This window comes from Eublepharis macularius, chromosome 11, assembly GCF_028583425.1.
Source record: "Eublepharis macularius isolate TG4126 chromosome 11, MPM_Emac_v1.0, whole genome shotgun sequence".
Taxonomy (NCBI): domain Eukaryota; kingdom Metazoa; phylum Chordata; class Lepidosauria; order Squamata; family Eublepharidae; genus Eublepharis; species Eublepharis macularius.
This window is the reverse complement of record NC_072800.1, coordinates 40,054,845-40,199,023: the sequence shown is the minus strand read 5'-3', so window position 1 is coordinate 40,199,023 and position 144,179 is coordinate 40,054,845. Positions and strand designations below refer to the sequence as shown.

The 144,179-nt window shown below is 41.1% G+C and overlaps 1 protein-coding gene across 3 annotated transcripts; it reads right to left on the bottom strand.

Annotated features, from left to right (window-relative positions):
• Positions 1-30,908: 30,908 nt before the first annotated feature.
• On the bottom strand, positions 30,909-142,740 carry NEK10 (NIMA related kinase 10). 3 transcript variants are annotated; one of them, XM_054992107.1, is made up of 38 exons: positions 142,659-142,740; positions 138,103-138,213; positions 137,746-137,806; positions 135,531-135,664; positions 133,633-133,731; positions 129,430-129,514; positions 127,692-127,733; positions 126,119-126,197; positions 124,272-124,339; positions 121,834-121,913; positions 117,626-117,712; positions 116,701-116,925; positions 114,472-114,611; positions 113,626-113,687; positions 112,324-112,401; positions 110,476-110,540; positions 108,840-108,942; positions 108,275-108,403; positions 105,811-105,948; positions 102,863-102,908; positions 102,036-102,157; positions 100,942-101,044; positions 92,413-92,491; positions 85,096-85,225; positions 82,898-82,968; positions 74,312-74,525; positions 71,598-71,781; positions 71,158-71,244; positions 62,635-62,683; positions 57,542-57,579; positions 57,288-57,428; positions 56,725-56,729; positions 51,516-51,641; positions 40,533-40,643; positions 38,521-38,629; positions 33,875-33,927; positions 33,724-33,779; positions 30,909-31,640 (listed from the first exon to the last, which is right to left on the bottom strand). In XM_054992107.1, the coding sequence occupies exons 2-38, from the start codon at positions 138,174-138,176 to the stop codon at positions 31,592-31,594; spliced, it is 3,522 nt and encodes a 1,173-aa protein (XP_054848082.1). In that variant the 5' UTR covers positions 138,177-138,213; positions 142,659-142,740; the 3' UTR covers positions 30,909-31,591. The 3 variants fall into 3 exon arrangements, with proteins under 3 accessions (XP_054848082.1, XP_054848080.1, XP_054848081.1); XM_054992105.1 differs by lacking the exons at positions 56,725-56,729; positions 57,288-57,428 and adding an exon at positions 33,051-33,189 and having other exon boundaries at positions 51,516-51,616; XM_054992106.1 differs by lacking the exons at positions 56,725-56,729; positions 57,288-57,428 and having other exon boundaries at positions 51,516-51,616.
• Positions 142,741-144,179: the final 1,439 nt, after the last annotated feature.

Below are 144,179 nucleotides of genomic sequence, written 5' to 3'. Positions count from 1 at the left end.
CTTAATGGCCACCACCCCTCCATAAAGCAATCCTTCCTTTGTCTCTCTTCTTGGGTCCTACCATCACGGTCTGTAATGGCCATTTGTTGTTGACGCTTTCTAACTGCAATCACATTCAGATGGAAGTTCTGGGTGGTGGTGTTTGAAATGACAGCCCAAGCACCTGCTAATAAATTCTAAATTACATTTTTATGAAAATAGGGTGTCTCTTCATCATATCAAACATGATGATCTTCAGATAGCAACAGGAAAACTTCACCCATGGTAATATTTTGGCTGGCTTCGGTGTTCCTGGTTCCCTTTCCCCTCTCTCTGCTGGCCATGTCCAGGTTTTAAATTACCTGTAGAAATGACTAGAAAAAACACATGATTGGAGGAGGGAGAGTGGCTCATGCCTTCCTGGTTCAACAGAGATCCCTTTTTTGCTTGGAGGTGAACAATCATGACCGATGTTTCCCAATGTTTGTGATCATAAAGATCAACCCCAAATGGCTGCCATTGGGACTTTGCCACATTTATTCCTGTTGGAATTTTGTATCTGCTGCTCAGTAGTCCTCCTCTTCAGACATGTCTCCATACATTCACTGTAGAGGGGGGAGAGAAGGAGTGCCCACCGTCCTGCCCGCCCGCCCGCCCATGTCTGTGCATTCATTTAAGCATTTCCAGAGAGCTCTATATATGTCCATGAGCTCATATGTAAGCTCCGCTATGAAATAAAAAACAATGTATCTACTCTGAAGACACTGTTATGGCATTAGCGTTGCCTTTCAGAGGCTAAAATTGAATGAGGCAAAATTTTAGTGTGGAAATAGATAAGCAAGGAAAGAAAGTTTCAAGATTCTATCCTGGAATGCCACTGATGTCGTATGTGACTTTGATCTTCAAACTTTTTGAATCCACAGATGGCAAGCTCCAAACACCTGGGTTGGTTTTTTGTCAAAATTCATCTCAAACATCCTGAGGAACAGCTTTGCACCTGCATAGCAACTATTTGTGCTACAGGGTCTTGGTAATAAGTAGCAATTAAGTTGTAGCTTGGCTTTTTTTTCTTAATAGGTTTATTGATGTAGCCATAGGCCATAACATCCCCATATATACAGCAACATCTAACAGTGTACCACGGCAAAAAGTTAAAACATATTTACATAAGAGAATAAAACTTAAAAGTTTAAAATGGGTAAAATGGTAAAAGAGATAAATTCAAAACTCATGAAATGATATGGAATTCTTACAGGATTAGTAGTAGAGAGTGCCCTCAAGTCATAGCTGACTTATGGCAACCCCTGGTGGGGTTTTCATGGCAAAAGAAGTGATTTGCCATTGCCTGGCTCTGCAACCCTGGTCTTCGTTGGAGGTCTCCCACACTAACCAAGGCTAACCCTACTTAGATTCCGAGATCTGATAGGATTAGGCTCACATGGGGTATCCGGGTCAGGGCTATTGCAAGATTAACAGATACTAATTTCTTCCTTATATTTATAGATAAAAATAGCCACATCAAAAGTAACTAGAGGAAAAACATCAGCGAATTAAAATGTAATCCATTCCTCATCTGAGCCAAGAAAATTTGCACAAAATTAATTCAGCAATTTATTACGAATGGACCCATAAAAGGGGCAATGTAAAACATAGTGTACTATGTCTTCCACCTGATTAGTACTACAAGGACAGAGACATTGTTCCACTGGTAATTTTTGATATCTGCCCTGTAACTACTGGGATGGCATAGTTTGAAAGCGAGCATTAGTAAATGCCTTTCTTAATGAAGCATTAGAAAGGTCAGTTAAATAGTGAGAAAAGAATTTGTTTTTCTTGATCCGGGGATACCACGAAGAAAATTTGGATGGTTAGACTATGTCTATGTCCTGAAGGGCGTCTTTTTCAAGAAGTCAAGTATGAATTTTGCTTGGTTCCCAAGACATTACAACCTCTAAGGAGGGCAAGGAGTATAATTGCAAAATAGCAGGCAGCAAGTTAGACCACTAATTCTCTTCCTTATAGTACCAGAAACATTATTTTACTAGATAGTCTTCAAGAATGCTATCAAGTTTCTTGTAATCCTACTATATAAAAGGCTAAGCATATTCAAGGCAACTCACTTTCTACCCCGGTGTGCCTCCAGAGGGCACTGCTGTGGAGGGAAGCCCAGAAGAGGCAGCCAGAACTCCACAGAGCGCGCCATGACAAGAAGCCTGGGCTGGACTCAGGCATGGAGCAGGAGGCAATGCCCCCCCCCCCCACGCACACACACTTCACCGAGCCGGAATCAGGTACAGAATAGAAGGCAATGCCCATTGCTTCTTCACCCAACCGGGATCAGGCGTGGAGCAGGTGGCAATGCCCACCCACCCCTTCACTCAGCCGGAATCAGGTGCAGAGGAGGTGACCATGCCTGCCCTCCCTGCCTTCATCCAGCCAGGATCAGTGATGGAGGAGGAGAGAATGCCTGCCTGCCCACCCTCCCCTTTCTAGAGCCCATTTTATTTTTCCCCACAACGGGCTTTGTTGGCAGTATTCTAATAATTTCAAGTGGACTTTTGATGTAATAGAAGGTGGTCCAGCTTCTAACTTTAAGAGTACAGCAGGAGTTCCTTGCAGGAGACCCAAGATTTTCCTTAAGAAGTTGTTCTGAATGATTTCAAGCTGATCAAGTATTTTCTCATTCAACCCCCCAAATTTCAGCTCCATACAAAAGCTGCAGGATAACTTGGCCCTGGAATACTTTGAGGACTGGGGCTAGTGCCACGTTTTGAATAGAAAATTTTTAAAATAGCTCCCAGTGTATGGCAAACAGTTGATAAATTAGCATTAAGGTCTTTCTGCCAATACAGAGACCCATGGAATTCTATACATAATTTTTTTAAATGGGGGGCAATTGTAGCTTGCGGCTGCTTTTTCACTTGCCCAGTCCACAAACCAAATCTTCTAGATTACTCGAGAAGAGGCATGTATCCCCTGGCATCACGGATGGGTCATTAAGTTAATGTACTTGTCAAGCATGGACTCATTTACAGTTCATCCCTTCTTTGTACCTGTGCAGTGAGATGCATACTCGAAATGACCAATTTTGGCTACATTGTCTGATTTTTGCACCCATGCAGTCAACAGCATTCATTTGAGATGAAGTTGCAAGAACTGCTTGCAAAGTTTGTCGGCAGACACCAAAGGCACTAAGAGACATCTAAATTGTAAGTTGCATCTAGGCATGCTACAAACTTTGACAAAACATAATTGAACGTGAACTTACCTTGCTCAGCTTTACCAATCTTACATGAGATGAATAATCAATAAAGATCAGCATTAGATCCCCTGATCCCTGCACCTGCACATTCAGAACGTACATGGGTGAAAAGCAGAAACAAGACTTGCTCTGCTGCGGCACTCAACTGTCGGACCTCCTCCCCACAGAAATTTGCCTAGCACCAAGCCATCTTTAAGCTTTAGGCACTAGGTGAAAACCTTCTTTTGTTTTTGTTAAATTCCACCATCCTAGGAAATTTTAACTGCTATTTTAAATAGCATAGTAAGAGGCAGGATATAAATATTACTATTTCTGTAAACAATATTGACATCTAATCTGTAGAAGACAGATATAAGAGATAGAGGAACCTGTGAGGCTTGAGAGCACCTCCTGCTCCCCAGCAATACTCTTGCTCCTATTTCTCTCCCTACCAAAACTGCATTCCCTCTGCTCTATGACCACCTAGATTCTTATCTGTAGAAAGCTGATTGGAATTCTTCTGATTGCCCCCAGGAGCGGCACCAGGGTTTCCGGTGCTCATGGCCGGCCGGCCGGCCAGGCACACACACACGCACACACTCACCAGCCTGCATGATGACATCACGTGTGACATCATCATGGGTGTACGCACGAGCTAGCCTGATTGCTGCAGCAGGTGGCTGGGACGCCGCACGCGTGGCCTCCCAGCTCTCCCGCTCGGTTGCCCTGCGCCACCCCAGACACCTGCCTGCAGCTGCTGCGGCCAGCCGGGGGCATGTGTTGGTGGCGGCAACAATGTGGGGCAGGAGGGCTGGGAGGCTGCATCTCTGTGGTGCGTGCTCCCACCCCCAGCACCTCCTCCGGCGCCCCCTCCAGCGCCCCGCACCCTGAGGCAGCCGCCTACTTGACCTCAATGGGCACGCCGGCCCTGATTGCCCCACACCATCCATCATGTCTTGGTCTTGGGCATGAAATGGAAGTGGCAATTGGGAAGGCAGGATGGCAAGACTCTAATGCACTCCTCTCATGTACACTGTAGGCAATATCACCATTTTATTTTATTCAGATTTGCTTATTTACACAGGATTTGCCCTTGGTTTTCAAGAGCTTGTGAAGTCTTTCACACAGGAGCAAACTCAAGTTTGCCATCAAATGTTCAGAAAACAGGGAGGCAATCTCAGCTCTCTGAGGAATGCACCTGCATGAGATGTTTCATTTTTATAGCATATGGAGGGGTACACTTTAAAAAAAAATCTTCACTCCTCTCACAGTGAAATAAATAAAGGTTCACTTGCTCCTCCATAGGCAATTAATTAGAAAACACACAACTACTGGGCATTAAACAGAAATACTAATGCTCATTACCTAGTCAGAACAATACAACTGGCTCAATAACGTGTCAATATAAATCAAAATCTTCAGCAGCCATTCATGTGTAAATGTCACCAATAAAGGCTAAAAAAAAGCTAGTATTGGAACTGTTTGCTGATACTACTTTGATGCTGCTGTTCTTATCCCCCCCCCATCTCTGTCAGCACCATAATTTGGCATTGTAGCTTTTTATTCATCCTTTTCTCCTTTCCAAATTCTGTTCTGTTTCATATTGCATCTGAAGCTACATCCCACCTACAGTACATTTTGTTATTTCTGAGGCTGTCACTCCTAAAGTATGATTCATTTTTTTCATGTTTTGTTATTTTAAATCCCACTGTTTTTAAGACATAGCTGAGAAACATGGCAGGTGATGGAAAGATCTACAGGGAAAAGATAGACATACTTTGTAGCTCCTTGGGAAAGAGACTTCAAGTTGTGACATAGGAGTAACTCATGTGAATATGTCCAAAGTTCTCCTCAAAGATTCCATTACAGTGAATATATTAACATATCAGGCACATTTTTTCTATGTCCAAAACATTTCTGTCTGAATCACACTGTGTGGCTTTAAAAAAGGACTGGCAGCATATGTCCCTGAGAGATTATCGAGCTACATTTAGACATCATCACAGTAAACTGAGGCCAATAAACCTGAGAACTAATTAAATACCACTTGGTTATGAGTTCACAATGGCAGATAGTATGAAGTATCCGGATCGGCAAAGCTAGGTATAAATATTAGGAGCTTGGTCTTTTGCTTTCTTGTGGTCAGTGAAACAGCTTTTCGGTATCTTTGTTGGGAGAACACACACTCTGGGTCTTGATTCGGATACAGCCAGCCATGTCATGGCCCTGCCAACAGATTTTCTAACAATGTATGACATTGAACGGGAACAACCATAAAGAAATGCTTCCTAGTACAATGGTTTGGCACTACCAAAAATATGCCAAATGATGTTGATCTTGTGGGTTCCTGTAGATCAGTAGCACTCAACACGTTGACCAGAAAGTGATGGAAGTGGAGGACTTAACACTGTCTCCTTACCAAGTTTCAGAGGGGGATTGTGAGAGAGTCAGCAAGATAGAGAAATCAAGGCGCTATCCATCTTTCCTTGCTACTATCCTGGCGCTATCTCTGTGAAGTCAGATACTCTTATGGGTTTCCTTCCTTCCCTCTTCGCCTTCCTTTCCTCACTTTCTTCTCCATCTTATAGCCCTGAAAAAAGGCTGTATCTCCCACATATCCCGGCATCCTGGCTTCAACACAGTTAGTGTAGAATGCTAGTTCTACCCTTTCCTATCCAAAGTGCAGTTCCTTACAATAAAGGACTATTATTTACTTACTAACGATAAAGCGCCTTGACCTGGGTAGCCCAGGCGAGACTGATTTCATCAGATCTTGGAAGCTAGGCAGGGTCAACCTTGATTAGTAATTGGATGCAAGATCGCAAGGAAGATCAGGGTCTCCGTGCAGAGGCAGGCAAGGGCAAACCACCTCTTTTAGATTCTTGCCTTGAAAACCCCACTAGGAGTCGCCATAAGTCAGCTATTACTCTCCACCATCACCAGAGCTAAAATAAGCTCTGCCAACTATGAACAAAGATATTTTTGTGGGTATTATGCTGCTAATTAGCTTCTAAATCACTGTGCCATCAGGCTTTACCTGAAATAAATATAAAGATCTACAGTAAAAGAAGAAAGTATCCCTGCTAGTAGGAAGATTTGTGAGCACACCTTCACTAACTCCTACCAGCGCTGGGGTTAGACTTCCATCACAGTTGAAGTCACCTAAAGAGCAGTTCAGTTCCTATCATAACAGATTCCTAGCCTTCTGATTATATGAATCTCAAAAAGGTTTCCTCTATGTTAATCCAGAAACAGGAATACTTAAATTGAACACATTCTTATTTTAAATCCTTCCCAGACTGTGAATGGTTGAACATTAAAGCAACAATGTTCTATGAGTAAGTAGTAGTACTTAAACCACAAAATCAAATTGATAAATCAAGATAGCATTAAAATATTAACTACTGTAGCTAGACTTACTCATTCGTCTTAACTAGGGGTGTGCGCTTCGGGAATCAGATTCGGGTAAAATACCCGACTCAGACCTGATCCAGAAAGCTTTTTGATTTCTGAATCACGAAGCCAGCATGCTGGCCCCAATTCAGAAATCTCAAAGCAAAGCTTCCTGAAGCATTCGGAATGCTTTGGGAAGCTTTGGGGGACCTGGGGGTTAGGTTTAAAGGGTCCTTTCGCAAGTGGCAGGGCCCTTTAAACCTAACCATCCCTTCCCACCCTTTCCTCCCCACTCCCCCATTTACCTGGCACCGGCAGAAGGGAAGGCTGGCCCTCTCTGCCAGCTGGCTGTGGTGGCCGCGGTGGCAGCAGGAGGGAAGGCCCTCTCTGCTGGCCAGCTGCGCCTGCCACGGTGGCGGCAGGGAAGACCCTGGCTGCACAAGGTAAGTGGGGTAGGGGGTAGGGGAATGGGATTAAAGGGTGGGGTGGGTGCTTAAGGGTGGGACCAGCCTTCCCCCTCCCTCCTCCCCCATCACTTCAGTATGCTCCAAATCTTTACGGAGCATACCAAAGTGACCTGGAAACTCAAATCCGAAGCGGCATGCCACTTCGGATTTTGGGGATTTCTGGATCTTTTTCCCGCTTCGGGGAAGGCCGAATCTTTTCAGGTTGCACACCCCTAGTCTTAACCCGAAGCATTGAACCCTGTTTACTCCACAAGATCAGACCAAATCACCAGAGAAAGCTGGGAAGCCGCCAAGAGCAAGCTTTTATATGCCTATCAGACCTCCAGACCTAAGCACCAGGACAGACAGAAAGATAGACAGACAGGTTTGATAGCTTCCTTCAAAAATATGTAGCCCAGGCCGAGGGAACACAGAATGTCTGTGAGCGTTATAGTAGGCAATGGGGGTGGGGGGTGGGATTGGCTGTTTGGGAACATCTGATTCCCAGGACCAGGAAGATTCTGGGTTGTGGTATTAGTGTTCAGTTTTAGAACCACCAGCAGTTCCATCTTATAACTGGTGGTACAAGAAATGCACCTACTACTACTACTACTACTACTACTACTACTACTACTACTACTACTACTACTACTACTACTACTACTATTATTATTATTATTATTTACGTTTCTAACTCGCCCTTCCCACAAGCAGGCTCAGGGCGCAGTACAGCAGTTATAAAAATATAATATAAATATTTAAAAAATTTATAAAAAAACAGTTCATCATAAAATCAACAAACAGATAATAACTGTCCCAAGATGGGGTCAATTCCAGATTCTTGCCCATCAACATACAGGGGGAGGGAAGCGGACAGATAATGTACTGCAACCCATAAGTACTGCAAACTAATGGGCACTACGTAGCCCCATGCTGTACCCATATGTTGGGCAGCCGGCTGGTGGGCACTGTATAACCCCACACTTAGTGGGAGGCTGGTGGGAGGCTCAGTGAGGATCTCATGCCAGATCTCATGCTGTCTTCAACCATGTCCTAATTTGTAGGACTTCTAGTTTGAGCCTTGAGGTCCTGTTGACTATTAGACTTATTATAACCAAAATTGTCAATTGTTGTTGTCTATTAGACTTATTATAATCAAAGTCATCTCAATTGATCTTGAAGATCACAGTATAACATAATAGGATAATATAATACTCTGTGGTTTGTACTTGTGCAGGCACAGTATAGTCAGACAATAATATATCTATCTCTATGTCTATGTACAGTCAGCCAATATAATGGGTTGGCTCCCACTGGTGAAAAGGGAAGGGAGAAGAGGGTACCCTTTGAACACAAGAAAGGCTATGCTGGGGAACATAGGAAATGCATAGGCAAAAGCCATGTGGTATGGGGGCTGTAATGAGGAAGGGAATTAGATGACATGAAGTGAGAAAGCTGGCTCGATCCATCCTATTGTTCACATACTGTGCCAATTCATAGAGATGCTCTTTTTTTTTACAGAATAATTCCTGTATGGTTTCCCATCATGCTTCCTTCTCATTCAGAAACATTATCTAAAAATAAATCAATCTCATTCACTCTCTGAGAACACACAGCATTGCCTGACAGCATAATATTTGTTGGAAATATATCATCCTAGAGAAAACAAAAATGTAACCCCCAAACGTCCACTGCTACTGCAATAGATTCTGATACCGTAACCCCAAATGTCTCATCATTCATTTAAAAACTAACCTGAGGTACACAGCAGCTGCCAGAAATCTCTGGAGTGACACCTTGACAATACTGATTCTTGGAACTGACTCCTGAAACTCTCTGTCTGTAACCGTCTATCTTTATCGATATGGAAGCTGTTTTCTTTCTTCTCACTAGATTGTAACATATGGGCCACTCAGACAGATGCCTTCACGTTTCCCTTCCATCTGCCTTTCAGAAGCATCACTTTAAATAATCACTGCTTGTAACTGGTGACTTCTAGCTGAAGGAATGTAGCCTAACAGGCCATATATTTCACAGTAAATTCATTAACCACAGGGCATTCATCTCCTTTTTACATTAGTCTTTATGTGCATTGAAAAATCATTTCAGTGCCCATTTTATATTCAAATCGGATCTTAAACTCCACGTTGTGTTATAAATCCACAAATATATTTGAAAACAACAAGGTAAGTTGTCATGTGAGTCTGGGCCTGCCATTAGGGATGTGCACCCCCCAAAAGAAAAAATCTGGGAGCCCTGAAATCCAGGTTGGATTCTCTGATTCAGGTTAGAGAATCCTGGATTTATCAAGACATTATGCCCTAAGGGGGGAAATGTCCAGGGGCCTGGGAGGCATTTTTAAGCAATCTCCAAATTTGCAGGAAATTTACTCCTGACTGTCCACTAGGTTCAAAGTTTTGAACCAGAACTGAGAACTGTTCTTCAAACCTATATGGCACATCCCTGCCTGCCATTGATCCCAGAGCTTCCCTGAAAAAACGTAACATAACAATATCTTTGTCACTTGTAGTGTATTTTTCCACCCACGTACCTACTCCTCATTTTTTTTAAAGAATGCAAAAGTGTTTAGATATTTCCAAAATAATCAAGGATCCCTTCTCAGGGGAAGTAAAAGAAGAGCAAATCCTTGTGTGGCATGAAGCTCTGGACACCAGCTGTCATCTTCCCAAACTATTGGGTCATCTTCTAAGGTCACATTCCACTTAGTTCCTCACAAACATGGTTCAGACCAGGTAGACTGTCTGTCTCGTTTCGACCGATTTAGTTTTTAATTATTCGTGAACTCCCTAGATGGGACTAAGTTATCAGGGCTTTGAGCATGTTATAAAGCTTTGGAAGTCCTCTTCTTCAAAGCACACCAAGTCTTGACATAGCCTCCAGTGCAACACAGTGCATTGTCAAAGTGCACACTTAAGCTGGCTTTTTGGATCCATTGTTAAACAATAGGCAGAAGTAGCATCTGTTAAAACCCCAGCCATTAAAAAACCTGCAGCATAAAAACAGCCTAAAACAGCCTAAAATGATCCTTGTAAAATAATCCTGAGGCCAGAAGCAGACCACAAAATTTTTTTTTGAAAGCCATTGAAAGCCTTGGTAGACTGTTTTGGCCTGGCAACTAAAGGAGAGTAGGATAGGCAAGACCAGGCAAACCTCAAATAGAAGAGCATTCCATAGTTAAGGTCAGGGCTTTTTTTCTGGGAAAAGAGGTGGTGGAACTCAGTGGGTTGCCCTCAGAGAAAATGGTCACATGGCTGGTGGCCCCGCCCCCTGATCTCCAGACAGAGGGGAGTTTAGATTGCCCTCGGTGCCTGGAGATCAGGGGGCGGGGCCACCAGCCATGTGACCATTTTCAAGAGGTTCCGGAACTCCGTTCCCCCACATTCCCTCTGAAAAAAAGCCCTGGTTAAGGTGCTACCACTAAAAAAGCCTGGTCTCTGGTTGTTACCTGCCTTATCAACCATAAGTGGGGGCACAAGCAACAGGGCTGGCAGACTTAGAGAAATGTACATGAGAGCTCAAAATGATTCCTGTGGCCCGGCCGTAAGTCAGCTGAGTACCTAAATCAGCACTTGAAATTCAGCCCCCGGTAGAATTAAAATACTTTTAATTAAAAGAGGTGGAAATCGTGCTGTAGTAATCCTGTTAACACCCAGGCCCATTGAGAACAAACATCATACTGATTGTTTATTCCAGAGTGTGGCACTTTATTCAATTAGCCCTTCCCTCAGCAAAATTGAGAAAAATGCACACCCGTCACTGCCTGGCCATGTGGCATTTCCTGCAGCTAACCATTTCAGTCAAATGAATGTTTTCTGGAAGGTTAATTTAGACATTTCTTCTGGAGGAAATGAAATGATTTAGTATAAACAGACCCAAAGTTCACGGTGTGACTGTCCGCTCAAGGCATGCCTGAAAAACAAACCAGTGAATCATTCTGTGTGTGCTCTCATAATGTGCTCTCTCCCCCCCCCCCCCCACCCCCAACCAGAACTGACACGGAGAAATGCAACAATCCTTCCTAGAAGGAAGTGCTTTTGAAAGTGAGCCGCATAAGGAGCAACCAAACACCGACTGCTTGGCCTCTTTTTGCTTAGGAATTACCATACCCCCCCACACACACACATTTCCTTTTGGCCGTCTTGAGGGGAGAGAGAGGGAGTTTTCCCTCCACTAGTTAAGAATGAGAATAATTTTTTTTTATGTGGAATAAAAATTGTACAGCACAATGAATGTTGGTTTAGTTGCAAATCTTTATTTCTTTATGGGCCTGATGATTATCACTGCAATAAAGGTAAAATAGATTAATTCAACAATGTGAAGCCTTGAGCAGTAAAAAAAAAAAGATGGCAAATCAATTTGACTGCTATCTTGTGATAAGTTTACCTGGTAGATCTCAAACAACCATGAAAGAATCAGGTAAAAGTTGTCCAGGGTCTGCTGGCCAGCCCCCGGACTTACTTGGAGAAGAGGACAGGAGACCCTCAGGAGACAGATGCCCTGCTGCCCCAACAGACAGTCAGGTCCAGAACCTGCCAGCCACAGAGGGAAGGAAAGAGACACCCAAGTCTCAGAGGATTAGAAGGAGCAGGTGGAAGCCAGTCAGTCCCACCCTCTGCTGGAAGGCTGGGAGCCCTGGAAAGGAGAGTAAGGACAGCCAAGAGGGGGCCAGGGCCAGGGGAGAAGGTCCCAGAGATAGGGACAGCCAGGCAGACAGCAACCTTACTGGCAGAGGAAGAAAGGTAGCAAAAACAGCCCAGAGCCACGCCCCAACCTGCAAACAGGGAGGAAGGGAATAATAGGGACCAGTTGGAAGGTCTGAGCAGGGGAGGCTTGGCAGCCAGCCAAGAGAGCCCAGCTGTAACTGCTCAAAGCAGCCAGACAAGCTACCCCAGGTGCAGCTGCTTGAGGCAGCCAAGGCCAGGGCTAGAGGGCAAACGAGAGGTGTGGCTAGCAGGTGGAGCCAGGAATAAGGGAAAGAATATAAGGGAAGTCCACCCACAGGGTGTGGTGGGTTGTGTAGAAGGAGTTGTTGGAGGTTGGATGGAGAGAATGAGTGAGGAAAGAAGGCAGCGAAGGTGATGAAGGAGGAAGGTGAACATAGGGGTGGGGCTAGGTTGAGCGGACTTGCTGGTGGCTTGAGATGGTGCATGGGTGATGTATACCTCCCCTCCTACCACAAAGCGGGATCCTGCATAATCCCTAGTGGCACCCTGATGACAAAGCCAGGTGCCCCAGTGCCTGATGCAGCAGCACCTGGGGGGAAACCTGACAAAGGTAACAGAATATAGACTACAGAGGGAACTTTTACAATTGCATTTTTAATCAAATAGTTTTGTCTTAATATTCTTCATTGCCTTTTTGTTAGGCTTACCAACAGATCTGAAGATCATCTGTCTTTTAAACAGTTAACTGATTAAGCATTCTACACATTTATATCAGAATACTACCAAAAACATAGTAGCTTTCTACATACTGGAAGAATATTTGATTTGCAATGTTGGCTGTCAAATTTACCACATTCCTGACGTACAGGGGAAATTTACAAATTACATTTTCCCTGGAGATATTCTCAGGTGAGGTTGAAAGCCAATTTGGTGTAGTGGTTAAGGACTCTAATCTGGAGAATCGGGTTTGATTCCCCACTCTTCTGCTTGAAGCCAGCTGGGTGACCTTGGGTCTGTCACAGCTCTCTCAGAGCTCTCAGCCCCATCCACCTTGCAAGCTGATTGTCATGAGGATAATAATGACACACTTTGTAAACCACTCTGAGTGTGGCATTAAGTTGTCCTGAAAGGCGGTATATAATGTTATTACTATTAGTTATTGAGATATGGGTTATCAAGTTCCATAATTTCCAGGCATACCTGGGCCCAATTCACAACTGAGGTGCACAGGGAAAAGAGGCTTGGAACTTCCCCGCACCATTTTCCCAACTGGAAACAATCCCTTGATCCTGTTTGTACCATCTGAGAAATGTAATGTGAAGGCCATCAGTACACAAGCAGTCCTCAATGGGAGAAATAGTGGCTCCCCAGGACCATCTGAGAACTGGAAAACTGTGTGAGGGGGAAGATCTAAGCCTTCTCTTCTCACAGCCCCTATGTGAATCTGAATCAGGCCCCTATGTGCCCAGGAAGTGGTGAACTCCAGAACATACCTGTTAACCTGGCCCAGGGCCATCCCTAGGGAAGATGCAACATGGCATTGCCAGTTAAAATGAACTTGCCTAGCAGGACTGGCAAAAGATTATTCTCTCCCTCAGACCAAGGTGAGCCACTGCCAGGACAGCTGAGTATCTACACTCTTGATGTGTAGTGGTAACCAATGCTAGTTCTCTGATGTGTATATGGAATGGTGCATCTGTTTCTAAATACATCTAACTCAATTCAATTGGTGCATGTTATATTTTTACTTATATGCTATAGGACCTTTTTTCAGTGTGCATAGTATTCTGTCATTGTTACTTTGTGTTTGCCATAGCTGTTTATGAGCCCTGAAAAGTAGAGATGGGCACGATCCGCATTACGAACGAAAAAACCCCACGATAATGGCAATCGCGCGATCGTGACCCGGCGGATCGTGATCATCCACGGCCAACTATCCAGTGGTTGGGAGAGGCCTGGATCGGGGCAATCGGGCTCGGTTCGGGGATCCAGACACTCAGGCACCAGCAATCTATTCCCCTGGCAATGGAGCCAGGGGAATGCCTGAGCTCTGTTTGCCCTCCTTCAGTCGCCCTGGAAACCTGAATGGAAGCCCAGCTTTCCTTGATCAGCAGGGCTTCCTTCCAACCATGGAGCAGCCGGCGAGCAGCCAGACCCCCTGCCTCCCTGTGCCCGCCAGGCCCGGCGGCCGCCACCACCACCCACCTTCCCACATAGCTGGGAATACCAGCACGCCCCGCTTTGGTCTCCACAATCCACGATCCACAATCCACGGCTCGGGAACGGGAGATGCTTGGTGCGGGTTGTTAATTCGGGATCGTCGCCAGTGCCGATCCACGATCAGCTGGATCATTAATTTTTTTGGATCGTGCCCATCTCTACTGAAAAGTATCTGCTGGCCATTGCTGAAAACAGAAAGTGAGGTGAGATGGACCCTTGGTCTTCCACTGTGAGGCTCTTCTTCTGAAGTCTCCAGGTGCTGTAGCTGTCCTATAGTACCTGCTCCTAGTAAAAATAGCCAGTTTTCTCTGGAAGGACGTATCCCTTGGCTCCTCCTACCACCCCCACTCCACTATTCATCTAGCATTCAAGTTTCTAAAAGAATGTCTGCAGCCTGGGAGCAATGAATATATCAAGATAAAACAATAGATTGTGAGAGCAGAACCACAAGTGACAAAAGGCACAGATTGGACACTTGTCTGCTTCCCTCAAGTTTTGATGGGAAATGTAGGCATCCTAGTCTCGCAGCTTCGCTCTCCGACTGCTGTCCAATGGACTTTTCAACTGTCACGTGTCCAACATTCTGCCAAGCTGCCTACATTTCCCATCAAAACTTGAGGGAAGCTGACAAGTGTCCAACCTGTGCCTTTTGTCACTTGTGGTTCTGCTCTCAGATGAAAATAATTTGTCTATCCAAGTAAGCAAAAGTGGCACCTGGGTCATCAGAAGCCCAGAAATCCTAGCAATTTTTCCAGCAGACAACCCAGGTCTAATGAAATCAGACAGAATATTTTGGATTTCCAATTGATTGGAAATGTGGACTGCTTTTCGGTTGGGTTTGAGGGAACTGTGGTAAACACAGCAGAAAGTGACATGATATGGGTCCAGAGTCCAGATCAGAGGACAGGAGAGAGAAATAACCAATAACCAACAATAACCAACAAATAACCATCCATCTCATCCAACAAAATCCACTTCCAAAATCTACTATATTAAATACTCCGTCCTCACTAGGGGTATGCAGAATGAAGCAAACACACCCAAAATACACACAGAGATCACTGTTTTGTTTAGTTAAAGCAACTTCTGGAATGGTGAACCAGATCTGAGAAACCAAGTTATAACAATACCTTTCCACCAAAAAACATGCATGTTTTGTTTGAGTTCTTACTGTGCAGCAGCAGCAGGCAGGCACTGGGCTGGCAGCATCTTGATTTTTCATTGATATTATCTGCCAATCAAATCCCAAGGGGCAAGAGAGCGCTTACCTTATGTTATACCGTCTGATTAACTCTGTTGGTGGGAAGGGGGAATGTGCACAAAGCACATGAATGCATTTTTTTTCCAGCATAACTTGGGCAACAGCATTGTCTCCCTGCCAACACTGACCCTTCTCTGCCTATCAGCTTTGGAAACATTCATTTAACTCTGTTGGAGGGAAGGGGGGATGTGTGTTTTTTGTGATGCTACCCAGGCAATGGCATTGTCTCCTTGCCAAGACATGCAAGTGGTTTATTCGCTCAATCAAACTTGATGAAAGTTTTCTTTCTCCGAGTCAAAAGGCAAATGAAACTAGCTATAGTTCCCACCTACACAACACCACTCTTCTCTTCAAGTTTCCATCCTACTGCAAGCCGCCGTCCCCATTCAGCATCCACCAAAAACATTATTTAAAAATTAATTTTCCAGTCTTCTTTGATGGTTGGCCATCCAAGTGCTGATCCTGCTTAGCTTCCAAGATCTGATGAGATCAAGCTATACCAGACTGCCTTGCCTTCCAGTGTGTTGTGTATTTGAGGAATAATTTGATGGATCAGTGGTTCAGAGGGACTAATGGACGATGCGTTTTTTGGTTAAGTGCAAAAGCAGCTGCCCCAAAGCCTTGTTTCCCCAGCCCCCACTCTTGAAAAGAACACAGCCAACACTCACCTTGACATCTTCCCCAAGCATTCTTCCTCCAAACCCTGTTGTGGCATGTGCTCAAACTTGGTGAGTCAATGGTTCAGAAGGAAGGCTGTTTTCTGTGTGGTTTTTGGTGCCATTAAATGCAAAAACAGCTGTCCCAAAAAGCCTCAATGGCCTCATTGCAAAGAAGAGGTCCAAAACTCACAATAACAGGGGGGGGGGACACAAATAGATTAGAGCCGAACACGTAATGCCCCCCTCCCAAATAGTAAATAGTTGGAAAACCCTGGATTCAAAACTGGAATGAAATTTTTCTCACTGCATACCTCTACTCCTCACTCTTTGACAGTAACCAGGAAAAATGGTTCATGTACTAAGCATACTGCCACATGCACACATTCCACAGCGTGCGGGAGTATACCACTTGTGTGTTCATATGAATTATGACCACACATTGAGAGAATATTTTCATGATAGGATTCTAATTTAGCCTTGCCTCACCCCTCTTGGGTTTTAGTTATATCCACAAATAGAAATATGTCCTTGGTGTACTGCAGCTTTTTCTGTTGCTTGTCAGTGCCTAGAGCAAGAAGCCATAATTGTAGACCATTAACAAGAGTCAGCCTGTGAAGTTGTCAAAGTTAGTTTAAATGCATAGACTACTGCAGGGTGGACTGGCCCAGTGCACCTCCATTGTGGTAGAAAGAAACACCAGCATTCAGCTTTACTAGCTTTCAAGACAACAACCTCATGGCAGGACTGGGAGAACACATTCACTTCAGAAATACTTGAAGCTGCTTTTGCAGCTACCAGCAAAAGGCATTCTAGAAGTGGTTTTAGAAAGCTGTTCACAAAGGCTGGGTCTTCATTTGCAAATGTTGTACAAATTTACTGTGGTGAACAATGTTTGGTGAAGAGAAAGATCAGGCACATGACTCCCTACCTGCAGGATCAGAACGTCTCTTTTCTTTATTCGTGTGTGCAAAGCATTGAAATTAGCTCAAGTATTCAACCCCAGGTGCATTTAGAAATGTGGGAGCTTCACCTTGTTTTGCACCATACAGGTCAGGTGGATCTCTAAGGTCCAACTCCTGAAATGTTCACAGCAAGGTCAACACATCTAGGGGAAACTTACAGACACACACTGGAAAGCCACATGCTGAGTATGGCACAGATTTTTGGCTGGCTGAGCACAGATTGCCTTCTGACCACAAATCCATGCAGCTTTAGAAGGTATGCTTTTCCAGTTAGCAGCTGTGAGCCAATTACAGGCTTGGGAGCCCCCCCCCCCCCCCCCGAGTCATTGGCTGGGGCCATATGCCAATGCAAGTCAGAGAGAATAGTCTGATTTTGTTGTTGTTGTTGTAAAAAAAGAGGATTCTCAAGCAACACAACAAATACCTCCTGTACTTAGTTTCCCATATGAACATAATTCCACCATAAAGCCCCAGGCAGCCACCTCACCCCCCAACCAATTCTATTTGGAGAGGTGGTTTATTTATATAGTTATTAATACCATGTGCAGCAATTTCAGCAGGCAAATATGTAATCAAGAAAGCCCCCTCAAATTTAATCTGTGATAGTGGCTAGACTCACAATAAGGCACCTGGGGAAGAAATGGGGTCCTGTTTCAGATTTATGGATTAAAACCCTGTCAGCTTTCAATTTGTAATATGTAACTGGGTCATAGACCATGCAGACAACAAAACTTGGAGAACTTGAGCACCTTAATCTCAAAGTTCTTTGTAAAACTATGTTTCAGACCAGAGTTTGCATTAGGAACAGGGACACTGATGCACCCATGGAACTTGATTGCCTATAAAGAGCCAGATTGGTGTAGTGGTTAGGAGCGTGGAACTCTAACCTGGAGAGCCGGGTTTGATTCCCCACTCCTCCACTTGAAGCCAGCTGGGTGACCTTGGGCTAGTCACAGCTCTCTGGAACTCTCTCAGCCCCACCCACCTCACAGGGTGTTTTGTTGTGGGGATAATAATGACATACTTTGTAAACTGCTCTGAGTGGGCATTAAGTTGTCCTGAAGGGCGGTATATAAATCGAATGTTGTTGTTGTTAAAAGCAGCAGCCTCATTTATCTCAACACTGTGTACAGCATGCCAACTGCTATGAACAACTTATAATGCATGCACAGTGCACCAATGCTCTACCATTTAAAGGGGAAAATAATTAAAAGCCAGTATACATGCATTGTAAACAAATTTTAAAAATCAGCTTCATATTTTGCTACAAAATGCAAAGCGGAATGCATGTTATGTCTTTTTTTGGGAGACTCAATAGTTTCCCTGGTTTACTTTTTGCCAAAGGCGGTTGATAAAATGGTTAAAGGTCCATGACCAAATGATTGAAAGAAAGACCAATGCAGATTAATTTTAATAAGTGAGCAGAGAAGACTCTGGTAGAAAATTATTTTGGGATAATGAAGGGGAGTGATTGAAACATGATTTTAAAGGATTTGAATTTGGGAAGTAGGGATGCCAGCCTCCAGGTGGTAGCTGGAAATCTCCCAGAATTACGCCTGCTCTCCAGGCAACAGAGACCAGTTCCCCTGGAGAAAATGGCTGCTCTGAAGGGTGAACTGAGGCCTTTCCCCTCCCCAAACCTCACCCTCTCCAGGCCCCACCCCCCAAAATCTCCAGGAATTTCCCAACCTGGACCTGGCAACCTTGTTGGGAAGGGATTTTTTTCCTAACCGCAACCAAACAGATGCCTCTGGAAGTACACAAATAAGCCTAGAAATGAAAACTATCTTGTTTTGGTCCTAAATTTTTGTAATTATGAAGTATAATATCTCTGAATGTGGAGGTTCAATTTAAATAACCTAACTACTGTTGATACAACTGATCTTTCATTAATTCGTCTAGTTCTCTTCAAAAGCCATCTAAAGTTCTCATGACACTTTCCTGCAGTGAATTCTGTAAATTTATTTATTTAAAATATTTATTTATTTTTGTAAAATATTTAAACACTTATTTTCTAATAAATGTTAACACATTTCACAACATCATAGGGTAAATACATATACAAATACAATATAAAATCCAGAAAAAAAATATTTTAAAAAGTATCACCCAATTTGAAAAGTCACTCTGGAGAAGAATCTTGATGCTGTGATGTAGAAGAAAGGTTTTGTGGGCCTTCTAGAATGCAAGTGAGAGCAAAGAATTCCAGGTCAACCCTCAGCTTTGGGGCCTCAGCTGTAAATGCTCTGCTTTCTGGAGCAGATGTTCACTTGACACAAACAAGTGGTAGCTGAGGTAAAACCCTGTTTGTGTGAAGAAATAATAATGGATATAACATTGCTTTTATAATTAAAGAACCAAACTAAGTAAAAATTCAGAGCAAATGATCAACAAAGAGCCTGTCAAATATGCCTGTCTGCATATGAATGTATTCTGTTTGCATATCTTCCATGAATGTATTCTGTGTTTTGTACTAGTCCTCTGAGGGCATGAGAAGTTTCTTATTGATGTTAAGGCAGTAGGTCATCTTTCAAGTATTTACTTTCTCTTTTCCCGCTGCTTCCAGAAGTGTCCTTGAAGGCTGTTTGAGGCCAGCTCGAAATGTATCTTTCTTGGGAACTGAAATGATTTCATTCTTTGTTCTGTCTAGTCTAAACCTAGCTCTTCCCTGGCAACACCCTGGCAACACCCCTGGCTTTCTCACGCCCCAAAACTTTTAACGGTCCTTATCCTGATGGCGGGAACGTTCCCTATAACTAACATCACCAACCCCAGTTACGTCACTTCTGCCAATGCACTTGTCTGAGCACCTTGAACTTGCTGGATCTCTAATAAAGGTACTTCAACCAACACACCTGCATGTTTGCTGTGGAGAACTGGGGGATTCTACCTGCCAAGGACTGACAGAGCCAGTCTAAGAAAGTTCATTTGCATAACTGAAAACATACCATTTAACATTACTAATAATTTACATGTTGAATTGTGATCTACAGTTTCTGCAACCTAAACACTGGTTGTTGTGAATCCTTTACATAGAAGTGGCACACACAAGGTCTCATAATAAGTGATAAAAAGAATACCCTGACAATTGCTTTAATGCACGGGCTTAAATTTGCATGTGGTTTGCGCTTGGATTACTGGCAACTGTTCACCTCTATCATTTCCTTTTCTGTAAAGCAGCTTTGAGAAATCCTTTAATCCCATATAAATCTTTGCCTGCCATTCCTGTGACATACTGGTTATTTTAACATCGCACACTTCAATATACCTTAACTTACAGATTTCATGTTCTTTTTAAGAGAGCCACTTCCTTCTGTTCTCACCCACATTTGGCCATGGAGTAGTAGGTTGCAGACCCTCCTGCTATAATAATATATAACAATAATAACATTCAATTTATATACCGCCCTTCAGGACAACTTAATGCCCACTCAAAGCGATTTACAAAGTATGCCATTATTATGGTAATGGAATAACCATAATAATGGTATGGTATCTCATAATAATGGTATGGTATAATAATGGTATCTCGGCAATGATGGATCCAAACCTTAGGAGTCTGAGCCTCACCTCTGCTATTCTCAGTAAGTGGTTTTGGTCAAGTCATTTGTTTCTGTCTAGCCCAGTGTTCTCTTTTCCATCAGTGACTAAATAAATGTCTCTATGAAGTTTGCAAGAAGGCTACAAGGACAATACTCTTACCCGTTTGTCCCCAGCACATGGTATGTTACATCTGAACATGGACATTTCTTATCACTCTCAAATCTTGTAGAAGAGAGAGCTTGCACGGGAGAGCCAGGGTGGGGATAATTGCAGGTGTGGTGGTGGGAGTGTCTTGGAAGAGGAAGAGAGGACTACTTGCTGCTCTCCTGCTTCTGCCTTTGTGCATTCACCCATTTCTCCTCAATTAAACTGAACAGGAGAACCTGCAGAGCCAGTTTGGTGCAGTGGTTAAGAGCAGCGGGACTCTAATCTGGAGAGCCGGGTTTGATTCCCCACTCCTCCACTTGAAGCCAGCTGGGTGACCTTGGGTCAGTCACAGCTCTTCCTGAGCTCTCTCAGCCCCACCCACCTCACAGGGTGTTTTGTTGTGGGGATAATAATGGCATACTTTGTAAAGTGCTCTGAGTGGATGTTAAGTTGTCCTGAAGGGCAGTATATAAATCAAATGTTATTGTTATTATGTACGTCAGAGCATGCAAGCACCTCTGGATCAGATGATTCTCTCAAATGTGCCTCGATCTTGGATGCTTCCCCCTCCTTTTTTTCTTTAACAAAAAACAAGATTATAGTTGGGTGAATTTGAACTGCTAACCAAAGCAGGTTCTCTGCTAAATGCACCATAGGGACAAGGCCAAGAATGTCAACATTAAAACCTTGTGCCTGAGTGGTGACTCTCTGAGTAGTGACTGGGACTTCAGAGGAAGCTGTGACATATCTGATTCTATTTTATCTAGTCCAAGTCCATAAATGTAGACTTGAGTAACGCAGATGCTGAGGGCTGGGTTGGCATTATTTATCTGGTGCACATCTGCTCACTAATGACCACAATATGGCAAGCGTGCAGTCATAGCTGCAGTATCCTACATTGGTAGTTAATAGTCCCCTAACCAAAAAACTAAAAAGAGTGTATTCATCTGTAACGATGGCTGTTCAGAAATATGCTCTACAATGCTTTCTAAAAATTAGGGGGGGGGCACTTTCTTTACCTTCTCTGGTAGCCCGTTCTAGAGAACTGGAATCCCATAAATAGGTTGCAGTTGCAGTTGAACATACCATCCTATGGGATGGTATCACAAGGAAAGGTTTACAGGAATTACAAAACTATTGTCCAGATTCTTACCAGGATAGATGGTATCTGGAGGTCATGAGGGGCTTTAAAGGTAAGAATTAGCACCTTAAATTGAATTATTAAAGATAGGTTTTGCCACTGATATACCTTTTACTGCAGAGCATTTTAAATTGAATAATGTATTAAATATTCCTTATCAGTATTGAAATATAATACTTCATGCAGTTAGTGCTGCTAGAATAACCTATGCTAAACACTGGAACGGTAAATCTTTAGTTAGCATTGTAAATGGATAGAAAATGTTAAGGACATGTTTTTGATGGTAAAACTTACAATTTTGCAATGAGATGGAAATATGTTCCAATTTGAGACTTGATATAAAAACTTTCTTAATAATTTAGAGAGAAGTTAAGATGTTGAAATTAGTAATTATGTTAATATGACTAAGTGTAATGTTCTCTTTGATGTAATATGAAAGTTTATTTATTAAATGAATACATTATGCAACAAAGAAAAAAGGTTTGGTATTATTTTAATTAAGGTTTTTAATTAAGGGGAGGATGTTTTAAACTTTGCTTTATAGTCTGTTTTTAGTCTAAGAACCAGGGCTTTTTTTGAGGGGGAATGCTCCAGAACGCCGTTCCAGAAGCTCTAGAATCTGCCCACGATTTCTTCCTCCTTCAGCTCTGCAGAGGACGCTTAGCTGCTTTGAGTTCATTCTGCTTTTTTCCCATTCCTCTGTGTCTGTGTGTGTGTCTGTGGGTTCTGCAGAAGAGGGTAAGCTGCTTTGAGTTCATTCTTTTTTCATTCATGAGTGAGAGAGTGAAAGCATAGCTGCTGGGGTCAGCTTTGCAGAGGAGGCTTTAGCTGCTTTGAGTTCATTCTGCTTTTTTCCATTCCCCCCCTGTGTGTGTGTGTGTGTGTGAGAGAGAGAGAGAGAGAGAGAGAGAGAGAGTGCCAGCCAGCCAGCCAGCCAGCGAGTGTAAGCATAGCTGCTGGGGTCGCCTTTGCAGAGGTGGTTTAGCTACTTTGAGTTCATTCTGCTTTCCATTTCATTCAGGGTTTCTGTGTGCGTGCTGCTTTGAGTTCATTCTACTTTCTTTTCATTGGAGGAGTGGGTGGGTTGGGCTGTATGTGTATGTGTGCTGCTTTGAGTTCATTCTGCTTTCTTTTCATTGGGGTGGGTGAGGCTGTATGTGTGTTGCTTTCATTCTTTTGTTGAGTGAAGTTGACATTGTTATGGTTCCCACTACTTTTGAATGCAGATTGGTTCTGTGTTAGTTAAATATATCAGTTATGGTTATTTGTATTAGTTAAAATATCAGTTATGCTTATTCCAGTTTTATGCTAGGAATGGATAACTGTATACAAGTCACAGAAGGCTGTCATCAATATATTCATCAGCATATAGGTGTTCTTATTTCTTAATAGCTGTAACTCAAATGGTTCTCCCCACCCTCAGCTGATTAACATCACTGAAATTGCAGTGGACATATGGGTGTTAAGGAAGTTTTTATGAATATTGTTTGTGTGGGACATTGGAATATTTATGAGCATTCACAATGTCACAACAGCTTAGCCATTGGTAAGGTAGAGTCGGCAGGCAACAACAAAAAAAGCAATTTTAAACTAAGTATAACTCTAATGCAGCTAAAGCTGAGTATCTAATTTTGAATTGCTCCAGTAAAGCAAAACCCTCCCTGTAAATCTGAAAATTCAATATCCATTAGATTAGGAATTTCAGACTCTGTGGAATTTCAGACTCTGTGTGAAATTTTAGATTTTTTTTTCTACACTGGCAGAGGGAATCTGTTAGAATTTAGATTTGTGAGATAGGTTTTGGATTTTTAGAAGGCTCCTCCTTCTTGCATATTTTAAAATATGATTCCAAAGAAATGAAATGTTTGTGAAAGGGAATGGAAGATTTCACTTTTTGTAGAGGATACAGAAAGTTAAAAAACCCTTTCTCATAATAGTATAATTTCCCAAGCTTACTAACATTTACCTTGTCATAATGCATTGTGCTGGATTCCGGGAAGTGTAACACACAGAAGGCAAAAATCACGTGCAAAACAACAGCTCACCCTACAACGCACTTGCTGCTATAAATAACAGACTAAGATACTATATTATCTTAGCAAGGGGTTCCCTTGCTTCATTTGATTTGCATTTTGAACCTACTGCATATCAATTAGAGGGAGTCTAGAGCTCTTCAAGCAAGAATACACGCTAATAGAAGGACTTTGATAGCTCTATGAGACTACCTCGAAGGGACGTTGTGATATTCATGTTTGTATTTGGGACTTTGAATTATGGGTACATGTTTGTACTTTGTAAATAATTGTGTATAGCACATTTTGCCACTGAGCCCTCTAAAGAAAAAGTAACTTTTGTTAATTATAGTATCTTAGTCTGTTATTTATAGCAGCAAGTGCTGTTGTTGGGATTCCAGGAAATGGCATCACTTCCGGAAGTGATGTCATCATGTATTTCCAGGAGTGCACATGCACATGCACATGTGCACACACGCACATGTGATAATAGAGTTCCACCACCTTTTTTTCCAGAAAAAAAGCCCTGCTAAGAACTATTTAAGTTGCTCCATGTTTTGTTTCATGCTCTGACTGGGTTCTTAATGCTGGATTTTAATTCATAACGTTTTATGATATTTTATGTTTTTATTATGTTTTATCTTGTAAGCCTCTTGTAAACCTCGGGAAGGCTCCCTGGAGAGGTGGCGTAGAAAATTTTCAATTAAATAAATATAATAATATAATAATAACATTCGATTTATATACCACCCTTCAGGATGACTTAACACCCACTCAGAGCAGTTTACAAAGTATGTCATTATTATCCCCACAACAACAATCACCCTGTGAGGTGGGTGGGGCTGAGAGCTCCTAGAAGCTGTGACTGACCCAAGGTCACCCGACTGGCTTCACCACTACACCAAAGTGGCTCTCCAGTATGACCTCGGGCAGGCTCCCTGGACAGGTGGCATAGAAAATTTTCAAATAAATATGATCAAACCTGCAGGCTCAAGTTCAAAGGATAAGTTGCCATATTTTGTCCTAATTAAAATATCCAAATTGTTTTTCTGGGCAGCCCCACATAGAGTATGTTACAGTAGTTTAATTTCAAGGTTATGTTGGCATGTGAAGTCAAGTCAGCTAAATCTAGGGAATAATTTCCACCCAAGATGTAACAGAAAAAGTGGCTCCTAGTGATAGCATCAAGCTGTTTCTCTAGAAGTAAAGCAGGATGAAGAAGCATTCCTAAGATTTTTATACAGTCAGTAAGCACTCTCCATCCAAAACTGGCAGGGTAATTTCCCATTTGAACTTAAGCTTTACCATCTAGTATCATCTCTGCCTTGTCTGCATTCAGTTCTAACTTATTATTCCTTAGCCATTTGACCATGGCATGCAGGCACTGGTTCAGGATAGAAATGGTCATTTTTGGAGGCTTAATAAAAATTAGAGCTGGGTATCATCCGTATCAGAGCCCCGTGACACAGAATGGTAAGCTGCAGTACTGCAGCCCAAGCTCTGCTCACGATCCGAGTCCAATCCTGGTGGAAGCCGGGTTCAGGTAGCCAGCTCAAGGTTGACTCATCCTTCCATCCTTCCAAGGTCGGTCAAATGAGTACCCAGTTTCCTGGGGGTAAAGTGTAGATGACTGGGGAAGGCAATGGCAAACCACCCCATAAAAAAAAGTCTGCCAAGAAAACGTTGTGATGTGACGTCTTCCCATGGGTCAGTAATGACTTGGTGCTTATACAGGGGACTACCTTTACCTATCATCTGTATATGAATGACATAGAGTTGCAAGGTGCGTGTCTGGAACCCCTTGGAAACTCTGGAGGATGAGGCATGGGGTAAAGATACCACAAAACATGGCAATCTTCACTTTCTGGACAGGAAAAAATGTACTTTACACAATGCACAAATGGAATACATTGCCACAAGTTGTGGCAACAGCCACTAGCACGGCTGGCTTTAAAAAGGATTACTTGTTCATGGAAAACAGATCTATCAAACCTATTAGCCATGTCAGCCAAATGGGACCTCCAGAGGGAGTAATACCAGACGCTGGGGATACACAAACAGATTATAGAGGTCCATTGTTGGACTCAACAACCTGGAAGTGAGGTCACTGCATCAAGTGACTTTTAAGATTTTTCAGAGTCTCTATGATACATAACATAGAGATTGGAGCATCACTCAACATGGTGATGTCACTTTTGGGTCTTTACCTCATTAAGTGATATTCCCCGCCACCCATTTTCCCAATTTCTCCATTGAGTGCAGGTCTGTGATAATGAGCATGGCCAGGTTTCCCCTCTACAAGCAGGCAACTGTCATCCTTATGATGACACCTCACTCCAAAGCTATGATGACCCTATTCAAAAGCATATCATCAGCATTTTAACACATTTGGGAAAGCACAGAGCCAGATGTTTAAGTGCACACCCCAAGCTGTTGATCTAGCAACTGCAGTAACCAACAGAAAGGAATTAAACCATTCGAGTTCTAGCTCTAACTTTTCCTTCTCTGGCTACAGTCAGAGATTATTCATCAGAGCAGCTAAGGTGGCTGTTCCAAAACTAGACCTCAGAAGACAGATTGAAAAGGGTCCAAGGCAGAGATGTCATCCAGGAACTTCCTGAGTTGCTGTGACATCACCTGTTCAAACATCTGACTCTCAAAGGACAAGTCAGAGGCCTGCCTGTAATTAGCTCCATCCTCTTTACATAGTGATGATTGTTCATGTTTTGCATATGAGTCATAGGCTCATGGACTGTGAGGTCTAGTAGTCGGACTTCTTTAAAAACTGGCATGCATGGCCATAATCAATTTCATGACTCTATAAGAAACTTGGCAGCCTGAAACAAAGATCAAGTGATTGTATTCAAAATAACATCTTATTGAGAAATAAAAACTTCACGGAGAACATCAACCATTTTCTCTGACAAGCACCGGAAATATTTTAATTTTCACAAAGTTATTTAACAGAGGATGTTGGGTTAGCACATTGTCTGTAGCATGATTAATGGCCTTGTGTAGACCAATCCTGTGCATGATAACTAGGAAGTACATTTGCTGAGTTCAGTGGGGTTTCTCTCAAGAAATATGTATAGGACTGTATTCTTAGAGTCTGGTCCCATTCCCCCTTCCGTATTTACATAATAAAACAGCCTTGAAAGACCACCCCACCAACATCCTATGATTCAAACTTTGAGAATCAGAAAAACATTTTATTTGCTAGCTGGCAGCAAGGTAAAGCAACTGGCCAGTTTACCTCATGGAGGCCTTTTCAAAGTATCATATTACCACATGCATATTAATGGGAAGTGACAATACATATTTCTCCTTTCCCTCATTTTACACTCATAACAACTCAGTGAGTTAATTTAAGACAAAAAAGAGTGACTGCTCCAAGGTAAACCTGGATCCCATCAGTTCATATCTTTCCTCAGCTTAAACTAGATTGCAAATATCCACAATATCCTTGTCTAACACAGTAAACATAGGCTCTAGCTGTGCATATTGTCTGACCATCATATTTTTCAGGGTTGTATGTTCTTGGATTCACTTATGTATTACAATAAAGAACAGAATTTGTCCCTCGGTAAAACTCTCTCCTTTTTTGGATGGCCTTTTCCTGTCATGCTTGGTTGGAGGGGGGAGAACTCTGCTGTGATCACACATTTTCAGTCCCAGTTCAAGACCACCATTATGACACACACTTAAACCTGATTTTGCCAATTAGGACTGTATTTCTTACTTATTAATACCAGTTCTTACTGTTAATAAAACTCATTTTTAATTCAGTCCTTGAAATATGCCAAGAAGAAACTGGCAAACCCTGAGTATCAGCTTAATCTCTGGAACCTGCCAAGGGACCTCACAGTCCATCCTATACAGCAGCCATTTTCTCCAGGGGAACTGATATCCGTTATCTGTATCTCTCTTCAGATCCATCCCCAACAACCATCTTATTTTGGTGAGGCATTTGACTTATCATCTTACTACATGGCAACTGTAAACACATTTTTCCACATTCATCAATCTCTTTCTTCCTATCTACTACCATTGCTTGTTCCCACCCTTTGTGTTTTCCCTGTGCTGATATTTATACTGTAGGCTTCTTGGGACAGAGACCAATCCTTTTTTTTGCTATACTGTAATCATTAGGTATATAGTATTAGTGCTCTTGCAATTTATAATTATAAATTTCTTCTATCATAGTGACAGTTTGTCCAGAAGCCACAGTAACAGAAATATGTCACTGCTGCAGACTCTTGCCCTTTTCATGTTATAGAGAACACATGTTCAACTTGCATGTACATGCATACACCTGATGGTAAGAAACTGCCAATTTGTGTTCACTTTAGAAATGAAATGGGGAATTAGTACCTAGATAAATCACATGTTCAGCTCTACATGCATTGAACATGAGAATTACTCAATGTATATAAACTTTATGTGTTTGCTGTAACTTGTAATGAGGGCTCCTGTTTCTCCATGTGATGAATAACAGCTGATTCACTTTTCTTAACTGGTCCTATGAGTATTGTATGTACTCAGAATGGGTTATAGGTTACTAATGCTTTCTCCTTGTAGTACAGGAATGTTATGGACATAAACACTGTTGTGGGCTTGGTCTCTGATCAATGTAGATCCATCTATCCTGCATAAAAATTATTATTTTATTAATATTATTTAGCTATTTATACCCTGCTCTCTCCAATGGGGACACAAAGCAATGTACAGCATCCATGTCCCTGCCTCTGATTTATCCTGGCAGGCAGGTTAGGCTGAGAGATTGTGAGTGGACCATGCTTACCCAGCTTCCAGGGCAGCAACAACTGGAACTTGGGTCCCCCATATTCTAGTCAGGCTCTCTAACAACTACACCATGGTAGCTCTCAAAAAGAAGGACAATGTATATATGACTGTAGATAACTCCTCAATGAGGCTTGAGTGTCAGGAAATGGTTTCATTAAGTGCCCTTAGGAAGCTGAAAGAGGTGAGCCTGCCATCTAGCTGGAGGGAGGGTTTTGAGTAAAAAGAAAATACAGTTTTCATGCTAGACTAGACAAAGGGAGAATCAGGAAGTAACTGCTGTGAGATGGCTTAAACCCCTGGGGGATACAAGGCCTTACTTTCTCTCTCTCTGGGATCTGATGTAGGGTAGCCGATCTGGAGGAGTCTCTCTCTATCATAAGTCTCTATGGTTTTCCCTCCTCAAGAGGGAACCAACCCAGGTAAGTACTACCCCCAAACTTCTTACCATGTGGGGAAGTGGGATTGCATTTCCTGGAGAGAAATTGTGAGCTGGTATGACTGAGCCAGAAGGGAGAATCAAGATTCTATAAATATTTTCCTATCTGCCTGAAATTTAGCAAGGACTATCCCCTTGGGTGAAAGGTAAGATCCCTGAAAATTGCATCCCAATTGAAGAGAAAACAGATATATTACAGTGTAACTATGTGGCCATGAAATGAAAACGGGGAGGGGAGAGACCCAAATGAATACAGTAAGGAAAAGACAAAAATGAGTAACATTTTTAAAAACAAGATAAATAAGAAAATAATTATTTCTAGAGGGACAAAAAGTATAAAGAAGTCATTTTGTCTGTTCCCTACCAGCTGTAAGAATGATTAAGGCTACTGCATGCAGAAGTAGGACATGTCAGATTGTAACTATGAAGCAACAGTGTCTAGACAAAATTGTCAGAAGTAGTTTCCAGCCTAGGTAGCCGACCCTTGTCAGTCTCTCCTCCCTTTACCAGATAATACTGGAAATCAAAGCCATTACAAATGTAAATTTGCCTTCTCTCCTGTGATTGTGGTGTCTACTGTTCTAAAAATAGTAACATGCTATGATTGCTTTGAAATTCCCAAGATGATGAATGCTGAGTTGTGAAGGTTGTCAGTATAATTACACACTCCTTTTTTTTAAAAGCAATCAGTGTACTTTATTATTTGCAATTTTAAAAATGTGTAATCACACTTTGAAATGGCTCCTATTTCACAAAGTACTACAGATGGTACTTTTAAATCTAGGATCATTATACAAGCCTTTGGTCTTTGGTTTTTAATGGCAAAATAAATTTGAAGTGAAATTATACACACATAAAGATTCTTCAGGTCACTGAGGTACAAGCAGCAGGGTGAAGCAGTTGTGTGTTAATATAATATATGACAGGAAGGAACAGAGACATTTCTGTGTTGGTTTAACTGGAGTTGGAAGGACCTTCATAGAGAAATAAGTACACATAAATAGGCTGGTAAGTAACAATACAGTTACTATTGTTCTCAGAAAACTCTCTGTGTAAGAACAACCCTCAGAACTATTTTTGTTCTCATGTGAAGTGGCCTGGCCCATTTTTCTTTGGCTGAACTGTTGACTATAGGTAGGTGTTCAGCTCCACTGGTGTGGACCATGGTTAACAAGTATAAAGGGGAAAGGTGCAAGCATGAAACACCAACCTGAGGACCTGGCCAATTGCTGCCACTGGCAGCTGTCCTCATAGCATTTGGGGATGTGCTTCTTCCATTCAGACTTTCTGAGCTGAATTGCAGCTAAGAGCATTTGGGTTCCTTCATAAAATATGAAACTCTACAGTAGCTCACCAACAAATATATGTAGCATGGTGCCCTGCCAATGCTACAGTATAGATCTCAAACGGTTCTCATGTGGATGAAGCAGATGTGTTATATTAGGTCCTTACAATATAGTTATTTCCTTTTTGCCCATCAACCTTTGTTTCTGCTTCAAGTAACCTGCATAATTTATTATGAAATTAAACTGTACATTACTAACATGTTGTCTAGTTTTAAATATCGTACTGCAGAAACAATGTTTATTTATATACTTTACACGCCATCTACTTTACATATCCAAAAACTCATAAGCTACTAGTAGGTAAAGGTAAAGATAAGCATATTAATAAACAACAATAATTTTTATCTGGAGATAGTCTCTAAAAGGGTTAAGAATCTCTATAAGGAATATACGAGAGAACAATACATGTATTCCATATTCATTGTAACTGATAATTCTAAACAGATAGAAGAGAAAAAAAGTCTTAGTTGCAATAATCAAGTACATTCCAATTTTTGTATTGTCCAGGCATATGTTTAAATTTTCCAAAGTGCATTAAGTGCTACAAATAATTAGTTACATTTAGCTATCATTTCCTTTCCGTACCTGTTTGTATGCACACATATAATCTTGCATGTACGTTTCAGACCACAGCACTATTTATCTATTAATATAAGCTATAAATGCTCTAAATTTCAATTCTGACATTTAACAATTATTCTTAGAAGTCGTTAAAGTTATAAATGCTGTCTAACACCCCATCCCTGCAATAGAAATCCTAAATATCCCAAAGGCCACCATAAAGACAAGGTAACTAAATTTAAATAGCCTATTCCTCAAATGAGTTCCTGACAATTTTTAATTCTGATATAGAAAATACATTGCTTTCCCTTTGGTACCTTCTACTTTTCTTCTTTATAAAAGATAGACACTCTTGTTATAAAAGATAAAATCTCTGATATAAGCAAATCTATAAACCATAAAATATACTTGTAGCAAACCTGAGTATTTAACGATCCATTCCATATTATATAAAGTAGCAAGAATTCCTTGGGGAGTACTGGGTCATATACTTAACATACGAACCAGGAAGAATTTTGCAAACACAATATCCTGCCGAAGAATATACTGTGCAAAGAGCTCCTGTTGAAGTTGCATGCTATAGCTGCACTGCTTGGAAGACTCTTTGAAACTGACCCCACATTTCTGAATGCTCTCCTCTCCTCCTTGTCCTTTAAACAAAGTATATCCCTTTGGCAATGAGACTATAAAAATCTACGGTCAAGTCAGTTAAGACCTAATTGGAAAATATGTCACTCTAGTCAGAATTTCAGGTGCTCATCTTCTGGCTGGATAATTCCTTGTTCCCCATGGATAATATTGATACCTAAAAAAGATTTAAGAGTGGTAAGTGTTTTATAGAATGAGAAATTCTGTAGCATTTACAGGTATTTGAATAAGACTGAATAAGACTGAATCTTTGTGCCATGAAACAGACATGCATAATGTAATCCTAAACAGAGTTACTTTTTTTAGGATTGAACTAGCAATGGAAATATTAACAGAGTTGGGAGGGGGAGGATTGAATGTTCAAGTAATGGTGAAAAGAATAACACCCTCATCCTATTGCCTTTGGGTTGTTTCTACATTCAGAACTGAAAAGTGAAACACCAACCTAAATTCTTAAAACTGAGCACCAACATGACCTGGACTTCTTAGTATGATTACCACTAAAATTACTAAGAAAGGTTTCTGACTAGCACTTCTAGAAGACAGCATGGTTTAGTTTAAAGGAATCTAATGTTCTTCTCTGTGTTAGCCTTGATAATTTCTGGTTAAAAATAATAAGCATCATGAAACTCTATGGAAAATCCAAGGCAGGGGGTACTTATGAGATGTTTTGTCTCTTACAGAAATGTGAACTCTGGTTTATGTAAATTTGATAGGGACAAACATTTGATTTTTAGTACAAAATAGTTCTCTGGTTTATGTAAATTTGATAGGGACAAACATTTGATTTTTAGTACAGAATAGAAATTTGGATGCCTCAGGATCTATTCTTTACATTCTCTTTTCAACTGAGTAAAATCTTATTTAAACTGATTGCCCTGAGGAAACAATTTCGACTTGCAGGAGTGGGTTTATAAAAGTGACCACTTAATTGACAATGTGTCAATTACCCAAAGGTCTCCCCATGGTATAAACTTATTTAAAAAGACCATCTTAGAGCCTCTTACCTGGTTGATATTACTGTGCACAACCTTAGAGTGGCATTTACATCAAATAATGCCAACTGAGTTACTTTTAGGCCAGTACTCCAAAAAACCAAAGGAGCAATGCATTTGTTTATGCGGTAGATCACTAAAGGACATTTTTCACTATGTTCTGGCTTGTCCTTTGTATGTGGAACCCAGAAAGAAATTCCTGACCAAGACCCTAAATAACATACACTCCTTCTCTGACTCCGATCAATTAGTCTACATGTCATCTGACGTAGATGCCTCTGTATCCTACAAAGTGGCATTTTTTGCCCTGGCTGCTAGAAAAATAAAAGCAAGTGTGGCTTCTAAGAAAGCATCTCATCAGTCTTAGCAGTAAATCATTAGCTGTAAAGTAGATCTTGCTTGTGTTTTGAATAATTTTAATGTTGTCTGGTATAATTTTAATTTTAATGTTGTCTTGTATAATTTTAATGTCTGGTATTTTAGAATTCTTTTTAAATTTTATGGTTGTAATTTGTATATGTGTTTTGCTTTGTAAAGGCCAGTGGCCATATACAATACATTTACCTACCTACCTTATTTAAACTGATCAACTAGGGAACATTCAACCTCTCCTGTAAATGTAGTCCTGTCACCTTAGAGGAAAGACTGAAACAATGGCAATCAAGATTGGGAGGAGGGCAGGGAGAACAGCAGCAGATATCAAGACAGCAGCTGAAATAAGATGTAGGTGTTTGTGGTTTTTTGCAAAGACCGAATGCTTCCTTTCAACTATTTCTACATTTTACACTCACACACACACACACACACCTTTCTCTTTCTTTCTTCACAGTTCTGTCTTTTGTGTTATGTTCAAAACCAAATATCAGCTAGACTAGTTCTCAGCCCTGGCATATTTTTTCTCATCAGCGTTGTTTTTCACAGGGACTTTTGTAACAAATTCATGTCCGCCAACATAAATAAGGATGGAGATGACTTTCATTTCAAAAGTACTTCTGCTGGAGGAGGGGATATAATGAGCGGAAATTGCTACAAAAGATGTGCTGTTCTTCTGTTAGAATGCAGCAGCTGTGACCATTAAAACTATTGGCAAAAATGTGCAACGTCAGTTTTATCCAGCACTTGCCTGCATACCATAAAACTATGCATTAAATGAGAATGGAAATAGAAAACTATAGTTGCAAAACAGGACAAAAGTTGCATTGATTGAGCACACAATTATTTAGACTTTTGAAAACTCAGATTTACCTGTTTGAGGTGAAACTGTAATACCCACATTCCTTCAGAACCTCTTCAATCACAGTCTAGAAAGTGAAAGGATATCAAATTTCAATAGATGTTAGTAAAAAGGAATTGAAAAGAATTAACGAAATTGATGAAAATAATGTTAACATCTGACCTGCATTTGTTCATATGTTATTCCTTCATCCTCATCAAAAGTGCTAGGAAGACCTATGAGTAAATTATATCAGGATAATTTGTATCAGGATAATGCTGGATAACTGGACATTCTAGTTTCATAAACAGGCCATTTTTCTTAAATGCAAAAAAGTGATTTTAAGATATTTAGAAAGTAATCCTAAACAGTTCTACTCAGATGCAAGTCCCATGTTATTCAATAGCACTTTCTCACAGGGAAGTGTCTTTAGAATTGCAACCTTAGCGGTTAGAATCAGCTATTGCTTGGGTTCGGGGCCTTCGCAGCTGCTGTCCTGTTCCTGAGGAACAGCCTCACAGAGTATGGAAGGCATGCATTTACTCTTACAGTTCTCCAGCAAGGATGTAAAATGGAGATTTACTGATTGTAATGGTATTTATTTATCGTATGGTTGACATTTGTGATGTTAGTGCCTGAATAAGAAGAAAGATGAGCTGTAATGCTGTAGTCTAATGTTAGTCTTATGGGTTAACAACTGCTTCTTAGATCTGAAAACATACGCACACAACTCCCATAAGCAACTCCCATAAGGACAGTAGTTTCAGGGAACTCTTGGACCCAGGCCTACGGCTAAATAAGTAGGTGGCAGCTGTGGCCATGGAGACTTTTTAGCAGCTTTGACTGGCTAGTCAGCTGTGGCCTTTTCTGGACAGAAAAGATCTGGCCACTGTGGGAAATGCCTTGCCCACATCTGGACTGGATTACTGCAATGTGCTGTACATGGGATTGTCACTGAAAAAGTGTTCAGAAACTTCAAATTCTGCAGCCAGGATGCTGATTGGAGTGGGTCTTCAGTCTTGGCCATCTACACTTGCTCCCAACCTGTTTCCGAGCACAATTCAAAGTGCTGGTGCTGACATTATATGGTTTGGGACCAACATACCTGAAGGATCTCCTATTTCCTTACAAATTTGCCTGACAGTTACGGTCATCTTCAGGTGCCCCTGCCTTCCAAGATTAGGCAAGGTGGCAACCCAAGAGAGGGCCTTCTCAATAGTGGCCCTAAAACTCCAGAATTCTCTCTTCAGGAAGATCCTACTGGCCCTTTCTGTTTTACATTAGCACATGAAGACTTTTTTGTTTCACCTGGCACTCCTCTCAGTGATTGCTCCGCTGGTTTAAAACTATTTTAATGATGTATTGGTTTTAATGGTTTTTAATTTGCATGTTTAGATTTGTAAGTCACCTTGGTGGCTCTGTAAGGGCAGAAAGGCATGGTAAAAATATTGTTAATAAATAATAAGTACACAGTGAAAGTTAGATTGTGAAAGAAATAATGACCATTAGTAGGACAATCCATGGTACTGTCCCAAAATTTATTCCAATAACAGTTAGGTTCTTAGCTATTGATCACACAGAAATTTCATTTCTGGCATGTGCTATTTTAATTTGCCATTTTGCAGTATAATCTGAATATTGTTCTAGCTTCTTTCCAAAGTCGAGAACAAACAAAAGCTTCCTTCTCACTTTTCATACGGGAATTACATTCTGATCCTAAAAAAATATTCACTTGGAAATATGCACGATTGAGCTCATTTATACATATTTTCAAGCACGCATGCTTATAATTACTGGCTTATAACACTATTCAGTCTCTATTTTAATAACCGTGACCATAATCCAAAGAGATCAACACACATTCAAAGCTCTTCAAAACTGCCATACTTTTCTTTAGACTACCTTTCCATAAATCTATTGATGCAAAATCTTTTTAAAGCAGATGATCAATGAAAATCAGAGGATTGGATCCCATCTAAAACATCTGTGCAAAGAGTGCGTGTGCATTGAAGCATGATATTTTCTGCCTCTTCCCACGGACCCAAATACCTCTCAAAATCTGGGGGGGGGGGGGGGGCAGGAGCAACATGAGGGGTGAGTTGGAGGGCTACCGGGTCCCAATGTGTCCTTTCAAAATTCTTGTGCCAAACTCTCAAAGTACACTTTGAACTTGGGGAAGGGGAGGGGCTTCTGAAAATGAAACTCTGGAAAACAGAAGTGTGTTCCATTGTGGTTAGATAACCATGTGTATACTTTATATTTTACCTGCAAATGCAAAACACTGGTCTGTTGGGAATTAAATGGCTTAATTTTTTACAGGGTTTTTTCAGAAGTATAAAGATGACACACATACAATTCATGATGACTAACATACTCACATTTCCTTTAATTCCCCAGCTACCAGTATGAAGATGCAGTGTATATGCACTATGTAGTAATTAATACCAATGAAGTAAATGCATAGCATAACTGTGTGAAAAATATTTGTACAAACTTGCTGGGTGTTCTTGGGCAAGGGAAACACTCTCAGCCCAATGTACTTCACACAGTTTTTATTTTATGTATGTAATTATTTAAAACATTTATACGCTACTACCATTTCAAACAACTACTATTTCATATGATGACTGGACAAAACAATATGGCAGCTTGCTAAAGCCATCTTATTTGCCCTACATAGAAAAAAAGACCTATGTGCCCTGAGCGGTAGGTGGAAGAGAAAGAAGTCCAGGCCAGAGAGCATATGTCAGCCCTTGGAAAAGTCTACCAGCCTGAGAGTACTGGTTGATTTTTAATTTATAAGCCACCCTGAATGCATTGGTATACAAATGCAGTACATTAAGCAAAGCAATATAAATGTAGTAAGTAAATAAGAAAACATTCTATGCTAAGACAGTACTGTGAATAACACAGTATCAAAGTCTACAGAACGGATGGTCCCTTCAAATCCAGTTCTGTTAAAATGAGTTATATAGCAGCTGAAATGGGCTCATAAAAAAGAATTAACCTCCTGCTTCCTCCTCTGATAATTCTGAATGCTCTTGTTAAAACAACGTCTCTGCTTTTTGAGGTGACTATGTCATCCTTCTTGTTAAGGCTTTATACCCTATATTTTTGTGTAAATGCTCCTGCCTATATGCTTATCTCTTGTTCCCCTCACAAGCATAGTTACTCTCTCAGTCCCCTGGCAATCCTTGCTTGTTCCTCTGTGCTTTTTGCTCTGCTGCTATATTTCCGTAACCTTCCTTTCTTGTGAAGTGACCTTGTTCATGTTAAATCATCCTCACTGCACCCTATTTAAGCCTATTATCGTCTCCTCAATCTCTGTGTATTACTGTTAGTTTAAAGTTCATATTCTGCATGATGTTGTTGTTAATTAGCCTAACCGATTCTCAAAACAGGTTACGATACAGATGGAACCATGCAGTGCATAAAATCCTGAATGTTTCCCACATTCCAATCTAGAATAGAGTAAAAAAAACCCTTATTTGTAACTACGACTATGACTTTAGGTAAGAATTAGCTCAAACATGATCAGAATTTACAAATTCCATCTCACTAGATAATCAGAGTCACCACATGGGACAGGTTTAAGGGACAATTCTATGATTATCTGTTTTCATCCCATATGCATTATGGACTTAAACACTGCTGCCTCAGGGTTCTATATCATGCTGTTGTTAAATATTTACCTATTTACTACATTGTAATGAAAGTTTATAATTAGACATGGGAACGAATCAAAATATGAATCAAATTTCATGATGAATTGGGCCGATTCGTGTTTCACGAAACATGTTTTGTGGGGCCACGGTTTTCACAAAATTCACGACTTTGGGGGCTGATTCGTTCAATTCGTAAATGATTTGTGATGCCAGACAGGCTGGTGCCAATACTTTGATTCCCTAGACAACATAGGCCCGGAATGTCTGCAGACCTTTCGTTGCCATTGGAAACCCCAGTCTTAGCCCACATAACCTTGATAGGCAACTCTCCCTGCCAACTGAAGAGCTTCCATTCTGCCCTATACAGCAAGGAGCAGGGGGGTTAATCCCCTAGGTAATTGAGATGGGCCTTCTGTAGCCATGGGAACATCAATCTCATCCCTCCAAACCCTGTTAGGCAGGTCTGTCTGCCAACCAGAGACCTCCTGTTCTGCTCTATGTGAACATTTATTATATAAGGTAAATCTCTGCCTTGTGCTTTTCAGTTCCAGTAGACAGAGGGAGAGGGAGGACTGGTTGCTGGGATTTGGTGTGAGAGAATGGAACTGGGAGCTTTTGGCTGGATTTGCTGCTGCTTTAAAAGAGACTGAAAAGCCTCTTTCTTATTTTCAGCTCTTGGCCTTGCTGGGAAGGTCATTGGGTGAGGGTGCCTTCTTTTCTCCACCCCACCCAACCCCAGTCTCAGGGCATTGCCTGGCTCTGGGGCCCAGCTTTACTGAGGCTGACCCTTTTCTTCCTTAATTTTTTTTGCTTATATTCTTATTTAAAGCATTTGTTCTTGCTGACTTGTTGGGTGAGGGTGGGTGAAGGAAAGCCTGCTGAAGTCTCCATGCGAGTTTGGCATCTTTGGGTATGAAGGGGGCCATTGAAGTGCCCTGGGTTCTGATAAATCATGAAACGAACGAATTGTTTCGTGAAACGGGACAATTTTGTGAACATTCATGATTCGTGGAATGCAACAAAATATGAAATGCTCATTTCGGTTTTTCCCATTTCGTGCCCATCTCTATTTATAATAGTAATTTGTCTTTACTAACATTTGCCAATGTCAACTGTATGAGCCAATTAAAAAAGGCTGAAAGCCATGACTTTTGCTAGACTTACCTGATCTGTCATCTGGGAGAAACAGATTTCCACCTGAAGAGTTAAGTAATAAGTGACAATCTGCTGTGAAAAAGTTAGACTCAATCAGTTCTGGAGAACCTTGAAGAAGCTGGAACACAAAACATAAATATAAATGTCACTTCTTTCCCCTAAAAATACGACTATAAATAACTAGTGGTCTAAAGAACTCTCAGAACTCAGGATCTAGTTAAATCGATTGATAACTTGCTTAGGATGAAGGATCACAGTTTGAGTTCAAAGTGACTCCAGAAATTCCAAACTAATTCTGCACAATCTTTATTGGTAACATTTGTTGTTTTTTACCAAATACCGAACCCGAATTACACTCCCCTAATTAGTACCATGCCTAGAAAAACTAGCCATCAGGGCACAGGTACTATGTACTCATGTGCATTTGTACTGAGAGATAAATAGAAAGTACACCCTTATCTGCTCTCAGCTCAGGTAAGAGCACAGGTTGCATTAGCATGTGCATGTGCACCAGTGGACTCCCATTAATATTTTATAGTGACCCAGCACATGGTGAGCAAATTGTTTGGTCCATTTTCACACAACTTTGTGTATGAATAATTCCTATTATTGCTGAGCAACGATTATTGCAATGAGTTGCTTGACTACTGATTCATAACAGATAGCACTGCTGAGATATCATCACCAGCCAGATAAAAGGTACACCAATGTCAGAGTGATGGCTGGAGATAAATACAGGTTACATCTCCTCCCTTTCACCCTCTATTGGTATAGCTGTATATATACCCCCATCTATTCACTATTGGTTGGAACCTATGGAAAGATTTTATGCTAGTGCTTTTATGGAGAGATTCTACTTTTCTGTATTTGACTGTATCCAAAGTGCCATTAGATCTTATCTGCTTAAAAGATCTTTCAAGAATGTGGAAGCTGCAAAGCAATGCTCTGAAAAACGTTCTGCAGAACTATGCCAAGATTATCTAGCATCAAAATGCATTTGCATTCTTGTCCGTTGAAGAAAGGAGCTCATGTTTTAGAATTCAAAGCTCACCACCTTTCATAGCTTGACTAAATCTCCTTTTTCATTGACCTTTATACTCTTCCATGTTCCTCTACAAAGTCATCACAACAGAGATCTGCTTCAGCAAATGGTAAGAGGAGACTACTCTTATTTCAAAAACTATCAGATAAACATTATTTTTTTTCTAAAATGATTTACAACATAAATCATTGCAACAGAAAAGATGATTTAGGCTCAATGGGTTGGATCCAATGAACTTTGAGAGGAAAATGTTCACAGAATGGATCTTTCACCTCCCTCTTCAAGCCTCCTGAGTGCCCTAAGGTGCTCTGGAATGAATACAATAGAATGGGATGAAATGCTGAAGGGAAGGCTGCAGTTTGGAAGAAAACACTTCTCTCTCCTTTTGGGTGAGTGAAGAGAAGCTAGGGATTATGTGGGAGCAGAGCAGCACAATTTCTGCCAATTCGTTCCTGCTGCATTCTAGTCTCTTCCCAAGGGTACCCTGGCCCTCAGGAGCAACTTCTTCATTCATGGAGAAATAAGAGGTTGCAGAAGGGAGAAGGGGAAGTTTGGTTTCATTGATTCATTCCATTCACCCTTCAATGGAGACATCCCATATTGTAAAACTCTGAAAATTCGATGCAGAGAGCTTGAACTTCTGGTGATACTGTTTTAGAATCCTTGCATTCCTGTTCGCACCTTTGAAAGGCAAGAATGACTTTGTATTTCAATTAGTAGCAGCGGGCGGGCTGTCCTTCTGTAAATAAAGGCACATATTCAAATTCAGGCAAAATCATTTTCAAAACCATTCTCCAAGGCTTTTGGGAAGCTACTATCCATGGTCAACTATTCTACTTGAATAAAGCAGCAGCATATGTAAATATGGAATGTTCATCTCTAACAATACAGCCCTAGAACCCTTGTAAACATTTGGCCCGTATTTCAAGTAATAGATGGAACCATAAGCTCCCTGAAAAAGACCATTGAAATACTGCACCTTTTTAATTTCAGACTTCATGTTGCATGGATTGCTCTGTTGGTTGAAAAGGGATTTCTTGAATCTTTCAATGACTCTTCTTTTCAAGTTGCAGTGCAAAGTTGGTGGAAGCTATTTGAAGGTGCAGAAACAGTTATCACAACTCAGTCTGTACTCTTTAGACAGGAAAAAGGTATAGCAGAGAAATATGAATGCCTTAACTGCTGTTAGCTAGCAAAGCAGAGAAAAAAAAATACCATGAAATGTCACACAGTTAGGGAAAGACTATTCTTCATTTTGCTTACATCATTTCTGCATGATCATCTCTATTATTATCAGGCAGAAACTGTGGTTACTACTACCACTACTCTTACATTAAGAACTTGTATAGTATCTCTCCTGTATCACAATAGTTTTGTACTGGTTAATGTTTCAAGTTATATGTGTATGTTACTATGTTGTAATGGTTTAACTGCAATAAAAGTTTAATAAACAGAAAAAAAAAAGAACTTGTATAGTAGTTTACCTCTATTATAACACACTTTATCGTGCAACAAACTTGGATGCTGGTGCAGTACTTTCCCACTGCAGTTGGAGAGCTAAGGGGGACATATATCGGGTTGTCCAACATCTAGTGAGCTCACACAGAAGAAGCAAAATTCAAAACCAAATGGGGAGCCAGTGTGGTATGGTGATTAGAGTCAGACTGGGATCTTGAAACTCACTGTATGATTTTGTGTTAGTCACACACCCAGCCTAACCCACTTCACAGGGCTGTTGTGAGGATAAAATGGAGAAAATGAGAATACCATAAGCCATTTTGCCTTCTATGACAACACCCTATCTACAGGTTTAGAAACAAGGGGCTTAAATTTCATACCCTCAAACTTCTTTTTTTTAAAAAATACTTTTAATTTTATAATTGAGGCTTTTGGGACTACTTAGTCTTGCAACCCCCAGTGAGGGTTTGGACTCAGGATGCCACCCAGCATTCACTTGGCCAATTATGAGGGGTTTATAACCTTGAGGAAGCCACACAGTAAGTCTGATGAAATCAACTAAGAAACAGGTTTATTTCAGTGGTATTCATAGCTTGGTTGTTTCTTTGTTTCCCTTTTCTCCAGCCCTCTCAGTATTACATTAACAAAATTACTGGAGAGCTGCGGCCTGAGAAAGCATAACAATTATAAAGTAGGTTTCTTGTTTGACCGATTCAAATACATTACATGGAACAGAAATACTTTGACTTTGACAGGAACAGCACCCAAATCCTATTTATCTTCAAAATATCTAAAGTCTCTACTGGACTCCCTGCCTAATCAGCAGACCTCCGAAACCTTCTCCCACCCAAATCCAACCATCAACTCTGTCAGTTTGCCAGGAGTTGGGAGTGACACATATGGATCTCCCCTCTGTCAATCTACCCTTGCAACAATGTTGAGGTAGGCTAGGTTGACAGAATGCTTGAACCAAGATCACTGAAGTGAGCCTTTTCCAAGTCCAACACTCTAGCTAGCTACACCACACTGGCTCTCTGACAGGTGGTAAACAATGTTTGCTGTGATGTTAAGGGACATGAAACACTCTTGTAAGTTAAGTGTGTGGGTATGCCAGAGATGATGGGATTTACTTTGTCAATGTTTAATTTACCGCAATGCCTTTTCCACCTCCAAATTACAGTATTTACTCAAACACAATACTAGTTTTTTTTCCAGGTATGCCAATTAAAAGGTGTCATCTTAAATTTGCATACAAGTTAGTTATGTTCAATAATTTTAAAAAACCTTTTTGTATTTAACATTTTTAGAGGTGGCTCAGTCTTGCATTCAGGACTGTCTTCCTTTTAAGTAAATTCAGTATCTATCTGTATCAATTAGCCTCTTGTTTATTCATGATCTTCTTAAGTGCTATTCTACAAAGATGAAGTTTTCTATCCCTATGCATTCCTGCCCTCTTAAAAGACCAGCCATCTCCACTTGCTGCTCCTTATGACTGGAATCTGCCATACCAAAGAAGACACATGTTTGGTGCCACCTCTGTCTCCTCTTTCAGATTCTTCCTCAAAATCCAGCACTGAAAAGCTTAACCTTCATCCCTTAGCCCTCCACTCACCCACTTTGGTGGAACAGCATTGCCCCTGAGAGCCCAGCAGTCATCCCTTCTCCAGTGTCTGATTTTGCACTGTGAGTTTCTTGGGATGAGGAAGTGTCTTTTTTTGTATGTGCGTTCATATTACATATACAGCATCACATATATTGAGGGTGCTATATCAAAAATTTAAGAAGTTGCAGGCAGAAGTTGCAGAATGAAAAATTCCTGCAGATTTTTAAAAGCATAATTGAGAAAGTGACAACCTGTACAGAACAGACTCTGTCTTCCAAAAATACTCCTTCTGCACATGAATATGGAGCCAGAAGAAAAACCACGCTCTTCAACATCGTTTTCACTTTTAGCTAGCTTTAAGAGAGATTCTCTTAATTTCTCTTTACCCATTTTCTCCCTGAAATCTAACTAGCATTTTCTTTCCGTCTTTTGAGGAATTTAGAGTCGGGATTGAAGTTATAAAAGTGCACCTTGATTTGTCTTTGGAGAAATGAAAGAGAAATCTTGCTCTTAAAAGAGAAAAGAAAATAAGAGGAATCAGTGGCTATATCTAAAATAGTGAATTCAGGGGTCATTTCATCGAAAAAGAGCTGGAGGAACTCATTAGCATAACTCATTAGCATATGCCATGCCCCTTGACATCACCAGAAGTGTATCATTAGCATAACTGATTTGCATATGTCACACCCCCTGACATCACCTATCCTGGCTGTTTTGGACCTAATCTTGGCCATTCAGGGCTGAAATTGGGCCCAAAATGGCAAAAGGGGGCTGGAAAGGGGCCCAAAATGGTCAGGATTGGGCCGCTGCTAAGCAGGAGAGTGATCCACCACCTGTCAGAGGCCTGATCTGGGCCGTTTTGGCCCCAATCCAGGCCGAAACAGGCCCCAAATGGCTGAGTCAGATGGGCGGGGCCACCTGACATGTGACCTCTTTGGGGAACTGCTGGAACTGCTACACCTCTGGTGTAGCACCTCTGGCATCTTCAGAGGTGTAGCACCAAAAGACAGAGATCTCTCAGTGTCACAGTGTGGAGAAGATGTAGGTCATTTGTATCTACTCAGGAGGGGTGGGGTTGAGCTGAGTCATCCTGTAAGAGTTTCCCAGGGTGTGGAATGCTAATGGCGGGAGGCTTCACTGTATCCTGAGGAGGTTCTTTTGCATATGGATTGGTACTTGATGTGCTAATCTTCTCTGCAGGGCTATTGTCAGGGATAGAATGTTTTGTTAGCCTGGTGTTTTTCAGAACTGGCAACCATGCTCGGTTCATTCTTAAGGTTTCTTCTTTCCTGTTGAAGTTTTGCTTATGCTTGTGAATTTCAATGGCTTCCCTGTGCAGTCTGACAAAGTAGTTGGAAGTGTTGTCCAGTATTTTGGTGTCCTGGAATAAGATACTGTGCCCTGTTTGAGTTAGGCTATGTTCAGCCACTGCTGATTTTTCAGGTTGTCCAAGTCTGCAGTGTCTTTCATGTTCTTTTATTCTTGTCTGGATGCTACGCTTTGTGGTCCCGATGTAAACTTGTCCACAGCTGCAGGGTATACGGTATACTCCTGCAGAGGTGAGGGGGTCTCTACTGTCTTTTGCTGATCGTAGCATCTGTTGTATTTTTCGGGTGGGTCTGAATACTGCTTGAAGGTTATGCTTTTTCATAAGCTTTCCCATCTGATCAGTAATTCCTTTGATATATGGCAAAAACACTTTTCCTGTGGGAGACTGTTTTTCTTTGGTTGTTTGATTCATCCTGGGTTTGATTGCTCTTCGGATTTCATTTCTGGAGTAGCCATTTGCCTGGAGTGCGTGGTTTAGATGATTAATTTCCTCATTGAGAAAGTGCGGCTCACATATCCGTCTTGCACGATCCACTAATGTTTTCATTATGCCTCTTTTCTGTCGGGGGTGGTGATTGGAGTTTTTGTGTAGGTACCGATCAGTGTGAGTTGGTTTCCTGTAGACCTTGTGACCTAACTGAAAGTTTGCTTTGCGGATGACCCAGGTATCCAGGGATGGGAGTTTTCCCTCGATTTCTTTCTCCATGGTGAATTGTATGTTCAGGTGGATGTTGTTGAGATGATTCAAAAACCCCATCAATTCTTCCTCCCCATGGCTCCAAATGATAAATGTATCATCCACAAACCGGAACCATACGCTAGGTTTGTGGGGTGCTGATTCTAGAGCTGTTTTTTCAAAATGTTCCATGTAGAAGTTTGCTATAACTGGGCTGAGTGGGCTCCCCATGGCCACCCCATCCATCTGTTCATAGAATTCGTTGTCCCATTGGAAGTAACTGGTTGTCAGGCAATGGTGGAATAAGGCTGTTACATCCTCTGGGAAAATCTGATTAATAAGTGCAATAGTGTCTTTTACTGGAACCTTGGTAAACAGGGATACAACATCAAAACTGACAAGTATGTCTTGTGGATTGAGTTTCAGAGAACTGATTTTGTTGATGAAATCTGCTGAATCTTTGATGTAAGACGAGGTTTTTCCGATGTGGTCCTGCAGGAGATCTGCCAGATGTCTAGCTAATTCATATGTCGGTGAACCAATGGCACTCACAATGGGTCGGAGTGGGACTGAATCCTTATGTATTTTGGGGAGTCCATATAGTCTAGGTGGCTGTGCTTCAGTCTTGCATAGTTTTCTGTGCGTGTCGGGATGTAGTGAGGAATTCTTGATCAGCGCATTTGTTAGCCTGGTGATTTTGCAAGTGGGATCTCGTTTTAGTTTTTTGTAGGTGGGGGAATCCAGGAGTTCCTTAATCTTCTTTTTGTATTCCTCTGTTTTCATGATCACTGTAGCATTGCCTTTATCAGCTGGTAGAATGATGATGTCTGGATCTGCATTGAGGGTCTTGATGGCATTTTTCTCTTTGCGTGTTATATTGCTGGTGGGAAGCTTTGCCTTTCGTAGAATCCTGGCTGTCTCTCCTCTTATTTCCTCAGCTTCCTCTTCAGGTTCATCTACCTGAAGCCACAGCTGCTGGCGAAACGTCAGGAACTACAATGCCAAGACCACGGCAATACAGCCCGGAAAACCCACAACAACCATCGTTCTCCGGCCGTGAAACTACCTTACTTTAGCTATTTTAAAGACAAATCTGGTTTATAACAAACATTCATTAGGTCAACAGCCTCAGTTATCAAGTCTTCCTAGGTAGGATATTACAGTTGATACATGGATTTATATTGGTTTTAGTACCATTTTGGGACAAATGCTTTTTGTGCTAATTCGTGTTATGTGGCAGTATCATTCTCAATCTGGTATATATGCAGATAGGGAGACAGAAACAATTCCTGTGCCCTGGCAATATATATCCCTATCATCCTCATGGAGAGAAACACAATTGTCCTATGCATAATATCACATGCATAATATACATGTAAAGTGTTTTAGGGATAATTCAATGAAGAACCTAACATTTAAAGCAACCTAACAGCGCAACCCTAGGCACAATTACACCTAAGTCCTTTAAAATTAATGGGCACAGAAGAGAGTAACTGTGGTTCAGACTGGCACTGTTAATTTGCCCTAGACATCTTCAATGAGGATCCAGTCTTCAGGATCAAAAACAGAGCCTCATTTACACCAGGGTAAATGTGAAAAATTTACTCTGGGTACTGTGAAAAATCTGTGATCGTGAGCAGCTGCAAAAAATGCTTAAAGTTGCCACTGGGATAGCTGCAGAGTGTTCCACACATCAGGAAACATCTGGTTTACTACATCCTTTTTACAGTCTTGCTCATAGTTCCTATCCCTTTGTCAATTTTCATATTCACAATAGAAACATTAGAGAGTGACGGGTCCAAGGCCACTTAGCAAGCTTCATGGCACAGTAGAATCTCCCCCGTCCTAGTCTGACACTAACTACTTAACCAAATGGGCTGCCAGAAAAGGGATTGCAGACCAGTCCCAATACCTATTCTTCCAAAAACTAAACTCTGATCATATGGCATATCTCAACTGTCTGCTTGCAGTATTTGGCAATAAATACACACTGCAGGTTTTTGCTAGATCAGGATGTTGATCACCCACATTTGTCAATCATTCAGGATATTTACTAAGCAGATATTGAACATCTGAAACTGTAATAAGGGAGGGGAAAATAAGTTGCTTGAACATACTGAGCGGTCCTTGGTAGCAAACCAGTGTTGTCTGAGTGCCAGTCATCTAAAAAGGAAATTGAGCAAAGCCCTCTCTCTTACTCACTTTTCATTCTTGCTTCAGTTTTCAGGGATTCAGATGTCAGATGAGTGGAAATAAGGTAAGGGATTTACATAATGGTTTTTAAAAAGCGTACATGATTTTTTCCCCCTTGGATCCAAATGAAACCTGTTGTCATAGCAACAGAATGGGGAAAAGCTGCTGGTAGCCAAGATCTAACAATGAGAACTCTCCCCTTATGAACTTCAGCTTATGCTTGTTTGAGACAATCTGCAACTGATAGCTTTAAATAAACATCCTACATGTCTAAAAGTGTCCCATCATGTCAGCAGAGACTATATAAAGTCAGAAAAGCATGTAATGCCTTCAGGAACTGGGCAGTGAGCGCCAATACTTCTCTGTTAGTATGTTAAAGCCAGCCAAGAATGAAAGCATAAAAGGCTTCCTGATCCCCTGGGATATATACGAAATTAAGTAGGGGCAAACCTTAATTCTATGGGGTAAAGGCAGGACTGCAAAGGGCATGATAGTTTGTTGGCAGATAACACACTGGAGTCACCTGCTCAAATATTTACTGTCACCAAAAATATCAGATCACATGGGCAGGAAGATCAGGAAATCCAAATGCATTTCATATGGTATATCTTTTTGGATCATGTTTCAGCCTCAACAGCACTCCTGGTAAATATGAGTATCTTTTGCTGATATTACAAGTGGAGATACGTGGACATTTGCAGATGCTTTTGCTTTCTTCTAAAAAACAAGGTTTTTTCCCTTTTTCTCCTTAATAAAATCATAGTAACCTACATTTAGCCCTCTTTCCAATAATATAATTGACTTTCTTTTTTCCCTGCCCTGGGCCCCTGGCCAAGACATTATCAACTTCAACTCTAATTAGGCACAAAGGATATCTGAATTCCCTAAGCTTACTTGTTTTCTCCCTGGAAATGCCAGCAATCTGTATCCAAGTCACATATAATCACTGATAAATTTCCAGTGAATAAAGAAAGAAGACCCTGAACTGGATAAACCAGGCAAGCCTGATCTTGTCAAATCTGAGAAGCTAAGCAGGGTCGGCTTTGGTTAGTAATTGGATGAGAGACCTCCAACAAAGACTAGATTGCAGATAGCAAACCACCTCTTTTAGTCTCTTGCCATGAAAACCCCACCAGGGGGCGCAATAAGTCATCTATGACTTGATAGCATTCTCCACCACCACCAAGAAAGGAAGGAGCTGGTGATCTACCTATAGTATCAATGGGTTCAACAATCTGGGCAAGGGAGGACTATATACTCTGCTTTATAGCAGGGGCTATCTGACTATCTATTTTCCCTGAGAACTAGGAAGACATTACAACCACATACAACTAGGAAGACATTGTAACCACATAAGTTACAGCACATAACTTTGGTTCTTTCTACACATTTTTCAGAGCACAGGAACATGCGGATTCAGCCCTGGTCTGTCACTCTAGCCCCTAAATTATACTGAAATCACAACCTGAAACCATAACTTTAAGTGCCTCAGCCATGCATCTCCTGTGACCGTCTGAAGACCTGGGTTGCTGTTCTATTCTTTTAAAAATCACCTGTATATAAATAAATCTTCTTTGTTGTTTTGTGGAACCTCCGGCTTCAGTAATCTCTGTACTCTTCAGGCACAATATCAAAATTACCTCACACAGCAAACTCAAAGCCTTTACACTTGCCACCATAAAAACATTTAGCAACTGAGGGAAAGCATACATTTCAAAACCAACCTAGTTCCCAAAAATTATAGGAGGTTGTGTGGGTTCCCTCCGTTTGGAAGAAAAGGCCTCTCACAGTAATTTCCAACAATCATAAAATGAAAGCTGCATTGGTAAGAAGCAATGTGCTGTGTTTATCTTATCAGTTTAAACTATTTCAAGGAATTACAAATATCTGTTTTAATTTCCTATACAGCTAAATGTGCATTTGAAGAAATAGTGGTTCACAAGAGTGTTGGCTTGGAAAGACGGCTCAAAAATCAACATGTGCTGGGTACAATAGAAAACAGATTTCTTATCCCTGCAGTAGAAAATCCATATGGAAATATAGAACTTTGCCTCTTCCACATCTTTATGTCATGTCCCATTTCCAAGCCTCTTTGAACCAATTCTAAAAAAATTCCCAACTTGAATCTTAAAAAGAAACCACTCCTTTTGGGTCAGCCCAGTCCAAACAAACCTAGCTAGGTAGGACATCAAGAGCTTCATCAGAATAAGTTAACATTGGCAAGAGGCTCCTCTTGTGGTCCAGACAATTATACCGTGAACTGGAGTTGCTTCACACTTTATGCAAGAGCCAGATATGCATATGATATGGGCTTTGGTTCCTTTAGAACCGGAATAGAATCAGTGAAATTAATAATCAGGTTTGTTAATGACAGGATAAAGGAACTTGTAGGAAAGGTCACTATATATTAATTGAGCTTGCCACCACAATCCATCGACTGCAGAGAAAGTATTTTACCCATTCAAAAGAGAGACGCTGACAAAACTTGATGAAAAGGGTAAATAGTTAAGATACAAAGAAGGGAAGTAAGAAATCTAGCAACACAGTAAGCGATAACGTTACCCCAGCAACAAAGAGGTCAAGAACAAAAGAAATGTTATGAATAATGAATAACAGGATGACTATAAGGGCGTAAAAATGGCTACAGATAAGTAAGTAATGGTATGAAGGTAAAAGTGGTGGTTAGAAATTGGGTTGAAATGCCAGTAAATGAAGGTGCATGGTTTAGAAAGCACCGATAAACCTGGTTTAGTAAGAGTAGTCAGAATTAAGAGAAACATATAAAAAAAAAGATTCAAACAGGAAATAGCAATTTAAAGATATAGTTTTGGGAACTATGTTGACTAGCTGTGTGTGGAATAACTGCCTCTCTTCCAATTTAATCTGAAATGTGGTTTGGTGACCAAGCTACTCATTTTAATAAGAAAACAACCTGATTAATCCTGAGGGTAATTCAGGCAATGATCATTAACATTAACAGTGATTCAGAAGGTGGCAGATTGGTGGCGTTCTCTTCATATCTTTTTTTCCTGGTAGCTTTTACTTATTTACCACTGCCCAATATGCTGAAGCATAAATATATATCCTGTCTCTATAATCAGTTAGAATATGCTATAGAATTTATTTCCGAGTATCAGAACAAGAATCTTGTTTGCATAATCATGGTTTTTATGTGCATGCACGTGCACATGCTTAATAAAAATTTCCATTGCAATGCTGACACAAAGTTTCTGGTTATTTTATCATTCAAACATGACTTAATTCAGAGATCAGTACATCAGTGTTAGCTATGCTAAACATGTCATGTCTGAAAGGGAGATGCACAACCCCAGACAACTGGGGAGCTACACCCAACACATGAAGACTTTACATATTTACTTGGCAGAAGCTTGTGGAGGTTTACCTGGGGTGCCAAAAAGTGTGCAGCTGTTATCATCATCTGGGCTGCTGGAAAAGCATGGCCATTGAGCATGCTCTTCTAGACAGTGCCCCACTCAGTGAACAAGTCAGTGTTATTATTATCCCCACAATACAGCTGGGGAGCTAGGGCTGAGAGGAGTGGCTTACCCAAGGCCACCTATTGAGCTCATAGCAGTAGTGGGATTCAAACCAGCGTAGTGCTGATTCACAGCCCAACCACTTAACCACTATGCTACAGACACAGCAATCAAAATAAAAAGTGCACCCTGTTGTCTGTGTTTCTTAGGGACCTCTGAAATTAGATGGATTGAAGAAATATTAGTTAGGCCAAACCTTTCTCAAGGCACTGTTAACTTTAGCTTTTATTTTAGGTAGATGTCATGAAGTGTGAGCCTGCAATACTACTGAGAGGTGAACAGATTTACCTCTGGCTATCTGAAGACCTTGATGGTCTGCATGAATATCTCAGAACTTGACTCCATTCTACCTGATTTGTACACAAGACTATGCTATTTTTTTGCCCCTGAATGGATTTTAAACACATGAAACTCTTATTATCAGTATCCTTTTTGAATTCAATCTGAGCTGGTTTTCAAGATGACACTCATTATTTTAACAAAATCTCACTTCTTCCTAGGAGAGAATCAACAAAGGCTTCAAAAGAACCCATAAATCATTTCATCCCATGATATCACTCTAGTATTCCCATAAGGAAGAAGTCTTAATTGATAAAGAACCACTGGTGTTCATTGCTCAGATTACTCTACATACAACTTCTGCAAAGCAGGAAGAAATCCTAGATTTTTTCTGAACATATGAATTATTATTTTGAAACTTTTAATATACTAAATGGGAATCGGGATTCTTGCTTAGAGGTAGTTGATTAGAATGGTATTTTATGTTCCTTTTAATAAACGTGAAATTATAGTGTTTCCCAAATACAACTGCCTTTTAACAGTTTTTTGTTTTGCACCAGGATAGTCCAAAGTCATCCTTTTCTAAGCATTGGAAATATGTTACAAGGAAGCAAATGCTGAAGCTTGAGTCATCATAGTTGATGAAAGACCTATAGCAGTTTCAACAGTTTCTGGGTTTTAAATGTAATATTTAGTTCTTCATGTTCAAAATTTATTTTAAAAGAGCAACAAAATCTGTAATTTGGAGCAAATATCTAGTTTAATATTGTATTTTATGAATCACTCCTTTTGTTAGGAAAAGGGAACAGGTTCTGTTGTACAGCCAGAACAATGGCAGAGAAGGAAAATAACACTGGAAAACCTTACCTGGGTGATGTAGATAATCTTGTGCAGCTGAATTAAAATCTGTTGAATAGGATCACTGATCTGACGCACTTTCCGTTGTGACACAGCAATGCCTGCAGACGCTGAAGTTAATAATGTCATAATCAGCTGGGAGAACCAATTGTGTTGTTTTCAGTATATCTCACAAATGCCAGCAGAGGTGAAGGGAAAGAGAAAGTGAGGACAGCATCTGGATCTTGCAAATTATCAATGGATTTGATGCTTCCTCCCCTCCTTATGTAAACAATTACTGAAAAGAGTAGGTCAAGAATTCTAAAAATATGTCTTCCAAGATTTCATATCTAACTCTCAGCATGGGCAAATAATGAGATTGGAGCCATGAACAGACAAGATAGATCTTTCTACAAACCTGAAAAAGACCCCAGGTTTGCAGAATTGTCTGAAAACTAAAAACAAACACATCGGGAGTTAACCCCCTCTCAAATAATAGAAACAGTTCCTATAGATGTAAGAAACAAATGCCCTCAGAAGCCATTGCTAGGCAACTACACAGTATTGCCAGCCAGCCAGCCTTGCTGTCAGTGAAAGGCAGCAGAAGGGACATTTTCAGGGCTGATTTGGCCTTTAAGGGAGGACTCAATGGGATCAGGCCCAACATTAACCACCAGGAAATCTGATACCATGAAACTTGTAGGATTCGCTCAAATTGCTCCTGTTCAACAGTAGCCACCCCACAAAAGCCAGGGTGGTGCAGTGGCCAGAGTTTCAACTAGAATCTGGGCGACCCAGGTTTGAAACCCCACTCTGCTGTAGAAACACAATGTGTATCCTTGGGTCCCCATTGTGGAGAAAGGTAGAGTATAAATGAAGTAAATATACAATAAATATAGCTGAAAATATTTTATTGTTTTTAGTACGATGAATTTGTTCTACCTCAACAGAAGTTCTGGAATATGATTACCTTAGCTTAAAATATAAATACAGAAAATCAAAAGAGGTGAACTCTACTATGTAAGTTCCCTCTTAATCACTATTACTTTAAATTCAGACCCTGTTAGGAGATTGCTATTTCCATAACTGGATGAAGAAAAAGTTTGATATGCTTTATTTATTTAGAAAAAAAATTATGCTGCCTCCTCAGGGAACCTGGCCTACGTGGCTTACAAAATAAAACATAATAAAAACACAAAACATTAGAAGTTGTTAACTAAAACCCCACATTAAAACCCCAGCCAGAACATAACAGCATAAATCATTGAGCAACTTAAAATGAATTTAACAGTTTTCATGCTAAAAGCATACTAGAAACATCAGCCTCTTAATTAAAAGCCCTGGTAAATAAAAACATTTTCACCAGATGCATAAAAGATAGTAGTGTAGGCACCAGACAAGCCTCAAAAGGAAAGACGTTCCACAGGGAAGATGCACCTGTGGGAAAAGACCTGTCTCTGGTCTCCACCTGCCTCAACTCTGAAGGCAAATGTAGTGCGCAGGGCTTATGAAAAAGATCTCAGCTGGGCAGAATGGGAGCGGGTGGTCCTTCAAGCACCCTGGTCCCAAACCATTTTGGGCCTTAAATGCAAGAACAGGCATCTGAATTGTTTTCAGAAACAATCCAGATCTTTCAGCACTGGCTTGATACCATCCCTATGTCCTGCCTGGGCTGCTGCATTTTGAACCAGCTCAAGTACCCAGAACATTTTCAAAGGAAGCCCTGTGTAAAGCACTCAGAAAGTCAGCAGATTAGCATGATAATGAGGATCAAAAGTGATAGCAGAATGTTTTTGTGAAAATGATCCTCCTTTGAAGTGAAGCTGAGAATATTCCTTTGAAAAACTTTGATTTTTTTAGTTATATTCTATGCATTATTTATTAAATATGTTTTACCTTAACACATTTATATGCAGGAAAAAAGGAAATGTAGACATAAATACTTGAATCATTCAGAGAAAGAAAAACAAACAGTCCTATTTCTTGAGTACATATACCCCAATGCAGAAACTTGAGCAGATGCTCTGACACCCACATGAAGCTTCAGAGTACCTTTAGTGCATGAACAAAAGGCCAACATATGTAAAATGTATATGTACAGCATTATTGCACATAGGACTGTAAAGTGAGCTACAAGCTACCACTATTATTCACTTTAATTTCCCTTCTATAAAATGAACTTAAAAAAGATCAGCTTCATAACTGATGACCATGCTGAAATCTGAAAAAAGATTCAAATCCGTTATGTTATCTAATATTCCACATTAGCTCATTATTATGCAAAATGACTGGCCCAATAAAGCCATAGTTTAGTGTGTATCTTGTCTAAAGTGCCACTGACTTAGATTTCTGAGTCATTACTTTTACAGTTATTAAAATAATTTATAGGGAAGAAGCACACAGTAACCATAGCCAATTCTTCTGTTTATATCCTGAACAACACAGCACATATCACATGGTGGGATGAACCACCGGATTTTGCTGGCACTGAGAAGAGATTGGAAAACAAAACTTCCTGACCTAATAGTATACTGCTAGGACGTCTTGAGTTCGCTTGACTGGGACAAGGGTCAAAGCAAGCAAAGTAATAAATATCTTGGCTTGCTTCTCCTTATATGATTATACCAGTCCCCATTGCTTGACCTCCCTCAGCCTAAGACTACCCAAATCCCACCAACCAAGCCACCCCCATAACCCTTATCTCTCCATCCCTCCCCCCCCCCCCCAAGGACATCTAACATCCAGTAAGGAAATGATTCAAAACTTGAAAAATACACTGACTGCACAGAGAAGGAAAAAAGCTTCCTCTAAAAATTCTCTTTAAAAAAAGGAGGGTGGGGGCTCAGAAATAACCAGCTCACTCTCTCAACTGACATGTGGATTTCCCCCAGTAGTACTGAGGAACAAACAAGAGCTTTTACAAGACAAGAAGAATCTTGAACAGATCTACAAAATATCAAACAGTAATAAATAATGAAGAGGCCTGCAGGTATCCTGAGAAAAACATAACCATGAAAGAAAAAGTAAGCATGCTGTTTCTGTTCAAGTATAAACATTAGACTAATGACACCTGCGGTGTTATTATGGGTCAAAACTAAAATGACCCAGGGGCTTAGCATACTTCACTTGGCTGATCCAAACAATTTTTTTCTGAAACAAAATTCTTCTGTTTCTAGCTTAATCTCCTTTGTGATTTTTTCCAATACAAATTCCAATAAGGTTCCAGATTTATAATACTTAATTTGCTTGACCAACCAAAGCACTAACGGTCAGCCATTCTGCAAAGTACACTGATATGGATTATGCAATGAAGCACGTATGTGCCCAGCTCTTGAATTTAAAAAGTCACTGTAACTCATCTTTGGCCTGAGGAAGAAATATTAATTGAATATCTAAGCACCAATATGAAAAAACAAACAATAGAGCCAATAGCCATTTCAATGTGAACCAGATATTAGCATTCATTCATAAAACTAAATGTACCAGTTTACAGAAAAGGGGCAGAAGCATCTAACTACAAGATAGGTCCTTCAACAGCAGTTATGAGATGGGCATTTGCCACCATGCTCTTCCTAGGAATGGCTTGGGAAGAAAATACATCATACTTCTTGAATCCCAAAGCATCTGACTAAGAGAGCTGTGGTTCTCGAAAGCTTATGCTACAATAAGTTAGTTAGTCTTAAAGGTGCTACTGGACTCTATACTATTTTGAATCCCAACGATTCACAGCTCACGTTTTATGAAGCAGAATTCAGGGTCACGACACTACTAAATTGAAAAAATAAATGAAATAAAAATAAAATAATGTGTGCAGCATAAAGCTCTTTTACTTATGAAACAAAATAATGATGCCTTCTGCATTTTGGGATGTGTAACGTGACAGAGATACCTTGCCAACATACCATCTGGGCATATCAGAGATTAGCAACACAGTAATGAGTACTATCTTTCATGCTTACTTTGTTTTCTGGGCTGAAACTCAAAATCATCTATGAAGGTTCATACCACAGTAAGACTTTAAGGTGTATGAAAAACTGTGAAGCTAGGAACAGGTGTCTGGCAGAGTCAATCCAACAGCTCCTTTTTTGGACCACTCTCTCAAGAACTTCCCCCTTATTATGCCAACCTGTTTTTCCTTCTCATGACAGTTTGCAAGCATAAATGCATACTTCAGTGCCACAGAAGAAAAGAACCTCTGCAAAGGTGGTGCGTGGTGGATGACGGGATTATAGATCATCTACTGAAAATCACTGCTCCCAGTGCTATATTTCAGCAACCAACCAACCATATGAGGTTTTAAAAACACCTGATTCTGTATAATGTATGAGTGTGGCCTTGTTTTCATTGGAGAGATGGAAACAAAGAACACTTTTACTTTTTCTTAACTCAGAGAGAGTAGCCAAATTATACACGTTGTATGCACTCTACAATAAGGGGAAAGCTCTGCCACAATCTCTGTTCCTGATCCCACTCAGGAGGCTTAAAGGCCTTTATCCCCATGTCTTGGACAGAAGCAAGTTACAGGGCTAAGCTAGTGGTCCTAGCCATTGCTCAATCTAAAATTTGACTCCTGTTAAAAATCAATTGCAACCAGAATCCTGCAGAATTCTTGGTCTTTTTGCTACATCAGACTAACATGAAAGTAGAAACAATGACTAACAGGTTCATAGTCAGTGTGTATTTTATTGAACCTGCCCTCCACTGCAGAAACTGGAGACCAACACAAAGATCGGTTTTTAAGTTCTATCTGCCATAACATTTCCCCCACATGTAACATTTCCTTTACCCTATCTTGTCCCAATCAACCCCTCTGCACTCAGCATTTTCCAGAACATGACAACTGCATTCAGTCCCTCATCAGCCCAACTTTAGGACTATCCTAACCATACAGCTGATGAACTCAAATTTACACCCCCTTCTCGACACTGTAAAAGATTTGTTATCATGCACCTATTGGGAATGGGGGTAGACTGTTAATAAAATGTGCCAATTAATTGAGCTTTATGCTAATAATTGCTGAATTTTTCACCATGTGCAAAAATGGGGTATACGATACAAACATTACAAATGATTTATAAAAGCAAATAAGATACTATAAAAGATTAGCTTTATCTTACTTTACCCCCCAAGATCACATAAGATAAGCAGTCCCCCACAAGATGTTAGGGGAGGGTGGGGCCCCTTTGCCCAGCAAGCTGGGCTTGCTGCTTATCTTGGTTGGGCAAAACCACTGCCTGGCTGGTCCTGCCACACCCTGTGGCATCCTAAAGACTGTCATATTAGTGGCCACTCTTGCTGCAAGCCAAAGTCCTGGCTCCTTGCTCTCCTTTTACAGGAACTTTGGCACCAAGTATGGTGGTGGTGAGCCAATTGGGTGGCAGGTCTTCCTCCTAGGATCCACCCCACAGCTTCCGGAAAGTGTGGGAAAGGCCTTCTGCCTCTGGACAGACAGCTACCTGTTACCTACATAACGGCTTAGGCAAGTGCCAGAAATTAGTGCTGGATGGCTGTCAGAATTTTTCTGGTTAACTGAGGGAGGATTTGCCATCTATGACAGATGCCTGCTAACATAATTGTCTGTATACAAAAGTGCTGGATCACACAGCTTTTACTGTATTGTTCCGGAATCGTATCTCAGGGCTCTTGATTTAGCCTTTCCTGAGCAAAAATTGTAACAGAGCCCTAATTTTTTTTATTTACATGCTCTTTTACTTTAAAAAAACTATACTATTTCTAAATCAAGTATAATTCTTGGTTCTCTAGTACCTGGTTTGACTGTATAATGATACTATTATGTACTACCATGATCTTTCAGATTGCGAAGAATCACAGCTGGAAGGCTATGGGATTTCCACCCTGTCACTAACGAGTCCTCTATTTTCATAACGTGGCCCCTGAACATGAGCGAAGGTGCTTTCAGAAGCAGGTCAGAGGGTAGCAAAGCTGAAGAAATAAAAGGAAAAGCAGGATGTGAAACTATTTTTTAAAGGCTTTAAAAACAAGATTAACTGGCAAGATGAATTCCCATTCACAAATAGCTGCAGATGTGAAATTACCTGGTCTTGGCCTGGTTCCTGAAATTCCAATATAATCTCTGTAAAACAGAAAGAGTATTGATAAGAAAGCTAATTCTAAATGAGACAGATAACTGTTGTGCATGTAACTCAGCCCACCGGCTGTTTCTGTATTGTACTTGCTGTAAATCTGAAAACAGGAAAATTTCACTGCACAAATGATCTTAGTTTCTGCTACAGACACAACAAAAATTATCTGGGGCAAAGTAAGAATTCTTCTTCCTGGCACTCTATGAAACTCTGACTTGCACAAAAGGGGGAAATGAATGAAATACACAGGAAAGCACAGGCTGTCTTTTTTTTAGTTAGGTGAACTTAACCTACTGAAGCTGCACACTGGATTCCAACCAAGCTTAGAACAATGTTATATTGATTATGAAACCTAGTATCATACAAGTCAGCAAGACTGAAATACCTCATGCCTTGTATTTGAAGTAGGGAGCTTTGATTCTCAAAAGCTTAGACCCTGAAAATCTTTTGGTCTCTAAGGTGCCCCTGGATTCAAATCCTGCTCTTCTACAAACCAACATAGCGACCTATTTGAAAATACATCATTCATATATCACAAAACTGCCTCACACTAACAGGGTAACACAGTCAGTGTAGAAGGATTCTACCTTGATAGTCCGAGAATACACCTGCTATATTGATGCAAAATGCAGGAGACTCCCAGCTGGAAATATCTCTCTACAGTATATGCTTATGGGAAAAAAGTAAGCATTTTCCCAACATAATGTTCCAAGTGTCCTCTGGTGTAATTCCCAGTTCACTATCTTTTCTTAATGGATTTAAATGAAGTCCTAGCTCCCTTGTAGTGTTCTGTTACTATTTCCTACTGAAATCAAAAAGAGTCCAGTAGCACCTTTAAGACTAACCAATTTTATTATAGCATAAGCTTTCGAGAATCAAGTTCTCTTCGTCAGATGCCTGATCAAAACTGGGCAGATACAGAAGAGGAGGGGGAAAGAGAGGGAAGGAGGGGAGTATAAATCACAAGAAGGCAGAATGCAATTAGCATAGAGGCAATCAAAACATTCCTTTGCTTGGAAATGTAAACATTTCCTTTTGGTGTGTTTAGGGTGGAAGCTGGAGGCATGTAGATATGAGTATCGGTCTGTTGGTTTCCGGTATAAGGTGGTATTTATTCGTCCATTATGTAGTTGTACAGTGGTGTCCAGGAAGTGTACCTGTTGTGTAGAGTGGTCCAGGCTTAAGTTGATAGTAGGGTGAAAGTTATTGAAGTCCTGATGAAATCTCTTAAGGGCTTCCTTCCCATGGGTCCAAATGATGAAGATGTCATCCAGGAATCTTAAGTATAGTAGTGGTTCCAGTGGATGGGAGCTGAGGAAGCGTTGCTCTAAGTCCGCCATGAATATGTTAGCATATTGTGGTGCCATGCGTGTGCCCATGGCTGTGCCATTAACCTGTAGATATAAGTTGTCACCAAATTCGAAGTAATTGTGAGTGAGTACGAAGTGACAAAGTTCAGTGGCGAGGTTTGCTGTGGTTTTGTCCGGGATAATATTCCGTATGGCTTGCAATCCATCTGCATGTGGGATATTGGTGTACAAGGCCTCCACATCCATGGTTGCTAGGATGGTGTCATCTGGTAGGTTATCAATGGATTGTATTTTCCTGAGGAAGTCAGTGGTGTCCCGTAAATAGCTGGGTGTGCTGGTGGCATAGGGCCTGAGGATAGAGTCCATGTATCCCGAGACTCCTACTGTGATGGTGCATTTTCCTGCAACAATTGGGCGTCCTGGGTTACCCGCTTTGTGGATTTTGGGTAGTAGGTAGAATCTTCCTGGTCGTGGTTCCTGGGGTGTGTCCGTATGGATGCATTCTTGTATGTCCATGGGGAGTGTTTTTAATATTTTATTGAGTTCCCTTTTGTATTGTTCAGTGGGGTCAGAAGGTAGTATTTTATAGAATGTTGTGTTGGAGAGTTGTCTTTCTGCTTCCTGTATATAATTTTGTTTATCCATGATGACAACTGCTCCGCCTTTGTCAGCTTCCTTGATTACGATGCCAGAATTATTTTGGAGGCTGTTTATGGCCTCTCTTTCTCCACGGCTGAGGTTCTGCTTTAGGTGTTGTTGTTTGTCAATTATCTCAGCCTGAGCACGTCTACGGAAGCATTCAATGTAAAAGTCCAATGAGGAGTTACGGCCCTCAGGGGGTGTCCATGTGGAATTCTTTTTCCTGGAGTTTTGTAACGATGGTTGTGTATTGCTGGGTTGGGGGGGTGGGGGCTGCTGTGATGGTGTCTGTTCAGTGCTTTGTTCGTCGTTTTGTCCAGCAGAGTAGTTGAAGAATTCTTTCAGTCTCAGGCGTCTAAAATAGGCCTCCAGGTCTCCACAAAGTTGTATGGTTTGTGTGGGTCTGGCTGGGCAAAAGGATAGTCCACGTGAGAGGACTGATTCCTCTGCTGGGCTCAGCTTGTAACTGGAAAGATTGATGATGTTGCTTGGATCCCAAGTGTTTTTGCTCTCTGTTGCAGGCAGGAGTTTTGAGAATTTCTTCTCCTTCTTGTTCTGTAATTCAGTGAATAGATTACAATAAATAGTTTCTCTGGTTGTGGCAAACATCTCCCAGTTACCGGTCTGTGCAGAGGGGGTGCACTTCATGGAAGAGTCTAGTTCAGAGATCTCTTGCTCGATCCATTGTTGCTTGCTGTACATCAGTCCAATGAGGTGAATTAAGAGTTTCCTGGATAAGGTGTTGCATAGTTTCTCACTGTAGTCTGTGTAGTAAGTGGATTTCAATGGATTCCTCACACGAAGTCCCTTGGGTAGAATGTCCAGTCTTTTGCATTTAGAAAGAAAGATGATGTCTGTTTGTATCTGTGCCAGTTTCTTCATGAGGTTGATGGATTTCCTCTCCATTCGGCTGAATGTGGTGCTTTCCAAGATCATAGATCCAGAGGAGTTAGCCGTGTTAGTCTGTAGTAGCAAAATCAAAAAGAGTCCAGTAGCACCTTTAAGACTAACCAATTTTATTATAGCATAAGCTTTCGAGAATCAAGTTCTCTTCGTCAGATGCCTGATCAAAATTGGGCAGATACAGAAGAGGAGGGGGAAAGAGAGGGAAGGAGGGGAGTATAAATCACAAGAAGGCAGAATGCAATTAGCATAGAGGCAATCAAAACATTCCTTTGCTTGGAAATGTAAACATTTCCTTTTGGTGTGCAGTCAGTTTGTAGCAGTGAAGGTATCCAATTCCTATGTAGTATAAGCCTTCGGTAACCACAGCTCTCCCTGCCAGTTGCATCTGACAAAGAGAACTGTGGTCCCTGAAAGCTCACACCAGGCGTCACTGGGCTCCCCCAGATCACGCCTCTGTAAAGAGAATCTGTTACCTGTGATAATGTGATAACCATTCATAGTCTCTATTCAGTCCCCGCTTGACAGAGTTGCAACCGTATCTGCTCCAATGCTCTCGACCGAGACTCACACTTAAGAGATTTACAACAAGCATTTTTGGGACTACAGTACCCACCAAATGAAGTGAAGAAACAAATTAACAGGGCCAGACTAGTACCCAGAAACAGTCTGCTCCAGGACAAACCTAAAGGAACTAACAACAGAACACCACTGGTTGTCACCTATAGCTCCCAGCTCAAACCCATCCAACGTATCATCAGTGAGCTACAACCCATCCTGGAAAATGATACCTCTCTCTCAGAAGCCCTGGGTGGAAGACCTTTCCTTGCCTACAGACAGCCCCCCAACCTTAAACGACTTCTCACTTACAATCATGAATCGGCCAGCAGAGTCACCAGCACAGGTACCAAGCCCTGCAACAGACCCAGATGCCAGCTCTGCCCCTATATCTACCCAGGGAATACAATTACAGGACCCAATGGCATCAACTACACTGTCTCTGGCTCTTACAGCTGCTCATCCTCCAATCTGATATATGCCCTCATGTGCCAACAATGTCCCTCTGCTCTGTACATTGGACAAACCAGCCAACCTCTACGCAAAAGAATAAATGGACACAAATCTGACATTAGAAATGGAAACGTCCAAAAACCAGTGGGAGAACATTTCAATCTACCAGGACATTCCACCAAAGACTTAAAGGTCGCTGTGGTTCAACAGAAACCTTTCAAAAACAAAATCCAACGGGAGGCTGCTGAATTGGAATTCATATGCAAATTTGACTCTGTCAAGCGGGGACTGAATAGAGACTATGAATGGTTATCACATTATCACAGGTAACAGATTCTCTTTACAGAGGCGTGATCTGGGGGAGCCCAGTGACGCCTGGTGTGAGCTTTCGGGGACCACAGTTCTCTTTGTCAGATGCAACTGGCAGGGAGAGCTGTGGTTACCGAAGGCTTATACTGCATAGGAATTGGATACCTTCACTGCTACAAACTGACTGCACACCAAAAGGAAATGTTTACATTTCCAAGCAAAGGAATGTTTTGATTGCCTCTATGCTAATTGCATTCTGCCTTCTTGTGATTTATACTCCCCTCCTTCCCTCTCTTTCCCCCTCCTCTTCTGTATCTGCCCAGTTTTGATCAGGCATCTGACGAAGAGAACTTGATTCTCGAAAGCTTATGCTATAATAAAATTGGTTAGTCTTAAAGGTGCTACTGGACTCTTTTTGATTTTGCTACTACAGACTAACACGGCTAACTCCTCTGGATCTATTTCCTACTGAGAATCATAGTCAATCAAAAACGTGTATTACGTTTCATATCAGTTTAATATTTACTAATAAAATCTACAGTTTACTAACAAAAACTACACTATTTTAACTTTTTTAAAGCCAAGACAGTACAACCTGAAAGGTAAATTTGGCTAGGAAGCATATTCTCAAGGGTTTTTTTTAAAAAAAGCAAGATAAATCTTGCTGAATTTGCACATGCTACTCATGATACGAGAGCTGCCCAGGCAGCCTCATGTGATATTCGAGTGTCAGTTGCAATTCAGAAATCTTGACAAGTATTCCCCCATTTTGCACATTTTTAAGCAGCCGTGTACCACACACTGGCAGTGTAGCAGAGCTGAAGATTAAAAGTGGCCAAACAATACATTTTACATTTCACATCTTGTACTTGCCTTGCTTGAGGCTGCCTTTCAGAAGCACTGAAGCTTCTCTTTATGATACCTGAAACAAAAGCACAATAGATATAATTCTTTGTGTTGAAAATATTTTAAAATTCAATCTCCCAGCACTCTTGCCCTGTCACAGCAATTTAAACTGGTAATAAAAGAAAGCTCTAAGTATAAAATGAAGGAAGTTTTGAGCAGTGTTGAATGATTCACTAATGCTAAATATCATATTTTAATCTGACTTGCATACTGTATGAGCATTCTATTAGCCTGCTGTAACACCTTTGTGCAAACTTACCAGATAAATTACTCTTATTAGTAACTGTATGTTTACCCCTGCCCTTCAGGCTTTTTTTTGCCACTTACAAATTCCTAAGAGAAGAATTTTAAAAAGAATAATATAAAGTAGTACTTAAAACAAGGCAGACTATTTGCTTGGCCACTGTACAAACCCAAAGGTTACTCCAGTTTCTACATCCCACAAAGGACTGTCTATATTTTGTTTGGAAACAATATCTTATTTTTCTGACTTTGGTGAACCTCTTAAATTGGACATAAATATGCAAATTTATGGGCACTAAATTTCTCTTTCTTACAAATGCCTAAAGGAAGCTATCCTTTGTTCTAGACTGAAAGTTTAACACAATTGTAATAGATCCATTTTGACAAACTCCCTTTGCTGTATCACCGCCCCCACCCCCGCCTCCACTCAGGTCTGACTTCCTTTCTTATCTAGCTGCTATTTAATTTATCATGTATATTTGTCTTTCCTGAAGGGGGAAAAACAGTTATAGTCTTTGGTTACTTTTCCTTTCCACTGTGTTTCATCAGATAACTTCCTATTGTCTTCTACTAATAGGATAGCTTCCTGTTAACAGATTTATTGCCTAGATTTGATCAATCAGATTTTAATTAAAATACAGACATCTAAATGTAACTATTACCAAGTACAAAAGATAAAGAAAAGAAACACAGGAACACACAAATAGACACATGTATGGTGAAAGAAAATTCCCCATTGTGTCAATTTAAGCAATTATTACTTTTGTAAAATCACTGGATAACAGTATTTGATTCCCTGTAAGTCTCAAACAATTCATATAAATGCTTATCTAACTGCTGGTAAGGAGAACCTATTTGGTGCTTGTAAGATGAGATTGTCCTTGCATCAAAGTTAAATACTGGGGGGGAAACCGGAACAGCTGTGGATTCTCCAGTCTATTATATGGCAGAAGTAAGTGATTGAGCTTTCATTTCACTTAATAACTAATAAAATCTTAGTTGTTCTTGCCTCATGCTGTCAGGATTCCTTGGCAGGGGGAGGAAACCACACAAGCAGAGTCTTTTTCTATCTTATTTTGGTGGGTTTCCCTTTGATGGGAGGTTAATGGCATGAAAGAATCATTTTTCTGCATCTCGGGGATAAGGGGCTCTCTGTTATATAGAAACCTTCCTTATCTTTGCATTGTTTGTTCCCATTATGCTGCTTTCATGATCAGCATGAGTCCCAAGTAGTTTAGGATTAGAGGGTGCAAGCTGGGGACCTGAAGGAAATCATGTGTGTGTTTGGGGCACACAATTTGAAAATCCCATTCCAGTACCCCCCTTCAAGATTCTCTAAGTTTTAAGGACCTTGAGTAGGCCATTTTTCCTCCCCCATTTCCCCCCTTAACTGCTACTAAGCTGCTTGCAATGTTCCCCAGGGCCATCTTAGTGATGCAGAGGCCCTGGGCAAAAGTCAAGGATGGCACCCAGAATCACTGAATGAGGCAGTTAGGGTAACTTCAGGGCAGGGGCCAGCAGCAATCATGTAGGAAGAATGGAGGGGGACTTTGCCCCACCATCTACAGCTGTGTCTGAGATCGGGAAGGATGCTACCTGGACTCTGAAGAACCCACATTGGGGAGAGAGTTGCAGTGACCTTCCAATTGCCACACTTGGCCATCTTTCTTCATTCATTACGGGAGGCATCGGCAATGGTTGGACAGTTGGGGGTCATCAAAGGCATTTCTGTGTCAACTGGAAATTCTGGCAACCCAGCCTGAGGGCACCTCTATCTCCAACAAAAGACAGGTAGGTGAAACAAGCAGCTGCATCCCTCTACAGCCTCTTGTGGGAAGGGATCTCATCATGAAAGACAGTCAACCTGTACTGGGCAGGTGCTGTCTGTGACGGCCCTTGCCATCAGCAATGGCAGAGAAGCCAGCAATGTCATCACAGGGCAGTTGCCCCTCCTAGCTCATTCTGCTCCCAGCATGGAGCCCACGGCAATTACCTCAATTGCCCCGTTGCTAAGATAATTCTAGACCTTCCATGCACCTACTCAGCACATTCAGTTCTTTTCATGTTTTCCGCATTGGATTAATTTAGAAGTCACATTGTTGTGTATAATGTGTATAATGAAGTAGTCCTCCATATATGTAGAAACCACTGGTTAGCTTGCAGACAGTCTGGTTTGCTGCTTTTATAGCCTCACCATTAGGAGGAATAATGATTAAAAACTAACACTAAGTGCCATACAAAACAGTGCCCCATAAAACAGTATGTCAGATCCAAAAGGATTGCTTGCATTCTGTTTCAAGATCTAAAAGACTCTTATCAATAAAACAAGATCTAAAAGACTCTTATCAATAAAACAATACATACAAATGATAAATACAAACTACAGCCCTATATATGCAGTTATTGCAAGAAGTCTGTATTCTCTGCTTTTTCAGTGCTTCCTCTGATGCTTGTTAAACCCCCTGGACCCAAATATTTTGAGAATGAATTTGGAGTGTGCACCCCCCCCCCAATCAATTCAATTCAGATCTGGGCTTTGGGAATACCATAAAAATTCAGTATTCCTGATATTCAGATCAGACTCTCTAATCAGATTTGGTAAGATTAGAGAATCCCAAATTTATCTGGCCATTAATTCTGATGGGGAAAACTATCAAGGGGACTTGGGGGAGCAATTTTCAAGCAAGCACCACCAACTTTGTAGGGAATCTACTCCTTCCTGTCCTCTGAAGACCCCCCAAGCTTCAGGAAGATTGGATCCAGGGTCCAATTCTGTGGGCCCCTGAACAAGGTGCCCCCAGCCACTCTTCATTGTTTCCTATGGGTGAAACATTTCCAAGGTTTTTTCAGGCCTAGAAAATCTTTAAGCAAAGGCAGCCTCTCAGCAAAAGCTAGTTCCAGTTCAAGTCCCTCTCCCAATGCAAGTTGAACCAATACAGCCCAACAGAACCAAACTACAGCAAAGGGACCAGTATCAAAGCAGAGAATCCCAATGTCAAACCAGAGAACCCGAAACTGAAGCAAGCCATGGAGCTTAAAAAGCAGCCAGTGGCAGCTTGAAGGTCTCTTCTGGCACTTGCTAGTAGGATGGGAATCCATGGCCCTTACTGAGAAAAGCAGGCAATAAAGGTGGAGCAAAAGTGAGAGGGCAGCAGTGTGAAGTGGCTCAAGGGGCTGAGGTAAGCTTCAGCAAGAGAGTAGTGTGAGGCTAGCAGATGACAGGAGGCAGCAGGTAGAGAGGCTGGGAGAAGAACCAGATGGGAACATGGGGAGCTATGAAGGCATAAGCTGAGGGAGATGGTCTTGCCGCCCCCCCTCCCCATACCTGGGGGGCAAAGACTTGGAGAAGCCAGCTTGCAGTGTTTGTCAGATTAAAACAAACTCAATGTAATCTGGTCCATCGCTATCTGGCTTTCTGGACTTGATCTAGGATTCTCTCATTTGAACTGGCCTACCTAGAGTATGCCGGATTGGCATAAATTCGGCTATATAAATGGTATAAGAATGACAGACTGTACACTTCTAAAATGAATGCTGCCCATTTGGTACAGAATTACAGCAGACCAAGCTGCCACAGGCAAATTTTTTACTGCCACAGCATTTGCAGTTAAAAAAAAAATTCAATTTACTGTATTAAAGAGAAGTAACTGCTAACTAAAACTTTATCAATGTATACAAATCAAACTTGTTTTTAAACAGACAGCAAGATCTATTAATGGCTAAAGTGTTCCCAAGTTGCTGATTGGGATAGTAAAATAGGAAAAAAATGGGCAGCTGGTGATCAACTATTTAGAGACTAGTGAAAAGGCTTCTGAACATTTAGGGAGTACACTAGTTTTTAAATCATGTTTAAAAACCGTTTTTTATCTCAGTTTTTTTTTATCAGCCCTTCCTCCAGGCAGCTCAAGGTAGCATTCATGGTTGTTTCTTCCCCATTTTATCCTTACAGCTCCTCAGTGAGGTAGGTGAGGCTGAGACGGATTGACTGGCCCAAAGTCACCCAGCAAGCTTCCATGTCAGACTGGGAATTAGACCCAGGGGCTCCTCGATCCTAACCTGAGAAGTCTAATCACTACCCCACACTCGGTCTTGAATTATTTTCCAAACATTTTCTTGGATGAGAGGCTGGACTATAATGGGATATCATTCAAACATGTTTCAAAACAGGCAAGTCCTGTATGAATAAAATCATTCATTGGATTCCATTGTTTTATGCTTTAAGGGGTTTCCTATTTGTCCATGTTACAAAGCTGTAGCAGCCTTTAAAAACTAGTTTCAGTGTGCATTTGTAAGTCTTGATGCAACATACTGTTGAATAGAGTATGACTATCCCCAAGACAGTGAGATTAATAACACCTTTTGGGAATCAAGGAAATGGAGATAACCTCCACATTCACAGATTCTATGTAAGGAATCCAGGGCAAGGAACTTGGTCTAATTTGTGTCCTGTTGGCAGCATGCCAAAGTAACCTAAGACATACTGAATAAAAAACAATTTTATGTAGCACCAATTCACAGAGCAGAAAAATAAGTTGTAGAGAAAAACACATACACACACTTTTTGTTTTCCTCTAAATAAAGCATCACCACTGATATCAAGGGCTTCATTGCCAAAAACTAATACACTTAGGTTTTCCTTTTTTTTATTAAACATAAAAGTACAAAAAGTACCTTCCAGGCAGGTACTATCAATTAAGAATAATCCCAGCCTTTTCATTTACATTGCGAATACACTGGTACTGAATTATAGATGAATTCTTATTCATTTCTATGCTTGAGTGTAATTTTGTTTGGAGTCCAGATGTCCCAGTATGGGTTTGAAAAAGGCTAAAATGGCTTGCAGTCCTTAGCCCCAGTGGATTATGAGATGCAAGTTCCTGTACCCCATCCATCACATACTGTTTGTTGTAACCTAAAAGAGAAAAGGGGACGGGGGATGTCCTACAAGAACAACAATAGTTGCCAAGAGGATTTTTTGGGGGAGGGGGTTATATGAACATGATAATGCCTCACTCATGTGCTCTGGCCTCAGCAGAATATGCTCCTTCTTTCTGAGGAGCCATGTTACTCCTATTTTAGTATTTTCAGATTTGAGAGCAATTTAAATAGACAGCTGAAAACCTGTAAATTCCCTCAAATATGGGAAGTAGCTAGAGGCAATTTAGAGTACCTGGTGAGTACGTCTCTACAGTACACTATCTAGAAAGGTATAAGGCAACACCCCTTCCGTCCCAGTTGGATGGGGGTGGGGCTGTTACAGACCTTTCTTACTGAGCAAGGATCTTCCCATTCTTTAACATTCTGATGCAAATAATATTACCTGCAACCAAGCTGTAGGCAAGAAGAGAGGTGGGTGGTGGAGGAGGGACAGGTGAGGTGAAGGGGCTGGAACAGTTTCGTAATGAAGAGCCTTCAAGGGATCTGAAGGGGAAACTTGATGAAATAAAGAGAGAGCAGCACCTAAATCACCCGTCTTTGGAACAACCTCCCTGCTATGGCCTGCCTGGTGCCAAATCTTTTGGTGCCAGGTTAAGACAGCCCTTTTTACAGAGGCCATTAAAGATCTCCTTGGTCATTCAGGAGGCCTGTTATGATTAGCTTGGCGCCTCTTTAAATTTTTTTTTTTACTGCTTTTACTGTTTTAATATTCTTATGTTATCTTATATTAATTTTAATTATTTATTGTATTATATTTGTTGTAAACTGCCTAGAGAGCTTTGGCTATGGGTGGCATAGAAATGAAATAAATAATAAAACCTCTCAAGGCATGTTCAGTCTTGTCCCTGGGAACATGGAAAGTCCAAGTGGTCACGCCAATTCATAATTCACTTGGGAATAATGGGTTCATTTTCAGGCATCTGGTTAACAATCCAGTTTCCTGGATTAAATACAAACAGGAGCAACAGCAGACCGGGAAGTGAAAATGGCCCTGGAGCAAGCCAACCTGAGCAGCCTTTGTTACGCTAAACAGTGGCAGCAGTGTGTGTGTGTGGGGGGGACATTTGGTGACTGATTACCATTGCTGATGAAGGATTTGATTGAAGAAGCCTTTGATGCACTGGCAGAGTTGCTGGGGCTTGGCTCTGCTTGCTCCTGGCCACTAGCGGTCCTCTAGGGCAGTGGCCCACTGGGAAATTTCCCTGAATATTAAATGGCCAATTTACCACTGAATAGGACTTGGGACAGGGAATGTCTGCCCAGCCCTACCCAGAATATGCACATGGAAGACCACAAATTAAGCACAGAGGCTCTCTGAGTCTAGAAATAAAATCTTTTCCTATCCCTGGAGACCAAGTCCAATTTGCAAGGAGCATATTTCTCACAAGTAGCAATAGGCTATTTCAAGGCCTGATTTATTTACTGCCTCTAGTATGACAGATGGTGTGATAAACACAAGGATGACACTACTAGCTGTCCAGTAGGCTAAGCAGAACTGAAAAGACAAGAGAGTATTAAGATGATGTGAGCAAAGGTTTATTGGTAGCAAGAGAACGGGGAAAGAAAATGGGTCTATAGTGCCAAGAGAAGGCTATATGATCTGCCCTCCTCACACAAAACCTCAGTTACCCACCACAACAAATCCCTGACAATAGTAAGCAGAACATAACAGGATCAATCAATACTTCTATATTAACCTAAACCTATGGGTGGTCTAAAATGTGTGGCTTTCTATAATTATTTTCTTAGTCCTACAGAGCTGCACTACAAGAACTGCTGTCTAAAGTTAATGAGCTTGACAGGCAACTAGTGAGATCTGCCAGTGGAAGTGAAGAGTTTTGGAAAAGGCATAGCTGACCATCATTTTTTTTTAAAGTTATACAAATACTACAACTGAAGATGCATAAATAAATATTAAACAGTTTCTCCGTCACAACAGAATGAAAGACACTCATCTAGTATCACTTAGTAATCAAACTGGCAGTCTCACTGCTGATTTTGACATTAAAAAATACTACAGGACATTCTGATCACGAATCCCCTATACCCCCATTAGTTAGTCCCCCAAGACTTTTAAGATGAAAAGCTGTTGAATTTTAACCCGTCATGCCACACAACAGGGCAAAAAGGGATCGAGCTCCTATTTCTCTCACTCTATTTAGTCTTAAAATGTTGTACTGCGGCTTGCATGGCTCATGGTTTTTTCTATAAAAAAGAGGTGATACATTATTTATCTAACCTTGCAACTCTATGATACTGCAGGACAGTGGCACTGACTAATGGTTTAGTGATCAACAGGGCTAGCCTAATAACTTTTTGTTATATATACAGTTCAATAAGACTCTCCACACTTTATTACAGCAAAACGATTACAGGCTGTCCTCCATTCTGCTCTAAGCCTTGTTTTATGGTCCTCAAGCAAAGGGTTCATTAAGTTAGTGACTAAATTCTGGACAGCATTGTTTGACATTAATTACCCACATACCTTTCCTCCTAAATGGTCTTTTAACAGCTATCCTCAGATTATGTTATAATGTCAACATATAGAATAATCTATTCCAGTTTGCTGACACTGACATTTTTAAAATTGGTAACATGATAATATAGCATCAGTATATCTAATTCTCAACATGACAAAATCTGTGGATGCTTAAATCCAGAGAATGGAGCTGTGAACAGACAAGAAACATCTTTTTACACACCTGAAAAAACTCATGTTTGCAGAAAAATCTGAAATAAAAAAAATGTTTTTTTTAAAAAAAACCCAAATAGAAACAGCTTTAAGAAAGTAATGCCCTCTCAGTGGCCACTGTGGAGGTTGCTAGGCAGCCACAACAGTATTGCCAGCCTTAGAGCCTTGATTTCCGTCAGTAAAATGAAGGACCCTTTCCAAGGCTGTTTCAGCCTTTGAGGAAGGACTAAACCACCAGTCAACTTTCTATCACTCAACTTGCAGCACAAACCCACACATAGCTGCTTGCTACTGTTCAAAAGCAGCCACCACAAGCAAGCCAATGTTGTGCAATGGATAGAGTGCCAGACTAGGGTCCGGTGGATTCGAATCTTCACTCTGCCATGGGTGAACTTGGGCCAGTTATTCTCTCTTAACCTAATCTACTTTTCAGGAAAGGTTGTTAAGAAGATAAAATGGAGGAGAACAAAAAGATACCGTAAATAGCTTTGGGTCCCCCCTAGGACAAAAGCAAGGTATAAATAGTTAAAATTAATAAAACTGATGAACTTTTGATTAATATCAGAGATTATATCAGAGATTAGAGTTCTTGCTTCATTTTAAGTATTACTGCTTACCAAACACTGATTCTTTAAGAGGACTTGAACTAGAACTGCTGGAATTATATGATATGTCCAGTTCATCATCTAATTCTGAGAAGACATCTGCATATAAAAACAAAAGCAGAGATTAAACTTTCCATCCCATTCTAAGTAGGACACTAGAAATACTGAAATTTTGCTTATATGTAGTTCCATTATCCTTTTAATGAATGTTTTTAAAACATACACAGGATGTTTATTTTCTGCCTCAGGGACAAAAGCAAAGGCCCATTTTCAACAGGAAAACAGGAGAAAGGGTTGAATGGCCCTCCCCCTCCCCGCAAGTCTCTCTTCAACTGACAGTCTCAGCGGCTGCATTCTAGATAGGTAGGTAAGTAGGTAGAAAAACAAACACTGGTTAAAAAGAAGCAAGGAATGACATGTAAACATGCCATTTTGTCCTGTTAGACGGACACCTTTTTCTGACGTTTCTAAAGTGCAGTTATCATCTGAAAAGGTTTCGTCGCAGGTTTTGTCTTCATCTTTTCCAGAGGATGGGTGAAAGCTTTCAGTCAGGAGGTCAGCATTTTCAGAAAGTTCACTTTTAAAACTGGCTGCTCCACTGCTACTGCTACTGAGACTTGACTTCTCACAGAGTTCCTACAAAAGAGAATGTAAATAAGACACTTTATATATACATATATTCTCAGAAAGTGTCAACACTCTTTCAAGTTTATGCTTGTGATATACTTTATGATCTACATTAGGGGTACCCAATGTGGTGCCCATGGATGCCACTGACACCTTTCTTGGTGACTGCCAATGTTAGATGTTAAATCTATCTGGGTCTAGAAATAAATAAATAAAAGGGGAATTTTAAGAGCTAGTTATCAAGCCAGCACAGTTGTTCCAGGCTAGAGCTATGCGATAGGAATTAACCATGAATACTGAGATATTCACCACAGAGAACAAAACTAGCTGCTGGGTCAGAGCCAGAAGTGAGCACAAACTGATTACCTTATCTAGCTTTTTACCAAGAAAAGAGGAGAGAGTTAATGGGGCTTCAGCAGAAGTCTGTAATTAGCACCATATAAGTAACTGTAACTGTCTGGATTATTTTCCTTGGACATAAGGCATCCAAACAAGTGTGTGTGTGTGAAGGTGGTATAAAAGATCAAGGCTCTGCATGGATCAGAGGAACCAGAGCCCCAAGAAGGCAGTCTCGAGACAGAAAAGGGCTACCCTGGGCCCAAGAACATAGAACTGACAAAGACCACAGGGCCTATCTAGATTAAAGGAAGATTTCTACCTCATTCTAGAAAAGTCCCAGGAGGGTGCTACCCTATTACATGTGTATTGAAATGTCTTTGAAATTGACCATAATGACCCACATTGTGTAATCTGCCTTGACTATCAGTGAGAAAGGTGGACTATAAAATAATGTAAACAAATAAATAAAAGTCTGGTGTTTTCCAGCTTAAGTTTGTCTGGTTGATGCTAACTGCGAAAACAGAGGTTTTGCAGAAAGGGTGAAAACAAGATCTCAATCAATTACCAACTAATGTTAGTCCTAGAATTGATTATGTTTTGCTTCAGTATCTCTACTATGTCTTGGATCCTTGCTAATGCTATGTCTTTAAACTTGTATATGTTTACCTTATGGTATTGTATTGAAATGTACTTACTTGATACTGATTGTATTAACCTCATACTGTGTAATCTGCCTTGAGTCTCAGTGAGAAAGGCAGACTATGAATGATGTAAACAAACAAACAAATAAATAAATCCCACCAACTTCAAGTTCCTGAACATTTCTTGCTGTTGTGAAGATACAGACTTGCAAAGCTGCTTTAGCAAGAGAGTTTTGATTTAATCTTTTAAGTAAAATTGTGCCTGCCTATATAAAACACAGGTAGCTAAAAGTCTGAAAGGCTAGGCCAGGCCAAGTGGACCTAGGAGAGCAAAGGTTGGGAGCCCTACCTAGAGGATTAGAAAGACCCTAGGATTGCTAGAAGAGGAAGTCACGTTGGCAGAAAGTCAATCAGCACCAGAATGCCTTGATCTAGATAGCTAATTTTGGTAGGCACTAGGGGTGTGCACCCGAAAAAGATTTAAAAAAAACAGGGAAAAGCTTCGGAAAAACCCAAAATCTGAAGCGGCATGGGTTTCTAAGTCACTTCGGTATGCTCTGTAAAGATTCGGAGTGTACTGAAGTGATGAGGAGGGAGAAGGGGAGAGGGGGAGGGTTGGGGTTCTGATTGGCCATTGGGAGATCTGACCAGCTGTGAAGATTTTTAAAAGTTGCGTCAGCAGCAGCTGCCACCACAGCACAAGGATCTTTGCTGTGTGATAGAAGGAGAGCTGTGTGCTCAAGAAAATATTTTTAAACAATATCTTCATTTCAAAAGGCATCCTGTTAAGTAGAACTTCTGGCTGAAATGTTGAAGAGTTACTATTAGTTATGCAGGACCTCACTCCCTGATTTTGTGGTTGGCTCTACCTCCTGCAGCAGCCATTTAGGTGGTTGTGTCCATCACCCTGTGCAGAATTCCAAAGGTGCCTGCAGGATCATAAAGGTTGGGAACTCTTGATCTAGATCACGCATGTTAATCTACAAAGTGATTCATATGGCAGTTAACTTTGTCTTGTGCATGAAGCTACCTGACTTAGAGGAGGATTTGGGTTAAATGATTTTTGAATGTCTTCCAACTAAGAGTCCATGGTTTTTTTTAATGAACTGATAATTAGTTGCTGATTTGCCAGCTCTATTAAACAAAGGCATATTCTGTAGGACTTTCAAAATGATGACCTTACACCATCTGACCCAACATTTTGTCACTGGGCTTCAATAGCTATGATGCTTTTCACCAGTTGAGAGAACCAGAGCTGCTCATACAGCCATCACAATTCTGTCTCCTGTGTTAGACATAATGCAGCACTCCAGCAGCTGCTTACATGATGTACTGTCTCTCTCATTAGCTTAAAGAACCATTGATCAATATCAATTGTACAGATGTATGCCTGGAAGTCGATATGAACTTTTTATCACACACATGCTAGAGGCACACAAACAGGCTGGTCTACAGCATGTGTACAGTATTCATACATTTCCATGACAGTCTGCTGTGATTTGATTCACATAACAGGGATTATATTATGTGAGATGAAGTCATCAAATATATTTACTTACCTGAGATAATACAGCAAGCTGGCGATGACATGTTACTGCATTCCTATTAGCCTCCATGAAATACTTCTTTGTGCGCTTTCTCTCGCGTTCCAGTTTCTTCTCCAAGGAAAGCTGGGATGTTGATAAGCCATCTAAATACTTCATCATTACGTCTGAGATCATCGAACTGACCTCTACAATGTCAGGACGAGTCTCCGCATCAGGGGTCAAGCATCTATGAAACAATCCCCATTAAACAAACAGTTCATGATGACAACCTAAATTTACATGGATCCAAATCTCATTGCCATCAATAATCCTACAGCTGTGGAAATGAGTTCAGTTGCCTAAATGCAACTGGACTAACAGTTCCAACAACAAGAACTTCAGAAATCCATTTCTTTTCTGGAACCTTTACTTAATGTTCCTTTGCCTGCACCATCTCAGATTTGCATAGGAAATGCTTTAATGGCCATTTGAACTAAGTGGAATTCCATTTGCAAACTGTGTGAGCCGCCACCTATGAGTGCATGTGTGTTGATGCAGGATTACAGCATAAGTATTCTTCTGCTTAAGGCATTTTAACCACTTACTACATAGCTGCAATGTATCAGCTGGATCATGACTACTTTTAAGCACATGCTAGTTAGCAAGGAAAACTCACTCTAATCTTCAAGGGCTTTAATAAATTTCTGATTTTAGCAGGTCTAGGAAAGAGCTCAATCCTATAAAACATTATATAGGCACAGAAGTGTCTAAGATAGGTGTCAAGCACAAGAATGTACTTTAGGAAACCAGTCTGAACTTGATATTGGACAGAAGCAATGCTGTTCCTGAGCTAGTGGATGAAAAATAGTTGGGGGGGGGGCACAGTGGTGATGATGAAGCAACCCAGAAGTGAAATCATTCTGCTCTAGGAATCACCAAAAACTTTATGGTTTACCAGAGAGTTTCTGGTGATTCATAGAGAGACATGTCAACAGTTCTGAGTTTCCCCAAAAGTGATGTCAAAAATTCACTGACAGCATACTCCATATCCCTGACCACCTGGACTCCCACCCATTGTCAGGCCATGCCTGACAACTCTAGTTCAGGGATGCACAATGCAAAGGTAATTCTGCAACTCCTTCAATTGGTATAAGTTTGATGTACTCAAATTCATGCTAGATTTAAAACAGTTGTAATGGTTAACTACTTGTTTCCAGGCTCAATTCAAGATACTGGTTCTTATTTTGAAAGCCTACCATGACCTGTTATCAACATACTTGGATTTTGTCTCACTCTGTGTAAAATTATAAACTTGAGTACCCGTTTTGGTACTCAATTGATTGAAGGAAGAAGCAATGAGAGTCACTCTTAAGAGAAGTCCATAGGGTTAACAAGTCAAGGTTGGGAAATTCCTGGAACTTCTCAGTACAGCAGTTTGGGGAATGCAGGGAGCCCAGCAGGGGTGTAATGCCATTATCATTTCACACTATCATTTTCTCCAGGGGAACTAGTCTCCATAATCTGGACATTAGTTATACATCCAAGAGAACTTTACTCCCCACCAGGAGGTTGGCAATTCTAGAAATCCAACATGATGCAGAAGGTCCCTGTAAAATACAAGCCAGGCTGCAAGAGTGAAGTAAAAAATCAACAAGCTGGCAGAGAAGGTGGGAAATAAGGATGGAAGAGAAAGTAGTGGCAGGAACAAGACGGCCAGAGTACTGTAATGGTTAGTGTGCTGGACCAGTAATGGGGAGATCCAGGCTCAAATCCCTCCTCTTCAGTGGAGCTCATCTCCCCCCACTGACTTGTTGTGAGGACAGAATGAAAAATGGAAGGATATACGTTCCTTGGAGGGTGTGTGATGGACTTCCTTTTTTTTAAGCTTAGCAGTGCTGTACAAACAGCTGAAGGACTGTGAAGGGTTAATTCTTCACAGAAACAGAGAGCCTTGAGTGACAGGCCACTCCAAGGAATCTGATTGGGTAGCATCAGCTGAACAGAGAAAGACTTCTGAACTGGATGCTGAGGGAGAGGGGAGTCTGATTTCAGCACTAGCTGAAAAGAGTCGAGTACTGACAGTTTGGGAATTCAGCCCTGACCGAGAGCAGTTTAACACAGACAGGAGAACTAGGGGAAATTTGGCAAGGAAATCTGCGAAGTAGTTGAAGACTCCAATTTGGGCCAAAGAAAGGGATAGATTTTCTAGTGAGAGGAGAATTTCCCTACCCAGTCAAACAGCGAGTTAACAATGAGGAGTGAAGAAATCGCTGGTCAGGTATGGTTAGAAAGTGCCTTTGGACATCTTAAATATCAGTTAAAAACTCAAGATGAGTACTGGTGTTTCAAGAGAAAGGGTTTGGGTACTGGAAAGAGGGTACCAGTCTTCTGGAAACTAAAAAGAGTAAGAGACTACTAAAAGAAAAAGTACTACAGTGATTGGAAAAACACTGGGACAAAAGCCTCTCAACATAAATATTTAAGTAACTGTGAAGAAGTTAAGAAACTCTAATTAGTCTGAAACATTAGACCTTAAGTTTGTACATGTACTCATTTTACCTCAGAGTTAACTATATTGAGTTACCTCCAAAATTTTCAACTCTCATCTATGTTAAATAAAATATTTTATTTTTTAATTTAACGTAAAAATGTACGTGTGTGTGTGTGTGTGTGTGTGTATAAATTTGGTTATAGTGTATGAATGTCATGATCTATATAAGTGTTAATGCTGTTTAATTGTTAATAACTTTGGTTTTACACATATCTCACCACATTGCATCGGAAAGGCTTGTAGAACCACTCCTAGTGCAATGGTCTCTAAGGGTAGGACATGTGTGATGGACTCAATTTCAAATTCTGAGATTCCTGGACAGTAAAGAGGATGACTGACATGCCGCCCCCCCCCCCTCAATGTGGCTAGCCTGAAATGGCAGCTGGGGATGGAATGTTGAGGGGTTGACTGTTGGAGTAGTAAACAAAAGAGTGAGGGGAGTTGGAGTCTGGCTTCTGACCAGACAGGGTCAGCCAGAGAGTCTTCTGTGTGAGGAAGGAAGGGAAGGAGTTCCCTTAAAAGTGAAATCAGTACGTTCCTGAAGCACTTTTAGTCCTTGGACCAAAGTGGGAAAGACAACACGGGCAGCCCAATACTAAGAAGGGCATGGAAAGTGAACAGGAACCGAACTAAGGCTTGCGAGGGCGCATCTAGCCCGTACGCCCGCGTAAGTGGCCTTCCGCCCGCGCTGGGACGTGGCGCTGGCCCGCCGGCGGGCCAGCACCGGTGCAAGCCACAGGCGCCCGGGCGGCGGCGCAGAAGTGGCGTAGAGCCCTACGCCGACGCAGGGGGGGGCGGGGAGCAAGGCGGGGTCAGAGTTAGTCCGCTCCCTAAGCTCCTCCAGAAGCGGGAACGCCCACAGCGGCGCAAAAAAGCTACGCCACGGAAAAAGAAGGCGTAGCCCATAGGCGTCCATGGAACGGCGAAAAATCAGCCCCCTCTCTGAGCGCCTCGCCCCGCCCCTATGGCCCGAAGGAGCATAGGATGAGAACTATCCCGGGGACCAATCAGCGTGCGTGCCCGGCGTGGACGAGCCCCCCTCTCTGCACCCAATCACCTGCGACCGCGCCCTACAAAACATCCGGCCAGCGCCGCCCAAACCCCCAGGTAAGTGAGCACTCGGCCGGAGGCTCTGCCCGTCTGCTGAGTGGCATTGCCCCTTTGAAAACCGAAACGGGCTGAGGGCATTCACATTGGCAGGCGCAGAATGCACTCCGGGGACTTTGCGAAAAACTGGGGGAACTTCGCATAAAGGGGAAGAGGTGCAAATGTCTGCCTAACTCTCTTTCTACCGTGATAGAAAGAATGACTCCACAGCTAACTGATGCATGCTAGTTGCTTCTAACTAAGCACAAACAAACTAACCCTTCCGTGGCAGAAGGGAATGACACTTTGCAAATTAACCGCATGCTCTCCCGTTTCCTTGCAGGTGCCCTGACTCTGGCGCTCCCACCTGGTGATGACCGACGGAGCGCTGACAGGTAAGGAGGAGGTGGGGGGGCATTCCGCAGATTAGTGCAAACCGCCCATTCACCTGAACCCACCCGCTCACTTGCCGCTTTGGGTGAGGCCCAGCAGGGGTGGGGGGCAACCATGGCCGCCCCTGGCTGCCTCAGAGGCAGGCGCCTCGAAAACCACATGTGGCCAGGTGTTTGTTGTGACCAGCTCATTCTCTCCCTTAAAGGTAAAGGCTTGCCAAGGCCGAGTGCATCCTCACCAGACCGTCATGCATCAGCTGCTGCCCTCGACCATGTGCAACCCCCCCCCCCCGGATGGCGGAGTGTGGGGCTTGCCTTGCCAGTGGAATGAGGCAAAGCCCACACGTGTCTTTTTCCCCCACAGGCACGTCCAGGGCATGGCTGCTCCCCCGCGCCCCGCCCTCCCCAAACATCTCTGACGGACGGTTGGCTGCAGCCCAGGAAGCACCGTCGCGCCGCGGCCTGCATCCCAGCCCCGCCCCTCCGAGCGGGAAGGAGGGCTGTGTGGAATGCTCCGGCTCCCTTGCCAGCCTAAACGCAAGCCCGCTCTTTCCAGTGCAATAAAACGAGATGTACAACAACTGTTTTCTGTGTCTGCGAGTCTGACTTCGTCCTCCGCCCCTCCCCCAACACTCCCGTCACATCTCCCCACCTGCACATTGCCACAAATGTATCCGACACACCCCGTCTTGCCTCCCCGCCCCCTCCCTCCCTCCTCCCCCCCTCCTCCTCTGTATTTGACCAGTGTCTGTACCACCCATCTGCCGAAGAGAACTTGATTCTCAGAAGCCTATGCCACAATAAAATTGGATAGTTTTAAAGGTGCTATGGGACCCTTTTTGAATTCGCTACCACAGGCTAACACGGCTAACCCCCCTGCATCTATGGCCAGGTAGAGGGTTGGGGCGGGGCATGTGAGCGGGGAGGGGGATCAATCCCCGGTGGGGAGAGTAGCTGGCACCCGATAAGCAAGGGAGAGGGTGGTGCGAGCTGCCGCTGCAAGGGGGCGGGAGATGGCAGGGGAAACGGTCCACTCGCGGGAACCCTAGCCCCCACCAATGGAGAATCCAGGGTGGTGGCAGGCGGATGCCATATCCCGGGCAGGAGGTCTCGCGCGCCTGGGGAGGGTCGCCCCCATCGCAACCGCAGCCCCAGCAACACAGTCCCATGAGCGGCCGCCTCCCAGAGTGGGTCCAGCCCCTCGGGCGTCTGCAGCAGCCCCATTGGTCATTCCAACACCTTCCACCCCAGGGCGTCCTGCCTCGCATCCAATCCCGTGGAGCAGTTGCCAGCCTCCCACGCCAACAGGCCATGGTTGTTGGGAGGGGTGGGGTGTGCCTCTCAAGTCCGTGCCGAAGCCCTGCTCGGGCGGCTCGTCGCCATCCTCGACCCTCCGGCCCCACCCGCTGCAGCAGCTCCACCCGCCCCAGAGGCACCCCTCCCTCGGGCCCAGTTGCGTGCGAGAGGCCGGGCCCGTGGACGGCCAAGGGGGTCCGGCCGCCGGCCTCATCGGTGACCGCCGCTGCCGCCTTGGGGGTGGGGTGGGGTGTTTTGCTGCACAGACGGCTCTCCTACACGCCTCCCCTTCCTCACGTCTGCTGGGGGAGGTGGGATGATATAATAATAAAGGCTGATTTCTGTGCAATGGGTGTCTGTGTTCTTTGCCTTGGGATGGGGACGAGGGGGCAGGCCCGCTGTGTCTGCCTCTTGGTGGCGGCCTCAGGCCAGCCCTCCCCTTCGGCACCACTTGGGGGCTGTCCCCTGCTGCCAGAGACTGGCTGCTGCCCTGGATTCCTCATGGCAGGGCGCCTGCCAGTCCCATGCCAACCTCTCTGGACGCGGCCGCCAGGGACTTGGTGCTACATTGGGCAAACGGGGGAAAGGCTTCTCAGACTACGCCCACCCCTCTCCTTCCCGACTGCGAGCCCCGCCCGACACACGAGCCGAGGCAGTCTGCCAGCATGGGCGCGGTTTGCCTGCTGCTCTGGGGCCTGGCCGGGATCGCGTGCTGCCCATAGGCTGCGCCTTTCCTGGCCCCTCCCCCTGACGCTTGTCAGGAACAGCGCCCTTTGGCTGCGCCTGGCGGCGGCCGTGGATCAGACCCGCCCACAACACTTTCTGGTTCTCCAAAATTGCATCTCTGCGCCGCTGCGGGCGCCGCTGCGGCCACACTTTGCTGGCACAGGATCCGGCCCGGCGGCGCCGCCACACCACCAGTGCAGCCGCGTCGGCGTTGGGGCCGGCCATAGGATTGCGCTGTAAATCCTGCATAGACTCAAGACATCTGGGAATTATAGTGGGCCAAGGAAGTGGGTAGAAAGGAGTCCCCCCTTTGGCACCAGGAACAGGGTTATAACTCATAACTATAACGCCTGCCCAGTATCTTGAAAGGGTTTGACTCAGTGGAGTACCCTAAGGTCTGGAGAGGAGGGGAAGTCGTGCTGTGTTTGTGTGTTAAAAGTGGAGCATTTGTGAAGTAGTGCCAAGTACCTCTGAAAGAACTCACTTTAACATTACCAGTGAAGTTTCTGTACTAAAACCTTTCCGTAACTTCAGTTCAAACATCTGCCTACCTGCCTTCTTACGTTACCTCCTTGTAAATAAACCTTCTGTTTCATTTTGAATCTCCACACACAATTTAAAAAAAAATTAAAAATGCATCTAGTACCATTTGAGTTGTTTAAGTCAAAAAGGGGAAAGGAAGGGGGCATCATAGGGTGGAATAAAACTAAAATAAATAAATACAAATAACAAGAAATAGTTACAGTTTGCAAACTGTTTTTTAAGCTTAGAACATAATTCTAATCTAAAAGCTCAGTTCATGTAAGGAAAATATTTATTTATTTGCTTCAACTTATATTCTGCACTCCCCACACCACCAGGCTCATAATAAAGAAAGAAAGAATAGGTAAAACTGACCAATTTTTAAAAAACTAATATCTAAAGTAGATATTAATTTTTCATGGGAAAGGTACTTTGTTGTAGCACATTTTTAGACAAGAGCTGGATTGTTATTTAGTGGCTGCTAAACAGAAACAAAGCTCAAAATCAGAATGGGTCCTTTTTGTCCTTGCACAATATAGTCTGTTACGTAATGTATAATAACTAGCCCTGAGGTGTAGAGTGGTAAGCTGCAGTATTGCAGTCCAAGCTCTGCTCATGACCTGAGTTCGATCCTGGCGGAAGCTGAGTTCAAGTAGCCAGCTCAAGGTTGACTCAGCCTTCCATCTTTCCGAGGTCAGTAAAATGAGTGCCCAGTTTCCTGGGGGTAAAGTGTAGATGACTGGGGAAGGCAATGGCAAACCACCCCATAAAAAGTCTGCCAAGAAAAAATCGTGATGCAACGTCCCCCCATGACTCGGTGCTTGCACAGGGGACTACCTTTACCTTTACCTATAATGTGTAATATAACAATGTCTACTTGTGATAATTACACAGCAATCCCAATGAGTGATTTTTCAGAATTTGGATCATCCTTTTGTTGTGCATAATCTACACTCCATAATAGAACTGCATGGGTTTTATGCAGTCCTGAATACTGACCATCCTTCTACTATGGCTAAATTCTGTATCCTAAACATCACAATAATGTATTGTCGATGTATTGTCGAAGGCTTTCACGGCCGGAGAACAATCACAATAATGTTGAAGCAGTTTATACTATGCTAAGGAGTGCAGAGAACATATTTGAAATCCAGAAGACAAGCTGCATCTTATGCTGCAGCAAGGATGCCCCCCAAGTAGCACTGCAGTGAGTAATGAATTTACTGCAGTATGAACTTCATCTTACTGTAGATAAGAAATTGAAATTTTATGTAACCTCTTTGCATATTAAACATGAAATCTTTTTTTTACTTATGACCATATTGTTATAACACTATTTGTCTCACATTTCTTTATGTCAGATAGTGGTGGACATGTAGCTTCTAAGCCAGAACTTCACATATGCTTCAGCAAGCCCCCAGCACTTCCTCCAGTACACACTTTCCCCATTTATTTCTGTGGAGGAGCAGTTTCACTCATTCTATATGTGTACTGAGACATCTCTCCTACAATGAATAGGGAAGAGCTCTTGCTGCAAGAGGAAGTTCAAAGAATCACAGGGTCGGGGCACAATATTTGATGTCTCCCTACCAATCATGATTATGAAATGTGTCATTGTACCTCCCTTGACTGAATTCCACTATTTTCACTGTGACTGTGTCTTCTTCCTTTTGACAGAACTAAAAGGTCTTAATCATTCAGTAGAAAATATCTGAGGCTGGAATCCAGCATAAAATTTCTGCTAATGGAAAGGGGAAGCAATCTGGGAGGAGGAATTCACCTCTCCTGCTGCAGACCTTTAACTTCCCTCTCAGGCTGTTACTGGAGTGGGGGAGGGGCTATCCCCAAACAGCAGCATTTCAGAGGGCACTGCAGCAGGAGAGGCGGGAAGTTCCACTCTGCTGATGGAAATCCCTTCCATTAGTGGACTTTTTCTGCATTATCCAAATCTTAATATTGTTCAATTCAAGCAAGTGGCTTCATTGCTAATTTTATTCATAATGACAAGCTGAAATCTCATTAGACATAAATCAGCACAGACTCTACCTTTTAATGATAGCTGATACCTTTTCTGAATAGAAACCTCCTGGGATAGGATCATAGGTAGCCTCTACTATCTGCAAGAAAATTAATTGTTGTCAAAAATAGAAAAAATAGTGTTGGGAATATTAGATTATTATTTTTCTTTGGAACATCCTAACAGACATAAGCAGCATAAATTTAAGAAGGAATTAGTGGCACGCTCTATGGCATTTACATGCAATGAAACCAATACTAGGGCAGTGCTATTCAGGTTTCACTTAGGGTAAAGATACCCGAAGCGGACCCGATTCGGCAAGCTTCAGTATTCCTGAAGCGGGGCCAGCATGCTGCCCCTGCTTCAGAATACTGAAGCAAAGCTTTCCGAAGCATTCGGAAATGCTTCGGAAAGCTTTGGGGCTTGTTTAAAGGGCCCCGCCGCTGCTTACAAGCAGCGGCGGGGGCCTTTAAATATCAAACCCCCCACCTTCCCCCCACCTACCTTGCGGTGGCGCTGGGCCGGCTCCTCCGCCACTGCCCGAGCCTGTGGGGTGGTGGGGAAGGCCGGAGCCTCCTCCTCTGGCCCATCCTGCCCCTCAAATGGCCGCAGCATGGCAGCAGCCATTTGAGGGGCAAGAAGGCCCGGAGGAGGCGGAGAAATCCCTTCCTGCCTCTTAAATGGCCGCTGCACCACCGCCATGCCGTGGCCATTTGAGGGGCAGGAAGGGCTGGAGGAGGCAGCTCCGGCCTTCCCCACCACCCCGCAGGCTCAGGCGGCGGCGTAGCGGTGGCAGAGGAGCTGGCTGGCTCCAGGCCGCACTGCTTTGTGCTGCTGCACCGCCGCCGCGGCTGCGGTGGCCCACCGCCCAGCTGATGACCCTCTCGCTGCCAGGTAAGTGGGTGGGGGTTGGAGGGGTCTCCCCAGGGTTGGGTGGGGGGAGGGGTCTCCCCAGGGGGTGGGGGGGTAGAGGTGTTGCCCCAGGGAGTGTGGGGTGGTGCTGGTAGGGAGTTTCCCCCCCTCGCTTCAGTATGCTCCGAATCTTCATGGAGCATACCGAAGCAATTCCCGAACCCTGAATCCGATTTGGGGGTATTCCGAATTGGTTCCCCGCTTCGGGTAAACCCGAAATGGGAATACCGAATCTCCCCACCCGTGCACAGCCCTAACCAATACTCATCACACCAGATGGCATATATAGACCTTCAGACACCAGAGTGACATTCATGTTGGAAATTAACCTAAAACTCATCAAAATATTCTTATGACACTATTCTCATTTGAAAAACTTTCTACTATTACATGCCTGTAAGCTTACCATTAATTATATGCCAATATAGTATTTGATCAGAATTCTCAAAAACATGCACAAACATTCATAAGGCAGAATCTTTGAAGAGGAATACTATTTCCCATACAAATACATGTACACATTTTCTGCACTAAGAAATGTTAGAGAAATTGCTTCTAAAACATTTTTCTGCCATTTTGAAAATGATTAAGTCTTTTATTGGTTTTGAACCCTTCATGAAACATGCTTGTGAGTACTTTGAGTACTGTAACGTTTTCATAATGTCTAGCAAATATAAGGAAAATTTTATTACCTCATAAAAAATAGCACTACAACAGAAACAGATGTAATTGCCTAATGTGAACTGGGCACTAATGTGAACTGGCCACAGAAAATGCAGGCATGAACATATTAGTTTACTTCTTATTAAAATATGATCTCTTAAATTATCTTCAAATGAGCTTATGATCTTTTTAAAAAATCTATGAGGTAGTTAACAAAATTCTTCAAAACCATGAAACAAATTAAAATACACAAAACATTAATTAACACTGAGAGCAAGTTATAACCAATACTCAGATTATGCACTATACTGGGTTAGAAATTTTCATTTTTTATTTTAAAAAGAATGTAGCCACTTTCAGGCACAAAAAAGCCAAGCAGAGTATAAGTTCTGGTGTTTTTATCTTCCAGATCAAAAGCAGGAGAAATCCTTGCTCCCTTCAGCCAGCGTTAGGAGCTGGGCCCATTTTCTAGGTCAGAACAACACTTACCAGCTCTGTTTCTCTGATACTGCAGTAAAGTCTGTAAAATCACTATATGAAGAACGTTTTTTTTCAGGATGGGGTTGTCACAGTAAAAGCAAGGAGAAAGAGGGCATTCATAAAGTGAAGAGATGCAAAAGTTGTGGTACAGTTATCCAGCAAGTCTACATACTTTAGTTGCTAAGGATAGCATGTTGTCGCTGAAAAAAGGAGGATTAAGAGTTGCCATCTGATAAAGGATACATCCTGCAGCCCAGACATCAGCCTTCTCTCCATATGGCTCACTCTTGACAATTTCAGGGCTAAGTAAACACAAGCAATTTTCAATAATAAAGGAGAAGAAAATAGCAGAAAAATATTCTTAATATAAAATTTTTAAGAGGCTGCTAACGATATCACGAGGACATATTTTGGAAGAATACACAACATAAGGCATACATTGTGATGCAATCATTTGCACATCCAAACACATCGAAATGTGTTCAAACTGATGGCGCACTGAAAATTCATACAAGAATTGTATATATAGTACTAAATTTTAAATAAATTGGATTCAACCACCATTTCACTGTATGTGCCACGTCTCCTCCAGTTCTGTTCATTTTTGTTCCTCTCAATCTGTACCATGCATGTACTCCTTAATCTCCTACCTCCATTTATCTGGCAGGTAGTATTTATTCCTACCTGCAGAAAACGAGGCTTCAACTTGTCTAGAAGCTGGAAAAGATGATGGACAGACACCTTCCAGTTTTAGGGTTCCATAATAAAACAGCACTTTCCAAGCCACTATTAGAAGTAATCAATCAATTTCTCTCCTCTTTCATTTGATGCCGTTCAATCATAATATTAATTCATGCATTTTCCCTGCTACTATTTTAATGAATTAATATAGGATTTACTCATCCATTTTCCTGAAAATGTTAATTTTTATTAGAATGAACACAGTTCATTCATTCTTCTCCTTAGCAGTTTAAGTGACTGAAAATTAAGAAGATTAAAGGAAATTCAAGATATATTTCCTTACTCAAAAAGTGATTAAAATGTGGAATTCACTGCCAGAGGATGCAGTGATGGTCACAGACATAGCCAGAATTAAAAGGAGATTAGACTTCCCTCCCTACCTGTTCCCTTGTCCTCCCCTATTCCTATATGAGAAAACTAATAAAAAGCTATTAAAAAAATAAAAGATTAGACTGATTTATTTATTTAATATAATTTATAGTCTGCCTTTCTCACTGAGATTCAAGACAGATTACACAGTGTGAGATTAGTATAATCAGTTTCAAGGGCATTTCCATAAACAATGCCATATGGTAAATAGCATTAGTAAGAATCCAATACAGAGATGAAGAAATGCTGAAACAGAACATAAGCAATTCTAGGGCTGACATTAGACAACATGAAGCACAGGTAGTTCATAGGAGCACATATTTAAAACAACAGATAGTACATAAGGCAACACAGTGGTGAAGTCTATGATCCTTAACTCCTAAGCATCTGAGACCCCCTCCCTACAATACAAAAGCCTTTTTGAATAATTTGGATTTGCATTGTTTGTGGAAAGCTAGGAGAATGGGGGCTCTCCTGACCTCCTCAGGCAGGTTGTTCCTCAGGGTAAGGGCCACACAGAGAAAGCCCATGGATGAGCTACTATTGATTTCACCCATGTGCAAGGCAGCATCTGCAGGAGACCCTGTTCAGATGAGAAAAGTTGCCATGGAGGAACATTGGGAGGGAGGCAGTCCCGTAGGTATGCTGGACCAAGGCCATGAAGAGCTGTGCATGTGAAAAATCAGTATCTTGAACTGAGCATGGTAATTGATAGGTGGGTGCTGTTTATGCTCCTGCTCACTCTTGATAACAGTCATGCTGCAGCATTTCTGGAGGATAGGTCTATCAGCGGCTACTATCCATAGTGACTAAAGGCAATCTCTGTATTAAGAGACAGTAATCCTCTGGATATTAGTACCAGAAAGGCCTCAGCCTCTGTGCCCTGTTTTTGGCCCTCCTGAGTAACTGGTTGGCCGTGGCCACTATGTGAGACAGGATGCTAGACTAGATAGACCCCTGGTCTGATCCAGAAGGACTAGTTAAACAGATTGGAGTTTTACTAAACAAAAAGAAGGATTTCTCCAAACTGCAATATAGGAAAAATATTGCCGTCTTGGAATCTGTCAGTTCAGTTTTGAGCTACAGATTAAGATTTACTTGTGGAGAAGGCATTGAGGAGCACATTCTTCATTTTCCCTTATATTGTGAAAGCCCTGCATCTATAAGGCGTGCAGTGTTGTACTAAATAAGCATTTATTGAATGGGAATGACAGTTTCCTCTGGTATTATTATACTAATATCTGTGAACTATGCATTGTCAAACAGCACAAGTGTTTCAAAATGGTGTTGATATAGTCGACAGAATTTAGAAACAGGATACAGGATAATAATCTCATCACAAAATTTTTCAGCTACATCAAAGTGGCATTAAAGTGTACAGTTAACATATAAGGCATTAAATACATAAGGATTTTCATAGTAATCATTTGCTTCCAAGTCATAGATCAATCCCGTATTTTTTATTCAAGCAGACAGATCCTTGCTTCACCAGTTTTCCGGTTAAGACAGATTAGTATACAGACAGTGAAATTCTAAAGAGATTACACCCTTCTAAACCCATTCACTTTAATGGACTCAAAAGGGCATAACTCTGCTTGGGCTTGCATTGGTATCCTATCATACTGATAGTTTCAGCTAGCACAAAGGCACATTAGCCGAACATTTTTCAGTTTCACTCTTTTTTAACAGATTGAGCCATGCTCTATGTTTGCTCCAAATGGATTGAGCATCTGCTCTTTTTATACAGAAATCATATTTTTATTTAATAACAAATCTTCTTGCATGCAAAACTCAATCTTAAAAGACATTTGACTGTTGAACAAATTTACATCAGCACAGAATTTTAATTTTTCATGCATTTTGTCAGGATGTTTGCATCTTTGAAATGGCTTGGAAATATGTGTGAACATTTAAAACACAAAATTAAAGACTTAGGGGAAAAAGCAGATGTCCCCAAAATGCTGTTTATAGAACGGCTCTTTTTACAGATTCATTTTCACCAAATACCATTATAATTCTTTATATTGAAGTCTTCATGTCCAATTTTATTCTATTTTTATTACAATATTTTCATACGTTTAATTTTAACAAGGATATGAAGATAAACTTTTCTTCCAAAGCTGAATCCTAATGAGGTGCTGTATAATACTCTACTTGTTCTCTGGCAGTCTTACAAGAAATAGCCAACAGACTAGGATTAGGTTTTGTAAATATTAGTTCCTCTGTGCAAAGGTCATCATAAAAGAGACTGCTTGAGTGATATATTGGTAAAACTAGAGGATTTAGTAAGACAGAGCATGTTAAAGGCTGTAAGAAACCAAGCTCAGATCAAATAGTTGCATTAATTCAACCTGCCAAAAAAGGGGACTTGAATCAATCTTCATTCTTCTGGATTCAAGTGCAAAGAACACACAGCTTTTCTCATTCTTGGGCCCATACCTTTAAAAGACCTACACTTCTGGTGACTCATCAGGTTTAGAAATGCCATGCTGAAAAAGTGGAAAGCAAAGTTCAGTCCTACTCATTATTATCATGCCCTTAAGTCTTTCACTCTTTTCTGACCTTTAGACAGGGCTTTCTCTTTTTCTTTCACCTTCTCTTTCAGTTATCGTGCTGGACTCCATGGATCCATTCTGCTAGCAGGTGGAAGGACTCCTCTCTCCTGATGCATGATGTCATGCATTAGGGGCTCATTCCATCAGAGGGAAGTGCCTCCAATGGGGCAAATCCATAGGATCCAACCTATTGCATTGGGTGATTTTAACTTTCATTAAAATCTGGTATCTGATCCATTATTTCAACATCTTTCTTTCATCCTTTTTCTATGATGCCCTGTTTTTGGTCAATAAATCAATATGAAAGCTTTTTCTTAGCCCTTATGTTTTGCTCATTCTCTGACTCTGCCGTTACTCCAATTTCTATATTATCATTAGCACTCACTCTTTTCACCCCACTGGTTCTGTGCATTTTTCTCTTCCTTCATTCCTGTTATCATATTTCTAAGTATCTCTGGTATAAGTTCTCTGTTTTGACTTCCATTAATTTTGGATTCATTTTCCAGATTGATCCTCTGCTAAACAATTCTATTTCTCTATGCTTAATTAATTGTCTCTCTTCTTCCCCATGGCACTTTTTGATTTCCTTCTCCACTCCTCTTCTTACATTTGATTTTTTCCACTTCAGACTCTTGGTCAATTCTTTGTGGATAGAGTTTCTACTCTTCTTGTGTCTGTTCTCATTTTTTCTACTTCTAATTACTTCACTGGCAAGTTTTCCTGTTTTCCTGGTCTTATCTTCATTTATCTTTGGATGATTTCCTCTGTCTTCCAACCAATTCCCTGTATGCTTCTATCCTCTTTATTAAAATACCTTATTCCTACTATTATTCTTTTACTACTGCCATTTTTAATCTCTCATTGTCACCTAATATTTACATCCCTTCTTGTCTTCTTACCTATTGTTTCTCCAGTTCTAAAGTGAATAATGCTTATTTGTTTAAACCATATTACCAAGCCACATCATTATCTCAGCATATCTCAAGGATACATCCTTTGATCATCATTATCAGATACTGAGATAGACAAACTCTTTGGCATGAAGGAATTCAAACAATGCATTCCTTTAAATCTTTTACTACCCACTGACCAGAGGACCTGCTGTTATACACATAATTTTTATATTTTAATGGATAGTGAGAAGACATTTTCACAGTTTTAAAGAAAGCAATGTTAAATGGCCAGATAGGTTCAACATTCAGGTCTCCATGTGCATCCCAGGAAAAGAAGATGTGTATTCCAAATAAAATATATTTTGACATCAGCAATTATTAATATTGATTGTTGCAAACTTTGTGTGTATGGAAACTATCAGTTGTCCTTTCAGCAATTGCTCAAAATAATATATTAAACTTCAACCACACACAACTCAAAATAACCAGTTTTGAAACAAAAAGCCAAAGATAGAAAAACACACATAGGCAAAAAAGGCCAGAAATTAGAGGAGACAAGAATCAGAGGAAGAAGAACAATGCTGAATAGACTGTGAATGCCATATACTTAAGAAATACAATCAATGGGACAAGTGTACCCCAAAATGTGCGGCTACAGAGACAGCTATGCACTTTGCACTAGCTAAATTCATATAAGGCATGGATGGAACCAAAGAAAACCCTTTGCTACAAATCTCAAAAAACACAGAGATGTGGATGAAAGAAAGCAAACACTTTCTGAGGTATGCTGGATCCAAGGGATTTAGAAATTTTGTAATCTTTTATTGTACTATTTTATTGCACTCATCTCCAGTTTTGTAATCTTTTATTGCACTGTTTGCTGTATATATTATACTATCATTTCTGCATTTTCTAATTTTGTAATCCAGTTTTAATAATAATTTGTATTGTTTTTTAAAATTATGTTATTTGCCTTCAGTCTCAGTGAGGAAGACAGACTCTAAATGAAGTAAATAAATAAATATTTTAAATTCATTGTCTTTGTTACAGTTCTATTGCCTGTCTGAATACTTTTTCCTATTCTTTGTTTTACTGTGTTTCAATAAGCAATGCATTTCTGCCTGCATTTTTTTTCATTTTCTATATAACTGGGCAATTGCCTCCTTCATCCAAAGAATCTCCCATCAATGCAGATTTTAAAGGATTAAGATTCTCACTTGCACAATGGGCACATTGGGGTCTTTCCCTGATTCCTCAAGCAACAAGTAGAAGGAGGGGGGAGGAGATTTATTTTTAAGTAAAACTGCAATGCCCATATCAATGGCTAAAAGTGGAAGGCTAATGGCATAGAGAAACAGGACAATCAGAAAAAGAAAGCCTAAATGCAGCTGAGAAGGGACATTTCAACAGACATTAGCCCACCTATTCAATTCCAGACTGTTCTTATGGCCACAAATTCCTGCCATTTGATGGACCCTTCACTATTAAAGACAGTTCCACAACGAAGACACCCCCAAAGAAGAGGAACTCTGTTGACTAGCCACTAGCTTAACTGCCAAAGGCAGAGGTACTCAGAGAAGAGCCTCAGATTATTATCTTAACTGACAGTCGAGTTTATAATTTGTGTAGATATACATGTCTAATGCATTATCAGAAGTAAGAACTAACTCCCTAACCATGTTTATGACCCATCTGAAAGATCTTAAAGAAAGGCAAATATGTTCATAATGGGACAACTGTAGCAGAGATGCAAACAATGTAGAAATAATCATCATTTAAGACCTCAGAAACAGGGGTGGTCTTAGTGATTCAGGAACCCTGGATAAAGTCCAGGATGGGGCTTCAGAATCACTGCCACCCAACCGTTGCTCCTGCCTCCCAGGCCAAACCAAGGGGTGTTCCTCGCCCTATGCAAGGCAGGCAGGAGCTACTGCTGCCACTGAAAGCCAGATGCCTGAGCCCCAAATGGGGCAGGTACAAGCAATGGCAGGAGCTTGCTCTTCTTGCCTTCCCTGTTTTGAGGGGAGGGGGGGTGAGCCGGGGAAGTTGCCATCTTAGTGTGGGACCCACAGCAGCTGTTCCTGTTTTCCATTGGCTAATATGGTCCCTGCCTAGAAAAAGTAACATTCTAATAACTTACTACAGGACCTAATTTTGTAACCACCTTGAATCTCAGTGAGAAAGGTATCTTACAAAAAACGTAAATAAATAATAATGAGCAAAAATTGAAGTGAGATGTTGTATTAAAATTCGACTATTTCAACAAACTTAGAAACAATATGTTTTTTATACTTTCAAATAAGGTCTTTTGTTAGATGTAATATGGTATCAGTAATGGCTGACTACATAATGGCTAAAATTTATTTATACAGCATGGTTACTGGAATGTGTGATGCTCACACTCCACATAGAGACCCTAACTCTCAAAGTTAAGTATTGCACAATTTAGCTAAGACTCGTATAGGACATTAGGTGAAATGCCAGCCTCATGTGTGTAGACAGATGGCATAATTACAGGTTTAAGTACAATACAGCAAGCAATGTAGATGATAAACTACCATTCATTTCAATGTTATTTACACAGGCTTGCATGTGATCTTTATACAACAGGTGGCACCTGTACCTGCACTGAATAGCCTTAAAAGCTCAATTCTATTGAAGTGCTAAGTATATTAACATTGAAATACTAAGCAATACAGAACACTATTCAAATCTATTCAACAGGGTTTACTTTAAGGAAAGTGTTCTAAGGGTGGCATTGCTAGTGGCTTAACTGGTGTGTTTCAGGGAGCATACTGTGCACTCCGATGGCTCAATCGTTACACCATCTTCACCCAACAATATTAAAACAATTTCCAATACATTTACAAAACCCATTATGTTTTGAAGACAAAGTGCCCCCTCCAAACTCTAGAACTAAAATTGTCTTACCAGGAGTAGAGAATAGTTCCAACAACTGAGGTAAGCCTACTGTCTTCTTTTTTTTTTTGCTTTGCAAGACCAAAATCAGCTGCAATGAGGGGGGAAAAGAATTAGTTTTTCCACAAATGCTTTAGTTTTTAGTTACTCCAAGGAATACCAATTAGCAAAAGTTTACTGTTACTGAAAAGGCTCGCTTATTTTTATAAAGTTGGTATTACACTATTTGCCCTTTCCCCACATCTGCCTTTGCGATTAATTAAGTATATTTAAATCTAGGAGGGCCAGGTCTCCTGCAAGTGTAGGAAGCCTCCGAGCGTCCCCCCCCCTCCCCACTGCTGCTTCACAGGCTGGCAGGGTGGGGAATGGGGGAAGGCTTGCCGGCTTCACGCATGGCACAAAATCAGAAGTGATGTCATCACAGGTGATGTTTTAGGTTTCTCCCATAGAGTTTTGGGTGAATCCTAGAACACTGCCCTGACATGATGCCATCACTTCCAGTTTTGCACTGCAGTCTACAATTAGTTCATCTTTACACTAATGTTGTTCCAACATTATGGAATAGAAATAAGTATTTTATATCAAAATCAATTTATGAAGATTAGAATTGAGCAGATGCCAAAACTAATAACATATTAACTATGGAAACACTTACTTAAGTAACTTTGATTCTAATCTATCCTATATCAGCTACTGATCTTGGCAACAGCTGAAAAGCAGTAACTCCCTGAAGCCAAATTGTAGGATAATACAGCAATGTGATCTCTGAAAAGGTCACATAAATATCTTTTAACTGTCAGCAAAATATTTCATTTCAACACTTCCCACAGGGCGAAATATTATATTAAGCTCTGTCATCAGAAGGAAACTGACAGGGTAGCAAGGAAGTCGCTGCTCCCATGTCCACAGGGATTTCCCTTACCCACTACCGTGCTGTTCATCCTTGTTCAGAGGATTGCAGGGAAAGGACACGGCTGCTGTTGCCTGCTTGCTTCTGTCTCTAGTGCCAGCAACAGCACAGCAGCTGTTGAGCAATTCACTTTGTAGGCACAGAAGTGCAACAGAAAAGTACCTACTTCTATGTTGCACATTAGCTTACAGCAGTTCACATTTATCCAAGGTTAAATAATCATTCAGTGCTGCTGCCTCTATAATTAGCGCTCGGACTATATATTAAAAGTCACATGCTTAACTATATTTTACCACTATATTTTCTGCACACCTTACTATATATTATATTTATTCCTATATGGCAAAAACCTATGCATTCTTACAGGGAGAAAGCCAACATGAAAACAGCTGGACTTATTTCCAAGCTAACTAGAATAGGTTTAGGCTGTGTGAAAAGGAAGCATTAGGATCTGTAATTTAGAAAAAAATACTAAGACAAAGGTCAGGGCAGAATTGGGAATTAAAAGTTTTCTTGGTCTCCAAATACTGTTTGAACCAACGAATACTCCAATTAGTTCAACCTAACTGGCTACGGCCTATTAATTAATCCAGATACCAATTTTTTCAAAGGTTATTTTACGTTGTTAAACCATGCTCTGTCAGCAATATACATATATTCAGCATTGAAAGGTCGATAATACCTCTTAGATTTGAACTGCAGCTCATAAAGACGCAAGGGATGGAAATTTAAGACAGAAAACTGGTGTCACCTCTGGAATTTGCCATCACAACTGACTACACAGTATATTTTTTTCAGGTACATCCCCAGGTCAGATTGACTGTCGTGGTCTGAGAATCCCATGCTCCTGCATGCAAGTGGTCTCTATTAAGATCGGCACCACCACACATAGGGAGAATTTCTAGGATATTTTCCTGATCTGAAACAGACTGTCCGGGGTCTGGGTCCCAGCCCCCAGACTTGGTAGGAGGGAGCGGGGGGAGGCAACCAGGAGGCAGTGGCCCTGCCACCCCAGCCAGCAACCAGGTCCAGGACCTGCCCACTCCCAGCAACCGGGTCCAGAACCTGCCCACTCCAGGGGGAAGAGGCGAAAGGCCTAAGCCTCAGAGGGCTGGGGGGAGCAAGGGGAGACCAGCCAGTCCCACCCTCCAGGGGGAAGAGAGGGGGCAAAGCAGGACAGAGGGAAAGGGCCACAGCAGGGGGAAGGTGGGTCCAGCAGCAGCAGCAGCAGCAGCAGCCCAAGCAGAGCCCTTACCTGGCAGGGAGAGGACGCTGCCGCTGCAGCCCAGAGCCACACCTTGGCTAGAAGACAGCAGCCTGGCTCAGGAGTTGCTAGAAGCCAAGCCTCTCCAGGGGGGCCTGCCACAGGCATTCTGGGGGAGGAGATGGGTGGCCCCGCCCAGCATTGCTGAGCAGGCAGTGCAGAAGCTGGCTAAGGCAGCCCCTCGTGAGCAGGGCCAGGCAAGCTCAGTAGCTCAGAGGCTGGCTGGGGCAGCTCCTCGTGAGCAAGGCCAGGCAAGCCCAATAGCACAGAGGCTGGCTGGGGCAGCTCCTCATGAGCAAGGCCAAGGAGCCCTCAGCTGGGGATGGCTCGCACTCAACCCCACCCTGCCAGCAAGGCAAAAGAGCCCAGGAGGGATTAGTGGCTGGAGGGAAACGCCTGGAGGAATGCACAGCTGGGCCCAGTCAGGAGAGGGAACAAGCCTGGAAGGAGGGCGGGGTGGAGAAAGGAAACCCTATAAAGGGTGGCTGGGAAGAGCTCTGGGGTGGTGGGTGTGAGTAAGGAGTGATGAGGTGGAGTGAGAGCAGTGCAATGCAAGAGTGGAGGCTTGGAGGAGAGTTCTGGAAGGAGGAGATGATGGAGGATGCAGAGGGTAAGCAGGCCAGGTTGAGCAGGCCAGCGAGTGGACTGAGAGGGAGTCTGGGTGAGGTATACCGCCCCTCCTTCCACAGAGCAGGGTCCTGCAGAATCCCTGGCCCCCCTGTGACGTTAGGAGCAGACCGCCCAGTGCCATGCCCAGTGGCAGCCGTGGCAAGCCCTGACACAGACCACAGCTGTCAGCCCAACATGGGGATGTACCTGGGAGAAACGTGTTAAATAGGATCACAGAAAGGCTGAATCAAAAATCACGTGTCACTTTTTTTTGCTGCTTTTGCAAAAAATAAAACAGGGCTGTTAAATGCTTATATTCCCCTTTCACTGAAAGAAAAAAAACATTTTACATACTAAATTGTCCTTCCTGGCACAACAGCTTATCCAAATCCAAACCTTCAGGGGGACATATGGTACAGTCTTCTCCTGGAATTGCTAAAAGATGTCCCTATTCAATGCCTGCTTGTATGTGTAAGATGAGAATTATAGAGCTTTAGAACTGAAAGGGGCATTCTAGACTATAGAGTCTAAATCCCTGCTCAGTGTAAGAAATCCTAAACCACAGCATACATGATAAACTTTCTAGCTCAAGCTCTTCTCTTGCAATCAATTTTTTACATTGTTCAAATGATAATTCAGAAGCTGCCACAACTGTTAATTTGACTAGGTGAATATTTTAATATAAATAATAAAATTCTGATGTGGGGTGCTTTCAAACATGTGGACTTCTTAATACAATCTGAAATGTTAGCCCTGTGGAAAGATCCTAACAGAAGGCCACATGAATGTTTGAAACACTTCTTCTATTAATATATATATATATATATATATATATATATATAGTCAGAGAAAATAACATCACATACAGGAAGATAGGAGACAGAACTGAGGCATGTGCCAGAACAAGTAACACCCTCAGGAGGAACTCAAATTAAGACTTAAGATGTGCTGCTCAATCATTGACCTTTTGCACTATTTGTGATTTCAAAGATTCATGGCTGGAAATAACAAGAAGCAACATTTGTTTATTGTTTCTCACATTATATATGTAATAGCCACTTGGGAGGGAAAGGCTTTTACACTTATCTGCTACAAAAGGTGAATACCGATGGAATGTTTTAAGCGTAATTAGAACATAGGTTTACTGCCCTGAAAACTGACAGGCAGTCTTTTGACCCACTGTACTCTAGCAGTGATGGAGATAGTTAATAGTTTCCTCTCTATCAGGAAAAAGTCAGGTGAGATGGGAGTCTCTCCAATGGCTGTTGTGGGTTTTCCGGGCTGTATTGCTGTGGTCTTGGCATTGTAGTTCCTGACGTTTCGCCAGCAGCTGTGGCTGGCATCTTCAGAGGTGTAGCACCAAAAGACAGAGATCTCTCAGTGTCACAGTCTCTCCAATGGTACCCATGATGTCAACATCATGCCACTTCTCTTTTTATAGAGCGTGTGTGATTTTTTTTTTGTAAAATTAAGTATATGTGCATTAAAAAAAGCAGGATAACTAAGACAAAGAGCTTATCAGTGTGTAAATTCAAGACATATAGACGTGCAAGTCAAATTGTGATGCTGCCTTTACATGATGAATCTGTTTTGACCATTGTTAAGAAGCTGTTCTCACTCTCAGATCCTGAAGAACTAAATTAACAGGAACACAGTTGCTGGTTCGTTCTGAGACAGGGTAAACAAACTGATCTGGTAGTATTAAAGTCAGTTTATTATGTGGCGTAATCTGAAGCCAAACATTGATTTAGTTTACATTTGGGTTTAACGCAATATGAGCGTACTATGGCTGTAGCAGTACCATGTTTTACATGGCTCAAAGGCATTGGTGCTTGATGAATTTTATCTATAGTAGTTTTGGTATGTTTTTCTAGAAGTCCTTCTTGATCACAGTTTTCAACACACAATACTGTAGTGATCACCTATGCTGCAAAGTTTAGCAAATCTACCAAAGAAAATTAACCAATTCTTCAGGCATGACTTAAAACATATGAATGGTGCCTGCCTGCCAAATACTGCATCAAATAAGTATTATTTTATTGCCTTTCAGAAAAATCCACCATAATCCTTTTGGAAGTAATCTAAAGAAAACAAACAGTAGGCTTTAATGATACATACAATAAAAATATGTATTGTTAACCATTTGTTAAGATATCACCAGATAAAATAATAGGATTCCCAATAATGGCAAGTTATAATGGACAAAGCTCTGTTTTGCTTAATTCTTATGCTATTCAAGTAATATTTTTGGCATGTCTCCAAAGCTGATCCAATCCTCTATTGAGAGAGGTTGAATGGGTACAGTTATGAAAGGCAATGCAAGAGCACCATGCAGTGGCAGTATGCTTTAGTGCAACCTGGCTCCTGGTTTCCCCCCCCCCTAGAAATATTACAGTGCATGAATGTTTTTTAAAGTGCAGAAACAGAATCATGTGAAGACTTTTTTGTATGAGGCTGGTGTGGCTATTCAGTTTGCTTAGCAGGGAGGATTTTTCTAATCCGCATGTGCATTCTGAGATGGCATGATAATCTGGAGGATTGTAGGATGTGCTTCCTGAATATCTGGATAAGCTCTTAGTGTTAGAATGTTTTTGTTCATTAAGCCATCATATATGTTTGCAGGCACGCAGAAATGCATATATATTCATTCACACTTTCAAGCAATCCCACAATACAGTCATTTCCTTTCCCCTAGTTTCTCATTTTGATGACACTAGTTTGGTTAATCAACAGAAATTAAAGCTACCAGAAGCCCCTTCTGCACTGGGGATATAATTCCTCACTTTTCCTGAAGTCAAACCAAAAGGTATGGAATTGGTTTGTATGTGGCTGTTCACGGATCTCTAAAACTCGGTATTAAATTCTTTATTTTTGATACCCAGATATTTAGCCTCCTGTATAATATTCCTGCCCATGCCAAAACAAAGAGAATAAAAAGAGAACTTCCCCCTGTGAGCTTTCAAACCAGCAATTCATCAATCCTGCACTGGACTTAAAAAAAAAAATTAAGGAAAGAGGGGAGCAGGGAAGAATGGAAAGGATGAGAGGGGGAGTGGCTGGCTAGATGAGAGAAGCCAATCAAATGTAGTGGGCTGGCAGGGGGCAGGAGAGGGGGGGAAGAGAGTAAAACGTCGAAAACAGAATAAAGAGTATGCATGGGGAAACAGCCTCCTGCAAAGTGGATTTTTTTAAAAAAGTTGGGATATAAGTGCTCCGAGGAAAGCCACTTAGTGGTTGGATTGACTACTCAGTCATGGTGGCAAATCTGGTGCAGACAGTCATGAAAAAAATGATGCAGTATAGGAGCTGAACCAGCAAAATTGAGATATTAAGACTTGGCTAGAGTTTCATGCTTTATCATTTATATCTGAGTAACAGCACTAGATGCTTCAGAACCACCTGGTAAGAATACTAGAATCCTTTGTTGCATTAAACAGCGGCTAAATCACACATTTGGGATATTATTCAGAGCCACATCTATTTATGAATAGCACTCTTTCCCTTTCCTTTTGGTATACTGGAGAAATGTTTACCAGTTTCATAGAAACCACTTTAAAGTGGGAATCAATACAAACCAAAGTTCCTACACTGTATATAATGTTAAAAAGGACCCCTAGGACAGTAACTCCCTGAAAGACATCCAAAATAGGATAAAGATGTTAAAGTTCAAGTCTTCTAGTCAGTTAATGTTAGGACAAGCCTAAACCAATATGCTTTTTTGCTGCTCCTGATTCATATACAGATTTTATTCCTGCACATACCAGGCCGCTGACATGCTATGATTATCACCGATAGAAATAGGCCATGTAACCTCTTTTTAAAGAATTCTAAATTATATCTAATTCCAAGGCAAAGTTTGCCACCTACTTAAGACAGAGCCAGCATGGTATAGTGGTTATGGTGTTGGACTGGAGATACCAGGGTTCAAAACCTCATGCAGCCATGAAGCTTACTGGAGGCCTCTAGCTAATCACTCTCCCCTTAGTCTACATCACAGATTTGTGAGGGGGAAATGGAGGAGGGAAGAACTAGGTATGTTGCCCTGAGCTGCTTCAAGGAAGAGTGAGATAAAAAATCATTAATTAAGACTGACTGTGTATAGTTCAAACAAAAGAGTATCTCTGAGGTGGTGTTGAGTAAGTCAGAGGAAAGGAACAGGTGGCTAATTGTTCACTGGTACTTCAAAGGCAATCACATCTATGTAAACTCTTCCTAGAAACATTCTAATACAACCTATTGGGTTTTAAGCCCCACTACATCTTTTGGAGGCAAGACAAACTATTCCCCCAAATAATTCAATTTCAGTTTATGGCATTTAGCTATTAATGGGAGAAAGTCTTAAAATCATCTTTCAGTGTTTTGCAGTAAGTGCTTAGTTATTTAAACATGTGCTCTAAAGTTCATAATCACATTCTTTTAATTATTCAAGGAGACTAAATGAGAAATGAGAACATTCGGGAAGATCTTCTTCCCCAAAGGATGCAAAGTTAACGTTTTTTCCCCAAAGTACTTATTTGTTCTTCATCTAAGACATCATTACTGTAACACATTAAATTGACTCACACACACATCTTTCAGAAGCACATGGCTGACTCAAATCAACAAATTAATTGCATGAAGAATTAAGTTGCAACAAAAGCAAAGTTCACCCACTTTTATTCCGCTTAATGCAATAAGATAATGTCCACCACCCCCACCCACCCATGTTCACATGGACAGTACCCATTCCACATTTTTGAACATTTCAAATAATTATATGAAATGCAACAAATAATGGGTGTGGTGAACATTATAGAAGAGGACTGAGTTAGTTTGAACTGTTTATCTCCTTGAAAGGATATGAGTTGAAATACAGGGAACCTGCATCCCCTGTAGACTAGTTAGACTCAATATTTATGTAACCGGATCATTAAGATAAGAGAACCTACAGTTCTCTTTAGATGTCAGAGTCCAGGTAGACCATGATAAGAGACACATAAAGGCAAGGCCTTCTCCTTGTTTTCTAGAAATAAGGAAGCATTTGACGTATGCAACAATTCACGGGTGATGTGTTGGCTAGACTGATTCTTTGGATTGTGAAACCCAATGGTATTGGGTACTGTCTGCCTATGCACATATGCACCTATGAGGAAGTTTCCACATTGTTAAACATGCCATGGAAATTAGTAATGCATTATTTCATAAAGTTTTCATCCCTATGTTTGTTTTAAAAAATTTTGCTACCATATCCTATTGTATCTGTTCACTGAATGTCCTAACTGTGGTTCATTATTGTACTTTGTTCAGTGACTACCCTAGCTGTTGATTACGTTATATTTCACTTGCACTGTGTAATCCATTGGATCTCAGCAAAAAAGGCAGACAATCAATCAATCAGTCAGTCAGTCAGTCAGTCAGTCAGTCAGTCAGTCAGTCAGTCAGTCAGTCAGTCAGTCAATACTCTGTTCCTGTACAAAGTGTTCCCCTTCAGAAAAGAGAACAGGTAATACCAGCACATGAAGTATACTACATTTTTTGTTTTATACCAATAGAAACTTTGGACATCTAATAAAAGGATAATTTAAAGACCACATCAATACGTTGAGAAATTTACTACTCCTCATCTACACAGAAGTGTACACAATACATATGCAAGTAGTATATAGTACTATCTAAAAAGAAACGGTTTAATCTGTGAATATACATTAGAAATAGTTTGATGTTTTCATGTTTGATGATGTCTGCTGAAACTTGCTAGCATTACAAAATTAGAACTTACTGATTGTTACTTTATCCTTATCTCCCAGCATGATATTGTTTGGAGTGAGGTCTCTATGGATAATTCTCTTCTCTTTGTGCAAATACCGAAGAGCTAAACACAGCTTTACAACAAAGAAAAACCTTAATATAAATGCAAAGCCATATATTTCAGTGACTATCAAATCGTAAGCTTAGAACCTAGCACTGGAGAAACAAGTCTTGCGGGTGATTGCATGGAGACTCTGGACACAATGTGGCATCAAAACTGTAATGAATGAGATAATTTCTAGGATGGTATAAAACTGACAGAAGACCACAGTTTGTGTCCCCAATAAGCACAATGATAAAATGTCTCAGTTATATTATTCAGTTTGCGCACTATATCAGTCTTCCAATGCACTGGGATGTACAGGGAGCAAAGTTGGCATACTTTTGACAATCCACTATGTTGCTGTACACCTCCTCTAAAAAGATGCATGTGTGTATGCTAACATTCCAAAGAAAATAATGTTTTATAGGAAGTTTTGTCAATTTTCTCCTGCTTTCAAAGACATGAAATGAAGCAGACTAATGCTTTGTCCTCAATCATCCAGAAAGGCCAACAAAAGTCTTAATGCAAAGTCTCAAGAACTCTTTTCTGTTTTGCCAGGAAAGTGGTATTTTGAGATTCTGCCTTGAGATTTTAGTTAAACTCTCTGCAGGTGAAATCTGGGGCAGCCAGTGTAGTGCAGTGTTAGAGTGTCAGGCTAGTATCTGGGAGACCTGGGTTTCATCTCCACTCTGCCATGGAAGCTCACAAGGTGACCTCAGGTCAATCACTCTCTTTAGCCTAACCTACCTCACAGTGTTTTGCTGAGAGGATAAAACAGAGAAGGATAGAGCAATGTTGTAAGCCACTTTGGGTCCCCGCTGGGATTTCCAGTCTAAAAACAAAACAAGTTAAACAGAGAAGCTGTCCAGATGAAACCCAGGTCTCCCAGATACTAGCCTGACACTCTAACCATTGCACCACAGTTCTACCCTGTCTTGGGCACCAGAAGCATAAATGAACCACTGTCCTGGAATCAAACTCTGAACAAAGAAAAGTTATTTAACAAAGATTCAGATACTTACTTGAATGAATATATTCCATATTCTATCTTCCGTGAAGTGCTGTTGCTTTTCCTTCAAAGAATGAAAATGTTCTCCCAGTGGTGCCCCTTCTATGAGCTCCATGACTATATACAGCTTGTCATCTATACACAACAAAATAAAACAGTAGTAGCAAAACAATATTCTATTTCTGTATCCAGTGGCTGACTAGGGTACACCATACTATTCAAAATTTTGGAGTCCAAGCTAAAGGAATCCTAAGATCAGAACTGCTTATCTGGTCCACCAATATCCTGCCATTAACACAACAGCCTAAGGATCTACTGCCTCAGAAGGAAATGACTAACCCACTATCAGAGGTGACTTCTCAAACTCCCTTATATTAAAACACCTCTTTACAGGGCTGTGTGAAACACTGTGATTGTGCCCACTGCCTAGAACATTGGGGTAATCATCATATGAAGCAGACCTGACGTTGTAACAGGGGCCAAAGAACATGTTGCTGAACTAGGTAAAAACTTTTCAGAAACCTCTAATGACTACATGTGACATCTGAGAGATTAAGCTTGTCATTTTAAAGAACTGATATGAGTTTTAAGAGTGGTTAGGAATCCCTCATGCATACGCAGGATTCAGGTACCAATTAAAAGCCTCTGTCCTCCTCTGAATCCTAGACATATCATGAAAATTCAATAATGTTCCCCAACACCTGCAGCTGGAAGAAAATCTTTTTGATGATGTCTAGAAGGCTGAGGTCCTGTTTTTTTTTTTTTTAAAAAAATTCTGTTTAAAAACTTCTTATAGTAACACATTAGTTTAGGAAAGTAGCCTTGTAAATATATACTTACTTTCTAAGAATGTTCTGTAATATCGTACAACATTAGGATGATAAAGCTACAATAAAATAATGCACAGCATTAGGGTTAGGTGGAACATTCAGGTTATAACATTTACAAAAACTTTCTGACATGGCCAGATGTGCTGCTATTGAATTCAAGGCACTGTGTGGCAGGAACCATCTTATCTCCCTTTCTTTATACTATTTATTAATACTTTATAGTGTTACTAATAGTTCTTTAATAAGACTCCCCTCCCTTTACTTCATCACTAATTTAGGGTTAGTTACTTCTAAGCGAAGGGGTTTTTTTTTTGGTATACAGATATGTGAAGGAATATACTGTACAACATTAAAATGAATGGCATGAAATCTTTGTTTCAATTTTTTACACATGTAAATACACACACACACACAAACACAGATGCACACACAGACATTCTCTATAGATATAGATATATTATACACATATACACATACATTACAAATGCTTTTTCTTTTCTTTTTTTAATTTTATTTTTATTATTATTAAATTTTTAACAGTTAACAATAAAACATTATAACAACAAAGAGCAAACCAACAAGTGAACTTGAGGAATATATCATACAAATCTTACAGTCTTAACATGTTATTACTGTTATTAAAATGTTAAATATCTTTAGTACTGAAATAACTGAACATTAATTTAGGGTAACCAAAAGAATGATAAATGTTTAGGGGAGTGTATATCCTTGACAATTAAAAATTAAAAAAACGGAAGCCATTTAGTTGCAAAATTAGAATCTTTCGGGCAGGGTTGTGATTGCCTTGTAATTTCTGAGACCTTTTCTTGGATATAAAAGTCCCATAACTTAATTAGCCAATTTTCAATAGAGGGGATTTTGGGTGATTTCCAGTTGGATGCTAATAATGACTTAGCAGCCATCAAGAGACAAATGCTTTTTCCATCAGTATGAATCTCTGTGCAGTGAAAATATGGTAATCAACACACACAATAATATACGAATGCAAGAGCACCTTAAAAACCAACAAGATTTCCAAGGTATAAGCTTTTGAGGGTCAAGCTCATTTCATCAGATTGACTCTCGAAAGCTTATACATGAAAATCCTGTTGGTCTTTAAGGTGCTAATGGACTCAAGTCTTACTCTTCTACTGCAGACCAACATGGCTACCTTCTTAAGGTTCTCCCAATGTAATCCTAAACATGCATACTTGGAAACTATGAAACGACAAATAAATGTATCCATTTATGAATGAAGAGTTGTGCTATTTCTGTGATCTTAGAATTAAGTTTTATTTTTCAGCTCATCAAGATATAGTCCAGAATTGAAATTTGCAGTGCTGGTCACCAAGGCCAAGGAAGTGACCGTGCCGTTTCAGGACCCACAGAAAGAACTAAGCATTAACAGGCTATCACTTCGAGATGGGGGAAAGGGAATGAATATATGCAATAAAAATTAAACATCTACGTTCCCAGGTTTAGAGCAAACAGACGCTTGAAGAACAAATGTGAAACTGATCATTGCTATCCTGGCGCAAGTGCAACTTTGGTTTCATATGTTGCAATATTGTATTCTTAAAAGCTATGCTACAAACAATCAAACTGAAAGCATTCTTTTGGTCCCCTTAGGTTACAGTTCTTTACCACACAAAACAAATAAGTAACTAAGTTTAATTGGAAAACAAACAAGAGCAGCTCTATTTTGACAGAATGGTACAGGAGAAAAAGCATGCGACTTGCAGACCAGATCACCACCTTCAGGGTTCCAAACAGCAGGAACTGTTATACCTGAACAGTACTGTTTGGGGCATATTTTCTGCTGTGTTTTGTTTTACCTTTTGACTGCACATATCACAGTCAAAATTAAAATTACTGTCCACCAAAATGAGAAAATTCTGTTTTGTACCTCCTCACATTTGGACATTTGAATTATTGTCACAAACTATTCTCACTGTATATTTATATTCATTCACCCTGATACAAGTTCTGTGGACCACCCTCATGCATATCTGTAGCACTTGTGGGTGGTTTTCCTGATTCTTCAATGGAGACAGCATTTCCATATACAGGGCCACTCCTCCACAGAAATGACTGGCAAACATTGAAGGCCAGAGAACTCTGTGTACAGAGCCCCTCACCTCCACCAGATCTGAAAGTTAGCCATGTTTTAAATAAAGTGAGATCTAATGATACTGTGCATGTCAAGAGCCAACATGGTGTAGTGGTTAGAATGTCTGACCAGGATCTGGGAGACCCAGGTTCAAATCCCCATTCTATCATGGAAGTTTGCTGAGTGACCTTGGACCAATCACACACTCTTAATGTAACCTACCTCATTGGGTAGTTGTGAGGATAAAATGGAGGAGAGAAGAATGCTATAAGCTGCTTCATATTCCCATGGGGAGAAAGGCAGTATATAAATGAAGTAAATATGTAAATATATGTGTAAGCTTCCTTGATTTCAGCTGTCTTTGAGTTGGTCCCTGGGTTGAGCCACAGCTACTGGTGTTCAGCTTAGCTAGTGTCTCTAACCCCAATGAAGACAGCTGCCAATGACCTCTTTTAAAACATTGTGTTTATCATGAAGACTGCAAAGAGGACACTCCATTTTAGAAAATATTTATTGCGATTCTTATTCTAAAATCCATACCCTTACAATGATGAGGGTTTTTTAAGGCTGAAAAAAGTAAAAGGTTTTACAGTTGTAAGACTTACAATAACTATTAAACATATAGGAAGTACAATACATAAAGCAACACCAACAAAAGGGTACCTGGTTGCTTCCTCATTTCATTGTAAACAATCAATTGGTTGATGATGTCTAGGAAATGTTAGTGCAAGTAAGCTGCTTCTTTTCACTAGCATTCAAAATCTTGCACACATTTATTTGAAAGGAAGAGTCACTTATTTTCCTAAAACTTATTTTCTGTATATTAATTATAACAAGCTTAAACTCACCTGTTCCTTAATTATGGTTAATTCAGAGACAATGTTCTCGGGGCTACTGTCTTGGGCTTTTTTATTCTTTCCAAATACTCCATTATGTAAACTGATCTCTTTCATTGCTAGAAGGTTTTGGCCACTATGTTTTCTAACCTATTACAAGAGAGGGAAACCGCAGAAATGAACAACAACAAAAAGGGCACATATTATAAAGCAAATACTATTTGTTCATTGAAACTGCATTTTGTCTACTCTAAGAAACACATTCCTAATATCTAATCAAAAAGAGTCCAGTAGCACCTTTAAGACTAACCAATTTTATTGTAGCATAAGCTTTCAAGAATCAAGTTCTCTTCGTCAGATGCATGATACAGAGACTGTCTCTGTATCATGCATCTGACGAAGAGAACTTGATTCTCGAAAGCTTATGCTACAATAAAATTGGTTAGTCTTAAAGGTGCTACTGGACTCTTTTTGATTTTGCTACCACAGACTAACACGGCTAACTCCTCTGCATTAATATCTAATGATCTGCCTGACAGGAACTGGAGCCCCTGTAGTGGAATGAAAAATACTGTTATAAGAGATGCATAAAGAATGTAGTGGCAGATCTGTGTAGAAACTGGGAACTTCAGAGCTTATGCAGTTCCACCACAGTTTCAGTAGGGAGTGTGCAATTCGGTACTGATTTACCAAAATACCCGGATAATGGTTAATTCAGCATTATCCATGTATACCAGATCAAATTAGAGAATCTCAAATAAAATCAGGATACCAAATACATTAATGATGGATAAAACCAAATATGTGTGTGTGGGGGGGGGGATTGCTTAAGCAGTTGCTTGCTTGTTTGCTGTTTATTTACTTTTACAGTGTCCCTTGCTTTAGTTTAGTTTTTGTGGTATTCCTTGGTTTGATGTTGGTTTCCTTGCTTCAGTTTGGTTCTGTACTATATACACTAGGTTTAATCTAAATGGAAGAAATGAGTGTCGTAGGCCAGTTGGCTCTGTTCTGCCTTGTCTCTGGTTTGATGTTGGTTCTTTTGCTTTAGTTGAGTTCTGCTGGGCGTTGTTGCTTCTGCTTGCATTGGGAGTGGGATATGCATTGGGACTGGCTTTTGGTCAGGGCTTGCTTTGTTTAAGGTTTCTTTGTCCTGGAAAGCCTTGGAATGTTTTTCCACATAGGAAACAATGGAGAATGGCTGGGGGCAGCTTGTTCAGAGGCCTACAGAATTGGACCCATGAGTCCAATCTTTCTGAAACTTGGGGTGGCATCTTTAGTGGACAGAAAGACCTAGGCTCCTTGCAAATTTGGTAGGTTTGCTTGAAAAATGCCTCCCAGCCTCCCCTCAATAGTTTTCCCCAAAGGGAATAATGGCCAGATATATTCAGGCCTTTCTAATAAAACCAAATAGAGAATCTTACCCAGATATCAGGAATACCAAATATTTATGGTATTCCCGATATTCTGGTCCAAATTATTCCAATTCTCTTTATGCTGGGCACCTTTAATTAGAAAAGAAAGGGCTACCCTCGCCAAAAGCCAATACAATAAAGGGGGGGGGGAATCCCGGGAGGGGTTGAAACGAGCAATGCTCCAAGACAACAAAGCTTATGAAATTAACTCACATGGAATGAACCTCAAGCTCTTGAACCAATATCAATAAAGTCTACAACTTTCAAAGCTCCAAAAATTTTTAAAGTAAGCAAAATAAACTTACAATAGGCAACGCCTTACTTTTCAATGCTCCAAAAGTTTTTTAAATAAGCATAAACTTACAATAGGCAACGCCTTACAGCATATTCTTCAAAGGGGAATACAAACACAAGTACCAATAGGCGACGCCTCACAGCATACAGGCTAAGTGATTTAGCACCGTTATAACAAACAGGCAACCCTATTATGCAGTATGTAATACAGGCTAACTATATACAATTGTAATCCATATAAACTACGTGAGAGTCCATTGAGTGACAATAATAATGCGTTGGAGAGAGGAGGGGGCTAGGCCACCCTAGCGTCGTTGAACATCTAGACACGCCCTCTGGGGCCGGCTGAAGCACAGATTTGAAATCTATGGGCTCAAGACTGGAGTAACTCTAGGATTGTATTGCTAGTGGCTAAAAGTATACTAGTTACAGCATTTATATTGTATGTTGTTCAAGTGATGCAGATACATTATCTCAATATTGGGCCTAGCTTACAATAGCCCTGTATATTTATATCCATATTGCACACCTGGGGAAAGGTGTGGGGGCTGACTTGTCTAACAGCTTCTTAGCTATGGTGAGACTGGAAGTGAAGACTTCCAGCTCTCCTTTGCACTTATGTTGGTCATATGCTGCTTATGAAAAACACAGAAATTCAAAACAATATATGGACGATTTGAGAAAATGAGTAAAAGAAATCTGCAATAACATAATACATGAAGGTGGACAGGAGAGCATATTTAACATGTAACATAAAGCAATTTTTTTACCTTGTAAACACTTCCAAAAGCTCCAGTGCCAAGGTGACCTAATATTGCATATTTGCCTATGTATTTTGTAGGTGCTTTGTTCTGATTAATGTTTTCAATATTTTCAGCAATTTGATTAACGTCATCCTCCTAGTAAGATAATAAATTAAAAGCCTTAGTATGATTGAAGTGACATTTGCTAATAGGATAATGGTTCTGTCTTTACTTATAGTTCTGACTTGCCAAGTCCCAAGCAGTGTCGGCCTACACACTTTAGAGACCACTTCCTTCCTTCTGTACCATCTAGGTCCAGCACAGAACACATTACTGAACACATTATTTTACTTACAAGCTAAGTTCATACAAGAAGAGAATGTGTGAAAAAACACATTCACCACCTTTCCTCCAAAGGTGCTCAAGGCAGCTTAGAATGTAAAATTCAAACAACAAAATTGTTTTGTGTTATAGCTCAGAGAACTGTTCCCTGGAGACCTGCCTAAGCTCAAGCATTTCCCCAGAAAGTTGGCTAGATTAACGTTTTGAAACTGAACCTGAAGGATTTAAAAAGTAAATATTTACTACTTACCAATAATGAATTTAGCTTAGATACCAGCTCTTCATAAGCATGAATATCTCGAACATAATGCCCAATATTAATGAAGTTCTCAAACATGTCTGTGGGGAAGAGTCTACAAAAATGAAAATTAGCAGACTTGTGGACTGCTAAATAAATTTCAGACCCAATTATGTTGCCCATGCTGAAAAGAAACACTGTAGCTAGTCAAATGACCTGTCAAATGACCTGGTTATATCTCATTTTGATACTATTCTCCCAATATAAACATCACTCATTTAGGAGCTGTAGCTGTATCAGTCAAAAACATAAGAAACTCAGAACAGATGAAAGATGCTCAGCTAGCTGTTTTAAAGTTGCCAGTCTTTGAAGCTTTTGTGGTTCTTATTCAGGTTTAGATACTCAGAATAAAAATGCAATGAGATAAAGGTGAAGCAATTTCTAATATTCTCAGACATCATTTGGATGATATGCATGTTCTGGGACAGAGGACTCAACCTGTTGCAGCTACAGTTGCCCCTTTGGTAATGATGGTAAATAAAGTAAAATACTTCCAATTTCATTTGTGCTTCTGCCCAAGAGTTCTATGATCTAAATGGAACTGGAAATAATGTGCCTGTAAGGGCTGATTCTTATAGATGGAAATTCTAATTCTTCTATGAGATGAGAATGCAACTCAGGAGTCGGACCCATCATGCATTAAACTGTAGCAGCAGCACAAGTGTAGGGGTAGCTTCTGCCATCTTGTCCCACAAAGACAAGTCTGCCACCCATCTTAGATTCAGCCAGCAGCAGCAGCGACCTGAAAGGCAATGCCAGACACCAGCCATGCCTGTCAAATCCTTCCAGCTGCTGCTTCTCTGCTGGTTTGGTTCCCAAATCACCCACTTGTGTTGCTTGGACAGTGAACCAGCCCTTGAACTAAGTTTTCTGAGCAGCAGTGATGCTTCAAGGATTCCTAGACCTCCCAACTGTAGCACACACTCCACAGATCCCACCACATCTTCCCTTCCTTCCAGAGGAAGATGCCAGTGTTCATATATTGGCAGAGATGGGCAATCAACACTGCACAGGATCACCCATTCTGAAGAGCACAGAATTATGGGCAAATGCAATATGCCTTAATTTTTTTAAGGCATACTTCAGCTCCTCTCATAGCCCACTAGTTTGGGAATTGCTGCTTTATTGTATTTCTAATTCAGTCGGATCAATTACACCCTTCCACTAACTGAAGTGTTTTCCTCTGTTGAAGGAAGAATCTTTGGTTATAGGAAAAGAGGCTCTGAATCCATCACATTATAAGCAGATTTGGTGACATTTGGCGGAGGCTAGGATGCAAATATTTTTAAATACATAAATAAGCAATCAATTAAAGTCTCAATATAGAGAAGCCATCACATAGCTTTCAAAAAAACTCTGGGTGGCAGCATTACATTTGAATTGTAAGTGTTGTTACATTTTCTTTGCAAAGGCATCATGAACTAAAGTGACATACTCTGCTGTGTAATTTCATTTTTAGTTCTTCCAGCCTGAATATCTACGAATCTAAGACTTAAGCCTAATGATAAGTATTAACTTGGGGGCTTCTTGTTATAATGCAAGTGCACCATTTTAGAGTATAATATCTCCTACTATTTCATTTGCATACCTTTTGAAAAGATATCTGTTCCTTTCCATGCTGAAAAGAAATCTCAAGGCTCTAAAGGCGTAACACTAGAGTGGAGAAAATGTATACATTAAAAGTAATTCCATGCAGATTTACTGAACATTCTGGGCTAGGAGCAAATAAATAAATGACTGCTTGTCACCCAGGAGGCCTGAAAGCTTGATGCCTTTTTAATGTTGGTTGTATGAAAATATTTTAGTGCTAGAAGAAAAGTATCAGTCATTCACAAGAAAAAATTATGTGCCTCATAATAAGGCACTAACTCCACTTGTTGCTATGGCCCTGCATTCCCCTCTCTTCTTGCAACTCCTCCTGCATACAGAGCTTGAATAAAACCTTCCCGGTCAGGTCAAAGTCCCATTTGCCATGATGGCTGAATGCAGGCACCTCGATTTATCATCTATATACACACAGACCAGCAAACTGGGACTCTAATCTTAAATCCCAGTTTAAAATCCTGGCCTGCAGCCAATAATCAAAGTCCTGTATGCCAAGATTTTAGTCACGTTCTGTGCAGGAGCGGGAGGAAGAGGATGTAGGGAGAAAGCATGAAGGAAAAATGCAAGCATAACAACAAGCTGTGTTTGTACTTGATCGCAGTTATTACAGCTTGTCATGATGTCTGATGGCTGTCAAAGTGACTGTAAAGACAGTTGCTACCAGCTCCATTTCCATTTGCACATTTTAGTCACATGTAAAGGCACAAAAATATCTAAAGATTATACCTCACATCCTATAAATCTAGACATTTTCTTTTGTTTCTAATGTCCCTGGTTGCTCTAATAGAAATATTTCTACATCCCATTTCCCATATTTTGCAAACTACATCAGCCAGCTTCTTTTTGTTACCTTCAGCACCTCAGAATTTCCACAAATTACTTGACATATGTGACAAAAATAACCTATCAGTAATCCTAAATCACATAATTGTGAATCCATCACTTGATTACTTGCTCATATGTTTTAAGGAAATGGCTACCTACCTAAAGCATGACTCAAAAGGCCTATTTTATCAAACAAGACATCATCTGTAAGTCCAACAATATAACGTATAGAACACAGGTGCCCCGAATGCCATGTACAGGACAGTGGCAAAAACTACATTTACATAGCAGACCCCAAACTGCTATCAGAAACCGTGACAAACAAATTTGAACAACTGGTGGAATAACATGTTAATTCTAAAACCACAGCCTCTCTGACCTAGAAACAATTTCAGTGGAGCAACCATTACATCCACAGAAACATGAAGAAGCTTCTAGACTTAATCTAATACCACATGGCCTTGATTTTGAGGATGATATATTATCTGTAAAAAATACTTTAGACCACCTCTGCACACAGTGTGCCCAAGGTGTATGCAGACAAGCATATTCTGCTCGTGTATATCACTCTCCTGAGAATTTCATCCTGAGTGTTCTAAAATTTATCACCTTGGCTCCTAGTTCTTCATTTATAAACAATTTCTTTCTGAAGAAGGCAAGACAAAATGTTTAACTAAAGATTTTTAAAACTATGACTTGTTATCCACCCATTTACATACAATTTAGTGTACAACAGTATTCTTCAGGAGGACTCTGAGCCTATTTGTTTGCAACAGTGTTGTTTTTAAAATTTATATAGCTATATCCTTACTATCTTTTTCTGCTGTGGTTTTTAAAAAGATAAGATACAAAGGTTACTTTATATTAAATCAACAGATAATACACCACCATAGAAACATAGAACTGGAAGGTACAGCCAAGGGTCATCTAGTCCAACCAAATGTTGGACTAGATGTCAAATCCAGTGGCTGCTTATAAGAGGCTGCCAATTAAGAAAAAGGATTACCTGCAATAAATTTGCTTTTGGAACATTCCTTTGTTTATTTGGTAAAGTTAGCTTTGCTATTATATAGGCTCCATTTTCCTGAGAAAATACACATTGAACAAGACAGATTCAGAGTACAGTCCAAAAATAAACAATAACTTATTTGCTATGAAGTTAATAACAAATTTTTGTCCTGTTTATGCAAGAGACTCCATCAATCAATTCACCTGAAACCAGGTATGCAAATCAGTAAGTGCAGTGGATGTTATGCATTTTGCAACAAGGCCTTTGAAACAGAGCCAATAAGGAGGAAAGTACTGGCCCACTCACTTCTGAACAGTCTTCTAAATATTCTATCTTACAGTGTTCTACATATGACTGCTATCCATACTGGTTTTAGAAGGGCACCAAGACTGTGGGTGTGTTTTTTCTGCTGTTATCTCTCTTCCTGCCTTTATTTCTCTTTCATCTCATCTTATCAAACTTCATCCTGTCCACATTGCCATTTTATCCCAGTCTTTATTTATTCCTATTCTCATTTTGACTCTTTTCAGACCAGCTCCTTACTGGTTAACTGTCACGCCTCTTCCTTCTACCTGAAGTCTGCAGAATACCTGATGTATCCTCAAACTTCCTATAAGTATGGTGCTTATCTACTATTATTGGAAATTTAGGGGGAAAAAAGTATTCCTTCTTCTTTTTGTATTTCAAGCACTCCTTATCTGCCCAGTGTTGCCATTAGCATCACAATATTCCACCAATATCTCCACAGCTATTGGGTGCAATAATTAGAGCATTAAATCCCTACTCAGTCATAAAACACACTTGGTCACTGCTTGGATCAGTCACTCTTTCTCAGCTTAACCTGCCACACAGGATGGCTGTGAGGACACAACAAAAGAAGGAAGAACCATGTATGACACTCTGTGCTTTTTGGAGAATTAAAAACGTTATAGATAAATATCTATTCATACAGATTATAAAAATAAGCAGCACATATGTCACAATGTCTGCATATACATTTTGCGTACAGATCAAAGTAAGAGTACCTTGAAAAAATAAATTGGAATGAAAAGTATACCACACAATGGAGACCCAAAGTAGCTTAACAACATCCTCCTCTCCTCCATTTGATCCTCACAACAACCCTGTGAGGTATGATAGGCTGAGAATAGGTGACTGTCCCAAGGTCACCCAGCGAGCTTCCAAGGCAGAGCAGGGAATTGATTCTGGGTCTTTCAGATCCTAGTCCGATACTCTAACCACTACACCATGCTGACTCTCCCCACTAAAGGTACTGAGACAAAGACAAAAACCTCTTACCTGAATGACCTGATGAGCATTTGTATCATTAAGCACCAATTCAGTAATAGCAGCACAACAAGCTAGAATAAAACATCACAAATATGAAATATCTGTTAACATATATCCATTGTTTGCCAAAATAATCAAGCTAGTCTTCTGAATTTTAAATGAAATATACCTAAAACTATGGCACAGATTACATTTTGAGGTGGTATATCTAAAATGTTTTAAGTGAAATGAATGCCTGGAAATATAAAGTATGAATGTGACACTAATATGAACGCATCATGTATCATACAGGTACACTCTTACGGAGCTGTAATTGGCTGCAGTTTGGTACTGCAAGCGCAAGCACTGGCAGATAGCCCTGCAGCAGCTCGTAAGGAAATACCAGAGACGATGGCCTGCTCAAGTCATTCCTCAGCACCTGATGCTTAGAATGGAAATGTGAGGTTTTAGGTCTTAAGTTATTGAAACTAAATGGCAATTTCGCTTTCAAAGATTGTTGTTATTTAAAAGATTGTAGGAGCATTTAGTTTAAAACCTGGATTTGGGCAGTATAATGTCCAGGGCAATAGGGACAAGAGAAGACTGAATGGCAAAGTCCTAGCTTGGTGTCCTGGTGGGTAACAACACAAAAGCATCCATGATGCCAGCTCTCAAGGTCCCATGTTTAACATCATTTAGATTTCCAATCTAGCTGTATTGTTCATGAAATTATCTTATGTATTAAGCACCTCAAGCATAATCTACTGGATTAATGGTTATCTTCTGCAAGGTAAACTCCTTTGCAACCACTTTCTGTATAGATTATTCACTGTACAAAGTGCAAAGCACCAGAGGGAACTGCATTATGGCGTGTACCTGCTTGAAGGGAGAATGTATTTTCTTGTATCTCATGGGGGCTTAAATCTTCTGATAAGAGAAGCTGTTGGATTCTTCCTGCTGCATTTGCACTAGATAAACTGGCAATGGAAGATCGATCTGAAAATAGATTTCGCTCCCTGGAAAAATACAATCAGTATAAAGAATACTTTAGATATATCTGTTAACCATCCTAGTGATATGAGGCTATTTTTCTCCACATTAAAAGAATAAAAATACTCCATACCCATAAGCGCCACCCTGACAACCTGAATGAATTTGCTATTTTAGACAAAGAACAACATAATGCTTGCCATTAACATTTGGCTCAGTCTTTTTTAAACCTCCAAATAGTGTTGCTACAAATGTGTGAAATGTTAATGCTATCTTTCTTACATGTAAAAAAAAACCCCAAAAAACTTTGATTCTAGATAGGAAGCAGTGAACCTCCAAATGAAGAATGGAGCTAGAAACAGAGAAGTAAAATGTGGTAGGCTAGACTCAATTAAAATATGGTAGGCTAGACTCAATCCAGTTTGCAGGATCTGAGTAAGTCTGTTAACGATAAGATGTTTTGAAGGTCTTTCATTCATAAGTTCGCCATAGGTCAGAAGTGACTTGATGGCACATAACACTATACTTTCATCATACAAGTGCATTCAGAAAATACTGTTTTATGAATTTATCATTATAAAGTAATATATTTTAACAGATGAAGATATTTACATCAACTACTACAGAAGTTGAAAGTTCACATGTTTGCAATAGAAAACTGCCAGATGTGGAGTCTAATTACATTCAGTTCATCTGGCACATCAATATAACTAAATATTTGAACTATATAAATGCCACATATGGAATCCACTGGATCCTTTGAACATTACAGGAGTGTTCATTGTACTTCTAGGTATCTAATATAAAGGGAAATTTGCTTTAAATGCATTCGCCTTACTGAATGGGATTCTTCCATTTCCCCCTCAAGCTACAGACAACTGAGCCTCCCTTACAATTGTACCTAGAAGCCTCAGAAACAACACAGCAGGCAAAGTAGGAGTTTGCAGTGGCAGAGGAGAATTGGTGACAATCACTGCCTCCTTCTCTAATGTAATAACAACAACAACCACAATCACTACCACAACAGTGTGCTTATACAGCGCTCTTCTATACTGATTAGTACCCAACTCAAGGTAGTGAACAAAGTTAGTGTTGTTATTTTCCCCGCAATACAGCTGGGGAGCTGGGGCTGGGAGGAGTAGTTTACCCAAGGTCACCTGTTGAAAATATGGCAGTCATGAGAGTCGAACTAGCAAAGTACTGACTCGGAGCCCAGCCACTTAACCACTATGGTACAACAACTGTAGCATAGTGCCATTCTGGAAGTGGAAGTGCCCTTCTGTTTGTAGAATGAATTATTTGAATACAAGCCAATAACGCTTCATTATGCATGAAAAATATTCTCCTCTTCAGAAGAGAACAGGGAAGCTAGCTCCTATTTTTAACATATTACTCTGCTGATCTTGGTTAACATCTTAGCAAGATAAGTGTTCAGAGGGAAAGGAAAGTGACAGAACAACGGCAACCCAGAGCACATTACGTATCAACTACTTTCAGAAAATGAGCTCCAGATATAACCAGGACTGCATGCTCCTTCCTATCCAGACACACCTACCTGGGTTTGGAACAAACTGCAATTTATTGTTATCCACATCAACCAATTGTGTGTTTATTTCTTGCCTACAAATCAGGATCCTAAGTAATTTACAGTGCAATCCTAAGGAGAGTTACTCCAGTCTAAGCCCATTGAAATCAATGGGCTTAGATTGGAGTAATTCTCTTTAGGATTGCTCTGTTTGTCTGCAATCTATATGAACTACAGATATGTGCATGGGCAACTGTAATTAGGACATTTTGTGCTGTTTTGCTACAGCAGAAATTATAAATGTTGAAAAAGCAGCTGTGGCAGTGATCTGTTTTTCCCATAAAAACTAGTATACTAAATACATTTTGCCATTAATTTCCTGATGCTCTTGAAACACTTCCAATAAAACCATACAGTTAAAAGTCAAAGCTCTTCCCCTTAATGCGAAACAAACTTCATATAAAGTTCAAGAGATTCCTATGAAAATTTATATTATTTTTTAGGTACATGACTGACACAATGAAGGTCAATTATTATAAATCAGAGACAGCATGTGGGTGGCCTGACTACCAAGGACCTCAGAAACCTACCCCTGTAGAATATGTAGGAGCTGTTTGATACCACCCCAAATACGGATTTCCACACTGATGTCGGGATCTTCGCAAACCTGGACCAGAATCCAAACGACATTCCACAGCAGCTTCAGGTGATCTGAATGGAGCAAAGTGAGCAGGATGGGAACACCTTCATACATTTTGACTTGCTCTTTCACTTGGGGTTCTGCACATAGGAGGCGGAGCAACTCTGTTGTCAGCCTGAAAGGCGATAACCAACAAACAATTATTGCTTATGCAATTAAAACACAGTCTACCTGTTAAATGATCACTGCATTTATACACTGCAACACTCAAAATGACATAGTTGACCTTTATGGGTTTATGAACACATGTGAAACATGTCCTCTGATTTTCTTTTTCATTTACTCTAACAGTTGCCATAATTAACATACTTTTTTTAAAAAAATTAAATCCTAAAATCAGGTCTATATTTATTTGGAAATACTTACATTAGTAACGACATTAACTATTCTGTAAAGCTTTCTTTTCCACTTACTTACAGTAGCCCATTAAAATAAACATGGATGCTCTCTGATTTTTTTTCAACTAATATCATACAAAGAGGTCCACATTTAGAACTGTATACTTTGTTCTCACAGTATTAATGAAAGCAACAGCAGTAATAAGTGCCATAGAAACCAATTCCTTTACTGACTTCGTTTTTTGCCTTAGTACTCAGGGTACTTTCAGGTATATATTCAACAAGGTAGCTTCAGGGTGGATTGTACTGCATCAGAAGCCACAGCTTGCAGTTTCAGTTCAAACAATGCACAAAGACTTAACACACAACTGAAAAAAGGACTTTTATTTCCTCTTGGGGTACTCATGAAAGTGCTTTATAACCTCCCACAACACAAATGTATGCTGAAGATTACCTCAAGCTAATTTAATGTCCTACCTCTTAGACAGCAAGTCATATTCATGTAGGATCACCAGCAAATTCTCAACAACATTAAGCTCACTTATCCTCTCTCGACATTCAGGACTAAAATGGAGAATTGTTACATATTACTTGCGTTGAACAAACGTCTCCCCGAACACAAAGAAAATCCAAAATACTTTTCTAAATGATGGTTCTCAGCTGAAACAAAATTAATATTATTACACTTTGGATTCTAAGGGCTTCTTGTGCAAGCAGAAGACAATTAATTTCACTCACGCAAGGGAGAGATCCCAGTTTCCAGATTCACTACACCAACTGTAACCCTCTCACACCACAGCCCACACTATTCCAAACAATCCCTTTACTTTCAAGAGCAGCTGATCAGAGGCAATGGAGGGGCAACAGGAAGGCAGGAAAGCCCCACTGAATGAGCAGAATTCCACTTGGGCTACTTTGGATATTATGCTACTTATAGATGCATATGGTTAGATATAGCCATTTTTCACTCAGTCACACCCCAAACTCCTCCTTACTAAACCCCCCATTCCATATGGCTTCTGTCCATGCAAGATCTTCAGTGGTGGTCAAGGGAGGCCTCTACTTACCTTTTTCAAAAGTAGAAAAGGTTGTTGAATCCCGCTCACAATTTAAAAGTTGCCATTTTGGTTCTGGCCATAAATCCAATTACTGTTTTTGACCTTTAAAGCCCTACATGGTCTGAGACAACAGAATCTGAAGGGCAAGGTTCTCTCCATATGAACCTACCCATTAGCTGAGATCACCATCACAAGCCATTTCAGAGATCAAGCAGGTATCTACCAAATACGGGGTACAACCACAGAAAAGGTCATTACTACAGAACACTTTACCTACACGTTTGCCTGGTACTGCCTTTATTACCCTTCAAGTATGAGTGGCAGGCTGTAGGTCTATCCTGCTCTCCCAATTAGTTTTATTCTTGTGTAGTGCTTTTATATTATGGTTGTAGATTTTGTAGCGGACAGGATTTCCTTCACTATAGTGTTTGCTCTAATTGGTTTTCACTTATATTTTAACAGTCAATTGACTCCTATCTCATTAATTTGCTTTTCTGCTATTGTTTTAATTCTAGGCCAATTTTGGTGGAAGTATATATAAAAAATATTTAAAATATATACACACTTTTGTTTTAGTGCAAGTCTCAAATATAAAAAAAATTAAAGTAGATAATACCAATGAAAAAGCTGGCTAATACTAAGCCACAATCTTATACTTGCTCCCGAGATGGCAGGCTTCACTGTCAAACCTCTAAGAGGAATGAGTTGCATAATTCTGAAGCACCTGCTCTTCACATGTTCTTGTCATTCAAACTGTGCGTATCTGTGATATTGCTAAGGGTAAATGCTCATCCCTCTTAAGGCCTAGGTTTTTAAGGCTCAACTAGCATCATGTACTCTGCTTGGAACACAGGGAATCTATCACAAATTGAGGAAAAAACAGGGTTGCACTTATGTGTAACTGTTGTTCATCATGCATCTTCTGTGCAAGCAAACATTGGGACTGCTCAGGACAGCTCTAAAGTAAAAAGAGGGGATACCTTCCCCCACAACACATGCAGTTCATTTTCCACCAAAATCACGCACATCATGACAGAGTGCCTCTGTTCCCTCAGTTCTCCAGAACTGCCAGAGTCCCCATACTTTGTTAGAAAGAACTGGCAGAACTCACAATGGGGCAGGAGAGGGGGAATGTGTGTCTGCACAGAAGACACTTGATGAACAACAGTTACAAGCAACCACAACCCTGTTTTTATTGTGGTTCTTCTGGGCAGTCCCTTGCTGGGAGTATAACAAGTTAATCGCCAAAGGAGGAGGGAGGGAGTCTGTCAAATGAGCAGAGAATGGAGACCAACTGTTCCCGCAGCTGAGTCCTTTCTTGAACTGGAATCTGCAAAACAGAGTACCAGCAGACATCCAAATGGCAGTTTGACAAATGTCTTGAAGAGAAACTCCTCTGAGAAAGGCAACAGATGAAGCTTGAGCCATAGTAGAATGAGCCCATACTGCTACAGGACAGGAGGCTACAGGACAGGATATACCACCTTATGTATAACGAAGTTTAATAGCAGCTGCTATCCACTTGGGCAAGGGCTGAGCCAAAGTTTTATGGCCCTACAGGGGCCTGAGTAATAAATAAAAAGACCTTTAGATTTGCAGAAAATCTGATCAAATAGAACAATAAAGCTCTTCTGACATCCAGTATGTATAAGCTGCATTCTTAGTCAGAGGATGGGAGCCAGAAAAAACACAGACAACGTAATGTTTTGAGACAAGTGGAAACAACCGTCGGAAGGAATTTCATGCTAGTATGTAGCACAACCTTTTCAGGAAAAAACTAGGTAAACGGAGGGTCGATCCTGAGCGCGGTTAATTCCCCAACCTGTCTTGAGGACATTATCACTACTAGGAAACTAACTTTCCATGACAAAAGTGCTATCGATCAGGATGCCAAAAGGTAGCAACTTAACCTGTGCCAGTACCAAGGGATAAACACCACTTCAAGACTGGTGTAGGTTTTGGAGGGAAAATGTTAAAAAGATCTTTCAGAAACTGCTGATGGAGTGGGAAAAAACTTTTGCTATCCATCGGCTCATGAAAGGTAGGAATGACAGCAAGGTGGACCTTCACAGAGGTGCTGTTCTGGCAATTTCTTTCTCTTGAAGTGATGGAACCAAACCCAAGGCCAGAACCAAGGATGTCTAGCAGTGTTCTCAATGATGAGAAGTGGATGAAGGGCCCTCAAGGTGCTTTAACTTCAATTTTGCCTTCTTTGTCGTGGGCTTTGAAGATGAATGGTCAGAAGGCTACAGAGATCAATGCCAATGTCTATCAGGTGTTGAAACCAGTATCTGAACCGAGGTCAACCGCTCAGATTGCAAAGCGGGCTCTTGCATGGCAGATTTCTTTGCTGCCAAAGTATCTAAGTCTGAAAAGACTTTCTCCCAGAGTGCGGCCTTTAGCCTTGAGGCCTGATCGCTTCTAGCTTTGGGTATGAAGTGCTGGCAATGGCAGCACTCAGCTACATGGTGAGACTTGCCCAGACAAAGTAAACAGAGATCATGCTTGTTAGTGTGAGTCATTTTGGTCCTGCACTGAGCACATTCTGAGGTAGAAGGGTCCCCAAGGTTCAAAATCAATTTAGCAGAGAAAGAAAATGAGGCAGTCACCACAATGAAGAAGAGGGATGATGACGGAAGACAAAGCTATTAGACAAGAACCTGTCTTGTCGGCAGCAAAAGAACTGAGGGAAAGGGGATGCTCCCCATCATGACGCAATTTGTTTTGTCGGGAAACAAACTGTGCATGCATGCATGCATTGTGGGAGAGGGGTGTCCCCTCACACTACTTTGGATTTTTAAAATATCTCTCCACAGCTGGCCTGCAATTGCGCAGTCCCAGGGTAGGACCGTAGAGAAGAATGACAATGAACTGATATAATGTGCACTTTTATTGCAAAGGGAACAAATTCTAGAGAACTGCAGACATACATACTCTGCTTTTATGTCCATTCTAAAATGAACAGATCTGAGGCTATAGGTAATTTTTAAATGATCACTTACACCAAAGCATAAGCAATACCAATGAAACAGACTAGACCTACAGGCTAATCTCTCCTTTCATTGAACTTCACACTACATTGAAAGCATGCTACTTTTTTCTGTTAAAAAAAAAAGTCCTGCTCAATGTGCTCACCCAAGGAGAAACAAAACACCCTCATTTCAAAGAATTAAAAAAGAAGCCTGAAGTAAAATCATACAAGTACCCCTGTAGTGAAAGGTTTTACAGTAGATCACGACGTCTTTAAAAAAGTTTGCTTGATGTGTGCTCCTACACAGGAGTTGTGTAATTGTATAATTACAGAATATATGTCCCCTAAAAATTAAACAGATATGCACACTAAAACAAAAGCTTTAAAATGGCAAAGGCACATGTGGGAGATTCACTCACCGGCAATCATATAATTAAATTCCTTTTAGGTGCATGTGTTATCTAGCTACATTTTAAGCAGCAGGAACTACTGAAATAATTGATTCAGTGGGAAGTTAAAGATCTAACCATACCCTTTAGTAGTTAAACCATTTTGAGAATAAAGCTTGACTACTACTACCTGTCTCCTTATACAAATTCTCCTACAGCCATAATAAAGCATCAGGGACAAAGCAAAGCCTACCAGACTGAACATACCTTTCTGCCAAGCTTGTGAGAGCCAGCAGTGCACCCACAAGCACATTATGGTCTCTGGTTCCAAGTAAATTTACTAAAGTCTGAAACGAAATTTAGAAAGATTAAAGGTAAATAAAATATCTCTTTGGTGATTATAGAACACAAAATATGAAATGTGGCACTCTTTTAGGCTTCATCATTTCAAAAAAAAATGAAAAAGATTCTAAATCATGACCATATCCAGCCTTGGTATTTTCAAATATAATTCCAAATAATGTTGCTTTTTTATTGCCCCATATTAAATGAAGCAAGTACATTTCTACTATAAAAGTCAATGATACTGAGGCAGTTCCTATTATACAGAGATATGAAGTTAATTTAGACCAAGCTGTCACTCACCCAGCAGCAGAGTGGGAAGCTTTTCCCTCCACAGCTTCTTCCCCAGTCCCTCTGGGACTAGTTGACTATAAAAACCATTTAAGTAGGCAGGCCAACCAGGTTTCCCACTGAATGTTGTCCTCCCTCCTAGTTGAACATTCGGGTAGGAAAGAGCTAGACGGTTGGCTCCACCTATGTGGTTGCTACATACAAGAACACAATTCACATACTACCTTTTACTAGGCCCAACCAAATGATACAGCTGGTTTGCTGTTTGCACCTGCTCTGCATCTAATACACAATGTAGGCTTTAACAGACTCTACACCATGTCCTGAGGCATTCTCCCTCTTCAAAACTCTTTTTGTACATTAAAAAAATGTTTTTGCAACATCCAGCATGAAGAAGAGTTTTGGTGAACCTGAAAGTTCACACACTGTTATGTGTCCATTTGGCTGATCATGTGAACTGTGTTCTTGGTATTTGGATTTTACTTTTGGACTGAGATGACAGTTAAACAACTTTTTACTATATACAAACCAACCTGGACAACACGAGAGGTCACAGGAAGCGGACCTCCACGTCTCTGCTAGTTTCAGAGCCTCCAAAGGCTACACCAGGAACTTGGTAAGCAATGATTCTGTAGCAAAACGATGAGTGCAGCCCTATGCAGGGTTACTCCACTCTAAGCCCATTGAAATCAACGTGCTTAGACTAGTGCAATTCTGTACAGGACTGCACCATACATCCCAAGAAAAATGTGTTAATCCAAAGCACTATTCAACCACTGTTATATGGGATGACCACACCAACAGTCTGGAGGCATTGAATTGACACAGCATCAAGAAATGGGATCTGGTTTGCACATAGGTTCAGTACAAGTGATTGAACTATATTGCTTTGAATGACTGAAATAAACATTACAGTTGCAACACAGGAAACTTTTATTAACTTTTCACATCTATCTATATAGAACATTTTTATTCTGCCCTTCCTTCAAGGAGCTCAGGGTAGCATGCATGCCAGTTTGGTGTAGTGGTTAAGAGCGGCAGGACTCTAATTTGGAGAACCAGGTTTGATTCCCCTCGTCTGCTTGAAGCCAGCTGGGTGAGCTTGGGTCGGTCACAGCTTACTGGAGTTCTCTCAGCCCCACCCACCTCACAATGTGATTGTTGTAGGGATGATAACACACTTTGTAAACTGCTCTGAGTGGGCGATAAGTTGTCCTGAAGGGCAGTATATAAATCAAACATTGTTGTTATTATCATTATTCTCCTTTCCCTGTTTTATTCTCACAACAGCAGGCCCAAGGTCACCCAGCAAACTGTATAGCATTATGGAGATTTGAACTCAGGTTAGTAGTCTTATGCTGTGTCTGCACTGTTCTATGTCCTGTAATCCACCCTGAATCTCCGTGATAAAGGGGGACTAAAAGCAAAGTATAAATAAAATTATAAATACAGTAGTTTTCAAGTCTAGGGCAAAACTCAGTCAAATAATGGCACTTGATTTCTCCTTATGGCCAATGACTACATATTTAGTTTTCTCCGATTCAATCAATGGGACTCAGTCAGAAGTACTTAACTTTGATTGGATCAATGACATAAGAACTTCTGAACCACACAGAGGAAGCTGCCCAGACAGGAAGTGCAGGGCTGTGGATGTTCTCTCTCTCTCTGTCTCCCCAACCAAAGAGAAGAACCAGAGATATTGGTTTCCTTCTAAGGCAATCTGAAAAAGCCACCCGCCATTGCTGTCAATGCTAAGTATGAATTGCCTTCAGGCAGGAAAATGCTGGAAACAGAAGGAAAGTTGTTGCTGCCTGTAAATTTATTCCAATACACCAGGGGCGATGGACTGAATGAATTATATGAAAAAACACGGATGTTTAACTGGAGCTACCGCTCCCTTATAATATGCAAACTTCAATTGTGATGCTCTGGCTGATTAATTAAATAAGATGGACAAATCATTTACTGTTTTAAAGGGTCATATAAAAATATGCTACCCTAATCAATCTACCATAGATCAATCACTTATAGACACTAAAAAGTGATCCATTAACCAATGACAATGGACTTACTTTGTGTGCTCCACTGGCTATGATCCAGTGTCTTTGATCTTTAACAGCAGATAGTTTTTGAAAAATATCTGTGGAGGCAAGAAAACTGAATAAAGCACTCAGCTGTCATAGAAAGATTTTTTAAAAAAGAGTAGAAATCCAAAATGGCCACTTGTGTTTTGGTTGTAGATTTCATGATGAAATTAAAAATTCACACCAGAAAATATGTGAAGATAGGAGTTGTAAATGTTGCAAAACAAGAACAGCAATTCTTTGTTTTTAATCTGCTAATGTTCTTCTGCAACCTGTGAGGCAACAATTGCATTGTATTATATCTGGAACATTTTGACAAGCATGCTAGTTACCTGCTAGTCACAGATATGGTAAGTGTATGTATTAAGCTCTGGCTCAAGACTCACCTGAGCCCTCCTTTGCGAACCACAGGACATCCAGGGACAAGCATAGCAGCTACCATTCTCTTGTTGGCCCGGGCAGCTCCCAGCAATCTATGTGGCTGGCATGGGAGCCAATGGGTTGAATCCTCATACAAGCCAATCAGGGGCAACCACCAGGTTCCAGGGGCAGGCCTTGCTGGGCTGACCGAAAGTTCTGCCAGGAGGGCTTAAATCCTGGAGCCACCCAGGCCAGGCTGCAGTTGTCTCCCATGTGGTGTGGAGATGTACTGGAGAAGCATTTCAATAGCCCCTTTCTGATGGCGGCAGCAGCTTTTCCCTGGCGGGGGCAGCACCTCTCCAACAACTTCTTGTAGGCAGTGGCCTTTTTACAGGAGGTTACCTTTTACAGGCTGCAGCCTTTTGGTAGCAGCTGTGCCCTTAATGCACACGGCATTAAGCCATGCCTCCCAAAGAGTAGTAGGGGCTGACTTCCGCACAGTAACTCATACCACTGGGCGCAGCAACAAGGTGCAGGCTGCAGGGCCACTGCTGGGGGGCAGGAAGGGCTCCCAGCAGCAGCTCAAGGGGGGTTTAGTGGGGGCAAGCAGGGGACATGCTTGGTGGCAGTCAGGCCTACTCAAGGGCACCCCTCTAGTCCTCCAGAGAGCTGCACATTGCAGGGCTTGTCCAGGGCCCTGGAAATTCTTACTGAAAGGGCAGAGCAGCTAGGTGCCTGCTGAGGCCCTCTCCCAGGCGACTGGTAAGGCCTCCTGGAGTGTAGGCTGCTCCACATGATCCAGGTGGGACCATTCACCCTACAGCAGCTATTCAAGAAGCCCAGAGCAGGTCAGAAGGCCTGCCACAAAGTGGAGCTGGTGGTACCACAAGGATCACAGGCCCTCCTGCCATGAGGATGACTCAGACAGCATGGGATCCTCTAGTAAGTCTTCCATGGACAGAGAAGGGGAGACTTAGCAAAGGATTACTGGGCTGAAGCAGCTCAAGTCCCTGGACTACCAGCCTGGGCTGCTCATAGAAGGGTTGGAAAAGAGGGGAGTGGCATGGGCCCTGGCGTTTCCTGGGAGGTGGATGGGCAGGGGGGGGGAACACTCCTCCCACCAAGAAGTTACGGTGATGATAAGGACCCACTGGCAATTCACCTGGTGTGCAGGGTCCATAAATGGATCTTACTACATCAGCGTTTTCAGCCTGCTGTGCCCAGAGGCAGAGGATGGGAGGACCACCCCCCACACCTCAAAGAGGGACAGGAAGGGACCCAAGTGGGAGGAGGCAGAGTGCAACTTTAATAACTGGTTAGAGGGCTATATGGTCTTCATGGGGGTGGTTCAGGCAGCCTAACCTAAAAGGTGTTGGCACCTGGCCAACATTCTGCAGACTTGGGCGCTGGCTGGGGAGGGACCAGCAATTGTGTACACGTACGTACTGTAAGTATATGTATTAATCAGAACTCACATGTCAAGTTGACCAGTTTGTCTACATTGTGCTGTTCTTCTCCATATTCAAGATAGTCAATTGCTATTGTTTCCATATACTATAGAGTGAGAAAACATTAGAAAAATGTTTGCACATGGGAATGATAAAGAAATACTAAATTCAAAATAACATACATGTGTGTGACCAGTAGAGGGCACACTAGTTTCATATCTCACTGCAGCCTCGCCCAACAAAAATTACAGTATTATGAAACTGCATAATAGTTTAGTAACCAGGCTTTTTTTCAGCTGGAACCCGATGGAACAGAGTTCCGGCACCTCTTGAAAATGGTCACATTAGATTGCGTGGAGGGCAATCTAAACTCCCCTCTGTCTGGAGATCAGGGAGTGCCCTGGGCCACCAGCCATGTGACCATTTTCTCAGAGGGCAATTTAAACTTTAAAAAACTCCCTCATTCCAGCTGACCCAAAGTGACATCATTGTGCAGTCCTGAGTGCCACCACTGAGTTCCACCACCTCTTTCCCCAGAAAAAGCCCTGTTAGTAACTATTTAGTAACTAGTAACAAAGGATGTGTTTACTGTCTCAGGTTAGAGGTTATCAAATGTACAATTCAACTGCATGCTGCCCCATTGTGAACATATGGGTTGGGAACATTAATCCACTGGAGTCACTTTTATCCAAAAAAAGCTAGACATTGTTCCTTAGGAAGAGGGGAAGGGGAAGTTAAAAAAAAACCAACTTGATACTCCATCTCTCTTCTAATACATAACAGTACGAATTCATTCATCCTTCACAGGTTATTGAATAACACCACTTCAGATCTGATTATTAGTTTCCTCTTACTCTTGTCTATACTGATTTTGCTATAAGAACATAAGAAGGGCTCTGCTGGCTCAGACCAGCTTTCCATCTAGTCCAGCATCCAGTATCATGCAGTGGCCAATGAGCTATCTAGAGGGCCAACAAAGAGGGCATAGACACCAAAGCCTCTCCAGCTGTTGCTTCCTAGCATTGCTTTTAGCACTGGGTATCTACCATAAGTAGTATCTGACGAAGGGAGCTCTGACTCAAGAGCCCTGGAAATCTAGTTGGTCTTGCTCTACCATAATCTTGCTCTACCATAAGCAGATCAAAGTATGTAAGCTAGGTGTGTCAAATATGCAAAACTATATGAAACACTCAAGTACCAAATGAAATGAACTTAGGTAACTAGTGGGCTGTAGTTAGTTTGAGCATCATTTAAGCATCTGTGTTTTCTTGTTTTGCCCAGTAGAAGTCAAACAGCAAGTAAATGCCAGATGGCCCTGCCCTGCAAATCTGCATTCTTCCCCCCATCCATCACTAAAGCAGATGGCCTTTTCTCTGAAGTTAGCCACTTGGAGTTTAATCAAATTACAAGGATAGGCACTGTTAAAATCCAGTTCACCTACAACTGTCATTGTTTTATATTCTCCTGGGGAGCATCACATGTTAAGATAGGATTATATAGCCGCTTAAGAAAATACTAGTATTTTAATAGTGATTTCTGTTCCTACCTTTACAACTCTAAGTTAATGTACAACAAACGATGGTGGCAAGACAGACTTTACCTGTGCTAAATGTTCGATCCCACCCAGATGGTGGAGTGTTTCCTAGACAAACAAACAAAAAAAAATAAGCATGCCAAACTTCCAAGACTGCTAGCACCCTCTCACCCTCAGCTGCACTGAGGTCCACTAATTTAAGTTAACAAACAGATCTGGCCCCGTTGTAACCATATTGACTTTAAAGCCTTGCTGAGCTCAGGGTGACTCACTTGGTAGAAGGCATGCACATATTCCACTAGCACTCTCACCCTAGCAATTCAGTAACAAAAGCTTTATTACCAAACCGTGTGCACACAGTTACCCACTGTGTAACATTCCATAGGTTATAACACTAATTCAGCATTGTGAAAATCCAATGGGGGAGAAATGGGAATTTATATTTTCCTACACCAACTTATTTCTGAGCTCTCTGGAGACCCGTTTCCCTTGTTGCTGGTGTTGCTGTTTAAAGGTTAAACAGAACAGTGGGTATGGGTAGACTGGACCTGGAGGAAGAAACTTTTGCCATACCACTTTCCTAGTACAGTGTCACCACCCTAAAAACAACAACAACAACAACATTCGATTTATATACTTCACTTCAGGACAACTTAATGCCACACTCAGAATGGTTTACAAAGTGTGTTATTATTATTCTCATGACAATCACCCTGTGAGGTGGATGGGGCTGAGAGAACTTTGAAAGAGCTGTGACTGACCCCAGGTCACCCAGCTGGCTTCAAGCAGAGGAGTGGGGAATCACACCCAGTTCTCCAGATTAGAGTCCTGCCGCTCTTAACCACTATATCAAACTGGCAGAGCCACGTATATTTAAGCCCATGGATTTCAATGGACATAGAAGGGTTCAACTTTGCTTAGGATGCCTCTGCAAATGACATTTCTCCAAACTACTGTTTGCTTCCTGGGGAAAAACATAAAAGCACCATATGGGTATGTGTATGTTTTCTTCTGTGGGGCAAATAGCACCTTTGAGGGAAGAGCAATTTATGACAGGAAAACAGGGCAGGTGAAAAAGTTAAAAAAATACCCTAGGGCAACATGGTCCATATCCAGTTTGTCCTCTGATTAGAAACTTTTTAAACAACGAGGTGGGGTGGGGGAGAATGAAGAGGAGACCCAACAGCAATGAGTGAATGGTAGATTAGGAGGCTTGGGGAACGATTAGCCTTTTCCAAGTCACAAAGGAACACATTGAAAATAACATTCTTTGCTTCCAGACAGATGTTTTCAAGTGATCTGGTATACACCTCAACTTGGAAATATTCTGTGGGAATTAGTCACCATGGAATTTGTTTGAAAATGAGTTCACGATCCTGTTTACAAATAAATTACAGTGCTTCATGTAATGTTTCACATGAAGATATGATAGGGGTTTTTAAGTATTACTTGGAAACCTCTCTGAGAGCTGCTGTGTGCCTTTCTTTCACTAAGAGAGAAACAAATGGTCATTTATGGTACAATAAGTAAACATCTGGAAAGCCCCTATGAGTCAGTGGAAGACCAGAATAAATTTCTGTGCTTTTACAGCTGTTCTGTGCTAAAATGTTTGGAATGCAATTACAGAAACTGTGCAGCAGCACTGGATTTTGCAAATGACACATGCCAAATTGTCAGTTTAGCATCAACTGCAGACATTCTTAAACCTTAGCATTCAAACAGAAAGTTACAGATTCACTACTAGATTCACTACTACTATTCTCATATCTCATGTTACAAGGAGGAAAGCCATATGAAAACCAACCTGAAAGTATGGATCTCTCATTAATAATCTTACACATATTAAAACTCTGAGAAAATTGATAGATGATGCTTGGTTAGCCCATTCCCTGTAATAAACAGATAAAAGGAATCAGTTACCAGCTTCATGCAGATAAAATTTCAACTGGGCAACTTCATCTGCTGAAGATTACTTAAAAATTCTTTTTTTAAAAGTTTCAGTACTCGATGAATATGCTAAAAAGTATATTATGATTAATTAAGTGCACAATTAACTACTTAAATCCAAATCATATTTTATTTTGATATCAAGGGAGCACATACATACACACACACACACTGTTTATATTTTCACCTCTCTCATTCTCCCCTAGAAATAGATATGGTTGATTAGTATGATAGTTTAGCTCCGTGCTGGGAATCCAGCCAATGGCTAAAAATAGCATGGTAAAAATAAAGGCTGTTCTGTAACAGATACAAGTAGGCTTTCCAAGATGTGAGTTATCTGGCACCATCTCTTGGGACCAAAAGCCAATCAGGGCCCAATGGCTCTTTTCCAGGTTCCCACCACAGTTGCCTTTCCCCAGATGATAGCATTTGGGTCCTGCATGGATTGATCTCAAATCACCTAGTCAAGGAGACTTACAGCGCAATTCTAAGAATACTTTCCTGGGAGAGCATGCATGAATAGGGCTTTAAGTAAATCTGCTTTGGATGGCATTGTAATTTAATACCATTTATTTCACTTTAAAGCATGATGTAATATCTACAACATATCCTCATAGGTTGAGGCAAACTACTCAATATTGCATTTAAAAAAAGGAAAAGGGTTTTTAAAAAAAAAAATCAGAAACTCATACTTAATTTATTGGCCATTTTTGTGAGCAGTGCACATCTGAGCCCCCTTCCCCTTGCTGCAAAGAGATGGTTGCTCAAGCTGCTCTTCTTTCCTAAACTGGTAAATAAAACTCGACCCTGAATCTTTGTCCCTCTTCCTCACTGATTTCTTAGTTAGCTCTGTACGTATGCTGTGTAGCTGTTGTGCCATTGTTCTTTTACTGCTCCTTTAATAAAACAGTTCCCTGTTGAACACTGGCCTGTCTATTTGAGAGTTCTAAGGGAATGATCCTCATATACATAGGTGGAGAGATCCTGCTAGTTACCCCCTCTCACTGCTTCTCCTTCTATATAATTCCCCCCACTCACAAGGAGACCCTCCACTTACATTTTTGGAAGGAATGACACTCAAGATTCAATGTTAAGTTTTTAGAATTCAAGTAATGTTATGGACATGGTAATTATCTAAACTTTTCTGGATAGTGAAAACCTTGTTTGGTTACAATAGTGCTGTATAATTTATAGTTCCAAGTGAGGTACAGATGGTATCTTCTGGAGAAAGAAGCAGGATCCTAGAACCAAGGAGTTTTCACTTCGATCAAGCCCATAATAACAACAAATACAGGGCTCAACCTACTGTGCTATATTTATTTATAACTTTAAGGGCACGTTTGTTCCATGGTTCTTTCTTAAAGCCATTAATTCAAGGATCACAATCCAAAAAGCAAAATGTAGTAAATGTGCACTTCCAGGATTACAGCTTTATGCTCATGTCGAGAAAACCTGACCTTTTGTGTCTGTTTTTTTAAAAAAATACCTACTTCTCCCCACAATGCAATATCGCAAACTGTTTTTGAAAATCAATTTGCTATGCGGCACCGGGAGAAGGATTACTGCTTGAATAAACAATTTTCACAGTACTTCAGATCCTGCCATATGATAGAGGACCACTGGATCCCATTTTAAGAAATTATATATATAGGTCTTGTAATATGTTTACATTAAATTTCAAACTTTTAAAAACTTGGTGTGCCTGGGGGATAATTTTTGTGATTTTATGAGCAGAAGGTGGATTGCTTTTAATAATTAGACAACATTGCTGATGGCTTGCAAAGTGTCAGCATCCAGAATCTCAGTAAACCTCAGGCATCTAAGTGGTATATGGGGCTGGGATATATAACAGGGGAAGGGATGTTGCCTCTGGGGATGTGATACATCATGAAGGGGCGCATCATTTGTACAATTTCTGATGCATACTTGGAGATATTAGTGCAGAGCTTTTGTTTCCTCAATCTTGAAGTTACGCATGCCAATGTTGATGAATAATAAAATCCTTATATTTCATGTTATTGTGGATGTAGACTTGGCTTGTGTGACCAAATGATGATTTGGTGTTGCTTTATTTCAAATGGCCCCAGCTTGTTATACATCAACCCAGAACTGGGGGAAGGAGAATTGCTATTCTTCTTCCATTAAGTTCCCGGTACAAACTATCAGTTGAATGGTCTGCAACACCACACTGGAGGTAGACAACTAGCATTGGGTATGAGCAAGATGTTAGGGCTTTTGCCAATTTGCCACCTGCTTAGCATCCTGATGAGTGCCATGGCTAAACAGGAGAAAGCAGCTTTGACTCATGGAAGCATATACCCTGAAAATCTTGTTGGTCTTCAAGATGCTACTGGACTTGAATCTTGCTGTTTAACCAGTACAACATGTAAGATGGGTAGCAACCTTCTCAGTCAAAACTTTGGAACTCCTTCCTCAGGAAGATTCATCTGTCCTCCTCTGTTGCTGCCTTCCACTAGACTTTTTTGCTTTGTTTGGCATATACTCAATAACTATTATTGGCCTTTTCCCATGTTCATTGTTTTGTGTGCGTGCAGAATTATTTTTATACTATTTTAAATGCTGTTTTAAATATAAATTTAAAATATTTTAAATATAAATTTAAATTGTTTTAAAATATTGTTTGAATTTTTAAAAATATTTTGTGTTCACCACTTTGGGGACCCTATTTGGGTAGAAAGGTAATACACAAAATGCTTTAAATAAATGAACAAACCTGCCAATATTCACAAACCAGTAGAAGAACATTTCAGTTTCCCAGAAAATTGTTGCAGAGCTAAAAGGAACAATTTTCCAGCAAAAGAAGTTCAAAAGGGAGACTCCAGCATGGAACATCTGAATTAGACTTCATTAAGAAGTTTGATACAACAAACTACCAAGGACTTAACAAGGACTTGGGTTTCCTCAGCTAATGCAGGCATTAATCAGCTTTGCAAAACCAGGAAATCACGTTATCACTAATGACTACTATTGTAACTGGTTTCTGTACTTTTTAAATCACATTTGAATTTTAAATAATTATCCCTGTTTGCAACTTTTCTTCTTCATAACTTCATATATAAACAAATACTGCCTACTGAGGACCCACTACATACACCTGATGAAGTGGACTCTAGTCCACATAAATTTATGCCCAAAATGTAAGATCACTCTTTCTGAGAAATATTTGACAATCACAATAATTATATCACTACCAAAAGGTAAAGCAATTCAAAATATAATACACAAAGAGAAAACAAGGGGAAAATCACTGTATGGCAGGTAATTTTTGTAGTTTCTCTGGAAGTACCTCTCCCCATGCTGGAGACTAGGCCCTCATTGATGGGTGTTTTTTTTTTTTTTTTTGCTGCCTGAAGATGTTGGCTTCCTAAAGAACCTCACCCCATCAAAAGAGATCAACCCCAAGATGCATTCTGAAAAGTCCATCTATTGATCAAATTATATATGCACAACAAATATCTGTGGTATTACAATGTTTTATATCACCCACATTCATAAGCAAAAAAAGTAAAGCATTGCAGCCACTTTACAGTACTGCAAAGTTAAGAGTTTGCCATCAAGTATCTATGAATAGTAACTGCTAACAAATTAATCTTGTTAACTTGCTTCAGCTCTGGATGCAGCAGGGACAAGAAGCGTCCTTCAAAAGAGAAGGTGTGCCATTAACAACACAAGATTTTTTTATGTTAAATAACATGTAAGACTGTCTTAGAGAACACCAGTTCAGAAGAAGTCAGCAAAACTGTCACCTTTCCAGATCTAGACAGGCCCACCTCTCTCCTCCTGGATTTAGACTAAGACTTGTGTAGAAGAATTACAAGATGTCAGTCTTGGGCCAGTACAGTCCAGTTGTAAATTTCTGTCATGAAGTTCTATGAAGCTGAAGAGTACTGTCAGTATTTAGATTTAACACCTGGCAAGTCTAAAGTTTTGTAAAGCAGTACCCTAGATGTCCATGACTACAACTCAATTGCTCGATATAAATCTCTCTGATTCTGCTGGAATTTTTCTATCATCTCTAAAGGTAGTCCATGTTTCATACCTGCAAATAAGACGGTTTTTAACCAAGGCTGTGAAGATGTCCTGAAACAACTTGTGCTGAGGATGTTTGCTAAAATTTCTCTCATTCTTGTAATTCATGCTAAGAGAAGAAAGGCAAAAACAGTATTGCAAAAAGGCGCAAACACTCATGATCATAACATTTTAGAATGCAGTGCAGAAATGCAATGCAGAAAAAATACTTCAAATTTCTACTTAAATAACATGGGACCAATTCACATCTCATGAACATGGAGATTATTACACTGCTAGTAAGTGCTAGATTTATACCAGGGGAAATTGGATATGAACCCAGCTCAACCATGAGCAGGCTGGGGAGCTTTCTATGAATACATGAAGCTGAATCATGAGTCAGAACACTGGTTTATTAAGGTCTGTATTGCATCGTCAGACTGGCAGTGGCTCTCCGGGATCTCAGGGAAGAGACTTTCACATTATCTCCTACCTGATGGTTTTAACTGGAGAGAAAGAGGATCAAACCTGGGACCTTCTCTTTGCCAAGCAGATGCTCTACCACTGAGTCATGCCCTCCCCCTAAATATTCCAGTTTCAGTTCCTTATATACAAAACAAATCAGATACCTCACACATTTGTGAGAATGAGAAACATACGGCTTGCAACACAATTCCTCCTAGCAGAATGGGAAGGTGTGTGTGTGTGGGGGGAGTATCTTGCTAGCAGCAGCTGAATAAGATCTGGGCTGAGTTTCTTTCTCCTCTGGATGTAGCCAGAGATGCAATCCTTTTGGTGCATACCAAAAGGTAAGAGTCAAAGAGCACTTAGTACATGGCTCACATTGCAAAAACCAGCCCGGTGGATCCAGGACCAGCTCAGAATGTGATTTAGTGTATTCTTGGGCAGGAGGGTCCAGTTTTTAAGCTATATTTTCTTTATTTAAATTGTTTATTAAACTGTATTTTATTATTTTTGGTAGGCCACACTGGGTACCCCTGCGGAGGAAAAGCAAGATAACAATACCTAAATAAATAAGTAACTTCAAAATGCTGCAAGAATGATTAGCAGCAAACTACTAAATCTAAAAGCATTAAAAACTAGGATCAGTAGGTTGAAAATCTGTGGCAGGGTAGAGGTCTGAAGAGATAGATATATCTTCCCTAAACACTTCAGTACCCAGTGTTGGCTTCAGTTCAGCCAAAAAATTAGCATGAACAAACTGAAAATTGCCCCAGAATATGGCTCACAAACATCTCTACTGACACTCCACCAAAAACAGCAGCACCAAACTGTATATGCTAGGATGTCCTAAACACAGGTGAAGCAGACCTAGGGCGGCTAAACACAGGTGAAGCAGATCTTCTCCCAAGCCCATTCTTGCATACTATCCAGCCCACCATTGATGCAGAATGAGTAAAAACAATGTCAAAACCTTTCACTTCTTCATCTCGTAGGGCAGACTGGAAATCCACCTTTCATCTACTGTGGGTGCATAATGTGGACTGGGTGGAATAAGAAAGAGAGATTCTGTCCCTGTTGGAGACTAGACTGACTTTAATGTGCTGCCTGAAGATGCGGGCATCCTAGATAACCTCTCCTCATCAGAAAAGGCTGTCCCAAAGAGTCGCTTCAAAAATTCCATTTTCTAGTCCAATTATGTGTGAATTTTGGAAGTTCAGAATTATCACGACACAGAAATTCTTGCTTTAACTTTCATATATAGGATAATAATTTTAAAAACAAGAACATGTAATCCACCTTGACTCACAGAGGAAAAAACAGACTACAAATACAGTAATAAAATAAAATAAATATTTATAGCTAGAGTTCAAAGTTCTACAACATGCTTGAGAGCAGGGAGGAGGGGGAATGATGGGCAAGATTTGAATCAAGTCCATACACACAATAATAGCTTCAGCACTGTACCTAAAGTTTTCAAGCTCAACAGCTTCAGTTGATTCTTGCCATTGACCTCTACATCTCTCTCCACAAGCGTTGCTGGGATATTGCTCAGACTTCATCATGCTATTTTTAGCACTTTCAGTGTTAAGGGCAGGCAGCTGCAAATGCAAGAAAGATTTAATATAAGGGAAATGGTATAATTAGCCAGGCCACAGAAATATACGTGATTGTTATTGGGGTCTCAGATAAACTAAGGTCAGGTGATAAAGTGTAAAAAATTCCAAATATATAGCAGCTTTGTAACCAATCTGGGAGCTTCTGAACCTGCCTAAAGCCTCTTTTTCATGGCTGTGCTCCGATATGGTCTATATGTTCAAGAGACAAGGGCATGAAAGTGAATTGCATATTCTCAAAATGCCAGTCTCAAAATGGCAGCTGAGTGCAAGTGACAAAGAGAGCCCCTTGAGCACCAAGGGCTGCTTTGCATCGGTAACCTATTTGTGGTGTGTAGCTAAGAAGTACATTAATCAGTTAAACAAACTTTGTGCCCTAGAAAGAAGGCATCTGCTCATTAATGGTCTGATGCTTTTACAGTAGGCAGGTAACAAAGTGGGCTAAAGCCTGGGCGATACTTTGGAACACATATTCCACATCCTGACTAAGCAAGAAAAAACCCCGTAGTCGAAGTGGTGCCTGCAATTAGGAGAGACCATCTGCATACAAGTGCTTTTTAAAAAACCATTTTGGCATAAAGTGCCCAAAGAGGTGCTTCCAGGTACCCCCATGCATCTTGCTTAAAGTAAAGGGCCAGTCCTGAACAGAAGATGCATTGCCTTTGGCTATATCCCATTGGATTCAGCTGCCTCATCACAGGACATGGGAGAAAACAACAGGCAGCCCTGGAACAATGAACCAGAGAAGAACAACAATGCCAGGGAACCACAACTTAAATTTTGTTACTCCATTTATCAAATATGAAAGTGCAAAGGTGCAAAAGTGCCAAAGTGAATAAATACTCAATTAATTTAACAATATGAATACAAAGTACAAAGATACACAGTACATTCATATATAGCACATAATTCTAGGAAGGTCTTTACAGTCCGTAAAACTCTTTCCATTCATTTAAAGTGCAAGATGCCAACATTAGTAAAGAAAGCCAGTAGGTAGGGAGTCGTGCGAAGGTGTTATTCCATTCACAGTCCAACAGCTTAAATTATTATTTCAAAAAACGCCGACGGGAATATGCAGGCAATTATCATTAACCCATTTCGTGAGTGGAGAACTCACTTCATCCTGGGCATAAAACAATTCGGACTGGACACAAATGTGTTTCAAACTCCAGACACACTCTCCTACGGCTTATGAAAGGATGGTATTAACGGACTATTGACTAATAAAACGGTAACTGTGTATATATATCTCAATTAGGGCCAAATCACTCAATGTTCCATCTAAACCAATTGCAGCTGGAGGAAGGTCTGAAGGGACCCCACAATTAGGAAAAATAATTAGGCTTCAGATACTTCCACTAAGCATATACTGCAGGGACAACACACTGGGTTCGAGCCAGACTAAACTGGCAGTTTCCAAGTATTCCCCTTCCAGCAAAAGATCATCCTCATGTTATTTCTCTGAGTCCTTTGTCCCCTAGGAGAAATGTTTCCTGGAGATCAGTAAGCTATAGTCAGAGGGAGGAGACAGAAACATTCCACCATTGTAAAATTTGATCTGGACCCAAATTACTGTAAGAAATGTACCACATAAAGCCCTTCACTTATTTTACAGGTTGTCTGTCTGTCTGCTGCACTTTGTCAACACATACACACAGACCCTGAACACAAGCTAGTCTAATCTTATTTTGTCAGTTCCCTAACCTTAGTCTGACATATTTACAAATATGCATCTTTTACACTTCGCTACAAAATATCATAATGAAACCTGATCTACTAGGAAATAGACATGGAAGGGGACAAAGTTATTAAGCTTTTAAATGACCAATGACTCTTAGCAAAAGAGGCTGACAAAACATAACAAATTATTTTGCAAATACAACAAAAACCTAAACAGAAGCATAGAACACTGGATCTTCCATTTCTAAAAGGGATGTTACAGCCAGAAAAAACTGAACACAATACAGTTTACCATTCAAAGATTAATTGTAAATAACTACAACAACATGCAAACTGAGGATTACAACCCATTTTTATAAACAGTTTGGCACAAAATAAATGAATACCTGTTGCTTGCATGACTGGACGTTGAGATGTTCCAGAAGCCTTTTAAGATCAGAGTAATCCCTAGGAGAAAGCATAAATCCTGTATCTGTTAATGGTCTGTCATCAATGTGTAAAGGAAATTAAATCACACTATTCACTAGAAAGGAACCTTTCTGGTATTGCCTCACCAGCTTACTGTCTTTTCCTCGTATATTTGACTAGCCCATTGTTTCAGTCAAAATGAGAAGGTCTGAATAAACGTGGTGACCAGAGTAACCATGACCACATACACACAGCATTTCTGATTAGACCATTCAGTCTAGCAGTTGGTGAAAACTCCAGCAAGTCACAGCTGACATTCAACATAAAGACAGTACCTAGCTGTGATCCCTTGAGGTTTGGTATCTGCTGCCTTTTCTGTAGGTTTCACCTTCTTGTGTTGATCAGGCATTGTTTAACATCAAGGCATCAGGTTTGACACATTATACCTTTAAAGAAGAGAGTTAAAGTTATTGCTTTGTCAACAAGTGAAGGGACTGTACCCAAGTAGAAATCTTCAACAACTGAAGAAAAAGACAGGGTTGAACTAAATCAATCACTTATCATCTGTACGGCTCAGGGAGGGGGCCATGAGGAGGGTGCTCCCTTGCAGCTGGACAGCACTCCACTGAACCCTAGCTGCCGTATGGCAGAAGGGGATATTGATGGGGTTCAGTACCTCTTAGCACAGTTCTATGCAGGATTTTTTTTCTTAAAGGCCTTAAATGTCTGAGACCAACCTATCTTCAAGGTACTCCTTGATGAACCTGCCCATCAGCTGAAATATAATTTTAAAAATTTAAAAGGAAACTTCATATTCTATCTCCAGTTAAAATGTCTCAGATAGAAAATGTGGAGAAAGTCCTTTGTCCTGGAAAAAAAAATACTATTCTGCTTTCAAAATCTGCACACTTTATACTCTAATTCTAAAAACAAAGAAATAACCCTTGTGGAAAACATCTGGAGGGGAAAAAACAAAGAAAAAAGGCTCCAGGTGTTTGTTTGTTTTTTTAAAGGGTAGTCGTTGTAATGTGTACCCAGAAATTAAAGAGCTTTTTATCTGAGCCTAACAGTTTGCACTCAACAACAGGATTTTTCAGGTGAGCTTCTTTGAACAACACACCTCCATACTATATAACAAAACTGCATTTAAATAGCCTCTCAGTTTCATAAGCGGTTTACCACTGGGCATGCAAAGCTGCTGCTTAAGAAACACAAGATATCCTTGCACACATGAAATTGGTTGAATCATGGTCACAGTGCACAGCATAAAAATCTAGCTCCCTCTGGATGTGATAGACTAAGACAGCTATCCTTTCGTAATCCCAATGGAGAGGGAAACAGATCTTGAGGTTGTGAAGGATAGCATGATGAAAGTGTCGACTCAGTGCTTGGCAGTGGTGAAAAGGGCAAACTCCGTGCTGGAGATTATTAGGACATGGATGAAAATAAAATGGCCATGGGATGGCTTCATTTAGAATACAGCGTAGAGTTCTAGTGCCATGTCGCAAAAAAGGATATTGCAGAGGTGGGAAAAGGGCAGAAGTGTCAACCAAGGAGTTGGAGCACTTTTCCTATGGTGACCTTGGGCTAGTCACAGTTCTCTGGAGCTCTCTCAGCCCCACCCACCTCACAGGGTGTTTTGTTGTGGGGATAATAATACTTAGTAAACCGCTCTGAGTGGGCATTAAGTTGTCCTGAAGGGCAGTATGTAAATCAAATGTTATTGTTATTGTTATTATTAAAAGCTAAATAATGTTGTTGCCAAGTAGGCCCCCTCCCGCTTTAAGGACTGCCATGAACTGTGTTAAAGTTTCCTGCGTTGCTGTTTTATTACTACACAAAGATTGCTTTGCACGTGTGTGCTCTGATGCACGTGTCAGTTTCCTGCCTGCGTGTCAGTTACCTTGCTGCTGCAATAGACCCTGTAGTTCCCTGACTCCATGTTTGGGTGACTGTACAAAGGACTCTCTTTCTGGGCAGCCCTGCCCTGACCTATATCTGGACTTCCCAGTGTGTGCGTTTGGACTGTGTTACAAATATGCCCCGTGCCTGCATTGCCATCTGCCACGGACCGTTCCTGTTCCCTGCTTTGGACTGTGTTTTAAGTGTTGTTCCCCCTGCCTCCATGGAAGCCTGCCTCATATGGGCCCAAGCCGCTGCTAGCAGCCGGGCGCCAGCCGGGGAAACCTCCAGCGAGCCTGGCTAGGCGCTCCCTGGTCAGTTCCTGCCTGGAGCCTCCCGTGGGCCGGTCCCCGAGCTTGCCATCGCTACCGGGCAGCCTGCTACCCAGCCCCAGCTATGCCCAGCCGGCATCCATGTTCCCAGACAGCCAGAAGACCCAGGGAAGAAGACTGCTTTGAGAAGCCATTTCGGCGAAGCGGGCACACCACGTCCGCAGCGAGAGTACCTCGCCCCGCTCTGCATATCTTAGGAGCCGCCCAGGAGAAGGAACTAAGTGCCGACCATCCCAAGCACTTAGAGAATGCATCTCAAAGAAACCTCCGCATTCCAGAAGCTGATGACATCAGGACAAGCCCTGTCCGCTGGAACATCCTTTCAGCCCACTTGGATTTCCCCCTCCCTCTTTTGTCCCCTCTTCCTGAGGTGTCACTTATCACAATCTGATTACTAAAGTGGCCCATCCAAGCCATTCAGTAGCCCATTAGACCCTTTGTTTTTGATCTGTGAGAACCACCAAGTACAGCACCAGCCCCAGGGTACGTTTTGGGGTATTTAAGCCGGTCTCCCAGACCGCATGGTGCTCGTGCCATTCCCGTCCTGTCCCAGCCAGGCGCGTGCCATCCTATCCAGAACCCCTCGCTGTCCGTCTGTGGTCCCAGTGCTGGCATTGGGCCACCTCGCTGTTGTGTCTCTGCTTCGCTCCAGGATCGTATTTCCCTTATCATCGTTGGGAACCTGCTAATGCGAAAGTCTCTATATTTCCTGCTCTATATTTCTTAGACCGTGTATGTTTTCTTGTATGTATGTGCAAGCTCAGGCTTACGCCACACTATTAGAAAATACACGTGTTGGAACCTATTTGTAGTCTGCCTCTTTTTCACTAGAGTGTCTGGAATCGGGACCTCCGTAGACATAGGTTAAGATTCGCGCTTATTTAAGTTACAGACTGCTAAAGCTAATTTCCCCTTATAATAAAAAGCAGTTCTGGTAACAATGTGGAACTTTTCAGTTTAGAAAAAGTATGATGGGGGTGTATGAGAAATGTTTACAAAATTACACATGATATGAAGAAAGTTGATACAGAAAATTTCTTCTCCCACTCCCTTAAGTTTATTTATTTTTATGCCATCTCTCCAGAACCCTGCTTGAGACAGCTTTTAAGTAAAAGCAATAGTATAAAATCCTCACAAATTATCAATATAAAAACAAAACAAGCCATTCAAAACAAACCAGGGACATAAAAACAGCATATAAATATCCAAACAGGCTTCCGACCAGAAGCAGACCATAAAAGATAAAATTCCTACTTAAAAGTATAGGTAAAAAGAAATGTTTTGGCCTAGCTCCTAAAAGGCCATATGGGAAGCACCAAGAGAACCTCAAATGGGGCATAATAATAAATTAGGAGCACCCAATGAATTTGATGGGTAATAGATTAAGGTTGGACTAAGGGAACACTTCTTTGCTCATTTAAGAATGAATTGTGGAATTCACTGCCAGTGAATATAAAGGTGGCCATGAGCATGGATAGCTTTAAGAAGGGACTAGACAGTTTCATGTAGGTCCATTGTTGGTGGTGGTGGTGAATAAAGTGGCAGTGAATATTTAGAGGGAGCAAACCTCTGACTACCAGTACTAGGAGGCAAAATGAGGGGAAGGCCTCTGCCTCTATGCTTTGTTTGTTGATCCTCCTGGACAACAGGTTGGCCACTATGTGAAACAGAATGCTGAATTAGATAGACCTCTGTTCTGATCTAGCAGGGCTCTTTTTTATAGAAAGTATTTTCAAATATGCGCAGATATTCTAGTTATTATATTGCAGCCTCCAAAATAATACTACCCAATTGTATGTGTTCACTCCCATACATTCTTCAAAAAAATAAAACAGAAATAAGCACCATAGAAGTGACGTAGGAAATGCAGAGATGATTGAGACAGAATTTGCACCGCCAACAAAAGGAAGCAGAAAGAAAACAGGTTTTGCTAGTGAGGTTGCACTGAATAGCGTTGGTAAAAACAGATAAAAGCCCAACATCGCTTTACCACCTATGTATATAAAAATGAACAACACAGTTCATATACTTTGCCCAACCTAGAAGTCACAATTTCTGATCTAGAGGCCATGTATGTTTACTCAAGGGAGAAAATCTTTCTGAACTAAGCATGATTTACTTCCCAGTAAATGTGCAAACGTTTAATGCCAGATCTGTGTGTGCTGGATGTGTTTACACACTGGTGTTGTCATACTATAAAAAATGAGCAAGACTCGAGTCCGGTGGTACCTTAGATACTAACTAGATTTTCAGGGTATGAGCTTGAGATCCTCCCTTCGTCAGATACAAGGAGTGGAAAAAGGAACGAAGGGAGCTTTGCCTCTTGAAACCTTATACCTTGGAAATCTTGTTGGTCTCTAGGGTGCCACTGGACTCGAATCCTGCTTTTCTACTGCAGACCAACACAGCTACCCAACCCCCCTTAAACTATAACAAAGCTATCAAATAAATACTCTGCACATGCTCAGGGCCAGTATTGTTTTGTCTCTTCCTAACGCTGAAAACTGGTTCGAGGGCTCTGCTCATAAGGGACGCTACGCTTTTCTGTACAGTCACGAAAGACGGGATTCACTTTGGGGTGGAAGAAGAGGCTGAGGCGTGAATCCCCGCAGACGCGCCCGAGTACCTTCCAACGGCTCCCTTACCGTTCTACTTACTCTGCGTAGGGAGGGGCGGGGGCCGTGCTCGTTGTTATCCTGCAGCAGCATCTCGAATTCCGCCCTCCGGTTTAGGTTTTCCCCCTCACCAAAAAAATAAATCACAGGACTCACCCCTCCTGTTCCTCCACCATTACCGTTGCGAGATCTTACGAGCTGACCAATGACAACGCGCTTTTGCCCAGGAGGGTGGTTTATTTGGCCAATCACCAGGCTCCGTAGTAGCTGGCGTCGTTGCTCCAGGGAGACGGATAATGCCACCGCTGTCGCCATGGCAACGGAAAGCCGCTTCTGCCCGGATGCTGCGTTAGAAATGTCTCTTGCACTCGACTGGAGACGGGCGGAAGTAAGAATTATTGCATCACCGACCAGAATTTCTGATTGGCTAACTCAACGCTCTGTTAAGCGCGGAAGAGAAAAGGCAACATCTCACTGGCCGCCCAAAACGAGCGCAAAACAGAGCAATTTAGTATCTTGTCTTTAAAATATACATCGGTTATTATATAGAGTTCTCGAAACGTTTGCAAATAATAAAACCATGGTCAAGTGTAACAAGAATAAAATCATAAAAAGTCCAGTAGCACCTTTAAGACTAACCATATTGAGGCATAAGCTTTCGAGAACCACAGTTCTCTTCGTCAGATACAGAATCTAAGAATAAAACTCTGGATCTAAGAATCAAATCAGTTCTCTACAGCAGCTAGATTGGGATCAGAGAAGATTTTGGGAGATCAAACGCCCCCATTACCCAATGTACGCAGAAAACATAAACGAGGAAGGTGAATGACAAAGGAATAGAAGAATCTGGTACGGAATACAAACAATACAATTTTCCAGGCAGTTCGAACCCCAAGTCATAATGGGGGCTGCGCTTGCGCTGTCGGGGTGATGAGAGGAAATTGTAAAAATAGTTCCTTTGGGCCCGTGCACGGTGCTTATACCCACCATAAAGTATTTGCAGTGTCCCCGCCCGCCAACAATCGAAGGCCGCACTCCAGCAATGCAACATGTACGTAGCCCAAGGCATTCGCATATTACGTCACACCATCGTTGGCCGCAGGAGCCATGAAGGAATAGCGATTGAACTCCTAGATCTTTTGTGACAATTGCATACCGTTGCCCTTCTTTCAATAAGCAGCAGAACACACCCACGCCGCTGTCTAACATTTTTAATCCCACAATAATTGAGAACAGCGTACGCATTTCCCCATCCCTCCTTTTATCCGCGCAAGACATCTGATTGTGCCTGAACCATAGTAACCTCATTAATTTCATGGTTAAGTAGGGTTTTGAATCCCAGTCTTCCAGATACTAGCTACTGTTTTGTAAGCCTATAAGTTTATACTATTTCCACGGGAGTACAGAAAACCACGGGGTACTGCAACTTATTATTCAAGAGCTACTACAATTTTATAGCCCTCCCCACGCTGAAAATCAAATATTTGGGTTGAAATTCAGTGGCTCTCAATAAGGGCCGTTCTCCAGCACAAGGTAAACAAAACCCACCGTTCTAGTAAGATG

What these genes read in the sequence shown, in the direction of transcription:
- NEK10 (XM_054992107.1), bottom strand. Translation starts at nt 138,176, where the DNA reads ATGCCTGATCAACACAAGAAGGTGAAACCTACAGAAAAGGCAGCAGAT. An exon ending in TGAGAGATCCATACTTTCAG is followed by an intron (nt 127,734 to 129,429) that starts GTTGGTTTTCAT and finishes TTGTTTGTCTAG; the next exon opens with GAAACACTCCACCATCTGGG. An exon ending in TGCTATCCTTAGCAACTAAA is followed by an intron (nt 82,969 to 85,095) that starts GTATGTAGACTT and finishes ATTTTCTTGCAG; the next exon opens with ATAGTAGAGGCTACCTATGA.